The sequence below is a fragment of the Poromitra crassiceps genome (assembly GCF_964638095.1).
Source record: "Poromitra crassiceps genome assembly, chromosome: 1".
NCBI classification, from domain to species: Eukaryota; Metazoa; Chordata; class Actinopteri; order Beryciformes; family Melamphaidae; genus Poromitra; species Poromitra crassiceps.
Genome location: NC_139623.1, coordinates 100,863,667 through 101,007,845, shown reverse-complemented (window position 1 = coordinate 101,007,845; position 144,179 = coordinate 100,863,667). Strand labels below are relative to the sequence as shown.

Here is a 144,179-nt window from a genome sequence, read left to right as displayed (position 1 = left end):
GACCAGAGCTCTGGACTACATCGGAGATGTCATGAAACACATTAAACCCGCCCTGGTCTCCAAGAACCACGAGGGCATACAGCTTGCCTATTGGGCTGTTGGTAGGTACAGGCAGGGCCAAACACTTTACACAACGCTCCGGGAGTACTGAGCTTAAATGACAGGACAGTTCTGTATGAAAATAATCAAACTATTTATATTATAGTACTTATATTAACACTGCTATTCTTAGATGCTTCCAGTAGCTTCCGATCATTTGCTCTAATATGAAAGAATTTTAACCAATATGGTAAAATATGGTATGTTGTTGTATAGTGGTGTTTTTGTGTATTTACTGTGGTCCAGGTTACAGATACTGTAGGAGTAAGGGATCATCTATAGTGGTGTAACTGAGACTGTGGTTGCCTTCATGTTTTTACTGTGTTCCAGGCTGCATAGTGAAGCACTGGAGCCCCCTGCTGGCCACTTCTAAAGCCCAGCAGCTGCTATTGCGCATTGTGGATGGGCTGCTGCTTCCGCACAACCTCACACAGCAGGACAAAGCACTCAGGGACAGCCTGCCTCTTTATCTACAGGTTAGGTCTGACACACAAACACACGTCTTGAATGATTGAGTTTTGAATTTGTATCATCAGAATTCAGTCGTTATGTTCCTAACTGTAGTCCATAAACCTAAATAGACATTGTCAATGTCTTAATCATGGCAAAGACACACACAGATATCCTGGTTTCAAATTTAATCTTGGACCTTTGTCACGTCACCGCCCTGCCTCCCTCTGATATATTCCCTCTCTTTCTCTCCATTGTAAACTGTTAGTAAAGTCAAAATGGCATAAAAAATCTATTTAAAAAGGCCCAATTTAAGATATCCCTTTCTTACTACCGTAAATTCCGGACTATAAGCCGCGGCTTTTTTTCCGTTTTTTGGCCTTTTTTGGCCCCTGCGGCTTATATAACGGTGCGGCTTATCTATGGATTTTTTCCCCAAAAAAAAAAAAAAATCTCTCTTTTTTAGCACTCTTTCTAACTATAAATCCACTTCTGTTTTAATTTCCTCTCTTGCCCTCTTTTAACAACATAACATAACATAACATAACACAACACAGGTAAGCAGAAAGAAAAAGACGAAGCAATCACTGCCATGAATGAGGAAATGACTCACCTGCTGGAGGCTGGAGATACACGGCTTGGGCTAAACTTTTACTCCGTGAAACACTATCGATTAAGTCCGACATCGCTCAGAGGTTTGAGCAGCTTGAAAACAAGTTTGAAAACGTGCAGAAGTCCATCCACTCACTCACTAAAGAAAATAATGCAACCGTGAACAGAGTTTCTAATGCGGAAAAGCGCATCAGCGCACTGGAGGACAAAAACAACACAGTGAGTCCGAAAGTGGATAAAATGCAAAAACATCGAAACGCTGCACACGCAGGTTGATGACTTAATCAGCAGGAGTAAAAGAAATAACATTCGCCTGATCAATGTAAAAGAGGGAGCTGAGATTGGTGACATGGACGCTTTCGTGGCAAAATCCTGTGTTACATCCTGGACCTGAAGGAAGGCGAGAAACCACCAGAGGTGGACAGGGCACACCGGGCGCCTCGGCCACGTCCAGACCCCGGCCTGCCACCGAGGGCCATCTTCATCTGCCTACTCCGCTGGCCCGACCGTCAACTCATCCTCCAGGCTGCGGGGAAGAAGCCCCTCACCTGGGAGGGTACGCGCTTTTTCGTCCGGCAGGACCTCTCCGCGTTGGTGCAACAGAAACGCGCAACATACAACAGCATCATCGAAAAGGTTAAAGTCAATGGATATCGCTTTGGCGTACTGTACCCAGCGAGACTCGTCATAACCATTGATGGACAGCGGCGGAACAAGAGCTCAAAGTGAAACTGCCGAATATCTTTTGAGTTGGACTGGTCAATAGTACTGTGAGTAACTAAAATAAAAAAATAAAAAACGGAATTCTCTCTTCTTTAGCACTCTTTCTAACTATAAATCCACTTCTGTTTTAATTTCCTCTCTTGCCCTCTTTTCACCACACCGCGGACACTGTGTGCACTGTAAAAAAAACAAAAAATACCATTAAAACACCCGCGGCTTATAGTCCGGTGCGGCTTATATAAGAAAAAAATAGTCAACTTTGAAGGTGCGGCTTATACACCGGTGCGCCTTATAGTCCGGAATTTACGGTACTTCTGAGGATTTTCCTCATTTCCTCTTTGTAATCGTATTGGGTATTTGGTTCTTACAAGGAGATAAGCAGCTTAACACACACATGAACACTTTTACTTAATGTGGACAGTCAGGCCATGCAGCAGGCTTGATGCACACGTTTTGTATGTTGTGATACAGAAGTGAAGCCTCATTTAAAAACCCACCCACTCATCTGTTAGTTCTGTGTTGGAGTGTTTCCAATGTTAACTCTTTCTTCTCCTCCAGGGTCTGTCAGTGGCTTCCAGTGTGTCTCAGTCTCAGGGCGCCTACCTGAAGAAGCAGCTCCGCTCTGTCATCAGCAGATATCTGGACCATTTCTTGCCTGCTACGCCTTTCACTGGTGCCATAGCCAACCACCCGGTGCTTCTGAGTGCCTGTGAGGCCAGCCCCAGCCTCCGGGGGGCAGCGCTGAGGAGGACCATCCTGCAGGTCCTCTGGTAGGTCTCTAGTGCAGGGGTGGTTTACCTCTCACTCACTTTCCACCTGGTATTAACTTGTCTCTCGTATCCAGATTGTGTCTACATATGATTAGGCTTGATTACGGTATGTTTATTGTTGACATTAAAATGAATCTCTACCACAGGGGTGGCCAAGCTTTTTTGGTTGTCGCCCGCACACAGAAAAATATAAGGAGTCGCGGGCCAAACAATAAGCGCGGCAGTTTTTGCGGCAATTTTTTTTGACCAGATTTAATTTCTACCTAAATAAATATACTGTATGACACACAGTTTATTGATGTGCTCACCTATTACAATGGGTATTTCTGTACGTTTTCAAATTTTCTTTTCCTGTGCCAACAGGTTAAGACAGAGATAATTTAACATAACATTAGTATTAAACATTCATTCAGTATTAAAAATGTTTAAAAATAAATAGACCAGGTCAGGGTACTCAAGTATAACCCATTTTCAATGGTTTTAAATTGAAAAACCGAAATGGGGGGAATCAGTTTTTTTGTTTTTGTTTTTCATTTTTTTTTGTTTTTCCGTTTTTTCCCCCGTTTTCGTTTTCCGTTTTAAACTTTAAAATGGAAAAACGTTTTTAGCAATTTTTTTTTTTTTTTTTTTTTTGCTTAATTCATGGTGGACCACTTAAAAACGGGCAGCGAGCCGCAGTTGGCCCGCGGGTTGTAGATTGGCCACCCCTGCTCTAGTATAATGTATCATAACCTAAATAAAATATTGTCATAAAGTAAATATGATAGTTTTGCATCTGTAAATAGAGATCTAAGCTTCTGAGAAATCTCTTCCTCTGCTTTCACAGCGAGAGCTTCTTGCAGTTCAAAGGCCACGCCCCTCCACCCCGCCTCGCATCCGTCCTGATGTTCCTATTGGAGCTCCTCAGACGAAACGGCGACCCAGACCCCCTGCTCCTCACTCTGCCCCTCCCCTCCCTGCTGCGCTGTCTGATGCTGGTCAATGAGCCACAAGGTAAGACCATGCTCATGCACACATACCCAGAAACATACAAAACACTATGAAGTTTGTACATTCTACTTTTTCCACATCCTGACCAAATCCTCTAATTCAGGTCTAAGTGTTTATCTCACTGAATGTTTAAGTGTTTTTATGCCTCCACTGGCCCGAGGCATTATGGATTCGGGTTGTCTGTATGTACGTCCGTCTGATGTTCGTTAACGTGATATCTGAGGAACGCCTTGACGGAATTTCATCAAATTTGCCTCAAACATCGACTTCGACTCAAGGATGAACTGATTAGATTTGGTGGTCAAATGTCAAGGTCACTGTGACCTCACGAACGCCATTCCCAAGTTCGTTAACGCGATATCTCAAGAGCGGCTTGTTGGAATTTCTTCCAATTTGGCTCAAACGTCCACTTGGACTCAAGGATGAACTGATTAGATTTTGGTGGTCAAAGTTCAAGGTCACTGTGACCTCACAACCGCTCGTTAACGCGATATCTCAGGAATGCCTTGACGGAATTTCATCCAATTTTCACATTTGGCTCAAACGTCAAAGTCTGGACAGACACGCATGTCGACTGCTGAGTGCTGACTTGTTGGCAGAGGCATATGTCCACGGTGCGGTCGTTCTAGTTTAAGTTTGGATGTAGATCTTATCTTATCTTATCCCTGTCTGTAATGTGGTGATGATTTGGTGTGTTTCCATGTCTGTGGGTGTATTTGACTTGCCTAATGAGTAATGAATTAATGCTATTCCTGTGCATATGTCTACAATACTTGCCAGTTTATTCTGGATTCCCCCCCTTTAGACTGCAAGATTTACTTATATTTCTTTATTTATATATATTTTTTTTTCGGTGGGAGGTGGAGTTTTTAACCTTGTAAGCCAGCTGGATTCTCGTGAGATCTTGAGATCAAGTTAAACAAAACCATCCATCTGGCAGTGTCAGGTTATGGAGATTTTCTTTCTTTTCTGATTTTGTGGGAGCACCACGCTATTCCCACCAGTTCCCTTCCGCCCCGAACAGGCGCCCCGTCCAGTCAGAGGAGGCGCTAGTGCAGTGACCAGGACACATACCCTCAATCCAGTTTTCCACCCGCAGACACAGCCAATCATGCCTGTATGGACCAAGCCTGAGGTAACACGGGGGTGCGACCCTCGTGTTGGTAGGCAGGGAGTCTACCGCTACACTACCCGGACACCAGGTTATGGAGATTTAACAGTCCCAGAAAATATTGCAAGAGCTTGCAATTTTTACTTTTTAAAGTTGTTCTAAATAAAAAATAAACTAGGGCTGTGATTTTTCCAGCTTCACTTCAAGTTCAACACAATAGGCACTATAATCACAGTACTTACATCAAGTTGATGTTTACAATTTTCATCAATCTTCACACTGTGGGGCAAATAATACAGAAAAGAGCACATTTTGACAATCAAGTTTTTGTTTGCAGTAATCATAGAGGCGCTGTCTAATGGTGTCAGTCTTTTCTACAGTGAGGAAGACGAGCACAGATGCCCTGCAGCTTGTGGTGGAGCGATGTGCTGCTGCATCTACAGACGGACCATGTGACCAGATGACCGCTGTCCTACGGTAATTGACAATAACAGTAGGAAAAAATATCTGCACCTGTATTACAGCTGTCTCGTGTTGTTAAAAACATTTTGTTTCTAGGAGTAGTCTAGGTTCTATCATACCGCATCCACATATAGGCCTACCTTTGGAGTGTATTTTACTGTACAATAGATCAATATAATAGATGTGCGCTCTCTGAGTACACTTGTCATTTACAGTAAAAGCCTATCTTATGCTTCATGTCATGTTCTTTTGTATGTTGCCCCATGTGCTCGCAGGTCATTTGTGGAGGAGAATGAGGGCATGTATGACAGACAGGTGTACAGCGTCCTGCAGACAGTGGCCATTTTAGATTCCCCTGTGGTTCAGACTCTCATTCCCAGCCTGTCTCTCAGTCTGAGAAACACTGAACACAAGAGAGGACTGGGCAAGAACGCTGCCTTGAGGTGAGTAGTATGCACAAGCACATGCACACTGCACGCCACGTGGACAGTATTTATTTACCAAAACTGTACACACTAGAAGCACTTGTTGCCCCCTGAAATAGGCGTATTCTGTTGCTGTATGAGACTAATAATGTCACTACTCAATCTCTTTGTGTGACAGGAGTGCATACAGGAAGTTGCTGGACCTCCTTGGGGAGAGTGGCCAGGCAGAGATAATCTGTCTAGAAGCGGACTAAAAACAAAACAATTAATTTGGTATAAGAACAAGACATAAAGAACCTAAGACGGACAGGACCTGGATTCAGCTCACAGAATGTCGTGTCTAACCTTGCATGGCCACTGGGATGCGTGCAAAATCACGAGATCACGATCACACAACAAATCCATTTAGCCGAGCTCCAATCTATTGGTTTGAATCAGAACCACCAGTGGTTCACACCAATCAGCATCCAGAGGCAGCTATGGGCTGGCTTTACTTGTGACGACAGCAAGAAGCAAACCTGTGAGATAGATGTGATCGACAGATGGTTCATCCAATCACCTGCCAAGTAGCTTTTTGAAAGTCCCTGCCCCTTTCAAAGGTTTCCTGAGCACGTTCCCACATGGTTCAGGTTATGCAGTGTCAGCCATACCGACCTTTTCTTTTTTCTTTTCCTTTTTAGAAAATAGCAGAGCAAAATTCTAACTTTGGATGGCCATCAAACATGGACATTGCCATGCTGTCTACATGGTATTACAAATGATAGTTTAGTAGATTTCATTAGCTCTCTAAACTATTGTAGTATGTTGGTAAGTCACAGTATACATACGAACATGTGTACATGTATCAACATTGTTTCAAAATGCCTCATCAGTTGCATTTACTGAGCTTTGAATGTTCCTCAAATCATAGACCATAAGCCCAGTATCACTAGGATGTATCTATTGTACATATTGTAGAGGGAGTACAATTTGGATTTGTACAAATGCATTATTGTTGAAATAAGATGTGAAAATAAATATGAATGGACTTATATTGGTCTCACTACCTTTTTCATTTCAGTTATAGTGAGAGAAATGAGTTATATGGGCATAGAAATAAAGACTATAAAGAGTATTTGTGTTTTTACCATGAGGTGCTGGATCTGTCTCTAATCAGTTGGCACTATGAGTTACAGATTTGATGACCGTCGTGGGCGAGCCCAAAGAGTTCAGTAGGAACAAAAGTGAGTCAAAGAGAGCGTACAGTTTGTTCTATTCATCTCTTGCAATGTGGATTTCTTCCCCCCTTTTTTTTGCACCACCTCATTGTAATCACATCAAGTCTCACTCCTGTCTCCCACAATCACCAAGTCCCATTTTCTGTCATTGTTGGTCATATTCTAGTCTCATCTCATCTGTTCATTGGCGCTTTCTGCTGTATACTGTATTCCTTTTCACCAACAGTATTGGAAGTGGTGGAGAATTCATGCAAAAGAGGATAGTAGAGGTGATGCCTTAAATTAGTGTTCAATTATCTATTGCTTATGAATAATTCTAAGGGAAGACTTGTCACTCCTCATCTTCCCACAGTCGTAGCTTAGTAATATACCCCAAACAATACATAACAGGGTGTGATGTTATTTATATGGGATCTCTTTATTCTGCAAAGATGAAGTGTCTACTGTCTATGTATTCTTCCATACACTGTTTTGCGGTAAAAGAAGGGCAGATCAGGGATCACCTTTTCTCTGGACAAAGTAAAGTGATGATTTTTTCAAAAACCAGCACAATTCAGTGTCATCATATAGCTTTGCCAGAGACGGTCAATATCAGAGCGAGACACCCCAACTTCATGTATCTGTGCCACAGAGGTCTCGCCACTGCCACGCCCACTTAGGAGACTGATCAGCCAATGAATTTTCATACCATTGACAGACAGCCTGTCAACAAGCTGATGACCACGCCCATTTAGGAAACCGTAAGAGTTAAATTTCTTATTATTGGTGAAGCCTGCAGTCGGGTGTCTCTATATTAAAGGTCTCTGGCTTATTCTCTTCTACATATAGTTTGAACAGATATGCTCTGAATGATAACGACCAGACGTTCATTTCAACATAAACAGTCTGAGGTCAACAACAGACACACGGTATATCGCTGCTGTTGCAGAGAAATCAAGTAGCTGCAATTTTAGTGTTTCACATAGTTGAACTGAAGGTTATGGTAACCTGTTAAGCACCCAATTTATAATTTCAAAACTACATGCAAATCAGAAAATAGGCATTGTTTTCTAATTAGGAAAAAAAAACGTTTTTTTTTTTTTTTTTGCAGATAAGTGTTTTTCAGGCCACAACAGTGATTATGGAGGTTTGATGGAATGATGTGGTCCATTGGTACAATGCAATTCAGATTAGATGACATGACAAGTTATATAGTGGTTTTTAGCTAGACAAGCACCTATAGCCCTATAATGGTTTACAAAAAATGTAGCTGTTTTTGAACTCTTATGGAAAATTCAGTCTGGCTTCCACTGAGTTGTTCAGGATGGCGTGCATCTGCTTATCGCTAGTCGGATCAAAGCAATCCATATCCAGTCATCAGATCACAGTCACTTCATAGGTGGCAAGATTGGTGTTTAGTGTCTGTCCACTTGGGGGATCTATGATCCTTCTGGAGCCATCATTCTTAACTTGCTCAGCAACTCTTCACTGGACATCCTGACAGGGTTCTCCAGTCATACTGGATTGTGGTGACATTGGCTTGTTTCTGCTTGCAGAATAGCATGGCTGTTGTACACAAGTACATCAGGAATATAAGGTATTGTTATGTCAGAGAAATCCCTGTACACTATTGTGACAGAGATGCTTAGTTCCAGGCAGGGTCATCAATGAGCTGGGACACGGTACTGAAAAGAGCCTCAATCCAGACATGTGGCTCCAGAGCTGAGGGACTTCAATCCTCTGGTCATGTGTTCATGTTTTCTGACATCTTGTTTAGCAGTGATATTAAACGGCTCCTATCCTGTGGTGAGGTACTTGGAGTGTCTGTAGGTTGGGACAGGTGAAGTACGGAGCAGGGAGGAAACACGTTGCTATCCCGTTGGAGGCGAATGGCAGCGTTGGACCGTAGAAAACCTCCTCCTTCCCTTCTGTGCTCACATCCAGCACCTGGAAAGTGGTAGGTTATATTGTGCTGCCTTCAAGTGCTTTTGGTTGGAAACAAATAACAAAACAGACAGCAGTTTTTTGGGTACCCGTCGGTTTTAGAAATCAAGCAGTGCAGGTACTGCATCAGCATAATTAATTGATTGCTGTATAATTGACTTTTACCTCCATGCTCTGCCCCCCAAACGTCACTTCTTGGGCATCACAGAAAATCACACGGTGGCTCGTTCATACGTATCAAACTTGTAATTATGATATTTCCAATAGCACTTGAAGGCAGCATTAAAACATGGCATCAAAATCTTTTCAATATTTCCATATGCTGGGGGGGTTCTCTTAGTGTTTTTTTTGCATACATTTTTTGTTTTACTGTATCACAGCACCACATCATCCAAAATACCTGAATATCATTCTGTGCAATAATCCTATGAACATCACAGCTGTTCTAATGCTAAGCCTAAACAGCAACATCGCTCACCTGAATACATGCCAGAGGCTCGTTGGTCCAAATGGAGTACCCCCCCACCACATAGATCCTGTCATCATGGACTGCTACTCCGGACTCGTTTTGACCTGGGGAGGACAGAGACGACACAATGCTTCAACTGTGCCGAGCAGAGCGCGGTCTGACAGTATGACTCCACGTCCCCCGAGAGAGAGAGGGAGAGATAAATGAAGAAAGACAGGGGGAGGGAGGGCAGGTTGTTCAAAGAAGCAAGCTTGAGCTCCTGCTCTCCTTCCTGTGACTTTGTCTTCAACTTTTGCAGAAATGATACAAGGGATCCAAGTTAAAATAAGAGGCGGAAAGTCACCAGGGAATAAGGTCAGGAGGGAAGAGTGAAGTGAGCAGAACATGCTGGATATACAGCAGGGAGGGAAGAGTGAAGTGAGCAGAACATGCTGGATACAGCACACAGTCAGGAGGGAGAGAAGAGTGAAGTGAGCAGAACATACTGGATATACAGCACACAGTCAGGAGGGAGGGAAGAGTGAAGTGAGCAGAACATGCTGGATACAGCACACAGTCAGGAGGGAGAGAAGAGTGAAGTGAGCAGAACATGCTGGATACAGCACACAGTCAGGAGGGAGGGAAGAGTGAAGTGAGCAGAACATGCTGGATACAGCACACAGTCAGGAGGGAGAGAAGAGTGAAGTGAGCAGAACATGCTGGATATACAGCACACAGTCAGGAGGGAGGGAAGAGTGAAGTGAGCAGAACATGCTGGATATACAGCACACAGTCAGGAGGGAGAAGAGTGAAGTGAGCAGAACATGCTGGATATACAGCACACAGTCAGGAGGGAGAAGAGTGAAGTGAGCAGAACATGCTGGATATACAGCACACAGTCAGGAGGGAGGGAAGAGTGAAGTGAGCAGAACATGCTGGATATACAGCACACAGTCAGGAGGGAGAAGAGTGAAGTGAGCAGAACATGCTGGATATACAGCACACAGTCAGGAGGGAGAAGAGTGAAGTGAGCAGAACATGCTGGATATACAGCACACAGTCAGGAGGGAGGGAAGAGTGAAGTGAGCAGAACATGCTGGATACAGCACACAGTCAGGAGGGAGGGAAGAGTGAAGTGAGCAGAACATGCTGGATATACAGCACACAGTCAGGAGGGAGAGAAGAGTGAAGTGAGCAGAACATGCTGGATATACAGCAGGGAGGGAAGAGTGAAGTGAGCAGAACATGCTGGATATACAGCACACAGTCAGGAGGGAGAAGAGTGAAGTGAGCAGAACACGCTGGATATACAGCACACAGTCAGGAGGGAGGGAAGAGTGAAGTGAGCAGAACATGCTGGATATACAGCACACAGTCAGGAGGGAGAAGAGTGAAGTGAGCAGAACATGCTGGATATACAGCACACAGTCAGGAGGGAGAAGAGTGAAGTGAGCAGAACACGCTGGATATACAGCACACAGTCAGGAGGGAGGGAAGAGTGAAGTGAGCAGAACATGCTGGATATACAGCACACAGTCAGGAGGGAGAAGAGTGAAGTGAGCAGAACATGCTGGATATACAGCACACAGTCAGGAGGGAGAAGAGTGAAGTGAGCAGAACATGCTGGATATACAGCACACAGTCAGGAGGGAGAAGAGTGAAGTGAGCAGAACATGCTGGATATACAGCACACAGTCAGGAGGGAGAAGAGTGAAGTGAGCAGAACACGCTGGATATACAGCACACAGTCAGGAGGGAGGGAAGAGTGAAGTGAGCAGAACATGCTGGATATACAGCACACAGTCAGGAGGGAGAAGAGTGAAGTGAGCAGAACATGCTGGATATACAGCACACAGTCAGGAGGGAGAAGAGTGAAGTGAGCAGAACATGCTGGATACAGCACACAGTCAGGAGGGAGAAGAGTGAAGTGAGCAGAACATGCTGGATATACAGCACACAGTCAGGAGGGAGAAGAGTGAAGTGAGCAGAACATGCTGGATATACAGCACACAGTCAGGAGGGAGAAGAGTGAAGTGAGCAGAACATGCTGGATACAGCACACAGTCAGGAGGGAGGGAAGAGTGAAGTGAGCAGAACATGCTGGATATACAGCACACAGTCAGGAGGGAGAAGAGTGAAGTGAGCAGAACATGCTGGATACAGCACACAGTCAGGAGGGAGGTAAGAGTGAAGTGAGCAGAACACACTGGATATACAGCACACAGTCAGGAGGGAGGGAAGAGTGAAGTGAGCAGAACATGCTGGATATACAGCACACAGTCAGGAGGGAGGGAAGAGTGAAGTGAGCAGAACACACTGGATATACAGCACACAGTCAGGAGGGAGGGAAGAGTGAAGTGAGCAGAACATGCTGGATATACAGCACACAGTCAGGAGGGAGAAGAGTGAAGTGAGCAGAACATGCTGGATATACAGCACACAGTCAGGAGGGAGAAGAGTGAAGTGAGCAGAACATGCTGGATATACAGCACACAGTCAGGAGGGAGAAGAGTGAAGTGAGCAGAACATGCTGGATATACAGCACACAGTCAGGAGGGAGAAGAGTGAAGTGAGCAGAACATGCTGGATATACAGCACACAGTCAGGAGGGAGGGAAGAGTGAAGTGAGCAGAACATGCTGGATATACAGCACACAGTCAGGAGGGAGGGAAGAGTGAAGTGAGCAGAACATGCTGGATATACAGCACACAGTCAGGAGGGAGGGAAGAGTGAAGTGAGCAGAACACACTGGATATACAGCACACAGTCAGGAGGGAGAAGAGTGAAGTGAGCAGAACATGCTGGATATACAGCACACAGTCAGGAGGGAGAAGAGTGAAGTGAGCAGAACATGCTGGATACAGCACACAGTCACGGTACGTGCACATCTACAATGGCAAATTCGCTTTTCCGCTGTGTCGCAGCGTTTTGTGGGCGTGGAAACCAGCTTCCAGCTTGGAGCTGTAGCCTGTAGAAACGTTCTCAGGTCGAGCTACACAGGAGGGTGGGGGGAGGAAATGTGTAGGAAGAGCTGTCATTGGGTAGCTTCAACGAAAGGTCCCGCCCTAGTCCCGCCCCGCGAGCGTGAAGCCGCTCGGAGACAAGCCGCCTCTAGTCTGTGACAGTGAAACGCTGTGGGCGGTTCCAGCGGCAGGGGGCGCGAGGTAAATGGACCAATCAGACACGGAAATAGAGCAAGACAGCCTATCAAGATGCAGCGTCAAAGCGGCTTTTTCAGCAGGCAAGCCGCCGAGCGCTTCATGATGTGCACGTACCGTCAGGAGGGAGGGAAGAGTGAAGTGAGCAGAACACGCTGGATACAGCACACAGGAACTCTAAACCCACTGAGCCCTTCAAGCTGATGAGGAGAAAAGTGAAGACTACAACATCAACACGGTCCCTTGAGGAAATATGAACTGGAGACCACATCCTATATACATGAGCGTGTTTGAGAGATGCCCACAGATGAGCAGGGTAAAAAGGCATCCACTCACCCAGGTCCAAGTTACTGTGTGTCTCTGTCTCTCCAGTGTTGCACTCCCTCCCTCCCCCCAACAGACAGTACTGTGTGTGTGTGTGTGTGTCTCTGTCTCTCCAGTGTTGCACTCCCTGCCCCCAACAGACAGGAAACTGAAGTTGCAGCATGCCTACTGCTCCAAAGTATGGCTATACTGTATGTGTGTATGAGTGTATCCAGTGTGTGCACTGCATACTCCAGGCATGTCCAAAGTCCAGCTCTGAGGCCAATTGTGGCCCGCAGACAGATTTTAAGTGGCCCTCGGTTTGTCTCTCAAAATATACTATATGTGGTCCTCCACACAGTATTGGTTAATCAAGCAAGTTCAATTTGCATTTTTTCCCTCCACCTAACGATGACAGCACTATCATACAGTTTGTAGAAGCACCAGGTAGGAACAGCACATGCAGAACTAATGTTTTCAGATGGTAAACAAAGTACAATTGTATGTGATTTTTTATTTTATTTTTCACATGATCTAATCTGGCCCCCATTCAAAAAGGTTTGGACACCCCTGGCATACTCCCACCCTCCCACAACCAATGGGGAGGCACTTTGTATGTACTGAGATAAGGAAGAAGCAGAGAGCACTTACTCAGACTCTATTATTATTGTGCTCTATATAAAAAAAAATCTGCTCCCACTAAATTGGTGTGCAATTTAAAACATATAAAGAGTACTTTAGTACAAATTATCCAACCCAAAAGAATTGGTAACTTCCAGAGCCAGAAATGTACAATTATATGATGAGTAGTTTTATAGAAAAAAAATCTGTACATTTTGTGATGAGTAGTTTTATAGAAAAAATGTCTGTACCAGCTCGGTCTCTATGCATGAGGCAGCAGTTAAGGCAAAGAGCAGTGGCTATGTTTAGCTAAAGCTGCAGACAAGGCAACTTTGCATGTTGGCAGCCCCAAATGGCAGAGAGCGGTAGCCGCTAACTGTTTGAATTTTAATGTGACAAGAATGTGGACCAGTTTTTCACTATTGACTGATTCTTCTCAAACATTTTGGTATAACATTGTGAGTCAGTGAGTCTATCGCATGCGTGTGCGTCTGTCACCCTGCCCACCGGTGAGGAGGCTGAAGGAGCAGCGCGTCCACTGGTCCAGGTCCATGTTGTAGGAGTCGATGTGGCGGACCAGGATGCGGTCGTTGTTGTAGTCCAGGTCGTTCCCCCCGAGCACGTACAGCCGCCTCCTCACCGCCGCCATCACGTGGTAAACCCGTCTCTGCAACATGGGGCTGCGGGCCAGCCACTGGTTCTGACAAGGATGGAGGGGGGGGGGGAAAACGCTAACACTTTAGGAAAAGGGTCACTAAATGAAGGGTTAGTTCATGTTAGTTAAACTTTATTAATTAATAAACCATTAACTAATCCTTAATTAACAGTTAACTAATGTGTCTGGTAATCATTTAATAATGGTGTTCATGTTAACTAGGTATTCATTTATGCATTATTTCATAGTTATGGGGTAGTTAATGGTGAGGGTTAGGGTTAGTTAATGGTTAGGGCTAGAGTTAATAAACATTAACTAAGGGTTAGTTAACTAACCGTTAATTTAGTGACCCTTATTGTACAGTGTTACCGAAAAAACAGATGGACGGGAAAGAAAGAATCGAGAAAATAACGCAAGGAGGTCGAGACAGAGGCGAGAGATATTGCGAGATGGAGTGAGAGAGAAACGGAGAGAGTGGGAGAGGAGGATGAATAGGAAGATTAATATTTAAGCATATCCATGCATGGGTAATTGATGTATGCTCAGTGCTAGATAAATAACGTGACACCGGAGCTCTGGTTTCTACTAATGACTTCCCTCCCCATTTCTAATCATATGTTTCAGCCACTCCATTTTACACCGAGGATCCCTGCACATTCCGCTAAGTGTGTCGAAGCTTATTTTGTGTGCGTGTGTGAGAGTGCTTGATTGAGGGAGAGAGTGTGTGTGTGTGTGTGTGTGTGTGTGTGTGTGTGTGTGTCTGTGTGTGTGTGTGTGTCTGTGTGTGTCTGCTGGGAGCTGACGGGTGGCCATCTGTTGAGGGTAGAGTGGGTGGGGGGTTGCTGTTGCTCTGGCAGGTGAATGTAGATTCGTGGTGAATACAAATGAGTCTCTCTCTCTCTCTCTCTCTTTTACTTGCTCTTTCTTTCCCTCTCTTCCACGCCAACATATACACACACACACACAACCCCATATGGACATGCACATTCTTACACACACACACACACACACACACACACACACACACACACACACACACACACACACACACACACACACACACACACACACACACACACACACACACACACACACACACACACACACAATCGCCCCCACCTGCATACCTCCTATACAACATACAGCCGTAGTAGAATCCAAGCTTAATTCACAGAGCGGTCATAGATGCACAAACAGAAGTAGCTGTGGTCCTTTTCATGTTTTGTTGATGCATATATCCTTCATTATACCTTCATAACGGCCTTACTCCACTGTGATAAGCAGTGTGTGAGTATTGCAAGTACACAATCATATTTCATGTATCTCACACACTCAATGCTAAAATGGTGTGACAAAACAATGCAAGTCTGAACAATAATGTTTGCACTGTTTTGTACTTGGGATAATGTGTTATACCCTTTATTAGGAGGGTTTTCATCAAGTACGTATGAATGTGTACTTCCAATACTTTCCCATAATTTATTGCATTGGAATAAAGCCAATGCAAACTGAAGTGTTATCTCAGCCTCTTCTCTCTCTCTCTCTCTCTCTGGTCTGCTCCATAATTACCTGTTCTGGGTCATACACCATCAGCCGATTCTGGTACTGAGCGGTGTTTGTCACTCCACCTGAAACACACAGGAGTGAAACGCTGGGCTTTTAACAGAGAGTAGTAGGTTTTGGTGCACACGTGCATGGAAAAGTGTCTGTCCGAGGTCAATGTCAAATGAAGAGTGTGTGTGTAATATGTATGCATGTGTTTTGTGTGTACGTATGTATGTGCTGCGAGTGTGTGTGCAATGTGCATATATGACAAGGTAATGTGGGAGTGTGTCTAGAGTCATTTTTTGTGTACCTGAGACCCAGAGCAGGTTGTCGGCCACACAGCCGGCATGGCAGGACAACGAGCGGTCGAAGGACTGGACGAACGTCCACTTGTTCCTCTTGGGACAGTAGCGCTCCACGGAGGGCAGCACCTGCCTCAGCTCGTTCCTGCCCCCCACGCCGTACAGGTACTGCCCCAGGGCCCCCAGGACAAAGTGTTCCCTGCAGGCCTTCATGGGGGCGATCTCCGTCCAGCGGTTCCCCCGGGGGTCGTAGCGGCAGGCAGTCCTCACCGCGCACGTCCTCCCAGTGGCGTGCTCCACCTCCCCGCCCGCCACAAACAGGAAGCTCCCCATGACGGCCACGCAGTGGTGGCTGCGCCCGGCGGGCATGGGCGCCAGCTCGCTCCAGTTGGACCCCCCCGCCACGCGCACGTGCTCCTGGGCGGCCGGGTTGAAGTAGCGCAGCTCCCTGACCCGGCTCACCTCGCGCTTGCGCCCGCCGGCGATGTAGAGGGTGAGGGACTGGAAGCGGGGCCTGGTGCGGGCCGACTGGCGCAGGGGCTGGGTGAAGGTGGCTTGGTGGTATTCCAATGCCTCCTCCACCAGGGCGGCGGCGGTGGGGCTGGACTGGACCAGAGGGTGGCTCCGGGCCAGGTGGTGCAGAGTGGGGACATCCATCAGGCCATAGCGGACATGCTGCAGCAGGTCCTCGGTGTACTGGTAGCGACAGTCATGTTCCAGCCACCGAACAACCAGCTAGGAGAGAAGAAGAAGTGGATAGGAGGATAAAGGAGATGGAGATGGAGATGGAGAACCAAATGAGATTGAGAGTGAGTGATGATGAGGGAGATTTGAGAGGAAAGGGAAATAAGGCAGGAAGGCAGGGAGTCAGGATGGACAGAACCCACAGGATGAGAAGAGGAAGGCAGGGAGTCAGGATGGACAGAACCACAGGATGAGAAGAATGAGGACGAGGGCCAACAAGTGAGGGGAGACAGCAGGAGAGAGGTAAAGAAGAGTGGGTGAGAAAAGCACCCACTAATCATCATTATTCTTCCAAACACCTACAGACCAGGATGATAAGATCAAGGCGAGCCACCACTGTATTTACATCCAGGCTTACACATGCACACACACACACACACACACACACACACACACACACACACACACACACACATACATATGCGCACACACACACACACACACACACACACACACACACACACATACATATGCACACACACACATACATATGCACACACACACATACATATGCACACACACACACACACACACACACATTCATCAGGAGCATTCAATACAGACTTGAGTGAAAATATCCACAGGCACACTCCTTTGTTCAACGCAGGCAGACTGAGTTGCAGAGAAGGGATTTAATTGAACTTGTGAGCGGTGGAAGGTCATTGCGCTGCAGACAGTGTGGTGTGAATGTGGGCGAGATGGCTGGAGATCACTGATACCATCATCAGGGAAACAAAGTGCTTTTTAACACAATCTGTGTGCAAACAGGCAAATTATTACAGCAGCACAAAGGCAACTTTTCGAGGCAATGGAGACGGGCAACATATTGTTTTCAGACAAGGACGAGGATGGGCAAATGGGACAAGTCATGTCTCTGTGAATAACAGAAGCATCATTTTCAAAAACATGGCTGGTCATAGTGGTTGGTGAAATTGCCCTTCTACATCAGTCCAAGTCGTTGCCTGTGTATCATAGCCTCAGGATTATAGCCGTGTCCTGACTGAATTCATATTCACCTTGACTATGTGCTCCAATATCACAACATACACATGTATCTATGCACACCCATTGTGTTTATCTTTGCAACTCACCCAAACCCAATTGCTGTCTCTGTATTCCCCCTTTTCAATACACAACAAACCACTATTCTGTCTTCCTCTGCTATCTGTGCCACTCTCCCCTCTCTACCTCGCCCCCTCTATCGCTCACCCCCTACACCCGTTCTCCTCCTCATAGCTCTGAAGTGACAGTGTGTGTGTGTGTGTGCGCGCGCGCGTGTGTGTGTGCACGCGTGTGTGGTGTGTGTGTGTGCGTGTGTGTGCGCTCGTGTGTGGTGCGTGTGTGTGCGCGCGTGCATGTGTGTGTGTGTGTGTGTGCGCGCGTGCGTGCGTGCGTGCATGCATGTGTGTGTGTGTCGGCAGCTGACTGTGAAGGTCACGCTGCATCACACAACTTCCTCAGGGCACAGAATAAATCAACTCCTCCTCCTTTCCCTCCACAGTGAGAGAGAAAGAGGAAGTGTGTGTGAGAGTGTGTGTGTGTGTGTGTGTGTGAGAGTGTGTGTGTGTGTGCGTGAGAGTGAGGGAAAGAGACAGTGAGAGAGAGTGATGGAGGGGAAGGGAGGGGCAGAAAGGCAGAGCAAAGGATGGCAAGAAAGACAAAAGGAGAGAGGGAGGAAACGAAACAAAAAAAAACAGCGAAAATGTGATTTCCAGAGTTTGAGAGACTCTCTGAAAACTCCGAGTGACGATGATTGGCTGCCAAACTATACGCCCCCCCCCCAACCCCCAACACCCCCACGACCCCCTTTTTCGGACGGCAGTCCCCCGCTCGCCGCTCGCTTCCGTCTGATGCCCAAATTAACCTTCTGGGCGAAGTGAAGGAGGCCCAAAGCAGCCTAATCAGAGGCTGATTATGGCGGCGGCGGCCGGCTAAAGGGTCAGGGTAATTGTGCCATCAGAGGCCTGATTGTTTTCAATCAGACGGGCGACCAAGTGACAGCTGGGGGATTGGGGCCCTGATGGAGCCGCGGTGGGCCTAATCAGAGAGAAGGGGAGCGAGAGAGATGCGGGGTGAGTGTGTGTGTGGGGAAGGGGGGGGGGGGGGGGGGGTGGAGGCTGATTGGTGCAAATGAACAGTCAAAACGGCAGTCCCCACCCCGCACTGCCGCTTCACTCCACAATCTCCACACCCCAGCAGTTCATCATGCATGCACAGACAGACACTCTCAGATGCATGGTCTGACACAAGCCAACAGTCTTTCTCTGTTTACACTTTACACTATACCTTCTTGCATTTACTCATCAATATAAATAGACAGTGAATGAGATGCAGATGGCGTTGTTTAACTTGTCGTTTATTGGCCTGCATGTGTGTGAGGAGCAATTTGTTATGTATTTGCGACATGCGCTTCTACTTGTGTGCGTTATATGGTTTGGTGTGTGCACTCCTCCTCATGGCCAGAACGTAATTTGTTCAAATTTAGGAAGATTCTTTCTTTTTCTTTCAAATATTGTCTTGGCAAGGAGCATGCATCTGATCACACTCCCCATCCCACCGCCAATCTACCCCATGGAGACCATACACACCTTCCAGTACCATAATATCTCCTCGTCTCTAACAATCCAGCATGTGTGTGGAAAAAACACCACCACACACCACACACACAGACGTGCGCAAACACACACACACACACACACACACACACACACACACACACACACACACACGCGCGCGCACGCTTCCAATACCTTCCATATCTCGTCTTCGCTGAGGGAGGTGAGGCGGTCGCTCTTCAGCACCTCCCTGAGGAGGCGGTAGGGCAGCTGCAGGGCCTCTTCTTGCCGGCTCTGGCTCAGCTCAGACAGATGCTCCACCAGGAAGCCCACCACAGCCTCCTCTAAGGCGGGGAGGTGGAACAGGTCGGCCACACGGTACAGCTCCAGGTAGTTCGCACTGCTCAGCTCCTGCAACGGAAGGTTACATACTTATCCAGATAGGCGTCCTCCCCCACCATACATGAACCTGTCTGCAAAGGCTCCAGGGTGAGCTGTCAGACCATGTGACCCTTAAATACATAACTGAAACCAGCAGATGAAATGATCTCTTCTCACTTAGCCGATACAACGTTAGATGAAACGCAAACACACATCTTTCTCAGAGACCACAAAGGGAGGGATTTTAAAAGGAGCATTTGCCTTATATAACTTATATAAGTTATATAACTTATATAACTTATATAAGGCAAAGATCTAGGCTGGCATCGCCAGACAAAGTCACATTCCACTGCACTGCATTTTGCACAGCCAATGAAACATGAGCTAGCTGGCAGATTTGTCAGGTTATCTCTAGCAGGCTAGGAAATATCAACAACCAGCAATGATTTTCCTCCCAAACACTTCCTGTTAATTCTGTAAAAACTTTGCGTGGTGAGGACTGACGATGGTTGCTATGTGTCTCCCCCCCCCCCCCCCATTTTCTTTCTTTCTTTTTTTGGGGGGGAAGGGGGCTAAAATGTCACTGTTTGGGCTGCGATTAGTCTCTTAAAACAGACTGTTTCATCTACATCCGGCGAATGCAGCTATACACAGTCTGTACGTTACACCCCCAGAACATGCACAAGGAAGTTGGGAAAAAAACCTTCAGACAGGAAAAAAGTTCGACGGAATCCGACCAATCACGACACGTGTGTCCACGAAAAATGCGGCATATTGGATTCTGATTGGACTAATGAGCGGAAAACCCGCCTTTCTACTTCCCATTCCGGTTGGTGCATGATTCTCCCCCACGAAGTACAGACGGTATGGTGGAAGCATTTGAAAATTGCGGAAGCCAACTCGTCTGTTCTAAGAGACTAGGCTGCGATTAACTTAAATAATATTCCAAAGTGAGTTTTACTTTGATGCCAGTAATCATTTTGTAAGGATATGTCCCATTTTTCAAATTGTAGATTGTAGATATCTTGTTTTGGAATGAATCTCACCCAGATGTGTGTGCAAGAGCTGATCACTTATTATCATGTATTAATTATACAGTACATGTACTATAATACATTACATGCTGCACACATCAAATCAAACTGATTATTTCATTTCAGTTGCATTGTCAAATGATACTGATATTACAGATGCCAATGATGGAGAGACAGAGAGACATAGAAATGAGGGGGTGATAAAGAGAGGAGCACTCAGTGGTGGAATAAGACTGCCATCTACTGGCTGTCCTTCACCTCATACGAACAGATGGATGAAATACTAATCCCAATGTGTTTTGTTTTTGATCACAGCTGTCGATAGTTGATACTTTCGGTATTTTCATTCAATATCTTTAAATTTGACCATTTTCATGACAAAAAGATTAAATTATAAGATGGCTACTGATACAGAATGGCTCGAAGCCCCATATACGTGAGATTACAAATTGTTTGACGTACATAAGGTAATCATGAAGGCAGCTTACGTCTGACACTGTCTATCTGGTGCTATCTGTGACCCTGTACAGAGTGCACTGTGCTGAGAGAGAGAGATGAACTGCAGAGAATGTGGGTCAGAGGCTGGCTCAGAGTGTCCTTAACTGAATGGAGTGTGTGTGTGTGTGTGTGTGTGTGTGTGTGTGTGTGTGTGTGTGTGTGTGTGTGTGTGTGTGTGTGTGTGTGTGTGTGTGTGTGTGTGTGTGTGTGTGTGTGTATAACTTACTATCAGTATTAATAACTGTCTAACTGAAATGAAAATGTATACGAGTACATTAAACTATTTATTGTCTGAATAAAGAGGCTAATGTGATTTAAATTTCCTATAACAGATACTGATATTGGAAGCTGCCCATAGCCGATAGCCGAGAATTCTGGAAAAGTACAGAATAGAGAATTGTATTCTTGTTCGGGTGGAAATGCCTCTGAAAGAGCATTATTTTAGACCAGTGTTTCTCAACTGGTGGGTCGGGACCCAAAAGTGGGTCGCAGGGCCGTTTTGAGTGGGATGTGGGGATGAGGGAAAAAAAGTTCTTCTACTCATTGTCCGTGGCCAACCTTACTACCTTCAGAGGCTGTAGCGGGCTCATTTTAAAGCCAGAGTGAAGATGCTGGTAAACTAGAAGACCAAAGGCATCCATTGGTACCAAGATGCCATGCTAGCTTGTTGCAAAAGGGGGCTAAATGATGCTACAAAGTTAGGCTAAATTCTGAAAATTGGGTCGCGACTTAATGACTAAGGAAAAAATGTGGGTCGTGAGGCTAGACCAGTTGAGAACCACTGTTTTAGACCATGAAACACTGAAGCTATCCATTGAAAACAAGGATGGTGATGATGATGATGATGATGATGATGATGATAACAACAACATTAACAATAAGAATAGTTATTGAGCATACTGTGCATTCCGATCAAAATGTCATATTAGAATCTATTGAGATAAAGGGCTTCCCATAGACTTTCAGTGTAGTATTGATCAATGTATACAGTATAATAATCTAATAAAATAACTAGATTATAAACAAACTACATCATAGCCATCATGTTGGAGATGTATGACACTGGCTGGCTGATATCTGATTTTTAATAATGCAGCTAATACCAGCCGGATGTCATCGGCAAACCAATTTATCGGCGTAAGCTTACCTTCTACTACACACACTAACAAAATATGAACAGGCACTTTTCATACGTTCTGCATACAAACACTAAGATGAACAAACGGAAAACCCAGTTGACATTGTTCTTTGCGCAGCTGACCCGTGTTCGAATCTGACCTGTGGTTCTTTGCAGCATGTCATCCCCTCTCTCTCTCTCTCCCCACCTTTCTTGTCTGCCTACTGTCCTATCTAATAAAGGCAAAATGCCCAACAAAAATCATCTAAAACATGAATAGCAGCAACCAACAGGAGAGGGGATATTGCCACCACCAGATGGCATGTAAGAGCGCAGTTTACCATCGTGATGTAACTGTGTAATGACTGGGATGGTAAAACATGCTGTATCTAGGATGGCTGCAGGGATTTGTGTAGTTCTTGTTGATCCGTCTTTCAGATTAAACAGGGGGAAGGGTGTGATGGTTGAATGAGATTAGATACAGTATAATGTCTTTTTTCCTGTGTGAGTTTGGTGAGAGAGTGTCTGTATCGTTCATTATGTCATGAAACCATTATCAAACAACAGCTAAATGCATTTAATGGCAGAAGGGAACATGTTTCATGCATACAGTAGTATGTAATGCATCAAGGTGATTCTGTTCTGCAGCAACCTCAGCCTAGTTTTGTGTTGCCTCGCTTTTGGATGTTTCCCCCCCGAGGACAGCAGGCTGAATTTGCTGCTGTCCAACAGATCCACCTTGAGGTTAGGGATAAAGTGCATGGAATGGGCAGCAGGGCGGCGATATAGCGCTTAGAGAGATGTCCTTCAACCAGACAACCTGGATTCAAGCCCCTAGTCCCCTGGAGCTTGACCCAGAGGGGCAAGCCAGCAAAAACACAATTTCCCTAAGTGGATCAATAGAGTATTTCATTATTATTTGTGCCTTTATACTGACCTACAGTTGCTCTAAGGATTGCAGTAATTTGATGTCAGTTATCCTTAATTGAATGACAGCAGTTTCTTTTAAAAGTAGCTACTTTTTGCCATGTAGTTTAGTTACCCACAAAAAAGGTAAACTGCATTCAACCAACTGATTCAGTAGTATCACCATTCCCACTATGGTGCTGATATAAAATTCCATGGCCTTCCATAACAAAGTCAGAGCACTTTCATGACCTAGAAATTGTATTCCTCACTGACTTCTTAATGTTGTTTGTCTAAAGCGGTAAACAGTCTGGTTTCCATTACAGTTGGGCTGAAAACCTCTATCTAATGTAACAAAAGAGTGGAACAAGTTGTACAATAAGTATATTCCTATCAAATTCCTAGACTTTCCCTGTGGGATACACCTGTCTGTAGTATGAAAACTGGGGATCCCTATTATTCCTGTGCCTGCATATGCAGAGAGATACGTCTCCATTGTGTGTGTACTGTATGTATGTATGTATGTATCTGTGTGTGTCTGTAAGCGTATGTGTGTTGTGCATGTGTGTGTGCATGTGTATGTGTGTGTGTGCAAACTGTGCATGTGTGTGTGTGTGTGTGTGTGTGTGTGTGTGTGTGTGTGTGTGTGTGTGTGTGTGTGTGTGCGTGTGCGTGCATGTAGGTGTGTGTGTTTGTGCGTGCGTGCCTGCGTGTGTGTGTGTGTGTGTGTGTGTGTGCGCGTGCGTCTGTGTGTACCTGGATGAGGTAGTGGGAGCAGAGGCTCAGGAGCTCCAGCAGCTGGAGGTGGCTGCCTGCAGACAGGACGTCCTGGATCACCGCTGGCTCCAGCACGATCTGGCCAGAGAGACCAAGGTTATTTTCCTTTCTATTTTAGCTTCAATATCACTTCAATTCCGTTGAACTTTAGTTTTCAGAGTGTATATTTTTTAGTTGAGTTGTAGCTTTTCAAAGTAGCCTAGTCTAATTTTCATTTTCGTTTTCAATTCTCCGTTTTGTAGTGAGTGCAAGAGGAATGGTAGGCTTTGTGTGCATGTTTACTTCTGATTAAGTAGGCTAAAATCATGTTGTTTAGATTAATTCAACTGAAATCCCTGAAATGTGGAGAATAAATTGCGACCATGAGTCCTGACAGAATGCTGCTCTTGGGGCATCTGGGGGTACAGGTAGAAGTAAAGGCACCTGCCTACCACAGCGGTAGCAGCGTTACTTCCGGCTTGGTCAGACGTTCCTACAGACACAATTGGCCGTGTCTGCGGGTGGGAAGCCAGTGGGGTATGAGTCCTGGTCGCCACACTCTGGTCAGTCGAGTGTCTGTTCGGGGGAGGGGAACTGGGGAGAATAGCGTGATCCTCCCACGTGCTACGTCCTGCCGGTGAAACCCCTCACTGTCAGGTGATAAGAAGTGGCTGGCGACTGCACGCGTTAGGAAGCATGTGCTAGTCTACAGCTCAGCAGGGGGGAATTGCCCAAGTGAAACTAAACAACACTTATTGTAGTAGCTACTGATGATTTAATTTGGTTTCAAACCAGCAGAATCATGCATCTCTTTAGACTTGCACTATTTGGTTTGTGAAGTGCTGAATAGGCTGTCAGTCCCTCCCATTAGCCTGTGGTTGTTGTTGTGGTTGTCAATATCAACAGGTTTAGAAAGTAATGCGCTCGATGCCTAGCCGCCCGTAGCTCACTTGCTCTTATGACATCACTGATGACCACTGCGTGTCCCGGCCTCGCCTGCTCTATGACATCATAATTAGGGCAATCACCTAATTAAAAAATCCGGCTCCGTCAGGTCACCCGCACAGCCCAGGGGCGGAACCATCGTCTCCGTCTGGTTCCTCCCGATTCTACCTACTTATACTCCCATCAGATTTTGTTGTGTAAAGTGTCTATTTTAATATACCGGTATATGAAGGAATGTCGATTTACAGTGACTACTATATACAATATCTGTAGTATAAGGTGTCTATTTTAAATACGCATATATGAAGGAATGTACATGTACAGTAAATGTGTAAATAAGCCACATAGGGTTGTAAACAAAGGCTTATCACATAATGTGTTACCAGATAGTGCATGGTTATATGCCATTCAACATGAAAAAAAAGTCATATAGCCTCACACTGATGACATCACTGATGACATCATCACTGATGACATCATCACTGAACTATAGCCTCAGCATTAGGGCAATCAGCCTTAGGGCAATTACGGGCAATTAATCTGCCCTAATTAAAAAATCCAGCTCCGTCAGGTCATCCGCACGGGTGCCCTTTACACACCCTGAAGGTTTCAGCCCGATTGCAGGTAAAACGGCATAGCTGTGGTCGAACACAGAAGTTGAAACAAACAAACATTGCCCACATACCCAATCTTATATAGATTTTGTAAAGTAGGCCTATATGTGTACATAATGTCCTGTCTTGTGTGGGAATAATAGCCCACTCAGAATAAGCATCCCTCAGGTTACCACCTCAAACAATGATAGAGCAACCCATTCCCAAAAATGACATTTGGTTTGGTACAAAGAAAGCGTACATAAAGCTTTGATAATCCCTTCAGTAGCATTGCCCTACATAGCCAAAGAACCCTAACTGCATCAGTAGTGAAACTGAGAAACAGTACGACATATTTTATCTCCAATGGCATTGTTGGCACAGAAGTGGACTGTATTATTTAGTAGCACTGCTTATTGGATCAATTTTTGCTTTTATGAAATTTAAATCCTATATGCATGACCTTTTATCTTGAAAACACAAAAAGCAGAGCTGTTTTTTTGTGTTTGTAGGGCAGAGCAGAATATTAGTGTCTAATATGTACCTTTTTAATCTGTATTCTTTCTTTGGTTGGAAAACATCATAGGTTTGACCACTTACAGTAACTGATGTCCAAAAACTCCTCTACTGTACATCTATGTTGATTACATGCTTTGGTGCATGTAAACACACATCTTATCCACTCACTTATTCTACTCTTTTTTTTTTTGCTCTCCAAGTAGAACTGTAGCTGCAGATTCCAATTGATCCCAATTTGATTCCCATGTATCACAGCAGGGTTTCCAGCCAGGCATGGGTCAGCCACCAGCTGTGTCTTCCATATCCTGAATGTAGGCTATTCCAGTGGGAAACAGCAAGCTAGGATTCTTTGCTTCCCATCAAGCTTGTTCAATGTGTGGTCACTGGTCAGGTCACATGACAGCACAGTTATACTTTAATTTAGAAGGAAAACACAAAGATCACCACTGCTCTTATTAGATTAATATAATGCCTAGGTGAAGATTGTATAGAGACACTGCATGAAATAGGCCACGCCCATCACAGGGGAAAGAACTCCATTCACTCCCATACACCAGCGTAATTTTCCTTGAATTAAACATAGCTGAAAGCTCTTGTGTGGTGGGCTGCGCAGACAACAAATGTGAAAAAAATTGCCAATTAAAGTTTTTTTGTACTCCCGACTCCGGAGCAAAACAAAGAAGCCATTGAGAATTGGTGAGAAGAAAAATGTGGATCTAGCTGTCAAGGAAGTAAGTTGCAGTGTTCATCTTCCGTATATATGATCTTTGTGTGCAACACGCGACCATGTACGCGACATAGGAGAAGGCCAGGATTGGGGGGGGGGGGGGGGGGGGGTTTTGGGCGTGGTTTCTGAATGATGACGCGCGCTGCAGTGTCTATAAAAAAAACATGAAAGTGCTGCACTTTGTGGGATCTAGCAGTGGGCACTGTAACTGAATGCCCTTCATATCCTGCCTCTCCTCTCCACCCCACTGCTCCACTAGAGTTAAAGCACTTCCACCTGGCTGTGTCTCTGCTGTGTGGGAGTGCAGTGAGCTCTTGTGTACACCGCCATTTATTGTGCTGTGCACTTTTACCTGGAGTAGAAGGTACAATTTTGAAGAAAGAAGCTTGCATAACAAATGTTCAGTCATGCTTCTAGTCGTCTCATGCACCCAGCACCCGGCCCATGGAGGCTCACGCCACTATAGTGGTGAACAATGTCATCACTGGGGTCAATCCCCTTCAAACTGTAGCAGTAACACTGCAGATCATTGTGTCATTACTTGGTTGAAATTATCGCCTTTAAAATGGCAATATCTGCTGTGACTGGCTTACTTTTTTGACATGCAGTGCAAATTTCAGTGATGTCTCACAGCATACTTAGCAATTTAGCTCCTTTCTTGAGCATTTCCTGCAGCAGTATGCCTCCCAACCATGGATGTATTAAAAGAACTGGATAGGGGACAAGCCACGCCCACCCATGCATTCGGGCGGAGGCTGCTCACTGGCGCATGAAGTCATCATGGGGGGGGTTTCTTCCTGGTTTTACTTCCTGACCATGCAGCCTAAGGCGAAGTGCGCATGTGTTCCATGACGTATTCCATGACGTCTCCCACCCCTCCCACCCATGGATGTATTAAAATAAGAAAATACACCCGTATACGACTCTTAGTGGATTTTGAAGAAAAAATGCCCCATAAAAAATTATTTGATCATTAAAAGAGTCGTTGTATACTTTGAGTGACACCCAGAAAAAATTCCCCTGGGTTTAACAACTGCCGGGGGTCCCCATGCAAGTGGATGGGAATTTTCCTTTCTGGGCTGCATGGCGTCACGTGACTTGCAATACAGCGCTTCGCCACCATGTTCAAATGGCTTCACAGCCCAGCGCTATTCCTGGGGGCTTGCTCCCAACATGCTGGCCTATGACATGTGGCTGGAGGATTTTAGTAGGTCATTATTTACAGTGTGAAGATGAGCATGTTGCCCTCATCTCATCTGCATCTCCTCTGGGCAGACAGGAGCTGAGCAAAGCAGAGTGCTTCACTAGCCTGCTGTTGACCTACTTACACAGCCAGACCGACTACCTTCTTTACTCGTTTCCACTGTGGAAATACAATTAGGAGTAATTATGAAGTTCCTCTTGGTATACTGCTGCACAGCACAGCGAGTCACCGGCTGAGCCACTGGGCTGCTTATTGGACCGAGCAGCACTGGCAGTAAAAGGGTCAGGGAAGGCTATTAGTCGTTAATGACGTGCGAGTGTCATTTCAGTGTGAGTCACGCCTGACTCACAGGACTTGGTCTTCCTGCTGTAGTATCGAAATGCAGTGCTGTGTTCCACTCATACGCTTTCTTATCAATCTTATCAATTTCTTTCTTATGCCGATTTTTTTATCCCCCATTAGTGCTAATTTTAATTTATTTATCCTGGTTGCTACTCCACCCTCTGCCGATCTGGGGAGAGCCGAAACTGGCTCCATGCTTCCTCCGAGACATGGGCAGTTAGCCAGCCGCTTCTTTTCACCTGACAGGGGAAGCTTCACCAGTAGGACATAGCACATAGTGGGAGGTTCACGCTATTCCAACCAGTTCCCCTCCCTCCGAACAGGCGCCCTTAACGACCAGAGGAGGAACCACATTAGCAACCAGGATATTGCATGTTTTTGGTGAAGGGGGTTCCTATATGAGGGAAACCCCCGGGAGGCACGGGGAGAACATGCAAACTCCACACAGAAAGGCCCTTTTGACGACCCCACCCGGGCGGTGGGCACTCGAGGACATGCGGACGGGCAGGTGGGAATCGAACCCAGGACCTTCGAGCTGTGAGGCGACAGCGCTTACCACTGCACCAGCGTACCCCCCAATTTCTTTCTTATCAATCTGCTTCTTATGTATGTCTCCAAAAATTGCTCAGCAGTGAGGCGAGTGGCTAGTCTGGTAAACCATCCAGTCATGTGTGAACTCATATTTGTGTTTGGTTCTGAGAGACCATTCACAGAATGAAACACAATGTGAGTTCACGGATCTGGCTGTTTTAACCAGGCTAGCGAGTGGCAACTGCATATAGTACTACTCCCCTATAACATTATCCAACGTTAGTCCCTCAAGCCAGTCTATCTCTTCCACAGTCTGTAGTTCAACCCATTCAAATTTGGACAGAGGAGGTTTTCATCTTCCAAAGAAAGAAAACACATTTGAGACCGGAAGGACGTTCAATGGTATTCAAAATTGGAGAAACAGCCTGGGAGTTACAAACGAGTGTGAAGTTACGGCATATTTTGTGTTAGGCCACACCCACTTTTACATCTGTGGCGCCCCCTTTTGGTCAAATTGCGAAATAGCATGTCAGAAATGCCATTACAGATGAGGCTGAGAAGTTTGCAACCGATTATGCGAATGGACTTGATTTACCGCTATTACATGCTTACACCATAGACCCCACCCACTTTCACCAATGATGACAACATCCTCCTCCTGCAATTGGAAGTGCTACTGTTGAGTCTAAGGTTAAGGTGGTCATCTGAGAGGTCTTTTTTTGCCTTTTTGTTGTTGAAAGCTTTGCTTTTTTTCTCTTTTTGAAAGCTTTGCTAAGCGCTCATTGCTGCACTGCACTTCCCAGATCACTTGTCAGTCAAAGCAGTCCAGTACTGTGGCATCTTTTCCCTTGGATTTTCTGTTGATATAGTCTGAGTGTCTGTAGGTGGCGCTCTTTTCTTTGTCCGTTCAGCCATGGTGGCCATGCTAACTACCTACTGCTTGTATTTATTCCAAACACAGTTACAGTATATTTTGGGTTAATTTTAGCCAGTGTGTGGCTTCTTTTCATAATCTTCCAAAGAAAATAAAAATGTAAAATGATGCCAGAGGATTTTTGAAAGACCTACCAGACACAGCAAATGTAAACTGGCTCGATAGAGGTTGAATCACTATTAGGTTATATCAATCAGTGAAAGAGAGTATATATATTTCTTAATTTATATGAAAATGTCACCGATTATTAACACACTATAGTGTCTATAACTCAGGCTCACCTGTCCGGTGTAGGCAAAGTCCAGAGCGTGCTTCAGCCCCACACTGGTCACTCCCTGGAGAGTCACTTCGTCCGCCTCACTTTCCACCATACACAGGCTGAACATGGCCTGAGGACATACAGCCAAAACATACTGCTCAGCTGAGGGAACACCACTTATTTGCAAATATGACCACATATTTAGCACATACGTATGGCATATTAGTGTAGGCTACCACAGCCTACCACCAGCTTTATTTAAATAACCATGGGACCAAGTCAAACCATTGACATTGCATTGGGAACCTAAATGTAGACTTTCTGTAGGCTGATGATAATATCTATATATTTATGAAACATGACGTGACTGAGGAATGGGTTTAGTGCAGACCTGGCAATATGATGGTGCTGCCTGGCCCAGGAGGTCATATGAAGCTAGAAAAAAATCAGATGAGGTGACCCAAATTGACTTTTATTTTGAAAAGCTTGTGTGTCGTGAGTGTGCTTCTTCCTGTATAAGTGCACAGCACATTTTCTATACATGTAATTTAATCGAGTGACAAAATTAGAGGTTACAGCATGGGGGGGGGGGGGACACATTGTCCCCTGACAACAGTCTGGGTTTCTCATGTGGTCCCCCGGGGAGAATAGTTGGCCACCCCTGGTTTAGTGTGTGTAGGCTATGTGCTGCACATAAACTGTTTCATAATTAATTCCTAAAAACCTGCTATATGCAATATAGCCTACTAGAAACTTCTTTATTGATTTGCCTGCCTCAGACCCGGAGGTCAGCAGAAATAAATAGCAAAATCAGTACTTCCTGAGCCTCTCTCTCTCTCTCTCTCTCTCTCTCTCTCTCTCTCTCTCTCTCTCTCTCTCTCTCTCTCTCTCTCTCACACACACACACACACACACACACACACACACACACATGTGCACAACCCGCTCCACGTGAACTCAAAGCAGTGGACTAGCCGTCTGTAGGCTGACCCTTCTGTGCATGAGTCCAGTGAGCTGCTCGTTAATCAAAGCTATTGACTGTTGTCACACTATGAGGGGATGATCAGAGCCCACCAGCAGGTTAGTGATCTAGCTAGCCTCCTATCTCCAATGTCTTTAATAGTCACACAGCGCTAGAGACTACACAGCGCAGTCCCAGCCTCCACACTAACTTAAGGTTATGAATATAACCCCTGTTTTTATGAATAATAAGAGTGAAATGTCTCACTAATGGGACCAGCTCTCCTGGGCCCCAGACAGAAGCGCTATTTTCTCTACACCAAATTCCTGCATTTGGAGTCGAAGGAATACAATTTCTCCCTCCGCCGCTAGGGGCAATGCCCCGCCTTTATAAAGGGCGGCAGGGCGCATGCATGAGCATGGCCCTGCGAGAGTGGGGTACCCCCTCAGATTTGAGCTTATAGTTGACAGTTGAGGAAGCATGAAGAGGAAGTCAAAGGCGTAGACACTGTCGACCAGTGTACCAACTCTTATATCGTAGGAATACGAGTGCGTACACAGCCCCACCAATACACAATGGGCAGAGCAGCAGATGATAGATACTTCATTGCCAGAGTATCATACTCTTCTGTTCTCTGCTCTGATACATCTAATTTCCCAAACAGGAATGTCGGTTTTCCTCCTTTCCACAAAACCTGAATCTTGAAGTCCTTCTTCCCCTTCCACACTTCAATGATAGAGCCGATAGCAGCAGGTATGAGCGCCCGCAGGCTGGTCTGCTCATCAAACAAAGAAGAAAAATCACTATCGCCACAGCACTGTTTTGCAGGAGACTCCCATCATGCTTTTCTTCTGCTTCCAGAAGCTGATGTCATTTTTGAAGGCCAAGAAGTCAAAGAGGAGATGGAAGGCAGCTCCAAAGAAGGTGAGAGCCAGGAAGTACAGGTTGGTGTCAACGAAGATTGCGTTAATCCTATCAGCGTCCTTCTCTGTGACACCAAACTGTTGCAGCATCTTGCATGCGGATCCAGAATCGTAGTCTTTCCCAGAGAGATGCAGTCGTAGCAGATGGTCAACAGCTCCTTGGAGGTGCTGTTGATCTCCACTAGATCCTTAAATCGGTTGCTTAGCTCGTCAACAAAAAGCAGAGGTAGACACCATCTTCCTAGCATCCTGGCAGGTATTCTCTATCCAACTGGAAGTAGTCGTTGACAACGTTGAGGGTCAGGCGTGAGCGCCAATGAGAGACTGTGTGATCCGACATGGACGAGGGCCCACCTCCATCTCCTCTTCCCTGCTGCAGGCTTGCCATGATGTTTTTTCTGCTGCTGGGCTTCTTTCTGGCTCTGTGTTTGGTCCTCTGCACCTATCAGAGATATTTCTGGCAGTTCAGGGACCATGTACTGTATGTTGTGAGCTGAGCCACCATGTGGACCTGTTTTGGGTCCTGCCATGGAGTGATGGCAGCCTGATGGATGAATATGAAAACATACAAAGTGCCATTGTTGCAGGTGTTCTTAGAGAGGGAGACATTGACCATCCTCTCAAACGTGCTGCTGACATCAAAGTCCTCTTCTTTGTGGATCAGGGTCTACATTGGGCAGCAGCGCACTGCAGATACCCAACTGTAGTTTGGGTTTCCCTGCAAGGAAAAGGTGTGATGCAGTTTTCTCCGCAGGGTTTGGTGTACACTATCTGATACATCACCCAGCATGTGTAGAGCATGTACACTACAAAGACCCCCACGATCAGGTGGGTGAACGATCTTCTTGGAAACATTTGACATGATCAGTGTCTATAAATCACTGATGACAGTGATCGCACAATTCCTGGACTTTAACCAGGCGGGGCCTCTCCCACGCCCTGGCAGGAGGCGGGGCCTCTCCCACGCCCTCTGGCACATCGCTCGTCTGTATTGTGAGCATGATGTGTGAGACAGGGTCGACTTCAGGCCCATGCTGAGTTTTAACCAAAGCCTGCACGTCTCTCCTCAAAACGTAGCTTTGTTGCTTCACCACTGCGCTAATCAAAGAAATCCACTTGTTGACTGGGCACAGGCAGGCCTGTGACACCTGGGGTGTGATGGTGGCTGAGCTGTGGTCTGTGTGTGTGTGTGTGTGTGTGTGTGTGTGTGTGTGTGTGTGTGTGTGTGTGCGTGCATGAGTGCGTGCGTGCGTGTGCGCACACGTTCGTGTGTGCGTGCGTGCATGTGTGTGTGTGTGTGTCTGCGTGTGTGTGCGAGTAAAACAAACAGAAAGCGAGAGTAGAACACAGAGAAAGTGAAAAGGACAGAGTGTGTGACAGAGAGGAATTGCTTGTATCCTTCCATGCTCCGATTGAGAGGTTGAGAGAGGACACCCTGAGAGAGTTTGCAGAGCCATTCGCCTTGAGACACGGCTGCTGCTGACCTTGCTGGAGGTGCGGAGGGGGAGGCTGCTGGTGATGGATGGGTCTTCTGACTTGGGATAGATAGATAGACCCATACAGAGCTAGGCTCACTGCAGTCCCTACTCCCTTCACACCAAGCTGCTGCAGTGGGAGCATTGTTCACCGTATTTAAATGTGATTATTTCCATGCAGGGAAATTCCCAGAATGTACAAGGACTGTTTCTCCTAGAATTTTAAACAGCATTTAGACCATGGAGCAAAGACTCTCCAGAACACATACAATAATACTGATAGGAGTACTACTAGTACTACTACTACTACTACATTCTCAAATACACTACTGCCGCATGCGCTAGGACGTGTCATCAGTGATGTTATCTGGGGTCGTAAGGTGTTTCGGGTCTGTCAACATCATACACCCTCGCCCAGTAGACCCAGCCGAGGCCAATTAAGACCCCGACTCACGTCCCAGAAGCCGCTACGGATCAGCCTTACTACTCTATCTGCAACGTTGCCCGCGGGAGGGGTAAAAGAGAACCCAATCCGCTGCAATAGAGCTAGTGCTACGCCGCAGTATTGGCCCTTCGGTGCATGGAGGATCTAGGCTCTGTGGGTTTCTCCCGGCCGTGCTCCTCCTTCGTCTCACCAGACCCCCCTTATGCCAAAGGCAATCCAGAGGCTGAAGGGATGCCTCAAGGACGCCTCAAGAGGGCCTGTGCGCTGCACGTCATTTACCTGCGTCGAGCACCTCGCTCTAGCCTGGAGGGCCCCAGGCCGCGCCGATCTTGCGCAGATTTTCATGAGGCTAATCCGTAGCGTTTGTGGATTTCTCCCTCACGAGAGAGCCAAGATGGGGTGCTAATCCCATCCCGTACCGGGTTGCCGTCTCTCCGGCCGTCAACTGTCTCTCCAGCTCGTCACCAAACTATACTTGGTTGTCACCTAGTCTTTCCTAAGTGTCACCGGCCAGAGGCAAGCCAGGATTCTACATTCTCAAATACACTACTGCCGCATGCGCTAGGACGTGTCATCAGTGATGTTATCTGGGGTCGTAAGGTGTTTCGGGTCTGTCAACATCATACACCCTCGCCCAGTAGACCCAGCCGAGGCCAATTAAGACCCCGACTCACGTCCCAGAAGCCGCTACGGATCAGCCTTACTACTCTATCTGCAACGTTGCCCGCGGGAGGGGTAAAAGAGAACCCAATCCGCTGCAATAGAGCTAGTGCTACGCCGCAGTATTGGCCCTTCGGTGCATGGAGGATCTAGGCTCTGTGGGTTTCTCCCGGCCGTGCTCCTCCTTCGTCTCACCAGACCCCCCTTATGCCAAAGGCAATCCAGAGGCTGAAGGGATGCCTCAAGGACGCCTCAAGAGGGCCTGTGCGCTGCACGTCATTTACCTGCGTCGAGCACCTCGCTCTAGCCTGGAGGGCCCCAGGCCGCGCCGATCTTGCGCAGATTTTCATGAGGCTAATCCGTAGCGTTTGTGGATTTCTCCCTCACGAGAGAGCCAAGATGGGGTGCTAATCCCATCCCGTACCGGGTTGCCGTCTCTCCGGCCGTCAACTGTCTCTCCAGCTCGTCACCAAACTATACTTGGTTGTCACCTAGTCTTTCCTAAGTGTCACCGGCCAGAGGCAAGCCAGGATTCTACATTCTCAAATACACTACTGCCGCATGCGCTAGGACGTGTCATCAGTGATGTTATCTGGGGTCGTAAGGTGTTTCGGGTCTGTCAACATCATACACCCTCGCCCAGTAGACCCAGCCGAGGCCAATTAAGACCCCGACTCACGTCCCAGAAGCCGCTACGGATCAGCCTTACTACTCTATCTGCAACGTTGCCCGCGGGAGGGGTAAAAGAGAACCCAATCCGCTGCAATAGAGCTAGTGCTACGCCGCAGTATTGGCCCTTCGGTGCATGGAGGATCTAGGCTCTGTGGGTTTCTCCCGGCCGTGCTCCTCCTTCGTCTCACCAGACCCCCCTTATGCCAAAGGCAATCCAGAGGCTGAAGGGATGCCTCAAGGACGCCTCAAGAGGGCCTGTGCGCTGCACGTCATTTACCTGCGTCGAGCACCTCGCTCTAGCCTGGAGGGCCCCAGGCCGCGCCGATCTTGCGCAGATTTTCATGAGGCTAATCCGTAGCGTTTGTGGATTTCTCCCTCACGAGAGAGCCAAGATGGGGTGCTAATCCCATCCCGTACCGGGTTGCCGTCTCTCCGGCCGTCAACTGTCTCTCCAGCTCGTCACCAAACTATACTTGGTTGTCACCTAGTCTTTCCTAAGTGTCACCGGCCAGAGGCAAGCCAGGATTCTACATTCTCAAATACACTACTGCCGCATGCGCTAGGACGTGTCATCAGTGATGTTATCTGGGGTCGTAAGGTGTTTCGGGTCTGTCAACATCATACACCCTCGCCCAGTAGACCCAGCCGAGGCCAATTAAGACCCCGACTCACGTCCCAGAAGCCGCTACGGATCAGCCTTACTACTCTATCTGCAACGTTGCCCGCGGGAGGGGTAAAAGAGAACCCAATCCGCTGCAATAGAGCTAGTGCTACGCCGCAGTATTGGCCCTTCGGTGCATGGAGGATCTAGGCTCTGTGGGTTTCTCCCGGCCGTGCTCCTCCTTCGTCTCACCAGACCCCCCTTATGCCAAAGGCAATCCAGAGGCTGAAGGGATGCCTCAAGGACGCCTCAAGAGGGCCTGTGCGCTGCACGTCATTTACCTGCGTCGAGCACCTCGCTCTAGCCTGGAGGGCCCCAGGCCGCGCCGATCTTGCGCAGATTTTCATGAGGCTAATCCGTAGCGTTTGTGGATTTCTCCCTCACGAGAGAGCCAAGATGGGGTGCTAATCCCTACTACTACTACTACTGTAATACTAACAATACTACTACTAATAATGATAGTAATAATTACTTATCCATAGATATTTGTATGGAATCCGAAATGTCACATTAGTATCAATTCAGCCCAAGGTCTTCCCATAGACACCTCCTTTAGTATTGATCACTTAAATAAATGTGGAAGCAAACAAACTGCGTCATATGCAAAGCAACATTTTGGTGTGTAACCCTAATCCAGCACTGCCGTTGTCACTGCAGGCTATTCTCTCTCGTAAAGAAAAAAATAAATAGGCATGGAAAAAAGAGTGGAAACCAGATTGCTATGAAGTGACTAAAATAGAAGTTGTGTTACAGTAAACAGCGCTGTGCTATGAGGTGACTAAAATAGAAGTTGTGTTACAGTAAACAAGCTGTAGTTGTGTGGATGGTACTGAATGTTTTTTGGAGCAAATCCCCAGTTTTCCCTCAGGGATAAATACTGATGACTTCAACCCATCAAATCGTAGGTATGGGAAGGACAGAGTGCACAGAATAGTGATCAGCTGCAAGTCATATGGAGCCTATAGTACTACCATACCTATAGTACCTATAGTACCTATAGTACCTATAGTACTACCATCCATCTGGAAAAATAACTGATTTCATCAAGCAATCCCAAAACAATGAGTTCTATGTAGTACTGCTTAGAAGTGTTGTGGGACAATAATGGCTATGACTGCGTGCGTTTGTGTGTGTGTGTGTGTGTGTGTGTGTGTGTGTGTGTGTGTGTGTGTGTGTGTGTGTGTGTGTGTGTGTGTGTGTGTGTGCGTGCGTGTTGGGGGGGGGGGCTTGTGCTCTCATCGAGGGTGGTGTGTGAAGTCGGTGTGATATACAGCATTTGGCCATATTTCCCTGAGCTGTCCAGACGCCTTAGGAATGTGATGGCATTGGAAGAGGCAGGTGACAGAGTCAGACCAGCTTCCAGGTAAACAACTCCCGCTTGGTCAGATATCTCATTACAATCACTCATGTCAGCTAGGCTAGATAATATGTCACTAATATGTTATATTAATATGTCAGATATAATGTCACTGCTATGTATATGTCATAAGTGTGTGTGGGAGAAAGTGATGGGAGGAGAGTAAAAATAAAACAACAGTTGCTATTCACACGGAACCCTCTGAAGCCACTCGACTCGTCTCCTCGGCACATGAACTCAACGAAACACAGCAGCGGAGTCACATGACAAACCCAAGATCATGTTGTTAAGCCCCGCCCCCTACAGTCTATGGCCCCTACAGGATGAACAGGGGAGCAGGGTGGCTTTGACTGATCTAATAACCCGAGTGCTGGAACAACAGTGTCACTTGGCTCAGCTGGGAACCCTCCCTCTCCCCTCCTCCATATAATCTGCCTCTCATTTTTTTCCAAGAGGGATTAATTTCTACTTCCTAATCTGCTCACTGTCCCTAAATCAAATCTCAATGCTGCACTTGTGCCTGTGCAGCCAATCTGAGCAAGTCTCCTCCTGTCTGGCTGTCTACCTACATGAATCCACCTCACATGGCATGCATTTAGAACCACACTGAATGCTCTCAAAGACAGCATGCATGTGGAAACACCAGCGTTCAGCCAGTTTCAAGGGGGATTTTTGGATTGAAGATGACGATAGATGATATTTTGTGCCAATATTCTGCATATTTACACCTGACCATTTTCATGCCAAACAGGATTCAGTGTTTCACGTGTAATTGGACACGACAACATGGACAAGGCTCTGAAACAGCACTGGGACACTGAAACGCTCCATTCAAAGCGATAATAATGAAATTCTCCAGGTGGGTAAGCCGCTCCTTAAGGCTAAGGTCAAGCAGGTTTCAATACAGGTTTTACTGACTGACATCCCTGAAGATGGTTGAGTACAATCATTATCTTCACCTCCATCACATTGGCAGTGGGCAACATTGCCTTGATGATAAATTATTTTTATTCAAAGGCCAATATCAGACTGATCTACCCACAAACCCATATACCAGTCTAACGCTATAGTTAACATCAAACAAAGTCTCTTATGGACTAATCCAAAGCATACAAAATGTTCATTTGCAAAACGTTTTTATACAAACAGGTTGGTCGAGCACGCTCCAGGTCCAGGACTCACCCGGAAGTAATCACTGCACGCTGCCAAGACGGCTTTGTGAGCATGGAACTTCTGTTCACCGGCAACCAGAGTGACATCACACAGCAGGCCGTCCTTCCTCTGCTGGTTGAGGGCGGAGAGGACCGAGTCCTGGTGGGACCTTGACTGGCAGAGCCTCTGTCCTGTCAGCATCTCCCTACCGCTGCAGTGCACACACAGGGAGAGATGTGCTTAGGCTGGAGTAGGACTTCTGGATGGGATAATCACAATAATCATAACAAAAAACTGCTAGTATTCTTATTATCATTACGTACTACTACTACCAGTACTACTACTACTACTGTACTACTATCACTGGTACAGGTATTAGTATTATCACTACTACTACTACTATTATTATTACTCCTACAACTGCTATTACTATTACTAGTGCTACTCTTATTATTAACACTATTTTACAATGGACTTTTCATCTTTAAAAAAATCTCCAATGCTAAAGATTTTTTTAAATAAAAACTAAACACAACAGGGAAGAAAGTGAAATGCAACGCAGAGAAGTGACAGTTTACTAATTAATTAATAGACTGAATAGCCTCTGCCTGCCCTCTCCATTATGTCTCCACTGTTACATGACGTGAATAAGATGGTGAGAACACTTTCTGTCCACAATGTGTCTGTCCTCTGTCCACAGTTTTCCAGTCAATCGGACCCTGTGTATGATAGATTAGACAAACACCAACTGCAGTGTGAGTCTGGCAAATTCTGTGACAGATTGACTGGCTGACTGGCTGACTGACTGACTGACTGACTGACTGACTGACTGACTCACTGACTGACTGACTGACTATATGCTGCTGGCTGGTGTAGCAGGAAATACAATTTTCCAACCCATCCTCTGTCCCTTCCCGCTTGTACCAATCCATCAGCATCACGCCACCCTGTCTGTCCAAATCTGTCTCTGTCCACTTACAGTCCTCAGTGGCTGTCACTCTAAAAATGCTGTTGTCTGCCAGAGGCCTGCTCTGTCACCTTCATGGTGATGGAGTGTAAGACAGAGGAAACATTGTCCACACGTGTGTGTGTGTGTGTGTGTGTGTGTGTGTGTGTGTGTGTGTGTGTGTGTGTGTGTGTGTGTGTGTGTGTGTGTGTGTGTGTGTGTGTGTGTGTGTGTGTGTGTGTGTGTGTGGGGGGGGGGGGGGGGGGGGGAGTAGGGTGAATGACGAGTAAGTGTGTTTGTTTGGTGGTTGGACTCTGCCGTGGAAGAGCCTTGGAAGAAGAGGGACCAAATGACCCAGCTGGATCAGACTGAGGGGAAATGAGAATGAGAATTTAACAATCCAGAGAAAGAGTGTGTGATGGAGGGGGAGAGGGGGAGAGGGAGAGAGAGAGAATGAGAGTGTGTGCCACTAATTACACACCAACAATATGAAATGGATGGGAAAGTGCCTGTTTTTGTAGGTAAAGAGAGTAGAGGCTGCACATTAGTCTCCATTCATACACCATTATTATGATGATATTATGTTTTGATCCTGCATAGATCTTCATCAGGTCAAAATAGATCATAAAAGTGCTCCCATGCCTTTATATAGATTGTTGTTGTTTGATGTGCGTATATCCAAACTGTCTTTTTGCACCATGAGTCTTGAGCCTGTATGTACAGTATGCATGGAGTGACCGGGGCAACCTACCTGAGGCTAGGTTCAGAAGGCATGTCCACAGAGAAGAGATGAAGAGGTGGAGTTGGAGGGCTGGTGCTGTATGGCTCCTGGGGACTGTAGTCTCCTCACTGGGCACATGCATCAGCCTGATAGGACAGAACAGTGTGTCACTTTCAGTAGTCCAGTCCCAGCCTGGGTGCCACAATCATAGGCACCGGAGGTGGGGGGACATAGGGACAATTTGTCCCTCCAAATATGAGAGAGTGTGGAAAAAAAGAGAGGAGAATCTCTGTTTATTGAATAAACTACAGCGCTGCGCTCCTAGGGGAGAGCAGAGCAAGCAAACTAACCATTCTACACAGAAGTAGCGATTGATGTGATGGGTATATATACCACTCTCCTACCATGTGTGTATCACTTAGGGTGTTGAGTCATAGTCTATTTTTTTATTTGTCTTTACTGAATGTTCCAAAAGTGCATGGTTAACTAAGAATAGGCTTATTTCCACCCACCACGTATTTAATTTGGTTACTTTCATGTCAAAAGTTAGGAAGGAACAAGGCATGCTGGGACATATGCAAATGTGTTTGTCCAATGCGGTCCAATGGCATTGCTCTCTGTCAGAACTTGCGTGGATGTCCTGATGTTGGTTTTAGTAGCAAAAGTAAACAGATAAGTTAATAGCAGACATAAGGGTTTAGCAAGCCCAGATTGCGGTGCTCAAAGAGGGAGGGAAAAAGAGGACAGGATGAGCCTACTGCTAAAATGACGACATTGGATTAGGTTTTGGTTGGCTTTTGATAGCTCGTTTAGCTCAAATGCTAATGTACAATGTTGACGTTCAAATGGAGTTCATTAGGAGCAGTGCAAGGCTCTAGCATGGACTTTTAATGGGTGAGTAAGTACTGTAGCTTTAACTGTTGAGTCTGGTCAGTGATTTACATCTAGAGCAGGGTAGCCCAGTGATACTCAACTTGCGGCCTGCGGCCCGCGGGCATTCCCTGTGTGGCCCGCGATGGAATTGAAAAAAAAATAAAAATAAAAATACAGTGCACCTGAACGCAACATGCAAGATACCCGCTGAATAAGTGTCCAAATGTTCATGTCATTCTGGCCAATACTCCACTTCTGTTATAGCATTTCAGTCTGGAATATGGAATATCTTTCAATAATCTATAATTTAGCTGCTAAATTGTCAAATACTGTCGTCTGCTCGCTACCCAGACACTTATGTATGTACTAACTTAACCTAACTAACTATCCGGTGTGCACAACATTGTCAGACTAAACTCCGGCTGACACCCCAAAAACCTACAATCCGCTACAGAAAAATGTATATTGTTTGTTCATTAATCATTTCACGAAAGTGGCCCCCGGGCAAAGCAAGTTGAGTATCCCTGTAGCCTATGTCACGTTGGAAAATGCGCAGCAGTCTCTGTGTGTGTCTGACTAGGGGCAGTTGTTCATTCATTCATTACTGTGAGCTGCTGTGCTTTTCTTGATGGCTATTTCTTGTTCTATCCTTATTGATATGTAAGCTGCTACCTTGTGTTGATTTGTTAGTGGCTGACCAAGCTATTTCACATGGTTGATATTTGGATCAATTAGGCTGTGGTCACCACATCCTAATTTTGGTGGTGTGTGTGTGTGTGTATGCGAGAGAGAGAGAGAGAGAGAGAGAGAGAGAGAGAGAGAGAGAGAGAGAGAGAGAGAGAGAGAGAGAATGCAATCAATAGACAATAACACTGGTGTGTTTAAATTGAGATTATCCTCTAAATATGGCTAAAAAAGATCCAAACATGCAAAAAAAAAGGCTAATTTTTCTTCTGTGCCACCGAGAGTCCCTTCCTCCTAATGCCACCCTACTTAAAATCTCCTTCCAGCGCCACTGGCCACAATCTGCCGTGCCATGTGTGAAGTGATGCAACCAACCGCGCGCCGAGCTTAAGGGTTACTCTTTCCCCTTGTCACACCTTTGGCAAGTGTCGACTTTGATGCTCCAGGTTTGCTTCTTTTTAAGGCCTTTTCAACTCTACACAGGCAGCCACTTCAGAGAAGGCAATATAAACAAGTTCAGCACTTTTCAAAACAAGCTGTGAATCCAAATTACACCAAGTCTACACCAAGCCTTCTGATGTAGCTACAACCTTGCCATAATGTGCTACACACCTGAATCTGATACCTCTCAGTCTGCTGTAAAGTAATACCCAAACAGCACAAGACTGAAACAGAGAGGCCAGGCCTGATCCCGCTCTGAAACCCAAGCTGCTCCGAATACAGATTAAAACCTTACTTCACTACAGTAAGACGCCACGGGTCTTCTCTTGCGCTTGTTTTAAACAGAGTGAGCTTGTGTATTATACTGCTGGGCTAAAGTGTAGGCAGTAGCCTACTGCGTGCACTAGCGTCTACTCTGAGCGCACAGTCCTCTCCTCAGGGAGATCAATCTATTCAGGAGTGACCTTCAGATGCTCAGAGGCAAGCTACTGACTGATGAGGGAGAGAGGGAGCTCCTCCTCATCCTCGATGACTCCTGCCTGGACCGGCCAACTCCAGCCAGCCCAACACAGTTATGGCCACTTGCCATAACTCAAGTGAGGCAAAACGTCATGTTGTAGTTTTAGGCATTATAATGGAGAGCAAAGATCAAGCAAGATTTGGAAACCATATCTAAAAACTCACGTAAGCTTTTAGGACCAATATTCCCTATAAGATAATATGGTGATTTATCACACTAACCAAATAGTCATATCAGTCATTGCTCCATGCACTTTCTCCCCAGAACTGTTGATGTAAGCAGGTTTTAGATGTGTCCATGGCAAATGATATTAGACACTGACATTGCCCATGCTTTTTTTCTCCTGATTTGACTCTCCTCCGCACATAGGCTAAAGTAGGCTATCTTGATGATATATGAGGAAGCTCAGAGCTGGATAACTATATTTAGGTTCTGAGGAATCACAAAAAACAGACAATTTCCCTCTGCACCGCACTGCAATCGCCTGACTGAAAACAACTGTTGTCCTTTACGAACAAGAGGCCATTAGGATTTACGCACGGATAGCGCGCAGGGGTTGTCACTAAAGAAGACACCATTCATGCATTCACAGCCACTTTTTTTTTTTCTCTCTCCCAGCTGTCAAAAGGTCTCCTAGCAACTAGCCAGCGCCTCCGTCCTGAAACGAGGACGCAGCCTGCAAAGAATATAACGTCCGCCGTATCAAACCATAAATCCTGTTGCATGCAACGCAGGGCCACCCGCCCCACCCCCTAAAAGGCAGCAAGTCCAGACCAAATTACATGTAAAGCACCTTATTGCTACTATTGCAGGATTTTATTTACGCCCCTCTTAATGTGCCAGGCTTACGTACCTCATATGAACGTGTTGTGAGCCAGTCCCGTCGCCCTCGGCGGCGCCTCCGTCAGAAATCTCATTTGATGTCCGAGCTATTGATCTCTGCGGCGGATGGAGAGAGTGCAACGCCGAGCAGATGCACTCCGTTATCATGGGCACTACACTACACAGTAGCACCTAAATTGTTACATTGTTAACCCCGCCTCCCACAGCCTCTCCACAGCGGTCACATGAATTTGAACATGTAGGCACATAGGGGACACAGCGCCCCTAGGTGGATAATTGAGGAATGGCAAATTGGGTGGGTGTGGTGGCGGCGGCGGTGGTGGTAGTAGTGATGATGATGCAAGGGGGAGGAGGCGTGTGTGTGTGTGTGTGTGTGTGTGTGTGTGTGTGTGTGTGTGTGTGTGTGTGTGTGTGTGTGTGTGTGTGTGTGTGTGTGTGTGTGTGTGTGTGTGTGTGTGTGTGCGCGCGCGCGCGCGTGTGTGTGTGTGTGTGTGTGTGTGTGTGTGTGTGTGTGTGTGTGTTGCGTGTTGCTGTGTGTGTGTGTGTGTGTGTGTGTGTGTGTGTGTGTGTGTGTGTGTGTGTGTGTGTGTGTGTGTGTGTGTGTGTGTGTGTGTGTGTGTGTGTGCTAACACTGGCACTTTCTCAATGCTGAAAATCATTATTCATATCCCTCTATGAACATAAAGTGTGTCCTTATCATGCTTTCTGTTATCTATCTATCTATCTATCTATCTATCTATCTATCTATCTATCTATCTATCTATCTATCTATCTATCTATCTATCCATCTATCTAGCCTATCTATTATAGTATTACTATCAGTGTTGGGCAAGTTACTTTCAAAATGTAATATACTAGGCTACATATTACTAGTTACTTTCTTTTGAAAGTAATACGTTACTTTACAATATTACTGTCTGTGTAGAGTAACTTGTTACTTATTCTTAGACTACTTTTGCATTAGGCCTACTTTTACCAAAACAACAGCAGCAGCAGAATGACATCACTGCCCCGGAACCATCCCAAAAAATAATTTCAACTGCCTTCAAGTCGCAGTGTAAACAATCCAAAATTCGAAATGTTATTATTTTCCTTTGTTATTGTCATCTATAGTGGCTATTTGCATAAAAACACAGTTTGATTAGGAAATAATTGTATATTTTTTAAATGTGCTTTGATTTTAAAAAAAAACTCAATTTGTGAGTTACTTGACAAAGTAACTGGTATAATATTAGGCTACTGAAATCCTATAAGTAATCAGTTATAGTTACTGCTAAAAGTAATATATTACATGTAATATGTTACTTTTGTAATGAGTTATCCCCAACACTGATTACTATAGGGATTCTGTGGCCTTTTTTATTGTATTTATACAGAGCACGCCCCTACAGAGAACGCCCCCTAAGTAGAGAGCACGCCCATAGGCAAATCCCTCTATCCAAAGGAGAAGGATCCAGCTCCGGCTGGGGCCAGTACAGAGCACACCCCCATAAGTACAGAGCATGCCCCCTAAGTAGCTACAGAGCACGCACATAGGCGAGAAATTGAGAAAAAACAACAGTTTAAATTGAAATGTGTCAGTCGTAACATTCACATTTTTAAAACTTAATCATAACTATTATTATTGTACATTACGTCGTCCTACACAGCCATCCTTAGTGCTTGAATCTAATCTTTTCCCCCCTAAGTGACTCAGGTCAGTCTTTTTCATGACTGTGTGAACAGTACAAGTCACATTGAAAGTGACTTTTTTAAAGACGACCCGGGCTACTTTCAAATGTGGAAAAACATCAGATTTGAATCTGATGTGACTTTTACGTCATTCCAGAGTGACCTTCGTCACTATTCTGCGCTGGTGGGAGGAGGGAGGACCAAGCGGGCAGATTGTGATTACAAACATGGAGGACAGCTGTGAGGGAGCTAATCAGTGGAGGGACAGTGAGTCTGACGTCTGGCCCGTCTGGCAGTGGAGGACAAGATGTGCCACAGCTTCCAGGCCTTCCACTCCTCCTACAGTGACACCGGCCTGCTGGGCATCTACTTTGTGACTGACGGGCTCCATGTCGACGTCACATCGATGACGCCAGCTCCACATCGGCTCCACATCGACCCCAGGAAGAGTAGTCTCACCTTGGTGCAGACTAATGGGGATCCACAATAAACAATAAACACTATGCACTGGTCTCAGAACGCCTGGTCAGTGCTGGGACCGCAGGAGAGATATGCTTACACTTGACATTGATACACCCGTTTGTTTGTTAATCCATACGTGGTGTTCCATATTTTGCTCATCAAATGAAAGTTTGGTAACACTTTACAATAACGTACACAAATACTGTAGTAGCCTAGTTACTAGTAAACTAATCATTAACTAATAGTTAGTTAATGAGTAGCTAAGGAATAATTTGTCATTAGTCAATCACTAGTTAATCATAGTTAATGAGTAGGTAGTCATTAGTTAATGATTAGTATCTAAGTTCCTGAGTAGAGTAGTTAATCAATACTTAATGATTACTAAATGTCAGCTCGTGAATATAGTAGTTAATCATTAGTTACTGATTAGTCGGTCAGTTCCATGAGTAGAGTAGTTAATCGTTCGTTAATGATTAATAAATGTCAGTGCGTGAATATATTAATCATTAGTTAATCATTAGTTAAGGTCACATTGTGAGTATAGTAGTTAATCATTAGTTCATGATTAGTTGTTAGTTCCTTAGTAGATTAATTACTCATTAGTTAATGGTTAGTCAATGGTCAGTTTGTGAGTAGTTAATTGTTAGTTACTCATTACTTAATTATTACCTGTCCATTAGTTACTTTTTTTGTGTACCCTATTGTAAAGTGGTGCATCATACTCAGTAGTTTATGAATACTGAATCATTACTTAATTATTATCTGTCTATTAGTTAGTCTTTTTGTGTACCCTATTGTAAAGTGGTGCATGATACTCTGTAGTTTATGAGTACTGAATCATTACCTGTCCATTTGTTACTCTTTTTGCACCCTAATATAAAGTGAAAGATATCCTTATCAAATAAACACTCCCTCCAGGTGAGATTCAAACCCTGAACCCCAAGTTTGTTAAATTGTAAGTCTGGTTCTCTACCATCTGAGCTAACCAGCCTGTTTTTTGGTAGAGCCATACTAGGAGTCTGTAGAGTCAGAGACTAAGTATTGTAGCGATCCAGGGTTTGACATGTAATGTGGTGATGCGGTGTTTAGATAGGAACTGATGTGTGGGGGTTGTTCCTGGGGGGAACGGTGTGTAAGTGCCACTTCCTGTCTCGTGGCAGGAGTCAGTCTGGATATGTGAGAGAGCTGGCTGGACGTGTGTACAGCTAGCAGCGAAGCTACCGCTAGGAGCTATGAGAATAAGCCAAGAATAAAAGCCTGTACCAACGATAAGTCTCCTGGTTCCTTGGACGAATACCTGATTCGCTACATTGGTGTCAAGAAGTAAAGCGGTATCGCCTCTGCGTTGGCCGAGAGGGGAGAGGATGAGAAGGAACGGCAAAAGAGACTGTGTGTGAGACGGCTTTTGGGCTCGAGCGACCTAGCGGTAGTAGGTTAGCTACCAGGGGTGCTAACTGCTAACTGCTAAGAGCACCACGTGCGATGGTGCGCGACGGAGAATGGCCGTCGCTGAACGGGAGGAAAGAGGAGCTGACGACGGGGATCAGCTCGGTGCTGGCGGGCATGGAAGCCCATTTGTTGAAAGAAGTCAGACGGCTGTTGGAAGCGACTCCTGCCTGGGCAGTGGAGCTGATGCGGATGCTATGAGAAGTCATGCAGACGTGTGGACTTGCTGAGCACAGAGGTAGCGCAGTGTGGAGAACGGCCGGAGGAGCCGCAACAGAGACTGTGTTGGACATGCGGGGGACCTGGTCACCTAGCGAGGTGGTGTCGCAGCGGTCCCGGGGGACAGACCAGGTACGCGGAGCAACGGTACTGGGGACGGCAGGGAGCCTGCTGGGCATGCGGTGCATTTGGACACCTAGCCAGAGAGTGTCGAAGGGCTGTCGGGGACCGGAGGACAGCGGGAGAAGAGAGACGTTCAGGCGCCGGGCAGGTGAGACTCTGTTGGACGTGCCGTTCACCTGAGCACTTAGCCAGAGAGTGCACTGAGACTTTGGGGAATGGAGGAGACACACAGCCGGGGGAGCAGCCTGAGCAACAGGCAGCGGAGCAGCAGAGCAGTGCAGAGCCGGTTATTCAGGGCAGGAGAGTGACGTTTGAGCCGGCCCAGGCTAGCTGCTCTGCATACCAGCCGGTAGAGGGAGACATCATCATCAGCGACGAGACAATCAGGAGAGCGGGGATTGTGCTGAACAGCCAGAGGGAAGTGAGAGACATCATCTGCAGCGCTGTTACAGTCGGGAGAGCGACGCTCGTGTCTCCGGGTGAGCGAGAGGGGTTACCGCCGGAGGAGCCGGCCCAACCTAGCCGCTACACACCCCCCACGGTTGCTGTGCAGAAAGCCGAGGTGGAGATGGATGCCGGTGGTGTTCGCCCTGCTGCCCTGAGCACGCCGCCCCCTGGGGGAGGGGGACGGGAGGACGACCGAGTGCAAGAGGTGGAGGAAGACGAGGAGGACTGTGCAGAAGTGGACCTGACAGATGACGACATGGCCATCTGGGATGTCGACGTGGGTGAGTGGAGACGCAGGCAGGCGGAGGACGCGGATATCGGTCCGGTGTACGCATGGGTAGCGGCCGGACGCCGGCCCCCTGTGGAGGAGATTCACACATGTTCCAGTGCCACGAAGGGACTGTGGAATATGTTTTTGGACCTGCGTCTGTGTAAAAATGGGCGTTTGGAGAGAAAGGAGCGCAAGAAAAGATGGTGGGTGGTACCCGGCTGCCTAAGGGAGTTGGCGCTACGGTGGGCACACAGGGGCCTCGGACCCGGTCATCGGGGGTTGAGGAGACGCTCCGCCGGGTTCGTCTGGGATTCTACTGGGGCAAACACAAGGAGGATGTGCGGAGCTACTGCAGTTCGTGTGATAACTGTAGAGCACAGAGGGGGGGCCGAGGAGAGTCACTCTGGGAAGGACTGACCCCACTGGGGGTTGAGAGGGACTAGAGTGCTTCAGGTGGGACAGAAGCTTTGAAAGGGGGGATGGAAATGGTGGCGGTTTAAAGGAAAGGTAGAAGGAACAAGGCCAGGTCGAAACCTGGCATAGCCCCGGTGCATGGTATCGTCACGCATTTTTTCCAAAGGTGGGTTGTATCATTTTAGATAGTTATTGTCATGCTAATGCCTGTGCAAGTGGTCATTTTTCTGATCAGTTTGTTTTGAAGTACTTATTTGACATATAAAAAGGGATGATTGACAGCTGTGGCAGCCAGTCTCAAGCCGTCATCTACATGCTACAGGCTCTTCACCTTATAGATCTGTTTTAGATAGAGAAGACACTGCTTGGTAAAACAAAGGGAAGACACTGCTTGATCTGTCTACCAGACTGTATTGATGGACCGCAATAAAAAGGACATTGTTTTGAGAAAGCTGCGGGAAGTTGGTTGGGGACTTAAGTAAGTTCAGAAAATAATGTGTTTTATTAGTTACTCCAGCTACGTTATCGTTTATTTTAATACACAATGGTTTTAATGGAAGCAGACTAGCATTAACCGCTTGTCTGTTTTGCCGGTTTTTGTCGGCTTCATATTACTCTAACCTAACAACCGATAACGATAGCTGGAATAACACAATAATAGACACATATTTTCAGAACTTACCAGGTTTTCCAACTACCTGCATATGCCAGGAAATGTGTTTTATAATGTTAACTCCCGGGTCTAACCATAACATGGGGCCTACACAAGTGTACACAACAACCAGCCAATAGCTAATCGCTAACGCGTTAGCATTAGCTTACAGACACTGGAGGTTTTATTTTTGGTATTAAAGCAATAAACGTTTTTATATGGATATCTCAGGGAGGTGCTTTGACTGTGGGGATGTTCGTTCAATCTTCACAAGCTCCTCTCTTAGCTGTTGTAAGGATATACAGAGAAGAGACTAGGCAGGCTGGCGAACATTGTGTAAAACAGAAGGAACACACTGCTTTATGTGTCTACCAGACTGTATATCGATGGACCGCGTTAGCTAGCTAATTAGCCATGTTAGCTGCCTCAGTAGGTAACGTTAGCCTATAGAGAGTATTTATCTGACGTTTATGTTAGCTACTCCTCAAACCTGCGGGTGGAAATGGTTTATGCGATGCGATGTATGTTGAAGCAAGACAACGTTTTAATGTACCTTGAATTTGACAAATTACGACGGGTCGTGCTCACGCAGATCTAAGCCCTGGCCATCCTAGGCTCAACGCGAGACTCATCAGTCATTCGGATGAGTCTTGCGTTGAGGCTATGGCCATCTGTATTTTTACAAACGCCGAAATATTCCCATACAGCCGACGTTTTTAGATGGGGGAAAGTTCAGGGGGGTCCTTGCGTTCTCCTGCTTTATCACACACATGATTGTAAACACACAGGGACAGCTCCTCACAGCTCCTCTCTACTGTGCGTCTGGCATGCAGCAAGGGGGAGGGGCCGCGTAAGCTGCATTCTGCAAAGCGACCTGGGCACGTTGTTTTGGGGAAACAGCTGATACCGTGAGGAAGGTATGACGTCAAATCTTAGTGGGGCAGCGGCGCCCTCTAGTGGCCGGCCGCCATTTAGTCGCCTAAAACGGTGCATAATGTCTTGGCGACATGCGGGAATGTAAGGCCCCTGGTGCATTACCAGCACCGGGGCCAAAAAGGAATAATGTAAATGTGGGGGTTATTGTTGAATTAAGATGTGGGTAAAAAGATGTTGGGGTTTGTGTTGAATTGAAATGTGTGAAAAAGAAGGGAAATAATGAAAACTAGACATTATGGAGTGCCTAATGTAAACTAGACATTATGGAGTGCCTAATGAAAACTAGACATTATGGAGTGCCTAATAAAAACTAGACATTATGGAGTGCCTAATGAAAACTAGACATTATGACGGGGGTGCTGGGAAAAAGGGACTAATTGTGGGGAATAGAATGTCTGTGGGGGTTGACGGGAAAAATGTTAGTGTTGGTGTGTTTTGGTACAGGGGGATATGTGTGGGTTGTGGGTGCCAGCGTGGGAGCTGGCTTATTGTTGGGCGGGGAGTATGTAGCGATCCAGGGTTTGACATGTAATGTGGTGATGCTGTGTTTAGATAGGAACTGATGTGTGGGGATTGTTCCTGGGGGGAACGGTGTGTAAGTGCCACTTCCTGTCTCGTGGCAGGAGTCAGTCTGGATATGTGAGAGAGCTGGCTGGACGTGTGTAGAGCTAGCAGCGAAGCTACCGCTAGGAGCTATGAGAATAAGCCAAGAATAAAAGCCTGTACCAACAATAAGTCTCCTGGTTCCTTGGAGGAATACCTGATTCGCTACAGTATTAATATAACAGTATTATATTCTATCCACAATACACATACTACTTTCTGTTCAAGTACTTTAGTTTTTAAGATATATTCCACCCAAATACTACCTACCTTCTCTCCAAATACTTATAGTTTTAAAGGTATATTCCATCCAAATACTACTTCATGTCCAAGTACTTAGGTATGTTTCAGCCAAATACTACTTATGTCTAAGTAGGCTACTTGTAAGTACTTGGACAGAAAGTAGTATTTGGGTGGAATATAGCCTGGCTAGGTGGAATATACCTTCAAAACTATAATACTTGGTCTCCAGCTCTACATTCGAGAGTATGGCTCTAACAAGCAACAGGCTGGTTAGCTCACATGGTAGAACCAGACTTACAAAGAAACAATCTTGGGGCTGAGGGTTCAAATCTCACCTGGATTAAGTGTCTGGCTATGAATTTGTCTATTTGGCTTAGTCTTTGTCGCCAGTCGTGTGCATCGAGTTTGGGGGTGTTGTGTAGCTTGTTAGCCTCCTGGATAGCCAGCTAACATGACAGACTCAAACCATGGCAGTTGTGGGATTTGCGCACAGACTGTTTATTCATTGACTTGTCGACCATATAAAGCCGTCTCTACGGCACTAATTCTCTACACACATGTAGAAGCTAGACATAGAACGCTAATTCACACACACCAAGTTGTCACAGAGAATAGTCTGACTTGCGTCTTGCATGGAGGCAGACTGGAGAAGAAGTGAGACGTAAAGTAAGTTGTTGTCGTAAAGACAATACAATAACAAGGAGTGCCACACAGTGGACCAACATGTAATTGCAACCAAAGTGACTGTTACATAGTAATACTAGTAGTAGTAGGCTACTAGTACTAGTACTACTAGTACTACTACTACTACTACTACTACTACTACTACTAGTACTACTATAATAATAACAACAACAAATCTTGATCTTTATCTTGTTTTTTTTCTTTCCAAAATTGATCTATTTTCGTATCGTGGAATGTCTATGTGTTTTTATGTCAATTGGATATTTCCGAGAGCACGGGAAGGCAGCATAGTCCAAAGTCGCCAGACAAGAAAAGACAGCGGGGACAGGGAGACTCTGCGCGAGTTTATCGCAGGAAACACGTTACCAAATCTCCCAAAGGATTGCTCCGAAGAGTATCCATGTAGTAACCTGTTATTATGAACTCTTGGGAAGTCGAGGGTAAGTGTTTGTGTCTCATTTTATGATATCGTTTTCAAACTTTGTTGTATCGCAGCCGATCTGGGCCCGTCCCAAACCACCGACCGAGGCAGGGATGTTTAGTGTGCTCTCTCTCCGCAGTTAGCGTCTGATATGTGGGGGGAAGCAGTCGCCCAGCCCCCGTTGTAGTCTGGAAAACTCCCAGATAGCATACATTTAAAGCATATTTACAATGTTTAAATAATAGGCTTTTCGTAAAAACGGGCTGTGCTACCATGAACTCCTAACGGCCACTTTACTGTCCTGTATTCAGCTTGTTACATAGTTATACAGGCCGATTGGTGATGTTTTTTGTCATACAATATTTTAATTGTGAACGTTTATTTCCTCGTTAACCATTGTAAAATACACTGTCTTTTTGCATCTCCCAATATAACCTTGCCCTGTACCCTTGCCTTGTTGATACTAAATCCCCCCCCCCCTTTTTCAATGGAATGGTTGCTGTACCTTCCTAGTAACAACCACATACAGTCTAAACAAAAATTAATTGGCCTGTAATTTATTTTTATCTTAAAAAGTCCCTAACCTCATGTAACTCAGTTCAGTACTGCTTGGCATAATACATACTGTGAAATTAATGTATCTCATAAAGATTCATAGTCGTCGCCATAAAAAAAACTTTTCTGCAAATATAAGGATTACTGAGTTTAAGTTGGTTCACTGTCCACTACATCAGTGTTTCACCTTCAGCTGTGCATGTTAAGATAGTTGCCTGTGCAAGTGTGTGAGAAACTGACACTTTAATGTGAAGTTTAATGTGCAACAAGCTGAGACTAGTGAATCAGGCTGACTCTTCAGTACTCCCCACCCTGCCTGCACTTAACTCTCTGCAAGGGGATTGACTGGATTTTTGATCCTTTCATTCTTTGTGAGTGATAGTGATACATCTTATACAGTGGTTCCCAAAGTGTGGTCTGACCCCCAGCAGAATGAGCAATAGTTTATTTTCACCTCTAGACGTTAGCACAGAATGTATGAAAGACTGTTCTGATGAGACGGCTTCACTCTCCGCACTGTTATCCCCTCAGTACAACACTAACATTCAGTGCAATTCTATACTAAATAGGTAGAGTTCGACAGTTAAAACGTATCATGGTCTATAAAATATTGCATAACCTCCTTTGTCCAAATTACTTTACTAAGTACTTTCAGTTTGTTCGGGACACTCATAGCCTGAACACGAGGGCTAGTGTAGCAAACTTGAAACTGCTCAACTTAAAAAGCAAAAGTTGGGAGAAGTACATTCCTCTATAGAGAGAGAGGGAAGGGGGGGGGTGGAACAAGATCCCCAATGAAATTAAGTCTGCGAATTCTCTGAATGGTTTTAAAAACCTTCTGAAAAAATGATTGCTGAGCAAGGTAGAGTAATGTGTTGAGCCTTTGGATGAAATGGTTTATGAACTTGTGTTGGTTTGTATCGATTGTTCTTTTTATCCTTGACTCTTCTATATTGTTTATATGATGTTATGTGTTGCTGTTTTTATAAGACAAGGGACCATGTTGGAAATAAGTGTTCACACTTTTACATGTCATCCCTTGGATTTTGTTGCCTTCTATATCCATAATGAAAATCAATCAATCAAAAAAGTACAATAATCATCTTAGATTAGGTTCCTTCCTGAGGACAAAATCTTATCAAATGAAGGGGCTGTGGTCTAATGCAAATATTAATGTGGTTCCTTGCCTTATAATGAAAAGCCCAGATATAAAACCAGTGTAGAAGTCTTAATCATAGATAATGTAGGAATAGCATCATGCCTGGAAGCCAACGCAACAACACCTTGTGTAGATAGAAGCGTAAACCCACCCAACTCAGTGAAATTGCTTTATTCTCAGGGCTGTGGGTCTCCTAGCTGAGCCTGAGATCCAGAGGCACATGCTGACCTGGCAGAGGAGGGCAGGATGATGGGGATGTTTTACCTGCCGCCAGCCCCACCGTCTCCACTGAGATGACCCCAGGCGACGTGGAATGTGGATGAAAGCGTGAGCCAGGGGAATCCAGTGTTTAGGCCAAGATATCCTCACGCTGAGCCAAAAAGACAGATACATACAAAAAAAGATACAAAGATACAAAAAAAAAAATCCACGCCCTCACAATCAACCAGCCACCACAATGTGGATGGCTGGACCGCTGTGGGTGTGCCTGGCACTGGTAGGGGTAGGAAGCTGCAGGGCGCACAGCCTGTTTACCTGTGAGCCCATCAAAGTGCACCGATGCCTAGGGATGCCCTACAACATGACCTTCTTCCCCAACATGATGGAGCACTATGATCAGGAGATTGCAGCCAGTAAGATGGAGGTGAGTCCTCGTGTCATCATCTACTATATTATACATTACTTACAACTGCTATAGAGTTAGAACGATTTGGCGATATATTAACCTGATATTGGCCGTGGATGACGACCACTCAGTGTCATCCATCGGCAACATGGTGGAGGTTCCTCTGTCCATAACGGTCTGTAAAATCTAAGGTAAAAATTGATCTTGTTTGTGCATTTTATTTATTAATTAAATTATTTAATCACACTTTTTGTAAATCATTCATTTAAAAGCCTGATGTATCCCAGTTTTTTCCTACATTGAATAGTAGATGAGGGGACATTTGAACCACTTGCATTATCCCAAAAGTCTAGACAACACCCGTTTAGCCTATTAGACAAAAGAAAAACTCTTAAAGTAATTGAAACAATTCCAGCTGAGCTAACGCTGCAGTAAGTAGGAAAGTCGTGGCTCATAAAGGCAGTGAGAGGTGAACTGTTTGAAAACTATTTGAACCAGCACCCAGAAATCACCTAACTTGATGTCTGTGAACTTCACAGTATGCGTGTTTTTACCAGCCTGTCTGGTCTGTAATACCCAAGGGAGAAGACAAAAGATCTAAACATGATGGGTCCTGGACGGAGGGCTCGGTTGCTGCTGTTTAAGAGGGAATTTGTATTTTATTCGTACCTCAGTTTTGGATTTGTCACTTCCCGTTGAGTGCAGCTCTAAACCTTTTTGAATTTTTTTCTGATCTCGGTTTTTTTCCTCCCCAATTGTACTTTGCCAATAGAGAGCCACAGTGAACGTCACTTCCTGCTTTTCTCCCTGTACCAGCGTGTGAAAAATATGAATGGTGGTGAACGGAGCGATACGCTACCTTTTTTATCCTGTTTTTTGAATTGTGCCACGGGAGTAACACACGTCATGTTTGTCAATATAAAAGATAACTCTGCAAGTCGAGAAAGTCGCAGTTTGTGGTAAAACTGTGGCACTATAAGTTCTAAATCTGAAAGGCTCTCCTGCCAGTCCATTGTTGTTGATGGTGTGACGTATAATGTGCGACACGAGATGTAGCTGATTCACAAAACTAAACCTTACGTTTCAGTTTCAGGACAAACTGTGACTTTCTTGACATGCATAGTTATCTTTTAAAATTGACTAAATTTAACGTGTGTACCCCGTGGCACAATTCAAGCGGGATCAAAAAAGCAACGTATCAGTGGTGAACCCTCGTTCACCACTGTTGTATATTTTCTGATGCTGGTGCAGGGAGAAAGCCAGGAAATGACGTTTACTTTGGCTCTCTATTCCCCTTGCTGTCTCGGTCTTTGCTCCACCCCCTCTGCCGATCGGGGGAGAGCTGTAGACTAGCACATGCTTCCTCAGATACATGTGCAGTTGCACATGTATCTTTTCACCTGACAGTGAGGAGTTTCATCGGCAGAACTTGGCGCGTGGTAAGATCACGCTATTCTCCCCCAGTTTCCCAGGTGCCCCGACCGACCAGAGGAGGCACTAGTGCAGCGACCAGGACTCATACCCTTAATCTGGCTTCCCACCCGCAGACACGGCCAATTGTGCCTGTATGGACACCTGACCAAGCCGGGGGCAACACGGGGGCTCGAACCTGTACTCACTGCACTCGCCGTCAACTAGCCATTACTCCTGAAATCCCTAGTTTTATGAGGAGCAATTACTACAAATTGATAAAGGCTTACTTAGACAAGGTGTTGTGCTGCCTGTTAACCTTGAGAGTCTGCTGGATTCACACCAGATTATGTGTGTCAACGGTTACAAACAATTTTAACGTGTACATGGGACCTTCTGTCAGCGTGTAACCGTTTAACTGTTGTTGTTTTTTTACAGCATTTGCACTATATAACTGCTAGAGGGCACTGTCGCCATTCAAATACCTCCCAAACCGATAGATTCATAATTGGTACCAGGTAGATCATGGATTCATGTGGTTTTAACGACTGCGCCGAACAAACGCTAGTTCTTAACAGAGACTGCACCTCTTCTCTGCCTGAGGAAACATACCCTCGATGGTAAGGAAGGAAGCAGTATTAGGATACAGCAGCACTTGGATAGAAGTGGCTAACGTTAGCTCCATCCGTTTAGAACAGTGGTTTTCGCTACAACGTTAGCAAGTAAATTACGTGACATAACAGCTACATTACCATCTTCAGCGAATCCCAGCTGCTGGGCAATCTGAAGCCATATATTGTCCTTCATTTGGTTGTTGAGGTAGGCGGGTCCTCGTGGTGTTTGTCATACAAAATTGGATGTTGAGAAACCAAGTTGATGAGCCGGGGGTTCCCCCATTTTAGCAGCAAGCTACACAAGCTCATGGATGTATGACAGCTGTAAACAAAGGATTTCATTGGTCAAACGTATTTTTCCCGTGTGAATGATTGCGAGTCCAAAACAGTAAAATCATTGGCAAAACTTTATTTAAAAGGAAAACTAAAAAAGACGTGTAATCAGTTATTGATTTTTCTAAACGGATATGATTTAGTATCCGGTTAGCCGTGTACACGGTGACACCCCTACGCGAGATCATCAGATCACGATCACACGACAAATCTATTGGTTTGAATCTGAACCTCCAGTGGTTTGGACCAATCAGCGTCCTATGAAGCAGCTACGGGAGGTGACGCCAGCGAGAGCGAGCCCGTATTAGACATGATAGACGGATGGTTCATCCAATCACCTGCCAGGTATTTTTTTTTAAAGCGCCTGACCTTTGAAACGGTTTCCCGAGCGACTCGTTCCCAGACGGTTATGTGAAAACAAACCATCTGGCATGGTCAGGTTAGCTGCCCGTCCCTTCAGGAGGGAACTTGGTTTCTCTGGTCTTGTCATCTTGTGTCCTGGCATTCCAGCAGGCCCGGGTTCGGGTTACACACTGGTGTGAGAGTGTTGCGAGTGATCTGCTGAAGGAGGCTTTTGTGAATGAACAGTGATCTGCTGAAGGAGGCTTTTGTGTTGCATCTGGCAGAGGTATAGGCTTCTGATTTCATAGCAACCTTGGCCACAGGGAACTTAGTCGACTTTGTTGTGTGGGGGCCTTTGATTTGTGGAGGAAGGGGAGGGGACACACCCAGTCTCTCACAAAGGCGATCCGGCATGCCACAATGAGTATTCTCTTTCCCTCTCTCTCCGTTAATCACTCACTCATTTCCCCTGTACACCTCTGTCGTCTTATCTCCCAGGTGACAGGCCTACACATACTGGCCTACATTCAACACTACAGGCCTACACATACTGGCCTACATTCAACACTACATACTGCACATAGCTCTCTGTTACAAAGCTCTGACGTTGTAATGGAACAGACTTGTGCTTTGGTCTGGGCTCATATCAGTAGCATTTCTCCAGAGGAGGGCAAACCTTTTTCCGTCCTCGTTCCTAGATTCCAACGGTGTTTGCCAGCTTTTGACACAACCTGTGAGGTGTTTGAATACAAAGAGAACGGAAAAAGTAAATGACCTCCATACTGTAACAGACGTTAATTGATGTTAAAAGTTTGAGCAAACGTTTAAAAGATGTTAGTATGTCTAGCCATGTTTTTGAATCTTCTAATCCTTGAAGGTCTAAATTGGATGAAACTCTCTGTGGAGGATTTAGCCTGTTAGAATGAGCCGACTTGACTTCTGCTCCTGATCCTGGGTTGAAGGTTTCTGAAATGAGTGTGTTTTTACAGTAGCTCTGCCATAAAGCAAATATACAAGTCAGATTGTCCAGCAAGAAGAGCTCATTGAGAAGGAGTCCAGGACCTCCACGGGGGAGAAACAAGGACTCTTACTGTCAGAGGCAGAAACCCCTGGCCCCAGAGAGACATGGGCCTACTGCCAGACTGGAGTTTAGGAAAACAAGGAGAGAAAACATTGAATAGTGGACTTGTACCATTTGCACTGTGTTGGAGTGTGTGTGGTGTATGTGTGTGTGTGTTTCATGTACAAATATTAGCAGTAGAGTAACAGCAGTTCTCATCTTACATCCATGCATTTGTAGCCTTTACATGAAGGTCTTATGGTTGGTGCAATTCAAATCAAGAGTCTCGACTCTGACTTCAAAACTCTCATCTCTCTCATTATAACTGTTAATGGGTTGATATAGTTATAATGCATGGCATCGGTTTTCATGCTTTTTTTTATAATACATTTAGTCTATTGGCTTGATAGGATCTCTTTATGTTGATAACGGGGGGAAAGGGATGAAACCAAATTCTGGTGACAGTTGGAATCTATATAAAATGTCTTAGATGCAATAATATAAGGCCATATTGTAGAACATGCTGTACAGTTATTAATATTATCAAGAATCTATGGATAAAGAAATAACAAACTATTATGCATGATTTGGATTGTCTCTATCCAGTGTAAACTATGTATGCCAGTGTAAATCCACAGGAATCCTTCATGGCACACATGCTGTAAACACAGTCATACTGTGGGAGGAGCCTATCCTATCAACACCTCTTTGCCTTCCCCTGTCGTATGTTTCCAAACATCCATGCAGTCATTTCCTGGAGCCCATGCACACCAGCCCCCCCCCCCCCCCCCCCCCCCCCCACACCTCTCCCCTTTCGGCCCCCAGTCCTCCACGAGTCTGTTGAAATGGAAGAATATGGTTCCCAGCTAGTGAATGGGAGCCTTTGTGTGGCGCTGTAGAGCACCTCTCAGTTGGTAGTTTACTGTAGGGATCTGTGCTTGGCTTTAGATTAATACTGTGGGCTATTTATGATGTTGCCCATGGCAGGAGACCCTGGTTGGGCCACCTTCTTGTACTCTGTCAGCAGCATCACAATATAGTCAGCAGATCAGTAAATTGGTAAATAATAATAAATAAGAAAAAGTGTCTAAACTATGAGCTCCAACTGGTGGTCATCATTAGGGAAACAACCACTCACTCATATGAGCAAAAAATATATATTTTCTGAAAAACAGTTGGAAAAAGTCTTAAATGTCCAATAACCTTCCTCATGGTTACAGGATTGCATGCACAAACTATAAATAATAAATATACTATAAATAAATAATAATTAAAAATCAAAATCAATGACGAAAAAGAAAAGCCAGTTTAAAAGCAAAATAATTGCTATTATCACAGGCACAAACATTGTACTACCATATCAAAACATCAAAGGAAATCCTCATTCGTCAATTCTTCATTCACTCCATTTGATTGAGAGCTTTTAAAATGAAAAATCCAAAAGGTCTGTCTTTGTTTTCTAATTAAATCTTTTTAAATCTCCTCTCTTAGCCCCAGACAGACCTTCTTGATTCCTACAGTGTCAAAGAAAAGGCAGACATAGGATGCTCAGCTTCTTCAACTCTCCTCTCTCTCCCCAGCCCTTCATGCCCCTGACAAAGCTGCGCTGCTCTCCAGACGTCCACCACTTCCTGTGCCAGGCCTTTATCCCAGCATGCACCGAGGAGACCAAGGTGATCCGTCCATGTCGAGAGCAGTGCGAAGCCGTGCTCTCTGACTGCACCAACGATATCGCTACATTCGGCATCACCTGGCCGCCTGAGCTGCAGTGTAACAGGTACCACGAGAAGAACCCACAACTACAAACAGTCCACGAGAGCTAGACCAGTGCTTCTTAATCGTGCCATCTTAGCCCAACAGCGTGCAGGTCTTCATACTGTACCAACCAATCACTACAGCAGCTCACTTCTCTGATGACTTCCTACTCTCTCTAGTTGAAGGTGTGCTAATCAGTCAAATCAGCAGTTGTCGTGTGTTTGGTTGTAGTGAAAACCTGCATACTTGTGGGCCTTGATGGCACATGGTTGAGAATCAGTGATAGAGACAAACCTCTTTGTCTTGATTTTCAAGTGTTTGCATTGTCTTTGCTCTTAGATCTATTAGCTGCATTCAGCTTGGATACTATTTACCTGTGAAAGTAAAGACCTTCACTCCAAAATAAGATATTTACCATTTGAATGAAAGTAAAAACTACTCTTACAAAATAAGTGCCCAAATGAATGCACAACATTAAGACAAATTAGGCCAATTTTTAAAGCATAGTTGACAAAATTATAACACTGTAACACGGCTTAATACTCAAAATGTGTAACTCTCCATATTGGCATATAAAGGATATAAATGCGTTCTGTGTTTTGTCATCCTACAGACTGGACACATGTAGCTCTCCTGATGGTTCAGCGCTCCCTCCAACCACCTCCATGAACTCCCCATCAACTAAGAGGGACCTGGGCTTCTGGTGCCCGCTACAGCTGAAGACCAAGCCGGGCCAGGGCTCGTCGTTCCTGGGTGCCCAGGACTGCGCTCCTCCTTGCTCCAACATGTACTTCAAGCCCCACGACATCGAGTTTGCCAAGAGCTTCATTGGCGTGTGCTCCATCGTCTGCCTGGGCGCCACGCTCTTCACCTTCCTCACCTTCCTTATCGACGTCAAGCGCTTCCGCTACCCCGAACGTCCCATCATCTTCTACGCCGTCTGCTACAGCTTCGTCTCGCTCATCTACTTCATCGGGTTCCTGCTGGGGAATAACGCAGCCTGTACCAAGGCATCCCATCCGGCCGGTGTTGAGACAGTGGTGCTGGGCTCTCAGAGTAAAGGCTGCACTCTGCTCTTCATGCTCCTCTACTTCTTCTCCACCGCTGGCATCGTCTGGTGGGTCATCCTCACCATCACCTGGTTCCTGGCCGCTGGACCCAAGTGGAGCTGTGAGGCCATTGAAAAGAAAGCGGTATGGTTCTTAAAATTATAAAGACTAGTGGAGAGTGGAGTGGAGTAGGGCATTCACGACTACTGCATCTTAGTAGTCATCGAGTACTAAAGAGATATATCATATTTCTTTCACCCAATAAAAATGATAAATTCTCGTCAAAAAGGTCTCAAAAAGCGCCAGATACTGACTGTTTGACTGCAGTAAGAACAGGACAGAGAAGATCACAGGGCCAGACAGTTGAATATTTCCTTCCTTCCTTGTGTCCTCTGTCTGCAGGTGTGGTTCCACTCCGCAGCCTGGGGGATCCCCGGGTCCTTGACCGTCATGCTGCTGGCTCTGAACAAGGTGGAAGGGGACAGCATCAGCGGGGTTTGCTTCGTGGGGCTCTATGACCTGGACGCCCTGCGCTACTTTGTGCTGGCTCCGCTGTGCGTGGGCGTCATCGTGGGTCTCTCCCTCCTGCTGGCCGGGATCGTTTCTCTCAACCACGTGCGGCAGGTCATCCAGCACGACGAGCGCAACCAGGAGAAGCTCAAGAAGTTCATGATCCGCATCGGGGTGTTCAGCGGCCTGTACCTGGTGCCGCTGGTCACTCTGTTGGCCTGCTACACCTACGAACAGAGTCAGCGCGCCACCTGGGAGAGTACCTGGATCAACGACCGCTGTCAGGAGTACAGCATCCCCTGCTCTCACAAGGTAGCTTATATGGCTTATACACTCACTGAAGGCGTTTCAGTTGCAGGAGAGTAATGGTACATTTGGTTTCATTTTGAACAATTCCAGCGACGTGAGCAGCCATGCAAAATGCATACTGGTAGAGCGGCACAGCAAGTTTCAAGAGATGGTGTCACATTTGCATACAGTAAATTTGACCAATCTTCAAGAGCATCCAACATGACTCACTGCCTCTTGAAAAACTCCCAAACCTTGTGAAAAAAACGTTTCAAACTAGTCGCCGTAGATCTCAAATTGATCAAGATTCAGCAACTGCATGACCTATCTGAAAAAGCCGCCATGTTTTCCCAGTTTGTAACTGGGGACAGATACCCAGGGCAGCCTAACGAGTGGTGTATTCATCCAATCAGGTGCAGGCTATGCAAAGCATCCTGTACGTATACACAGCTACTGTCTCTCCAGTGTGTGAAAGAAACCCAGGAAGGCATTCCATTGGGTTTGAATATTTGGTAAGAATGTGTGTTTGTTTCAGGGAAGGACAGCTGCACTGCACCTATTCATCTATCAGGACTTTATTTCAGTGGCACACCTGTCAATGAAAACAAACCATCATCGATAATAGTATAGGAAATGACACAGTAAGATAGTTTAAAGTGGGCAATACAATAGATTGCCCTTTTCCCAATATTTGGCATATGAAAATGGCAATGAATGATGTAAATTTGTAGTCACTGCCATTTGCCACCTAATGGGAAAAATCACAGCCTTTTACCATCCATTGAGATGTTGCTTCAGTGTCTACACGTTGTGCCAAGTCCTCAAAATGACCTGTTCTTATCTGGGCGGAGCAGAGGCGTTAAAGTAACACAATCACAATTACAAGCTACACACATGGCCGTAGCCAGGGTTTGAGAAATACCGAGGTCATTTTAGCGTGGCGTGGGGGGTCCAGGGGGGGCTATGCCCCCCGGTTAGAAAATGTTGTCCATTTTAAAGTAAAATGCTTCAATCTGTTGCACTTTGAGAGCAAAATTAAGAGGCTAGATCAGTGATCCTCACTATTTTTTTCGATGAGAGCCGCACTGGTAGGACAAAGTCAATAGGAGAGCCACTTTTACCGCAAAACACCAAAAGCCACCCCAACCAAGCACATCTGCCTACCATTTTTTGTGTTTTATTGTTTTCCACACACACACACACACACACACACACACACACACACACACACACACACACACACACACACACACACACACATATATATATATATACACACACACACACACACACACACACACACACACACACACACACACACACACACACACACACACACACACACACACACACACACACACACATATTCTTCTGAATTCTGTTTGACTGTTAACGCTATCTTTAATAATCAGAAAGTGTCTAACAATGTGATGGATCAATACATAAATAACAAACAATAAGATATAACAGTAAATTTGGAATGGTTGCACTTTTTTAGTCAAATGCTTCAATACAGAGTCAAAGGAAATAGACTACATAAAATCAATATGGCCACAAAGTGCTGAATAAATTCTAGTCTTGAATCTGCTGCAGTTTATTGAGTTGCTTCCTATCTGACGGCAGGCTCTGAGTGAATTAGTTTAGTACAGATTAGTTTACGCTTTTATTTTGAAGGCGGAAAGGGGAAATGCTATGTGTGAACTGACGCTGGTCTGTCAGTCTGCTAGCGAACGTGCTAGCAAAGACAAACACTACATTCAGTCAGTCCCTGCTCGTATAGGTTGAGGCCACGTCTCGTCATAGACGCTGGTTTAGCTGGCTCAGCCTGGCTGGGGGCGTGGTCAGGGTGGGGTAAAAACCCCCGTTCTATCCATTCAGCAAAGTTAGAATTTAGCTGATAGCCCAGCCCAGGCAGACACGATCGGGGATTTAACCACCGCAGTAAACGCACATCTGCGCAGACGTTTTGTGTTCTGCTCTAGAATCCCCAAACATGTAGTTTAGAGCCGCAGCACCGTCTTTTGGTGAGTCAACCCATGAGATATATGGGCGGTTTTACCCCACTCGCGCGCCAGCCGTTTCACATTTTGTGGGCGTTCCCAGGCATGCGGACTGTCTCTATAGGCTGTGCTGTGTGAAGCAGACCTCTCTGGATTAGAAAAGTAGGCTAAGGAGAGAAACAAATCAGCCATCAGCCATACCGTTTTGTATGGTTTTCTGATTAAAAAGTGAAGTGTTACATCTTGGTTCACAACAAAAGCATCTAAGAAGCAGCGCTTCACTCACGGAAGCGTGGAGCGGCCGGTGGTTTCCCCTGTTTACAGGACGCTGAAATGAAACTCCCTCTGCAAGGCTTTGCTTCAGTCACTTTGTTGATGCGGTGTTGCCAGATGAGTTTCCACCCCCGTTTGGTGCATCAGAGGGCCAGCAACCTGGCAACCACGCAGTTTTTTTACACCGCAGTGAGGGACGGTCTGAGCAGGTTTTGACAGTATATTAGGCGGCCGCAAACTAAAGCTTCTCGAGCCGCCAACTAAAGCTTCGAGAGCCGCCAGCGTCTCACGAGCCGCGCAATGAGGAACTAGGGGCTAGATCTATAAAGAACTACAGACATCATTATTAGATTAATATCCTCTTTGCTGTGCTGTTTACAATGATACAAAAAATAAATGTCCCCCCACATAATATATATTCTGCATACAGATCACATATGGCAGAATACTCCTCAATTAAATACAATGGCCCATCTACACAAACATCACTTACAGGGGAGTTCTAGCCCCAATGCAAAATTTGAACGTTGTGGTGAGTTATGTCTCTTCCTTCTATATAGCACACAGAGAGGAAGCAAAATTGTTGCATTTCTGATCAACTATGTCATATATCATGTTATTTATGATGGCTTTAAAACATCAATGACAGCTGAATAGATCTGTAACAAGTTTTCTCAATTCATTTACCATAACCCCTCCTTGCGATGTGATAAACGTTTCCCAGTGAATTATAGTGGATTGCCTCACCGAATGATAGGGCCCAGAAACTGCAAAATGATGGCAGTCCTGCGGCCAATAGACAAGAATGTATAACCTGGTAAACCTGGATGAGAGAGAGAGAGAGAGAAAGAGATTAAAACACTGTGAGTGTCAGTAGTATCATAGTATCACAAGGATTCTATCATGTCATTGTTTCTCAGTTTCAGACGACAGAGTATGACCGTCCTGACCTGTCCCTGTTCCTGGTGAAGTACCTGATGACGCTGGTGGTTGGAATATCGGCTGTGTTCTGGGTCAGCAGCAAAAAGACCTGCTCAGAGTGGGCCTACTTCTTCAACAGGACCCGCAAGACAGAGTAAGCAGGGTATCTGCGGGGTCTTGAAAAGTATTAAAAGTTGATCAATCAATTTAGGAAAATTAAGACCCTTAAAAAAGTCTTAAAAAGTCTTAATTGCCATGTGAGAGGTATTAAATTGTGTAGCTAATGTGCTGATGGTGTTAAATGAGCATATGATATCTTCCCATATCGATTGCAGACCCCTGAATTGAATCGATATCGTATAGTGGCAGACTTTGTGATATCGGAAAACATTGTATAGTTGTCCAAAGAATCTATATAATATTGTATCATCATGAAACTTGTGATTTACACGCCTATCGTTGATGTGACGAAAGTGGCGTTGAGGTCTTGAAAGAGTCTTAAAAAAAGGTCTTAAAAGGTATTGAATTTAACTGCAACATCCCTGCATATACCCTGGGAAGAGCACTTCTTGCAACACTACAGAGCACATGGGATGTTTTTGCTTAGTCATTGATTGAGTGCAAATAGGGTAATTGATCAGTGATCGGCCAATCATGCTCATCGATCACGTCATTGATCTGGTGTGGCCTCACATGCAAGATCAATTTGGTTCATGAATAACATGTTAGGATTTGGCTAAGGTGGGTTTTTGAAGGCTAATACCAAGTTTAGCTCCAGTTTAGCCACCATGTCACCGTCATGCTCTCTGCTCCGCAGCCCCATCAGTGAGAGCCGGCGGGTGCTGCAGGAGTCCTGCGAGTTCTTCCTCAAGCACAACAGCCGTGTGCAGCACAAGAAGAAGCACTACAAGCCAGGCTCCCACAAGCTCAAGGTCATCTCCAAGTCCATGGGTACGAGCACTGGGGTCACGTCGACCAACGCCTCTGCCTCTGCCACCACCACCAACCAAGGAACGTCCGTGCTGGGCAACCACGACCCCCACACCCACGGCTCCCTCTCTGAGACCTCGGCCAGGGAGCATCTCGACCGGGCCGCCTCCAGCCGAAGCTCCAGGCGAGGCGAGAGGGAGAGGGAGAGGGCGAGGGAGAAGGAGAGGGAGAGGGAGAAGGAGAGAGAGAGGGAGAGGGAAGGGGCAGAGAGATGCAGCAAAGCGGGAAGCTCCAGTAAGGTCAGCAGCCGCTCCGAGAGCCTCCGCAAACTCCCAGATGGAAGGTAAGTGAGGGCAGGCAGATATACAGTATAATGCTTTTGTTGGCATTGACAATGTGTGGTAAAAGTTTCATCTTTCCACTTCAAAGTTTTAAAGGGGGAATGAGTAAGATTTTTACAGCCCTATCGTACAAAAATTACCATAATATATCTCTGGGGGCTTGATAGGGTCATTATATCAACAATTACTTGCACTGAGGTGTGTGTGTGCATGTGTGTATTGCAGTGCTTACCTGGTATGTCAAATAAATTGAAATTGGCTGATGAAGCGTAAAACCTCCAACAGGCTACACCTACTGTATAACATGTCAGAACGATTAAATTTGTCCTGGATGTTTTAGGTTGACTCCCAGGAGTGACCTATCAGAACCCAGGCAGGTTCCCAGTGGACAGCAGCATCCAGCTTTAAGCCTATCACACAGCGGTAGCATCCAAGGCCCCTCCCTCCCCCACCTGGTGTGCCAAATACCAGAGGAGAGCAAGGACAACAAGGACAGCAGCTGCTGAGACATCCACTGAGACAAGTCCCACTACACACTGCCTCATGTACCTGTTTCAAATAGCAGGCATCATGCTTGTACCTCGGTATGCGCTTAAAGGTCCCATAGTTTATATTTTCTTTGAGATCCATTAAAAAAACATGTGTGTGGTGTCATGCACCAAAAACACTCTCAATCCATTTTTAAACATTCATTTTCCAGCATCTCTCCGAGCCTTACCAAGAACAGGCAGTTTCTGTTAGTGTCTTTAAGGCTGATTACTATCAATGACCATATGTTCTGATTGGCTCCACTAGCCACAGTTGTTTAACTGTGGCTGAAAACTACAAGTAAATAAAGGCAATGAAGCAGGAGGTAGAGCAGCACATATAATGAAGCAGGAGGTAGAGCATGCAGGAGGTAGAGCATGCACATCAGCCCAGTGGTTCAGGTGCAAGACAAATAAACGATAAACTTGTCAAATAAAGTAACATCTGCACACTGGATATGCTCAAGGTCAGTTTATTAACTTTTCGATCAAAGGATCTTCATCAGAATCATTCTGATGAAGATGTGTGGACATTACCTTATTTTTCAAATAAACAAAGGCAACCTCTCAACATAATTTGATCCAAACTTAGAACATGTTTGAGCCAGAGTCAGATCCTGAATATGAAAGAACAGAAAACAACAAACCACCATGGCTTACCTAAGCCATGGTGCTGTACATATGATAATGAACGTACAAAGTTACGGAAGTGGAAACGGCTCGCTTTCCTAATATGGATTGTGTGGATTTAGTTTGTTAGATACTTTCATGGTGTTTAGATCCAGCTCCAACTCCTTTTTAATCAAAGAGGAGAGGGACCTTTACTTTAGCTGTCGCTGCATCGTCAATCAGCACATCCCATTATGATTGTATTGGTTACAATGTAGTACCGTAAGTGAAAGTTCATTTCCAGCCAAATGGACTTACCTCAAGTATTTCAAGCTTGGTATGTTTGGACTGAAGTGTTCAGGATATACAATATAAATGAATGTTGGAAGCCTTTCAGCAGCACAGCTGTATTCCTACTATACTGTACATGGTCATTTCACCTTCTAGTATACATTAAAAGCTATTAGGCCTACCTGTTTTGTAGATTGGTAGATCAACCATGTAGAAAGCACATGCAATATTTATGTACATAATTTTATATTTTTTAGAAATGCAAGTCTTTCACTGGACTAGTCACTACACTGTTTTGATAAGGAAGGTCATCATATTGCCAAACAATCGACGTAAGGAAAGCCTTCCCGTGGTAAACTTTTTTATAAGTGTCTGTTCTTTTTCTTGTTCGAAAGACAGTTTTGTCTTGAAACCTCATCTAGCAATATTCATAGTGGGCCACTTTTTTGTACTCCTTTGAAAAGGCATGTTCTTGATGTAGCTGATGTTTATAGTATGCTGATTATGTCATTTTCATGTGACAAAGTTCTCTCTTTCAAACATGTTACTTTCACTATGTTCACAGTGTTTATTTGTTGTCCTACTTAGTTGCTGTACATACTTTGCATTTTGCAGAATTTCCACCCATTCCAAGTGTCTTCAATTAGGTGTCCTGTGAACTGGGGTCAAATATAGCTTTATAGTATCCTGAACGAATGTGCCTTCCTTGTGACTCCTCATCTTCAAAGAGCAACACATGTTCTGCATGTGATATGGATATGCATAGATGCACCTGGCTTTGGTGTAGTCACATTCATAAGATTTAGATTTTTCGGTTTGAGGAAACAGGTCAAGGGGTCTTTGCACTATCTGCCATCAGAAGCACAAACCACTATTCAGTAAGTCTAATAACCTAAATATTGGACAGTCTTTAACAAATACGTTTGTTCAGGGGTTATTTATATGGATTATGGATCATGTATTTCCACAAATACCTTCTGTGATTATTTGAAAATCACTGTATCCTGCTGTATGCCTACTGTATGTTTTGTTGTGTAGGGGATGGTTATCCCACCACTTGTTGTCTTTCACTTTTTTATGTTTAATGCCTTTATATTTGGGAGTCACAGGACAATCCAGTTACACTCTACAAAGGGAATGGTTGTCAGTCTATTTCAGAGATCATTTGATACATGTGGCATGTGGACATGGGTTCTAGTGTAGTAGATCATCTATGAAATTGCTCTATAATTTGTGAACCTTTTTTAGAGTTGTTTTATGTAGGCGTAGCCTATGCCTTTTCATATGAATTTTGTATCAACCCAATTTCTTTTTGATAAAATATCCTTGAATAATAAAACTTAAAAACCTGTGTCTTTATGAGTTAATTTTGCATTACAATGACTATCAGAAATCAACTACAACTTTACTACTGTTTTTTGGTGATGGTATACAAATATCACAGCAAAACTAATTCATTATTGAATTCACTACTAATTAGCCCAATTAGACAATGTTAAATACTGACTCTTCTAATCAGTTTCACTCAGTTCTGGTATGAAAATGGCAGAACCTCTGTCTAAGAATATTAAGGTATAGAACCTGATCTACTATGAATCACCTCACTCAATGGAAAGGAATTGCTTCAAAATGTCCCCATTCTCTGGGGTGGAATTGTACAATCTCTACAACCCAGTTTCTCTGGGGTTGTAGAGATTACTTGCAAACCCCCATTTAATGTCCAGCTTGCACAGGTTACCTTAAAAACCCCATTCAATGGACAGCTTGCACAGTTTACCAGAAAAAGAGGCCTGGGTGGACCCCAGGAACCTGTGGAGGTGCTGGGGTCGCTTCGGGGGGTCTCCGGGCCGAAGGGGGGGTCGGAGACCCTAACCTCTCCCACCCCCCATGCCTAAACCTAACATCTCCTAACCCTAAACCTAACCTCTCCCACCCCCCATGCCTAAACCTAACCTCTCCCACCCCCATGCCTAAACCTAACCTCTCCCACCACCTAACCTCTCCCACCCCCATGCCTAAACCTAACCTCTCCCACCCCCATGCCTAAACCTAACCTCTCCCACCCCCCATGCCTAAACCTAACCTCTCCCACCCCCATGCCTAAACCTAACCTCTCCCACACAACATGCCTAAACCTAACATCTCCCACCCCATGCCTAAACCTAACCTCTTCCATCCCCATGCCTAAACCTAACCTCTCCCACCCCCTAACCCTAACCTCTCCCACCCCCTAACCCTAACCTCTCCCACCCCCCATGCCTAAACCTAACCTCTCCCACCCCCATGCCTAAACCTAACCTAGGCTCTCCCACCCCCATGGCTAAACCTAACCTCTCCCACCCCCATGCCTAAACCTAACCTACCTCTCCCACCCCCCATGCCTAAACCTAACCTCCCCCCATGCCTAAAACTAACCTAGGCTCTCCCACCCCCCATGCCTAAACCTAACCTACCTCTCCCACCCCCCATGCCTAAACCTAACCTCCCCCCATGCCTAAACCTAACCTAGGCTCTCCCACCCCCCATGCCTAAACCTAACCTCTCCCACTCCCCATGCCTAAACCTAACCTACCTCTCCCACCCCCCATGCCTAAACCTAAGGACACAGGGGTCCAAGCAGACCCTCCGCATGCCTGCAGAGGTGGGCAGGGTGGTCGAGAGAAGAGCCAATGGAGAATCCTATTCATTAAATGGGGTTTTGCAAGTAATCTCTAAAACCCCGGGGAAACCCCAGAATCCTACCCATTAAATGGGGTTTTGCAAGTAATTTCTGCAGGGAAACTGGGTTGTAGAGATTGTACAACTCCACCCCAGATAATGGGGACATTTTTGAAGCAATTCGCGGTAATACTGAGCTACACTATCAAAATTCCCCTTGCACTACTGCAAGTTGACTGGCTGCTTCCCTCTTGCCCTGCCCTCCTCCGGACTGAAGCTGTCCGGTTGGAGTGAAAGCTCACATGAAGAGCAGCCAGTCGATACTGTAGGATGTCTCCTCTTGTTGCCCATCTGCTGCTTCTCACCTGCTTGGCTTTACCTCTGTATGGAGTGGAAAAGGTGAGAAATAGAGGCTATCGAAAGGATGCTGAGTTTGAGAAGGTAAGGCGGATTCAATCAAATAAAACCATGCAGTCGTTCTCATAATTTTGTCAAACTAGATATGCGGCAATCCTGATGTGTTGACAGAAAAAAGGTGATAATCAGTGGGCTAGTCTGTTTATTGTCATCCTATCGTGCTTTATTGTATTAATTATCTTATGTATTTATCTTCATCACTATATAGCCTATTCATTCATACAAGGCATTGAAGTTATCCTATGTGGTGCATAGCTTCTAAAACGCATGATTACTAGGCCTAGTTCTTTCTCAAAAGTGTTTTAAATCCTGAATTCCTGTTTGCTGAACATAAGTAGGCTAGTAAATTCCTATAGGAAAACATAAGCTAATTTACATCACGTGTAGGCTACAGTGCAGTAGCTTAGGTGGTGGCTAAAAATCCCCCTGAAAAATGACCTGGTCCTACCAGCAGATGAGAGAAAAGTCATTGTATGGTCAGCTGGTACTTATTGAAGGTTTGGCTGCACTCCAGCAGACGAGTGCACAGAAAGAATCCCAAACAGGAAGTGATAGGGTCTAGGCTGCCTTTCTCTCTCTCTGTCTGTCTGATCAGCTTGCCAAAAGATTATGGGGGTTTGAATGGGGGGGGGGGGGTCTGATTGGTGGAGAAGGTGGTGTATACTGTATAGAGTATGATAATGATATTTCTAATGGCTAATAACAGGGGCTCTCAAACCCTTTTCAGGGACTCCCCCATTTGATAGGATTCCGTCACAGAAGTTACCCCATCGGAGAGAGTTTAGCTGGTAAATCTAACTTTAGAGAATTACATAACCGTCTATGTCAGGGGTTCGAGACCGTGGGCCTCCCCCCAGACAAAGCTTGGACAAAGACCCCTCCCCCCATCATCCCCATCATCATGATTATGTTATGAACGATCTCTATAACCAAATCACATACATTTAGGATATCCTATGTGATCTTTTGATAACTAATGTAATAACTAATCTATAATATTTTCACTTCCATTCACGGAGCCTCCCCTGGAATGGTTTGGAGCCCCCATGGGGAGGCCCGCCCCCCACCTTGAAAACCCTTGGTCTACTCTATGCTGTAGGTGGGGAGGCTCAGACAGGAGTGCAAAATCTCTGAACAAAACACTCCTTATGCTAACCTCTTGGGAGTGAAATAAAAACTAAACTATTCTTCATTTCACTTTGCGACCCCCTGAAGCCTCCTTTAAAGACTCCTGCAGGGCCGCAGACCTTCCTTTAAAGACTCCTGCAGGGCCGCAGACCCTCCTTTAAAGTAATATGCAGCAGTTTGGGGACAGTAGAAAAGGGAGGGTATAACGATTAGCATGTTATGTCACCATCTGTATCTAGTGCACTGGAAATGATGCAGAAAAGCCTAACTGCACTAGACACTCTGAGGAAGCAACATCTACTAATATGAACAAGACGGTAATCAGAATATCTTATTTTCCATCCTTTCTTAATCCTTTGAAAACTCATCTGAAGCTCTGAATCTGCCCAAACACTAAACGCTTTGCATTAAATCTGTGCACTGCATGTTCCATGAGCAGTTTGTCTTGGCCCTGGCTTCAGTGTGGACTGCACGGCATGAAATAAGTGATGCCTCAACGCTTTGAGGCAAACGCAGCTTCTATGCTTGCGTCACAGCAGTGGTCTGTTTGTTACTAATGTTCAGTAGGGATAGAGTAATGTTCAGTAGGGCTATAGTCATGTTCAGTAGGACTAGAGTAATGTTCAGTAGGGCTAGAGTAATGTTCAGTAGGGCTAGAGTAATGTTCAGCAGGGCTAGATTAATGTTCAGTAGGGCTAGAGTCATGTTCAGTAGGGCTAGAGTCATGTTCAGTAGGGCTAGAGTCATGTTCAGTAGGGCTAGAGTCATGTTCAGTAGGGCTAGAGTCATGTTCAGTAGGGCTAGAGTAATGTTCAGTAGGGCTAGAGTAATGTTCAGTAGGGCTAAAGTAATGTTCAGTAGGGCTAGAGTAATGTTCAGTATATGGCTAGAGTAATGTTCAGTAGGGCTAGAGTAATGTTCAGTAGGGCTAGAGTCATGTTCAGTAGGGCTAGAGTCATGTTCAGTAGGGCTAGAGTAATGTTCAGTAGGGCTAGAGTCATGTTCAGTAGGGCTAGAGTCATGTTCAGTAGGGCTAGAGTAATGTTCAGTAGGGATAGAGTAATGTTCAGTAGGGCTAGAGTCATGTTCAGTAGGGCTAGAGTAATGTTCAGTAGGGCTAGAGTAATGTTCAGTAGGGCTAGAGTAATGTTCAGTATAGGGCTAGAGTAATGTTCAGTAGGGCTAGAGTAATGTTCAGTATAGGGCTAGAGTAATGTTCAGTAGGGCTAGAGTAATGTTCAGTAGGGCTAGAGTAATGTTCAGTATAGGGCTAGAGTAATGTTCAGTAGGGCTAGAGTAATGTTCAGTAGGGCCAGAGTAATGTTCAGTAGGGCTAGAGTAATGTTCAGTAGAGTGTAATTTGTTCAGGCAGGCCACACCACTGTAGAAACACCAGACTGGAAGTTAATATAAAAGTCAGCTGTGTAGCTAAATGGACAGAGGCGCCATTCATTATTCTACTTTGAAAAGTCTCCAAAGACAAATCAAACCCCAATAAAACGCAGAGACGTTTCCTTAACTTTCCTGCATTTCAAGCCATATTAGCAGAGTCATTCATTCAAAGCGAAGCTAAAGACAAGGTACAGTATTTGCGTCATTTCCACATTATGCCATCCATTTCCCATGGTGCCTGGGCATTTAGTGCATTCAAAATTGCAGGTCTATTACAGCATATTATGCACATCCCATAATAATCCATTGGTCTGGTCACAGGCTCCAGTTCTCCCAGTTTCCTATATAGGGATGATGTCAGACATCATTGCTCCAGCAGAGCAGATCACATCTCCAGGTTGCTCCAGCATGGCCACTTAATGGCTAAAACAGACTGTGGGCTCCTCACTGAGTCATCTGCCATCTGCCTCACCACAGCTGAGACTGAAACACTGCCTCACCACAGCTGAGACTGAAACACTGCAATTCTCTATCCGTTCTTCATGCTAGATTGCTGCATTCTTCAGATTCACTTCGTCTGAAATAGATTTGCATCCCTCACCCCAGAGACTCAAGCCAGGACATGATTTTGAAACTGGCTTCAATGGCCTTTGTTATTTATGTTGCTTGGGGGACTCATTTGCTGTGCCTTTTGGCCCTGCGCCCCTGCTCCTGCATGCTGCTCCTGCACAGCTGCACGCTGAACAAAAAAGCAACAATGTTTGCTTAATGGCAAGGCTGGACATCTACATGTCACTTTATGTCTGTTGTGTTACTTTCTGCTTGACAGGGAATGAGAAAGCACTTAAGTCATCCATCCAACTGATGAAATAAAAACCATCTCAGCATGAAAAACCTACATATTGGGCAATGGGGGCGTCAAAGTTAGAAAAGCGATCTTATGACCGGAAGGTCGTCCAATCCCTGGGACTGGCAGGATGAATTAGGTGGGAGAAAGTGAAAAGCTGCAGAGCTTTCCCCTCCCTCATCACCACCACTGAGGTGCCCTGAAGCAAGGCCCTTAACGGTATCCCAACCGCTCCAGTGGAGCTGCTCAGTTGTCAGCTCAGAGTGTGGTCATAGTGGTTAGCTTCCAGGTGTGAACAGTGTTGGGCAAGTTACTTTCAAAATGTAATACTGTATACTACATATTACTAGTTACTTTCATTTAAAAGTAATAAGTTACTTTACAATATTACTGTCTGTGTAGAGTAACTCATTACTTATTACACTACTTTTGCATTACTTTCACCAAAACAAAAGCAGCAGCAGAATGACATTGCCACCCCGGAACCATCCCGAAAAATAATTTCAACTGCCTTGAAGTCAGTGTTAGCAATCCAAATTTCCTTTGTTATTGTCATTTATAGTGGTTATTTGCATAAAAAAACACAGTTTGATTAGGAAATGATTGTATCTTTATTTAAATAGGTGCTTTGATTTTAAAAAAAAGTAACTAAATTTGTAACTTGAGTTACTTGACAAAGTAACTGGTATAATATTACTGACATCCTATAAGTAATAAGTTATATTACTGAGTTACTGCTATAAGTAATATATTACATGTAATATGTTACTTTTGTAATGAGTTACCCCCAACACTGGGTGTGAATGTGTGTGTGAATTACACAAAAAAATATCACTGCTCTCAGCGAAGCTCTCCTGAATAAATAATGGTAATAATAATAATAATAATAACAATAACAATAACAATAATAATAATAATAATATTGCATTCTGTTGGTGGCCTCTTATGTTAAATCTCTCTTTGAAGGCTACATGATGTACAGCCATTGTGTCTTTCTCTGTATGTGGGATGACTACAGTACTTTGGCAGGCTATCTGTCGTCTGTGTGTTTGAGTCAGCCTGAGTAATAGGCAGCATCTGTTTAAACATAGCAGGGCAGATTGAGCAGGACAGTGAATCACACTGGGCCTGTGGCTAGACGTTGACCACACACCTACTGACTTAGCTTGTCATCAGGCCTTCCTCATTAACACACAGTCTGGCTGTCTGTCTGTCTGTCTGTCACTCACTCACTTTATGGCTAATGCTTTGGCTTGTTCTTGATCACATCTGTTTTAACACTTATCGTATTTACACTCAAGAAGCGGGTTTAGCCCCACAGCAGACTATTTGTTTATATGACTTGTAAATGAGGTATAATCCACCTTTTTGTGCGTGATGGTTGAATGGATGGCAACATTTCGGTCTTTGCAGAGCATGCAGCCCAAACAGGGCTATACTGTACCTCAGGAAAAAACACAAAATCTGTTAGAGGAAATTGGACACTAGACACTGCTGATACTGTTTTGCGCCCTTCCTCTTTTTCTTGCACTCCTCCTTCTCATCATCATCACCCGCCACCTCCACTTCCTCTTCTCCCTGGTTTTCCAGTATGGCAGCTGCATTCAGGGCCCGGCCGGCAACCCTGGGAGAGAGGGCAACCCCGGCACCAACGGCATCCCCGGGACGCCGGGCATCCCCGGGCGGGATGGGGTTAAAGGGGAGAAAGGCGAGTGCATAAGTGAGATCTTCGAGGAGCCATGGAGACCCAACTACAAACAGTGTGCCTGGAATTCCCTGAACTATGGGATTGACCTGGGCAAAGTAGCTGTGAGTGTCTTGATGCTGTGCACAGCCTGGCAGGCTTTTGGGGGAAACGGGTGCATTCTGTGCCTTTGCATTTTAGGCATTAATTGTGCTACATATTTTGCATTCCTTTCTGTATCCAGTAAAGGGGTGGAAATATTATTAGCCACACGCATACCATTACCACAAGTCTAGGCTAGTACAAAATTGTGAGATAAAAAACAACAACCTAGAGGCTTGTGAGGGGATCTCGGCTAAATGAGACTAACCCAAACTAAGCAATACTATAGCAATTTGCATCAATTAAATAGCCTACACATTTGGGCAATTATAAATTGGCCAATGCAGATGAAAGGGCAATTCTCCAGGGAGTGCTCCCTCACTCCCTCCCTGATCCCTCTTCCTCCCCATGTTGCAGGACTGTACGTTCACCAAGCTGCGCTCAGACAGCACCCTCAGAGTGCTGTTCAGTGGCTCCCTCAGACTCAAGTGTAAGAACGCGTGCTGCCAGAGGTGGTACTTCACCTTCAACGGGGCCGAGTGTACGGGACCTCTCCCCATAGAGTCTATCATCTACCTGGACCAAGGCAGCCCGGAGCTCAACTCAACCATCAACATCCACAGAACATCCGCAGGTAAGACTGGAGTCAGCTAGCTGAGACTGCTTTGTGTGTGTGTGTGTGTGGGGGGGGGGGGGGGGGGGGTAAATCTATGTATTCGGTGCTCACTGGATTTGAGTGTATGCACTGACAATGCTGCACGATCCAGGCAAAAGTACAAAGTGGCGACTCCCCAAGGTTTGACAAGTGAGAATCCCACAGCAGTGAAGCTGTAACCCGTCTGGTAAACAGATTTCAGCCTTCAAAGCAAAGTGACACTCTCCCAATTAGGCTTTTTGTTTGTCAGAACCTGGAAAGTTCACCACTGTCACAAAACAAAGCACTTAGTGGCCCTGGCCTCGGCAGGCGGTTTGGGCGTTTCCTCTGAGATTCATTTGCACTGTGCTGTTTCCCATCCAGTGGAGGGGATGTGTGAAGGCGTGAAGGCGGGGCTGGTGGACGTGGCCGTCTGGGTGGGGACCTGCGCCGACTATCCAAGAGGCGACGCATCGACGGGATGGAACTCCGTATCCAGGGTTATCATCGAGGAACTGCCCAAATAAAGCAGATCCTAACTGAAAGGGACGGATCGGTCCTGAAAGTACAGTAGTATGTTATTTGGCCAAATGATCAGGTGTGGTTTGCTGAAGCATAACAGCGTCACTGATGTTAACTTGAATGTTTTTTTTAATACTATACTAGATGACAGGCTTATAAACAAGAGTACTGTATCATTCTGTCTACCAGAAATAACGTTTGTACTGTAGTCTTTCTACTTGGGGGTACTGTTGGTATAATAAAACAACAAATATTGTAGCAAAACTTTTGGCAAGGAGTATGCAGTGAATGTGACCTGATAATATGCATTATTACTGTTAATAAAGGCATCTTTTTTTATGAATGTAACTAATCAAATCAGTATGTGTCTCCTTAGTCATCACTGCATTATGTAACATGTTTTGAAATAAATACTTAGAATTGATCCACTTTTAGTCACAAAATGATACAATTTATTGTTCAAGTGCGTAAAACTGGAGAAAATGCAGATAAAACTGGTAAGCACAATTCAGAGTTCATAAGAAATGCTGATAAAACAATTACAAAATTGGATGATACCAACAACAAAAAATAAACAAACCAACATATATATATATTTTTGGATAGACGTTCAATGCCGAACTCTTATGATTCCATTTCTTCTGAAACAAAGGGGCTAAGATGCCATTTCCATGAATTTCCTTTCATACGTTATCGTTACTGTTTGTTATAAAACAATAAATTAAATAGAAACAAACTATCACACATACATGCAGCTGGAAACCTGAGAACAGAAGATGTGTCTTTTGCTGCACTAAGCATCTCGCTCGCCCTGCAGCTCGCCGAGCTGGCCCTGCAGCTTGCATACGCAGCTCGGCCGCTGGCACAAAAATTGAAACCGAGAACATTGCTCACTTGCTCCCTTTTATAATAGATAGAATGGGAGCATTGTGTGTTAAGACCTATATTCCTTTCTTCTGTCACAGAATGGATATAATGTAAACAAAACTATGATGAAATCTTTAAATTGTTATCTATCTCCTATCATATAAATTATATAATCATATCCTCATATCGACATGACATGCTACACATCATAGTACATAAAAAAAAATACTACCATCATGGCAGCCTCCAATGTGCGTTACAACAGCCTTGTTCCCCAAAGTCAAAGGTGTTTTACGATGCATCCGAGTCGGAGACAGACATCTGTCTTCAGTCAACACAGTGATATTTCACTGAGAATCCAGAATTCATGTTCAGAGCAAAATCCACTCCGTACGATTGGACTTTGCCGCTGGTTAGTCTTGCAAAAACTATGTTGACATGGTTGCTTTACTTGGCAACAAGTCTTCAGTGCAAATTAATGGCTCTCACACTTCGGCTTTCTGTTTGTAATCTGGTGACTAAAATAACAGGGTTTTACGTAGATGCATGTAACCTGGGTAAGACAGTACTCCAAATACTACTTACCCTGGTTAAGATGTCTGGCTTATGCACAGCTTCATGGTTTTGATGTCAACAAATACGGTGGTGACAAACATTTACTATGATTACATTGTGTGGATCATCATTTCATCCATTTTTTCAGGCGGACTCTTCTAGCCGCAGACAGGAATAGTCTGTTAATTTGTTTATTGATGGAAACAGGGAGACTCAATCACTGGGCATGGAAGGTTCATGTAAACAGCTTTACCTGAACAAGACTTGAACCAGAGTATGGCCAAAAGCCGGGCTGACTCTGTGCATGTATACGTAACCGATGGCGATGTTCTTCTCTGCATCTCCGTCATGGCAGCCACATGCCAGCGTGGGGCTCAGCAGACTACCTGCTGCTGCCCAGCAGACTACCTGCTGCTGCCCATGCTGCTTTGTCGTGGAGCCTCAGTTGCTTTGGCCCAGCAGGAAGCGAGACACGTTCTCATAAACTACAAAGGTGATGCAGCAGGCGGGAGTGACGCGGATCACATTGGGGACGATGCCTTTGTAGAAACCCGCAGCGCCTTCGTTCCTGAGGGAGAGATTGGAAAAGAGAGATAACCCATGTGGTAACAATTAAGAATGCCGCATAAAAGTTACGGCTCCCTCTGGCCCCCGGTAGACCACAGTGCAGGGGGAAACTTCAAACAGATGACAGATTAAGGGAATAGCAGGACACTACAGTAACAGCAGTTAACTAAGGTGTTTCAACTTTTCCATTTTTAAACAGTGTCAGAAATGAGTAGCCTTTGTTTTTGCATTGATCCTGCTGGTTAATGTATATCCAAATGAAAGTGAAAAAGTCTGACATCATAGATTTTCATTTCAGGCTAAAAGAAAATAAAAAAAAATAGGCCATTTGAAAGGGTGTGCAGACTTGTACTATCCAGTGAGAGTTTAACAGCATCTAAAAACATTTCCCTTGGCTTGGAGTAATTTTGCTGAATATAGCAATTTTTTAAGATTAGTGTTCAAACCGGACAATACATTTTTTACGCTTAGTTCACACAGAGAACCTATGCCTTGCCTTGCCTCAACCCACTCCTACGCCTGCAGACCTTGAGCTGGGCGTGAACCTATTACACGCTTTTGCGATCACACCGCACGCCTTTGCACGCTGAACCTGGAGCCGAGTCACAAGCGCCTCTCCTCTCTCCCGACTGTATTTTTTCACGTGTGGTCCCGAATTATCATGGGTAGGTCAAATAGGCTATATTTAATGTTCTATTGATGCTGGATATGTATAACCAGGTCTGACTATAGTCGGACATTTTAGAGAGGTAATCTTGCAAGAATATGTGCTGGCACAACAACATTGTCCATCTTGCTTCTTCGGTCGCTATTCTCTCTCCTGAAAATGTGTTTGCCAACGGGGAGAAAGCCCCACGTGATAGCCACACGTCAATCTCTCTCTCGCTCTCTCTCTCTCTGCTCAACACTGTTGTAGTAACTCCATTTTATTTTGAAATTCAGTTGACTTTGCCATTTTCCATGGATATTGTCGCGTTTTTCTTTCATGGCTTGACAGAAGAAGCCTGCCTGCACGCGCCTTGTCGGCTTGAAAATAGAACTCACGCCTAAACGATAAAATCGGCAAGGCACAGGCAAGGCGTGGGTACACGCAGGGTTCACGCTCAGGCGGCCGGTGTACACAGCCTCGTTGACTAAAACGGACGCCTATTTAAAAGCGTGGGTAAAGGCAAGGCATAGGCAAGGCTTGGGTCGCCGGTGTGAACCCAGCCTTAGGCACCCAAATACAGAAAATTTGCCTAAGAGGACAATGTGAGTGGATCCGTGTTCTACCTCCATGTCCGTCTGACGACATCGATGACCCCGCTGTACTTATTGTGCTGGTCCTGCAGGCGAGCTCGCACCACCTGATATGGGTATGTTGTAGCCACAGCAAAGACTTTGGATAAAGCCGCCATTGTGATATATTCCAATGGATGCTGTTCACACAGACAGATAGACGGAGAGAGAGAGAGAGAGAGAGAGAGAGAGAGAGAAGTGAGCAGAGCAGAATAGGGACGTCGACGAGTCACTTTAATTCCTAGTTCAATTCAATTATATCAATTGTGGGTTCATTCTTGTTCATCTGAAGATTTACGAGCTGCAGTGCAGTTTCAACTTTCAACATGTTTTCCACACCGATTGTGGCTTACGGGGTTATTGACTCACCAGCTTCTCATCTGAAGGCATTTTCTTGTATTTGTTGTAGTCTCTCTTCAGTTCCTCATAGGCCATGAACTGCAGCGCTCCATGAGATGTCCCAAACAGACCGGGAATATAGCCCTTTGACAAGCATGATGCTCCGTTAGTCATATGTGCTGGCCATGCTCCTTCAACTTTAAGCTAATATCCACAGTAAGCATTATGCATCCATAGCAAAGCCCTACACTGTAGCTGCAGTCCGCTCTTATTCAAAGACCCTTGGCCAGGTTGTCATTGAATAATTTCTTAACAATTCGCTGCCTGGCTAAATTAAATTCACATAACGTTAATGAATTAGCTACAATTTATATATATAACTACCAATTTTTATATTTTAATCTCTTTTTTTCTCTTTGCATTGTCTTTTTACATGTGATGTTAATGCACTTTCACTATTTCTTTTATGTCTTTATTTTTCTTTTATTTATGCACTTTGAATTGTCGATGTGTATGAACTGTGCTATATACTGTAAATAAACTTGCCTTGCAGAAGACTTTCAATGCTGCACTTTTCATCATATACATGTGTACCTTATGTGTGCTTTATTACGACATGGAGAAGTAGTGCCCTCTAGTGGTAATCCATGGAATATTATGGAACTTGGTTTCAATGGTTTCAACCCAGCAGGCAGGAAGGCAGTCTGTCTGGTCTGATGTAATGCTGTTATTCTAAGGCCTCTTCAAAATAACTTCAGTATTATCTGACAGAGGCTAAAAAGCGCCTCATATTGTTGTGTGACATGGAACTACAAAGATACAGTGCAGTCTTACCCTGTATAGTCCACGCACTCCCTCATGGCGGTAGATCTTCACCAGAGCATCCAGCATCCCTTTGTACTGTTTCCTGGTTGGGTCGGCACTGTACTGCAGCACCAGCCGGGTCTTGGTCACCCAGATTGGGTTGGTCAGGGTGAGTGTTAGTATACCTAGACAAGTAAGTACAATCATGAAGATGAAGCTGACAATAGGCCCTATTGTCAACCTCATCTTCATGATTGTACTTGTCTAGGTATACTAACACTCTATTGAATAGAGTGTTAGTATACCTAGACAAGTACAATCATGAAGATGAGGCTGACAATTTGAGTACCGCAGGCAGGGATGACGTATTTTTATAGGCTTTATCCAGAAATCGCTGCCATTTGGTTCTTCAGTGGAAAGGTCTATGGGGTTTTAGAATGGGGATTTCACTTAAATGTGTAAAATAAGGTCTGTGGTTAACAAAGGTTTATGGGAATGCGAATTTGGGTTCAGCATGATACTCTTCACAAACGTGAATAACTTTTATGTCTTTTGAAGCGTTTTATAAAAATCACGTTCCAAAAGTCATAAAGGTTATTCACGTTTGTGAAGATTATCATGCAGAAGAACCCAGATTCGCATTTCCATAAACTTTTGTTAACCACAGACCTTATTTTATGCATTTAAGTGAAACCCCCATGTTAAATCCCATAGAATTTTCCACTGAAGAACCCGGAAGTATACTTCCGGACTCATTCCTGCGGCTCTCTATAGGGTGTTAGTATACCTAGACAAGTACAATGATGAAGATGAGGCTGACAATAGGGCTGAAGAACACAGGCTCTCTTATGTATCACACTGTAGCAGCATTATGGGACCACAGCAAGTGATGCAGCCAAACAGTCATATTAGACCAAATCTCAACTCTGCTGGGATTAAATCAGGTTAGGAAGTTCAAAACACTAAGGATGAACCACATGTGAATCAGTTTTGCTTTTCTAAGCTGGTATTGTGTAGCACTGATGACCTCAGATACCACACTCACACCTAACTCATTAAAACGTATCACACAGAACATAGCACAGAGAGGTCACACTCTCTCGTGACTTCACCAGTTTTATCAATTAAGCTTTTGAGCGGCTTACATTCAACCCCTAACTTGGTTAGGCCGGCAGGAAACTGATCCATGTGACTCTACGTGACCAAAAAAGAGAGGCGCTAGGCGCTAATTCATGTTTGCCTTCTGTGAGTCACAGCCAGCTCACAGCAGTATTATCTGGCTGTTATTGTGAAGTGAACCCAGTATTGATTATGAGTGTGTCAGTATTGATCATGAGTGTGTCAGTATAGGGCAGCAGTGGTAGGATAGTATTGATCATGAGTGTGTCAGTAAAGGGAAGGAGTGGTGGGATAGTATTGATCATGAGTAATAGGGCAGCAGTGGTGCGATAGTATTGATCATGAGTGTGTCAGTATAGGGCAGCAGTGGTAGGATAGTATTGATCATGAGTATGTCAGTATAGGGCAGCAGTGGTAGGATAGTATTGATCATGAGTATGTCAGTATAGGGCAGCAGTGGTAGGATAGTATTGATAATGAGTGTGTCAGTAAAGGGAAGGAGTGGTGGGATAGTATTGATCATGAGTGTGTCAGTATAGGGCAGCAGTGGTGGGATAGTATTGATCATGAGTATGTCAGTATAGGGCAGCAGTGGTGGTGGGATAGTATTGATCATGAGTGTGTCAGTATAGGGCAGCAGTGGTGGGATAGTATTGATCATGAGTGTGTCAGTATAGGGCAGCAGTGGTAGGATAGTATTGATCATGAGTGTGTCAGTATAGGGCAGCAGTGGTGGGATAGTATTGATCATGAGTGTGTCAGTATAGGGCAGCAGTGGTGGGATAGTATTGATCATGAGTGTGTCAGTATAGGGCAGCAGTGGTGGGATAGTATTGATCATGAGTGTGTCAGTATAGGGCAGCAGTGGTGGGATAGTATTGATCATGAGTATGTCAGTATAGGGCAGCAGTGGTAGGATAGTATTGATCATGAGTATGTCAGTATAGGGCAGCAGTGGTGGGATAGTATTGATCATGAGTATATCAGTATAGGGCAGCAGTGGTGAGATAGTATTGATCATGAGTGTGTCAGTATAGGGCAGCAGTGGTAGGATAGTATTGATCATGAGTGTGTCAGTATAGGGCAGCAGTGGTGGGATAGTATTGATCATGAGTGTGTCAGTATAGGGCAGCAGTGGTGGGATAGTATTGATCATGAGTGTGTCAGTATAGGGCAGCAGTGGTGGGATAGTATTGATCATGAGTGTGTCAGTATAGGGCAGCAGTGGTGGGATAGTATTGATCATGAGTGTGTCAGTATAGGGCAGCAGTGGTAGGATAGTATTGATCATGAGTATGTCAGTATAGGGCAGCAGTGGTGGGATAGTATTGATCATGAGTGTGTCAGTATAGGGCAGCAGTGGTGGGATAGTATTGATCATGAGTGTGTCAGTATAGGGCAGCAGTGGTAGGATAGTATTGATCATGAGTATGTCAGTATAGGGCAGCAGTGGTGGGATAGTATTGATCATGAGTGTGTCAGTATAGGGCAGCAGTGGTGGGATAGTATTGATCATGAGTGTGTCAGTATAGGGCAGCAGTGGTGGGATAGTATTGATCATGAGTATGTCAGTATAGGGCAGCAGTGGTGAGATAGTATTGATCATGAGTATGTCAGTATAGGGCAGCAGTGGTGAGATAGTATTGATCATGAGTATGTCAGTATAGGGAAGGAGTGGTGGGATAGTATTGATCATGAGTGTGTCAGTATAGGGCAGCAGTGGTGGGATAGTATTGATCATGAGTGTGTCAGTATAGGGCAGCAGTGGTGGGATAGTATTGATCATGAGTGTGTCAGTATAGGGCAGCAGTGGTGGGATAGTATTGATCATGAGTGTGTCAGTATAGGGCAGCAGTGGTGGGATAGTATTGATCATGAGTGTGTCAGTATAGGGCAGCAGTGGTGGGATAGTATTGATCATGAGTGTGTCAGTATAGGGCAGCAGTGGTAGGATAGTATTGATCATGAGTATGTCAGTATAGGGCAGCAGTGGTGGGATAGTATTGATCATGAGTGTGTCAGTATAGGGCAGCAGTGGTGGGATAGTATTGATCATGAGTGTGTCAGTATAGGGCAGCAGTGGTAGGATAGTATTGATCATGAGTATGTCAGTATAGGGCAGCAGTGGTGGGATAGTATTGATCATGAGTGTGTCAGTATAGGGCAGCAGTGGTGGGATAGTATTGATCATGAGTGTGTCAGTATAGGGCAGCAGTGGTGGGATAGTATTGATCATGAGTATGTCAGTATAGGGCAGCAGTGGTGAGATAGTATTGATCATGAGTATGTCAGTATAGGGCAGCAGTGGTGAGATAGTATTGATCATGAGTATGTCAGTATAGGGAAGGAGTGGTGGGATAGTATTGATCATGAGTGTGTCAGTATAGGGCAGCAGTGGTGGGATAGTATTGATCATGAGTGTGTCAGTATAGGGCAGCAGTGGTGGGATAGTATTGATCATGAGTGTGTCAGTATAGGGCAGCAGTGGTGGGATAGAGGCAGTGCTAACCTGCTTCGGCTGCGGACACCAGGTGCTCCGTGGCGCTCAGTTCAGTTTGACGACCTTCCTTTGTGTATGCTTTGATCGCATTGTAGCTGTGGAAGAGATAGCGTGGGAAATAAGACACGTTTCAATGCTGTCAGACACGAGCAGAGCACATACTGTAAGCACATGTGCACAAGCTGCCATGCACAGTCAGAAAACACGCCCATACATGCATACAGCAAAGTGAGTGAGAACATAATGTAAGTGACGATAATCATGTTATAACAGTGTCATAATTGTTCATAATTAAGTCAGGAAAAGGACAAAGTATTGTGGAAAAGGATGGAGGAGTTCAAAGTGCTATGTCTCTGCCACATAGCTCAGGAGAAATATGGTCCTTGAGGACTTCATTAGTTTACGTACAATAAGAAGTAGAGACCCCATGACGCTCCAGCACCCCACACGTTGGGTGTCACTCCTTGGTAGAGTCCTCTGAGCCCCTCCTGCTGCCAGATGCTCTTCATACAGTGCATAATGCCATTGTATTTAGGTCTCAACTCCAGCCCGTCACTTACTACATGAAAGCAGATTGAGAATCAGTATGAATGTACAAGTAAGTTTGGTATGTTTCTAGTGCCATGGTCTACCGTTACAGGTGTTTCCATTCAAGAGAATGCACCATATCGGGCTAGATTTAACAGGATGTGTTACAGCAACTAGCAGGACTATAGCGCAATGAAATAGATTACAGAACACAATAATCAGTTATTCTAGCTAGTACAATGTCATACTGCACAGTGCTGCATGCCCACCTGCAAACCTGATTTTGACCAGATCCAGAGGGTGAAGCACCAGTGTTGACGCCACTCCTCCACTGAGTCCTGCAACCAGGTTCTCTATCTTCACATGGCTGAAAAGCTGCTGGATGTGTCCGACTATAGAGACACCCTGGCTGGAGGATCCGGCTGCTCCTGTAGTGGAGCTCATGTTTAACGCGAGCTAACCTTGTGTTTACAGCTTGTTTACTCCAGTGGCTAGCAAAGGTGGTAACAAGTCTTCTTCTTCTTTAGTTTTGAAGCTGTTGACGGTAACACTTCAATGACATTGCTGTCAATACATGTAATACATGCTAACGCGGTTAGCTTCTTGTAGCTGCTTCATTTTCAACTCCTTATAAACCACGTTTTACATTGCTGTCAAGCTCATGCTGTCAAGCTCGACCTTGTTGGCCAGTGTGAAGTAAGCAGACTTTTCTGAGCATGAGAATGTCTTACTTCCGGACAGGATTTTTCAAAATAAAAGCTGTCATTCAAAATCATTCAAAATCGATAAAATACACAAATTGAAGTGATGTCACACAAATTGAATAAATACCCATGGCAAACTGCACTCTAAATCAAATATATGTCAAATTCATTGATATTTGAAAAAACACATTTCCAGGTCTCCGGGCAAACACAGAACAGTAAAACCAGCCAATTTCAAAACATTGTGGAAAAAAAGGCCACAGAGTTAGAACACAGAGTCACAGAGTCAGTACTCTCGCTGGCCAGCCTCAATGAGATCACATATGAGCAGTGTTGGGCAAGTTACTTTCAAAATGTAACATATTACTAGTTACTTTCATTTTAAAGTAATAAGTTGCTTTAAAATATTACTCTCTGTGTAGAGTAACTCGTTACTTCCTACACTACTTTTGCATTAATTTTACCAAAACAACAGCAGCAGTAGCAGAATGACATCACCGCCCCGGAACCATCCCAAAAAATAATTTCAACCGCCTTGAAGTCAGTGTAAACAATCCAAAATTCTAAATGTTATCCTTTTCCTTTGTTATTGTCATCTATAGTGGTTATTTGCATAAAAACACACCATTTGATTAGGAAATTATTGTATTTTTTTTAAATATGTGCTTTGATTTAATAAAATGTAACTAAATTTGTAACTTGAGTTACTTGACAAAGTAAGTATTACTGAAATCCTATAAGTAATAAGTTATATTACTGAGTTACTGCTAAAAGTAATATATTACATGTAATATGTTACTTTTGTAATGAGTTACCCCCAACAGATCACATAAAAAAAACAGACAAGACAAAAAGAACAGATAAAAGGAGACAATAAATTATAGGAAAAAAATATTTGCATAGTCCATCCTTTAACCATCTTCTCGACCTATTACCACCAGATTAGATTACCACCCGGACATGTTGTGTTTAGTTTTTGTCATGTCACGGCTTCACCGCGGGGGAAACAGCGCTCTCTGTATGGCAGTTCCACAATTTGGCCGCTAAGTGGCGGCAAACACTAAGTGCAATGTGTGAGGCAGGCACGTCTGTCCCCAGAAATGTATATATAAGGTATATTTATAAGCGCGTAATATATATATATATATATATATATATATATATATATATATATATATATATATATATATATATATATATATAGAGAGAGAGAGAGAGATAGATAGATAGATAGATAGATAGATAGATAGATAGATAGATAGATAGATAGATAGATAGATAGATAGATAGATAGATATAGATATATTGCTGCCAAACTAAATTAAAACAACAATTAAACACACACACAAAACACACACAAAAAACATAAAAGTTTCATTTTTATTTTGGAGGTCAGGCCAAATCACCTCGTTTCCTGTCGTACCCTTGCTAATTCTGGTAACTTCACGCTCCACCTCGGAAAAGGCTGGAGGACTGGACATCCCACAATGCAACATAACCAGTCAGTCAGATGAGGTCACGTGATCATGTACCATCCATGGTACCAACTAACAACACATGGCCAAACAAGCCCAACGCTAGCTAGTTTTTCTTATGTAAAATATTCAAAAAACTAACCCTTTCAAGAGTACGTCCGCTGCTGTTCAGCCACGAAATGAAAGTCAAAGTTCTCTCCAGGAATCCGGATGATTATGTCCGGGAGACTAAATTGGATATCCAGCGTGGTGAGTGGTAAACTTTAGGCTAAGCTAACCAGAGAAACCTTCAGCTGCACGTTTACTTTACAATGGATAACGTTATGTCTGTTACTTACAGAAAAGGCAAGGCATTTTTGGAACTTGTATTGCCGCCGACAGCAGCTGTTTATTTTTATTTTTATTACACAGTCCGAACCTTGCAAATGAATAGGCGATGACGAAAATGCAGCAAATAAGAGTACGACCATACTGCAATACAAAGGAAATACCTACGGTAGCTTTATATATAAATAAATATATATACCGTATTATATATACATACATACGAGGGCTCAGCCGAGCAGCATTTTGGTAAACAAACCGTGTCACTGGGTGGCAACGGGAGCCCAAGTGGCGCAAGGCTTGAATGTCTGACTAGCCAGTTAACTGTTTACATTTTAAAAACTGCGACAGTTCACACAACATTAACGCGACAGGCATATATTATACATCAAACTCTTGAGCTACTTTTGCTCTCACTCAGAATGTCAAAATATAAGCGATGTCATGTATAGTTTTTGAGATATTAACGTTTGTTTGGCACAACTCATACTAGTAACTACCGGGGGGTTCCGCATTTCTGGGTGTCAAGTCACGCTGATTCGTCCTATATATAGCTAGGGCTCCATCTGTTTGTCTGTCTGTCCCACGGATGACATCATCAGTGGTGTCATAAATTGTGACATCAGAGGCATTGTGACATCACACACACACATAAGAGACAGACACACATGCACACACAGTCCCAGTGTCACAGACACACACACACAAAGTCCCAGTGATGATGTCATCGGTGATGTCATAAGAGGTTGTGATGTCATCAGTGATGTTATAAAGGCAGTTGTGACATCAGTGATGTCATAAGAGCATAATCAAGTCCCAGGGGCAGACACTGAAAGAAGTGGGAGTCTGGCTTCAGACCCCCATCTTCAGCCATGGACAGCTGTATGTTAACAGCTCCAGGGCAGGTGATCCAGCATCCCTGACGTATGCCATCAAGGAGCAGCCAGGGCTCGGCGGCCGAGCTGCGTATGTGAGCCACAGGGCGGGCGAGCCTAGGAATCGAGCACACGAGATGCCTAGTAACAGTAAAGCAACACATTAACGTTAACTAGGAATGAAACACAGGAGGCAAAATAAGCGTTAACGTTAGAGCAAACTGAGACAAGTGATCAATTAATGACTAATATGCATGCAAAGTATGATATATGTGTTTATGTGTTGTAAAAAATGTATGGGGCACAAAGCATGATATACTGTAATATTTATTGATTGATTTATGATAGTATTTAATTAATGAACTAATATTTCGAACTTGTATTGCTGACAGCTGCTTAAGAGTTATTTTTGTAACATACGTATTTAAATACAGATGTTTTCAAAGTGGGAGGTGGGCCTCCACAGGGGGGCTCCAAGCTGTTTCAGGGGAGGCTCAGTGAATGGAAGTGCATTTTTTTGGATTAGTTATTAAAGGGATAGTTCGGTTTGTTTGAAGTGGGGTCCTATCAGCTAGTTCGATACACTAACTTAATTAGGTACAGTGTTCAGGAGGCTGCGCGCAATGTGGAACGAGACCGCGCACTCAGCGCAGCAGCTAAACCAGCCTTTTCTCTGTAAGTATGGGGGTCAACAACTAAAACGTAATTTAGCCACCTAAAACAACGCCCACCTAAACAAATCGATATCCGTGTACATGCACGCTCTATTTTGACAATTTTCAGAGCTTTACTTTTCCGCAAAACAGCAGTTTCATTCGGCACTGCTTTTTCTCCCAACCGTACAACTACCGTATTCCTCCGCTAAAAGCCAGCACACTGTACATTGATCAGATGGTACATTGAGATTCAGTCACTCCTATAATGCAGTTATAGGAGAATGTTATGGTAATAAATATACTTTCATAAGACATCTTTCTGGCTCCTGGCTTCAAGTTAATTAAATAATATGTATATTACATTAGCGGATGAAGAGTGGTTGAAATTCCATTCTCTAACACCAGGAATTGAGCGAGGGGGAGCTCCTTTTTCCAGGCTTTGTCTTGGGGGAGGCCCACCGTCTCAGACTTTGAAAACACCTGATTTAATACATTGATTATTACCTCATATCCCATTAGTGTGTGTTTTTAGTCCCCAGAAACTATGACCCGACCCTCCACCCCTTTGAGGTGCCCAGAGAATACACACGGGCCCTGAATGCTACTAAGCTGGAGAGGGTGTTTGCCAAGCCTTTCCTGGCCTCCCTGGATGGCCACAGAGATGGAGTGAACTGCATGGCCAAGCACACCAAGAGCCTCTCCACCCTTCTCTCTGGCTCCTGTGATGGGGAGGTAGATATATGTATACAATGTCATCGGTATTTGCAAATTTTTCTTGATACTAGAGTGATTTGATAAATTGATTGATAAATGTTTAATTTGCTCCTCAGGTGAAAGTGTGGAATCTAACCAAGCGTGAATGTGTCCGCACACTCCAAGCACATGAAGGTTTTGTTCGGGGAATGGTCGTCCGCTTCTGTGGCACTTCCTTCTTTACGGTAACTTCTAAGAAGAGTCATGATTATTAGGAGTTTTTCAACATACTTATAATACAGCTTATGCTTTACACAGTGGTGTGTTTTGTGTGCAGGTTGGTGACGACAAAACAATCAAACAGTGGAAAATGGAAGCACCGGGCTATGGAGAGGAAGAGGAACCGCTCAACACTGTCCTGGGCAAGGTATAGAGTTGGATGGCTTCTGCTGCATTACTACTGTGAAGTTATTACTGTGAAGTGTCAATGAGCGAGATGCTGAATCCCTGCCAGCTCCACAGAGGCTGCCCTGTAGCTCGCCCTGGCCTCTGACCTGTGACCTCCCTGGCCTGGGGGGGGGGGGGGGGGGGGGGGGGGGGGCAAGGGATCCTACAGGCATCAGCAAATTAACACATTATTCCCATGATTGTTTCTTCTCCTCTGCAGTCAGTCTTCACGGGGCTCGACCACCACCAGAAGGATGGTGTGTTTGCGACGTGCGGCCAGCAGGTGGATATCTGGGACGAGCAGAGGAGCAGCCCGATCCGCTCTTTCACCTGGGGTGTAGATAGCTTCAACTCCGTCCGCTTCAACCCTGTGGAGGTGAGCCAATATACAGTATCTCCACAACAGCCTGCACAGCCTCCTAACATAGACCTTTATCTACAACAATATACAGTATCTCCACAACAGCCTGCACAGTCTCCTAATATAGACCTTTATCTACAACAATATACAGTATATCCACAACAGCCTGCACAGCCTCCTAACATAGACCTTTATCTACAACAATATACAGTATATCCACAACAGCCTGCACAGCCTCCTAACATAGACCTTTATCTACAACAATATACAGTATATCCACAACAGCCTGCACAGCCTCCTAACATAGACCTTTATCTACAACAATATACAGTATATCCACAACAGCCTGCACAGTCTCCTAACATAGACCTTTATCTACAACAATATACAGTATATCCACAACAGCCTGCACAGTCTCCTAACATAGACCTTTATCTACAACAATATACAGTATATCCACAACAGCCTGCACAGTCTCCTAACATAGACCTTTATCTACAACAATATACAGTATATCCACAACAGCCTGCACAGCCTCCTAACATAGACCTTTATCTACAACAATATACAGTATATCCACAACAGCCTGCACAGTCTCCTAACATAGACCTTTATCTACAACAATATACAGTATATCCACAACAGCCTGCACAGTCTCCTAACATAGACCTTTATCTACAACAATATACAGTATATCCACAACAGCCTGCACAGCCTCCTAACATAGACCTTTATCTACAACAATATACAGTATATCCACAACAGCCTGCACAGCCTCCTAACATAGACCTTTATCTACAACAATATACAGTATATCCACAACAGCCTGCACAGCCTCCTAACATAGACCTTTATCTACAACAAGGCGGGACAAAATAATGGACACCCTAACCCTATAGGAGTAGCAAGTACTTATTAAGGAGTATTCTTTGCCTTCAGAACAGCTTGAGTTCTGCACTGTGTGTGAACTCATCAGGCTATATTTCATGTTGTGTCCCTTACACCAGGATGTGCACTTTTGTGTACCAAGACATTGGAATCCTAAATTGATCTTTGAATGTGAACCTCATGAACGCATATCTGAATTGTTGAATGGGTTGAGCCAGACTTACTTGTTTTGCGTGTGTTGTCAAGATTTTCAAGACTTTCTGTTGGGATTCTTTGGAGCTCTGTTGTTGCACCATTGTTTTGAAAACTTGCACTTAAAAGTGGTGATTTACTTTACAATTTAAGTTTAAGTCCTTTCGGTTACCTTTGTCTTGTATATTTTATGTGTATTTTTGTAAGGGACAGAGTATAATAGAAACACTCAGAAAACCTTGCTTTTACATTTTGAGGAAAGGGAAAGCGGCATTTGGCATTTGCCTCAAAACGCATATAAATGAAAATTCTGTGGATGTGTTTAAAGTTGAAGACAGTAACAGCTTTTGTCTTTCTTCAGACTGAACTTCTTGCAAGCTGCGCTTCTGACAGAAGCATAGTGCTGTATGACATGAGAGAATCAGCACCACTTAAAAAGGTAATAATAATAATGATAAATTAAACTTATAATGATGTAGCGCTTTTCAAGAAGTCAAAGATGCTGGAGGTAGGCCTCCACCCTGTGATGCTGGAGGTAGGCCTCCACCCTGTGATGCTGGAGGTAGGCCTCCACCCTGTGATGCTGGAGGTAGGCCTCCACCCTGTGATGCTGGAGGTAGGCCTCCACCCTGTGTACAAGCTTTTCACCTTCTCTTTTCTTCACGAGGGGATGTCATGTAAACATAATCAAGTTTTCTTCTTCTTTTTCAGGTTATCATGAGTTTGAGGAGCAACACATTATGCTGGAACCCTATGGAAGCATATTACTTCACATGTTCAAATGAGGACTACAAGTGAGTTGAGGAATGCTTTGAGTGATAACACACGTATCTTTTCCATTGACTCTCAAGAGCTATATTCCTAATAGGACTAATTTAGCTTGTCTTTTTGTCCGTCACCAGTCTGTACACATACGACATGAGGCGCCTGGATCAGCCCATCTTAGTGCACATGGACCACGTCTCCGCAGTGTTGGACATTGATTATTGTCCGACTGGGAGGGAGTTTGTCTCGGCCAGTTTTGACAAGACCATTCGCATCTTCCCCAAGAACAGCGGCCACAGCAGGTCAGTATGACTACCGACACATCAGTTATATAGGATGCTTTAGGATGAGTGGGAGATCATTCCTATCCAGTATGATATAACTGCATATTTCGGCTGCTTTTTATAACGGCCAAAGAAGCCATTCTGAAGCATTAGCTGTTGTCATGGTATTGAGTGTGTCTGGTGTGTGCGTTCGTGCGTGCCTGTCTTTCTGATCACCAGGGAGGTCTACCACACCAAGCGCATGCAGCACGTCATCTGTGTGAAGTGGTCGGCAGACAACAAGTACATCATGAGCGGCTCTGATGAAATGAACATTCGAATGTGGAAAGCCAACGCAGCAGAGAAACTGGGAGTGGTGAGTCCTGCCGTTCTCCCCCTCAACACAGGGGGCGATGTCACACCAGGGTTAGATCCAGTGGCGTAGCCGCTTAACAGACCACCATGGCACTATTTAAAAGGACCGGCATATATTTAATTGTTGATGTAAGCACAGGCGTTGACTACTTGGCCGTACATTCCTTTTCTCAGCCTTATGTGATCCATATGACAGGTATTCATTTATTGATTAGTAATTCATGATCACACCACATGTTCATCAATGCATTAAGCAAGCTGTGGGACTCCCTCTAGTGGCTTACCTGTGCTTGACCTTGTTTTATGAGTTAGCTGCATTCTTCAGCACAGCCGTGGCCCTGTGCCCACCTCAGCAGGGTCAGAATTGGCGAAAGTGCCAGGAGCAGCGGCGATGCTGCTGCCAAGTGCTCTGATGGATGCTGACTTAGGGCAGAATCACTCTCAATAAGTACAGTGTACCCGTTGACTTAGGGCAGAATCACTCTCAATAAGTACAGTGTACCAGTTGACTTAGGGCAGAATCACTCTCAATAAGTACAGTGTACCTGTTGACTTAGGGCAGAATCACTCTCAATAAGTACAGTGTACCAGTTGACTTAGGGCAGAATCACTCTCAATAAGTACAGTGTACCAGTTGACTTAGGGCAGAATCACTCTCAATAAGTACAGTGTACCAGTTGACTTAGGGCAGAATCACTCTCAATAAGTACAGTGTACCAGTTGACTTGGGGCAGAATCACTCTCTATAAGTACAGTGTACCAGTTGACTTAGGGCAGAATCACTCTCAATAAGTACAGTGTACCAGTTGACTTAGGGCAGAATCACTCTCAATAAGTACAGTGTACCAGTTGACTTGGGGCAGAATCACTCTCTATAAGTACAGTGTACCAGTTGACTTAGGGCAGAATCACTCTCAATAAGTACAGTGTACCAGTTGACTTAGGGCAGAATCACTCTCAATAAGTACAGTGTACCAGTTGACTTAGGGCAGAATCACTCTCAATAAGTACAGTGTACCAGTTGACTTAGGGCAGAATCACTCTCAATAAGTACAGTGTACCAGTTGACTTAGGGCAGAATCACTCTCAATAAGTACAGTGTACCAGTTGACTTGGGGCAGAATCACTCTCTATAAGTACAGTGTACCAGTTGACTTAGGGCAGAATCACTCTCAATAAGTACAGTGTACCAGTTGACTTAGGGCAGAATCACTCTCAATAAGTACAGTGTACCAGTTGACTTGGGGCAGAATCACTCTCAATAAGTACAGTGTACCCGTTGACTTAGGGCAGAATCACTCTCAATAAGTACAGTGTACCAGTTGACTTAGGGCAGAATCACTCTCAATAAGTACAGTGTACCAGTTGACTTAGGGCAGAATCACTCTCAATAAGTACAGTGTACCAGTTGACTTAGGGCAGAATCACTCTCAATAAGTACAGTGTACCAGTTGACTTAGGGCAGAATCACTCTCAATAAGTACAGTGTACCAGTTGACTTGGGGCAGAATCACTCTCTATAAGTACAGTGTACCAGTTGACTTAGGGCAGAATCACTCTCAATAAGTACAGTGTACCAGTTGACTTAGGGCAGAATCACTCTCAATAAGTACAGTGTACCAGTTGACTTGGGGCAGAATCACTCTCAATAAGTACAGTGTACCAGTTGACTTAGGGCAGAATCACTCTCAATAAGTACAGTGTACCCGTTGGCACAGCAGCCCTCGTGGCAGATGGAAGTCCAAAAAAACTCCAAAGCTTGTGCAGTTGTTCTACAAATCACTTGTGAAAGACTCAGCTGTGAGATTTGCCTGAAACGTGAAACCTTATTTCAGGCAAATCTCCACTGGCGTTAATATCTTTGTGAGCATCGCATGTAGATGATTTTCAGATAATGCGAGCAGGCTATGTCAGTGGAAATGTAGGCCTTAATGTCATGTTTTGCCCAACTGACTAATAACGCATCTTTAAAATGCTGGGAACTGACCCAATACCCCAAAATGCCGGTTATTTATGAATAATAAAGATCAGTTGCATCTTGTGTGCCATCTCCAATAGCCATCTGTCATTCTTAATCTGATTCACTCTTGCTTATTCCCTTAATGCAGGTTCAGAGTGGAAAATTGGCCAACTTTTGGCACTTGTTTTACTGTCACTGTGTAAGAGGAGATTTATTCGCAAGCTTTGCACTTAAATAGATCAGACAAGCCCTGCTCCTATCAGCAGTTTAAATCGGCCAATCACTTAAAACGGGGCACTCTGAACATAATGAAGCATTAACAATCAAGTTGTACTGAAGGGGTCTTTAATTACGAAGAAATGCTGAATCAAGGCTATGTCTCCGTTTGAAGGCATCACACCGAACTGGTCATGACTCCGACCTCTATCAGCTGCTGCACATCACTGTTTTCTCACCACTTTCCATGGAGTGACTTTTTTAAGGGTGGAGAATCAAGCGTCTAATGATTTTTATCTTTGAAGTCTACACAACTCTCTCCAGATCACATGTATCAGAGGCAGCATGTGCTAGTCTACAACTCTCTCCAGATCACATGTATCAGAGGGAGCATGTGCTAGTCTACACAACTCTCTCCAGATCACATGTATCAGAGGAAGCATGTGCTAGTCTACACAACTCTCTCCAGATCACATGTATCAGAGGCAGCATGTGCTAGTCTACACAACTCTCTCCAGATCACATGTATCAGAGGCAGCATGTGCTAGTCTACAACTCTCTCCAGATCACATGTATCAGAGGGAGCATGTGCTAGTCTACACAACTCTCTCCAGATCACATGTATCAGAGGAAGCATGTGCTAGTCTACAACTCTCTCCAGATCACATGTATCAGAGGGAGCATGTGCTAGTCTACACACAGGGATTAAAGTTCTCCGTCGCTACGACGGATTTCCGTCTATTGGAGCCAGATATGAAATGTGAAAAATACCAAAATTAAAGCCCCTTTGTATATTTTCAATGTGTATTGTATTGAGTTTGAATGAAAGCTTTTATTTTGAAAAATTCCGACCGGACGTCCAAATGATTCTCCTGGGTTGTGTTCAAGCCACAATAAGCCTGAAAATGTATTGCTACGGTTTCCAGGTTGAACGTCATGTTTCCTTGCCTGTTTCAATGCACCACTATGTTCGCTGATAAATGTTTTGCTACGTTGTGCTATGTTTTCGGCCCGCTGAACGCGACCCTGCAAAGCCACTCCATGTAACGCTAAACAAAACACTGTTGCCGATCTGCCTCTCAGACAGCGTTAGTTCCTAATGTTAAATTATCCATGACAGCATTGGACTGAAGAAGTTTGTTATTGTGAGAATTGGAGTTAATTTATTACTGCAAAGGTGGAGGAACTTTGAAAACATGCGCGATGCGGAGTTGTCTTTTATTGGACACGGACAGGTAAAACTTGCTAACACACACACGCTCAAACGTTTGCTGCAGTAACGTTAACGTTATTATTTTCGGTGTATTTTTCACCCCGACAGCGCGGGGGGTTGACGCTTTTTCCACGACCACATGTCACTAGAGAGAAAAAGTCTAGTGGAGTTTCACTAGCGTCAACGCTAACGTTATTGAATGAGCTATAAGCACCTACCCCATCTGTAACATAACATTAACAAACAACTGTTGCTAGTGCAGTAACTAGTTGGTTACTAACTTTCTGGTTAGCATTAGATGTGTCAGCTACTGCTAGTCTCTGAGTTAGTTGATAACAAGATGTTGATTTCATCTGTTACCTGACTCCATGATAGTTATGTAATTCTGAGGGATGTTTTAGATGTAACCGTGTGCAGTCGGATGTTTCCTCTTCACTTGATGCTGAACTGTAACACTAGCGTTATGTGGTTAGCCTAGGCATGCTAGGTGTTGTCTGACAGTATTAATTGGTGTGTTTTCATAACCCTTAACCTACTTGTTTGACTCGATAAAAACATCTATATATTAATTGTGATTTATTATAGCCAGTAATTTTCACATGTCTCTGTTGGCATACCTACGTGGAACCTTATAACATCAGCCCAGAACACAATTCATGCATCATTAGGCCTACTGGATGTTTGGGAACTTGAGAGTGTGATGTACACACTGTCTGCCCTTTTTTACATGAAAACCCATGTGAAGCGACGGCACGGTGGGGAAAAAGCGGACACTCTAGAAAGCCCGAAATAGCTAAAATAGGCCTAGAAAAAATTTCAGTCAAAAGATTTTATTTTGCTTTAACCCCTGACACAACTCTCTCCAGATCACATGTATCATAGGAAGCATGTGCTAGTCTACAACTCTCTCCAGATCACATGTATCAGAGGGAGCATGTGCTAGTCTACACAACTCTCTCCAGATCACATGTATCAGAGGAAGCATGTGTTAGTCTACACAACTCTCTCCAGATCACATGTATTAGAGGGAGCATGTGCTAGTCTACACAACTCTCTCCAGATCACATGTATCAGAGGAAGCATGTGCTAGTCTACACAACTCTCTCCAGATCACATGTATCAGAGGAAGCATGTGCTAGTCTACACAACTCTCTCCAGATCACATGTATCAGAGGGAGCATGTGCTAGTCTACACAACTCTCTCCAGATCACATGTATCAGAGGGAGCATGTGCTAGTCTACACAACTCTCCAGATCACATGTATCAGAGGAAGCATGTGCTAGTCTACACAACTCTCTCCAGATCACATGTATCAGAGGGAGCATGTGCTAGTCTACAACTCTCTCCAGATCACATGTATCAGAGGAAGCATGTGCTAGTCTACACAACTCTCTCCAGATCACATGTATCAGAGGGAGCATGTGCTAGTCTACACAACTCTCTCCAGATCACATGTATCAGAGGAAGCATGTGCTAGTCTACACAACTCTCTCCAGATCACATGTATCAGAGGAAGCATGTGCTAGTCTGCACAACTCCCTCCAGATCACATGTATCAGAGGGAGCATGTGCTAGTCTACAACTCTCTCCAGATCACATGTATCAGAGGAAGCATGTGCTAGTCTACACAACTCTCTCCAGATCACATGTATCAGAGGAAGCATGTGCTAGTCTACACAACTCTCTCCAGATCACATGTATCAGAGGAAGCATGTGCTAGTCTACACAACTCTCTCCAGATCACATGTATCAGAGGGAGCATGTGCTAGTCTACACAACTCTCTCCAGATCACATGTATCAGAGGAAGCATGTGCTAGTTTACACAACTCTCTCCAGATCACATGTATCAGAGGAAGCATGTGCTAGTCTACACAACTCTCTCCAGATCACATGTATCAGAGGAAGCATGTGCTAGTCTACACAACTCTCTCCAGATCACATGTATCAGAGGAAGCATGTGCTAGTCTACAACTCTCTCCAGATCACATGTATCAGAGGAAAATTCTTATTATTCTTATGTTATTTTTTCTACGTTTCTGCTAAATAAAATAAGTAGACTAAATAAGACTTGAACAAAGGCAGAACCATGTGATTGGAAAGCCTGACATGGCACCCTGTTCCTTTTCTGTCTCATCACCATGTGGTGGAGAGTTTGCTGGACTTTGAACGGGCTGACCAGCAGTGTCCAGAGGAAGTAGTTTGGTCCAACAGGATCAGCAGCAAAGCGCTCTTCTCAAACAAATTGAATCTGAGAAAAATCATTGCTTTTAATTAGAATAAAAGCCCTGGAGGAGGGCACAGTTAAAGAGCCTCGGCCAAGAAGAGTCAGGGGGAGCTGATGGTTTTTATGAGAGAGATGGAGAGGGAGGGAGGTTGTTGAGCTGTTGTCTTGGCTTTTTAACACACATTGATTCAGATTTGAATGTGCTGCTTGTCGAGCTGAAGTTACTGCTTACTGTACTGGCCAACATTTTATGATGTGACCCAGCATACGCTAACTGTCACTAATATAATGGTGAAATGACTTGCAGGGTTTTTTATCTTGCATCAGTTGCTGCTCACAACACTGTGCTGAATTTCCTAAGGGATATAATCTACTGATCTTTAGGGTTATATAAGTTGTATTTAAACTTACAGGTTTTTCTCTGTTGAAACTGCCCCTCATGGCCATACAGTAGATTATTAATTTATTCAAATGAGGCATCTGCGTACATGAAAAGTACTGATTTCTGTTGTTAGCATCCATCTGCTCTACTGCTACCTACTTTCCATCCATCCCCTCTTTGGATTAGTGCTTCTATCAGATAATGGAGCATCTTGCCCACTTTCTCCTGTAGTCCAAAAATGAAGGGAAACAAAACAACTTTGAAGCTAATAATTGTGAAGACTGGTCGTGGTCGTCACTAGGGATGCACATTTTCCACAAATTCCGGAATCGATCATTGGTAACGTTAACAATCAATCAATCGAGTAATTGTAATTAAGAATATTAAATTTTCCAAACCATACCAAATGCGTTTTTTCCTCAATAAAACCTTTATTTATACAGCAGCAACTTATTGTATATTTCTCACAGCATTGCATAGCATAGCCTACGCTATGAAACACAAAAATGTAGAGGCATAACCTTTAGAGATGTCAACATTTTCCCAGAATCCGCGCCGCGGCCGCTGCCTAGGTCCGGCAGCGGCTCACTTACCCCAGATTGTTTATTTTTTCTGCTCGCACAGCCGTCGTAGCTCTTAAACACTGATGCAGAGTTGCTCAGCTCCAGTCCAGGTGAGACTAGGATCCAGGCAATTTATCCGAATGAACATTGTTCAAGTGATTGTTGTTGTACGTGCCTCGCAACTAGGGATGCACCGATCGATCGGCACGTGACCGGAAATGGCCGATTTTCACGTGATCGGCCTCGATCGGTGATCTGTTCCGGTCACTCTAAATAGCCGATTCTGTGAGCCGATTTTCACATGACGTGCGCGCACCCCAAAGCACCGAGACAGGCACCCAGTCACCACATCACACACGCCAGCATACCTTCCTCGTTGTGGATTTTTTTCACCGTCAGTGAAGTAGACAAAGCTCGCAGTTTGTCACACATGCAAGTCGAAAATAAGCCGTGGAGACAGAGATGCGGCCGAGTCCCGCTCGGCTGGAGTCCAGTCAGAGCGGCTCGCTTCACCTCACTGGCCCCTCTCTCTCTGCTCTCTCTCCCCGGGAAGCGGTGCTCCAGCAACCCGCCACCGCGCACAGCCGGCTTGGCGAGGTGAACGCGAGCATTGTGTCCAGTATGATAACCATTCCCCGACCTGCTTTTCCATTCCACATCAACGCTGCTGCCTCAGCCTGTCAAGTCATGTTGTAACGTGACGTGGATACAGGAGAGACTATTTGTTTCGTATTGCAAATAGAACGACATGAGAACGACGGACATAATAATAAAAATGCATCGGACTCACAAGTGTGCAACGTTTTCTGTGCGTGACGATATTTTTTCGGATGGCAGATAAAAATACGCATACCAAACGACTGTGTGTAAACTCCGCCTGATATTCAGACTGAAGATCGTTACTGTAACTCATAAACTCATTTCCCCTCTACTCAAGAGGACTGTTCTGGAGCCAGTCTATAAACTCCTTGTCCATGGATCATTTTGATGTTCTGTTGCACCTGTTTTCTTTTGGAAAAGTAAATGCATGATAGCTGTGGGATATAGGCTATTGGATTTAATTTAATTTTTGTATTCATTGTATTTGCACAAAAAAGCTCTGTCCAGTAGCCTAACCTGGAACACTTTTATTTTGAGATGTGTTTGAGTGAGAAGGTCCTACTTCATGCAAATTATAAGAATTGTTTATTTGTTTATTTGGATCCCCATTAGATGTAAGAATTGTTCTATGAATCTTAATTTTTAAACAAAGTTACAAAAACGTTTGTGTAAGCTGTCAATTGTTGTTTTTAGAAAAAAAAATCGGAATCGGCAAAAATCTGTATCGGCAAGTCAGACTATTCAAAAATCGGAAATCGGAATCGGCCAAGAAAATGGCAATCGGTGCATCCCTACTCGCAACTCTTCCTCTTCCTCGCTGATGGTGGGTTGCTCCAGGTTTGAGGAAGAGGAGCCAGCCAATTTATCCGAATGAACACTGTTCCAAGTAGAGCATCTTATGACTTGTCTGAAAAGGGCTATAGTGATGTAGCCGAGTGTCCGGGTCCGCCTATTACTTGCACTTTGTTAATAAAACAATAAACGAGAGAGTCAGGCTGTAACGTTATAACACGCTTCCACATTTATTCTCAGACAGCTAGCGCCTAGCTTTAGCACACTTGTCAACACCGGGCTCTCGTCAACAACATAAGTTCCCACACTTCCTGTTCTACGGCAACTCTGAGGGGACATCCACAGAGTCTTCGCATACACACTGAACAGTCTGTTACAGTGATGTCATTGCGCCCTCTGGAGGATCATTGAAATATGATTTGAAAACACCGTTCTACTGACAGAATGCACGTTGCTTTTTGTTTTGTTTTGATCGAGTAACTTTTAGTAATCAAGCTTCGATTAATTGTGTGCATCCCTAGTCGTCACTGGAAAATGCGTGGTGTTTTGAGGAATCACTGCTGTATATTTATTATTTACCATCTTTGCTTCACTTTGTCATCTTATTCTCTTTCCAAATCCACTCCCCTCGCCACCATATAGATGGCCCCCCGAGAGAGGCAGGCAGTCAACTACAATCAGAAGCTGAAGGAGAAGTTCCAGCACCACCCTCAGATCCGACGCATCGCTCGACACCGCCACCTGCCCAAGGTCATCTTCAGCCAGACCAAGGAGCTGCGAATCATGAAAGAGGCTCGTCGCAGGAAGTATGTACTGGTTTATTTTGATCTCCCGCCTCACTAACTCAGCATGGCGACTCCCTGTTTAAATATACTTGGGAGTGTTTAGGCCATTGTCACTCTGGTGAAATGGGTCTTGTTACCACCAAAATCTTGAGCAGATCAGTGAGTGTGAGAAGCCAACAACAGACACAGGCTGACATAGCTATCACAAGAACTCATTACTATGATTTTTTGTGGACTGGCTAAAGTGCCAGATAGTCCTCTCAACTTTCATGAACTCAATTTCAATCGATGGCAGAGTAGCAAGAAAAGATCCTGGATGATGACTTTAAGACAGGGGTCTTCAACCTTTTCCAGCCCCAAGGACCGCTTGGTTGATAGAGAAGCAGAGCAGGGACCCCCTACAATTGAAAAATAAATAAAATAGTGTTGCATTTTAAGCGTGGCCTATAATAACATTTATAATCCAGCGCACACCAGGAGATCAGGATTGACACTTCCTTTTATTAATAGATTACATTAAAAAAGCAAGAAGGAGTGAACGTGTTTCGCATATAGAGTACCGCACTACCGCAGGGATCACGTGTTTTTGTAGGCTTACCCAGAAGTCCCTGCACTTCCTGGTTCTTACGTGTAAAAGTCAATGGGATTTTTGTATTGGAATTTTGGGTAAATGCATGAAATAAGGTCTGTGGTTAACAAAAGTTTGAAGTGGCAACAGACCTAAAACTGAAATTCCCATACAAAAATCCCATTGACTTTTACATGTAAGAGCCGGAAGTGCTAACATCCAAGTCATTCCTGCGATACTCTATTGCTTCATCAGATTCGCTTTGTAATTTTTTTTTGTCAAAAGAGCTTATTATTGTCTAGTAATGCTTGGAGTTTACTCAATATTATTATTTCTTGTCAAAGATACTTCCCCCCCCCACAAACGACCCCCTGCAGTACCTCTGCAGACCCCCTGGGGGCCGTGGACCCCCCCCCCCCCCGTTGAAAACCACTGCTTAATACATAGAACCAGTCGTCTTATCTTAAAGTCGAACTGAACCCGTTTGTCACATGCATATGAGTCCGTTTCAGACTGAAAACATAGTTTGTCTAAGATGACAGGTTGAGAGGCGGGTCATAGTATCATGTCGATGATTTTATTTGACAATTCTGGGGACTGGATTGGGCTTTGGCCAATCCTGGCGTGTTCCGCCTCCAAATCGAGTGGGATTTAGTGTGTTGTGGCGCTCCCCTTGGGAAGAGCCTGGTGACGCGAGGTTAGTGGCTGAGTGAAGCTCAGCGAGCCGCAGGCAGCCAGCTGCCTTCGTGTTGCCGAGCGGAGAGTGCAACCTGTCGGCCTGGAATCTCCGAAGTGCGACCCCTGACAACCAAGCTCTCGGATGCGCGCGCCATTATCGCTGCTGTAAATACGATATCCCTGGAATGCGCGTTTTAACAAGCCAGTTACATTTCTTTGCATTCTTAGAGATTATAGTTTTTGTTTTTTGTTCATGTTTCTAACAATTGGCTAGTTAGTAGTTAGTTTATGGGATAGGAATTCTGCCAGATGACAGGCACTAGGCGACATTTTCTCTTTCTTTTGGAAGAGAAAATTATCCTGAAATGAAGATTTGATTGACAGCTGCATGTCGTGATATGATTGGTTGAAATGGGGTAGAAATTTGATAGTACTAGGTGACGTCAGCAAACTGTACATTACTGTTATCAATGAAATCTTGAAAAATTAACTTTTGATGTGAAAAAGTGTGAAAAACTAAAGAAATTAGATTGTTGTGATTTTCTTTGCATACATTATTAAATAGGTGCACTGCAGCATACCCATGTATTTGAACTAAAAGAAAATAAGTCATTTTTGGGTTCAGCTCGACTTTAAGAGCGTTTTTAAACCTTTGAAACTGCAATGACTCACTTGAAGATGAAGATTGAGGAAGTTAGTCACACAAAAGTGAACTAGATTAACCCTACTGCCACTATTTTAGCATTTGGCCAACATGCTAAAATAGTAACGAGGCCGACTCAAATCCCTGTTTTCAACATACCGAGCTTTGCTCAGTAGTGGCAGGAAGTCCCCACTGTGTCCATGTAGCGGGTTTGGTGACTTGGACTGCTGCCAGGATGGGTTTGACCTACGCAGTCACACCAGCCTAATGGAAAATATTACCGATGGGACTGTCCCTTATGACGGTCTAAATAGGCCTTACATACTCATTTACAGCTTGCATGGTGGATTGATTGTCCCGGTTTGCACTGCTGCCCAGTGAGTCATAGCTCAGTCTGTGGCTTTTCTTTGTTGTTTTTTTAGACACTGACACTATTATGAAACGCAGACGTGTGCTTGGACTGTGAATGATTGACCGTCTATGGTTTATGTATTATATTCAGGACCTGTTAGTGTGACGTAGGTGTTAGGTCAACAGTCTTGCTCATTTCTCATACTCTCTCTCTTCCTCCTCCTCTGTTTACTCTGCTGATGTCCTCCTCCCTCTCTCCTCCCTCTCTCCTCCCTCCCTGAATATTCTCCCCAGCAGATCTCCTCGGCGTGGTTATTCATGGCTCTTCCTCTGTGTGTTTTTTCCAGGGAGATGAACGTTCGCAAGCACAGCAAACCCGGAACTGTCCCAGTGGTGTCGGAGAAGGAGAAACACGTTGTGACCGTGGTCAAATAGAAGAGGACAGAAGGAGCCAGTGGCTGTCATCAAAGAGATGAGGTGGAGCCCAAGATCACATCCACATGGGGACATATTAACGCAGCTCTCACTCAAAATAATAAGAATAAAAAGATTGTCTTTGGTGAAAAAAAGTTTTTTGAGGGCGGGGGGGGCAACATATATATATATTTTTATTTTGAGGATGAGCTGCATCTTGACTCTGAAGTGACATGTCATACAGGGCAAAAGGACCACTCCATCGTTCTGTCTAAATACACGCGCGTGCGCACACACGCACATGCACACGCACACACACACACACACACACACAGTAAATGCATAGAGACATCCAACTGGGAAAGCTTTTTCTTTCGCCTCCAAGGCCAGGTCATGTGAATAACACTGTACCTTGATGTAGTGATACAAAACATCCAAAGTAGGCTCTCCAATAGAGTACCACAGGGATGACGTATTTTTGTAGGCTTAACCAGAAATCGCCGCCATTTTGGTTCGTCAGGGAAAACGTCTATGGGGCTTTAGAATGGGGATTTCACTTAGATGCATAAAATAAGGTCTGTGGTTAACAAAAGTTTGTGGGAACGCAAATTTGGGTTCAGCAGGATAATCTTCACGTACGTTAATCACTTTTATGCCTTTTGAAGCGTTAAAAAAAAACGCATTTACGTTCCAAAAGTAACTTTTGTTAACCACAGACCTTATTTTATGCATTTAAGTGAAATCCCCATTAACTTTTCCTCTTACCAACTCAGAAGTATACTTCCGGACTCATTCCTGCATACACAGGATCTGATGCTACAGAACTAAAAACGTCAATCAGAGAAAGAAAGACATCAAGACTTTCTATCAGACTCGAAATCCATATGAAAAACACAACAAAAACACGCCGACAGTCAAAACAAATATACAGCATAGCCTTCATAAAAGAGACATTCACTACAGCAGGGATTAGCCAACAGCATGACAATGACATTCTGTGAGACATTCAGACGATAGATAAATTCATAGATCAGCTTCCTCAAGTGCCTGGAGTGTGTTAACACCTGCCGTCACAAACCTCTCACTCGCAGAGCTCCATCTAGGCCTCATGAACAATCTCCTCATGGCATTGTTATATGCCAGCCACGTGAAGTCTGCATTATTCGCCCTCCTGTAATCTCAGTAAAATAAACCTTTTTTACAAAACATTAAAGTTACCCCAAATAATCGGTAAACATACAGGAAGAAAAAAAAAAAAATGCCTTCATGCCAGTGGGCTAGATCGGGCTTTGACAGAGGACTCCACGGAAGTGATCCTGAAAGTTGTAGTTCCTCGAATGGCCACTTGAGGCTGGCTCCAAAAGGGAGTACCGGTAGTTCTCCGTTCACCCCGTGTTAAAATGCCTGAGTTTACAACAGAATTAAGCATGTTTACAGCTTGTTTCAAAACACAGTTTTAGCCTTTATATAACTAGAGATTCAAATAGAATATAGAAAATATGTTTTGGGGGGTGATTGACTGGCTGCCTGTCCAGTGATCACGCAGCTTGCCGATCACAGACCAATAGCAAGCGGCTCTGGGGAACCCCTCCTCTCGTGCTGTCTCACTCTCACAGGAGCTGCGCAAGGATGCAAAGATGGCGACGGCCACACTAGGCTTCAAAATGGAAGTCCAAATACCAACGGGTGACATCGTGCTGACTCTGTCCATATTTTTAGACGCTCGATTTATCCAAACCTAATAAAATATGGCAGTGTAAAAAAAACAGTGGTTGCTTTGAGCTCTGAGACTGGTTGGTCAAATCCAATCTTAGCACAGACCGAAGTGCTGTTGAAGGGAATAAATGGCATGGTCCATGGCTATGCTATTTGCATGAGCGTCCATTTCTGGCTTGTATGTTGGAGGAAAAAGAGGGAGTGAGTGAGAGCATGTTTGTCATTAAGATTATCAAGTGGCCACCTGCTGTCACAGAAGCTACGGCCACCACAACAACTAAACAAAAGTATATTATTTTTATCTGGTGATGCCAAATATTTCTGACACATTACAAGACATAGTACAGTAAGAGTGTGAGCTTACGACTTGGACCAATTAATTGTCATGGTTTTATTCATTCAATACTGGTATCATTTCCTTGTAGGATGTTCCAAATGTGTTCCAGTCCTAAATGTTAAAATTGCCATCGCTGATTTGATAACCGTTGGGAGGTGTTTTCTCTTTGCGGAATTCAATTTCCCATTTTCTTGCATTTTATGTCACACTTGCCAGTCTGCCGGAAATGGATTCCTATAAGGTTTTTGTGAAACATTCATTCTGAAAGTCCCATACACATCCTGGATTAAACTGTAAAACTGAACTGAATTTAAACGGACTGTAATGGTATATTATCGCATTGGAATGCATCTTCTTCATGACCTTTTTGACCGAGAATACTATACCTGTAACTATAATATGGGATTTGATAGTTTGTGTATTTATAAATAAACTTCTAAACTAATTGATTCTTTTTATTCATGTCATTTGGAAGATGTCACGCTAAATCATTCAGCATTCTGACTTGCATCAAGTTTCCTCTGTTTGACTTGTTGCAGGGAAATCACTGTACTGCTGCTAATTTACTTGCGGCCTTAATGAGGCAGAGGCGCTATCTTAATCTCTGCAGGCTTTAGCCTTGCATGGACATGCTGTCTTTCATAATCCTATCAATCCTGGAGAATGATAGGGCTTTGACTTGGGGAAAGGGTTGGGATCAAGAGGAGGGATTTTAGCCGGGGTCGGAGCTGAGAAATAAGAGGTAGGGGAGAAGTAATCTAATGAGTATGGGGTTTGGTAAGGGGCAATGATAGATGAGAGACTTACAATGATACCGTATAAAGAAAAGTGGTTTGATCCAGGTAAAATCCTGAAAAAAAAATCTCTGTTTTAAGTTATAGGCGTAGGCCTACTATCCAAACCATAGGCCTTAAAACGGGTTCCCAACCTTTTTGACGTTAAAAAAATCTAGGAATCCGAGACATTCAAATTCCGGTACACCATCGATAATATCATCAGTGATGTCACATATATGCTTCTTTTCCCGTGCAGAATTCTGACGTTAATATGAGAATTCAGACTTTAATCTCAAAATTCAGACTTTTTTTCTCAAAATTCTCACAGTAACTTCGAATTCTGACTTTAATCTCAGAATTCTGACTTTATTATCAGAATCCTGATTTAAAGTTATAAAATCAAAGATTTTCATCAAAATAAAAATAAGAGTCACTCACAATGTTGATTGAGGCTATGGTCCTTTGATGGAAGCTTTTGCAGTATATAGTGACATGTGACAGTAATGTCATATAATGCAACACTGTTTGGATCTCACCTGCAATTACCACACATCACCATAGGTGTCACCCAAGAGAACAAAATGGAAATCTCAGAGATTATCACTTTAAACTAAATAATTCAAATAAATCACAAGTGACCCTAATCATCTTCGGTAGTATTGAATTGTGTGTGGTGTAAAAAAAAATTAAGAAATAAATTAATTTAAATTTCAGGCGACCCTATTTGAATTCCAGGCGACCCCACTTAGGGTCACGACCCTTACCTAAGGTTGGGAACCAATGCCTTAAAAGCTATTGATTAAAGGTAAATTTATAGCTAGCATCTGAAGTCTTAAATTCACTTCTAGAGGTATGTATAAAAGTTGTTTGTTTTCTTCTGGTGATCAAGTGGACCTTATAATTAGAAAAGTGTCCATGTGTGAGTGAGCAGAATTTTGTCCGGCTGCGGCTGTTCCCTTTTACGTGTGATCAGGCTGAAACTTTCATGGATTATAAAGAGCACCTGACGGAGCCTGACCCTAATGATGTGATCTCAGTGATGATGTTATCAGTGATGTCATCCTTCCTGGCTGAGGCGAATAAGTTCAGTGATGATGTCATGTTCCAGACCAGGGGGGGCCTAACTCACAGGGGGGTCCCCACGTGTCCGCTAGTAGTAATAAGAATGGGAAAGTGTGCGTGTCAGTGAGCAGAATTCTGGCCGGCCACAGCTATGCTGTTTTACGTGCCATCGAGCTGAAACTTTCAGGGGGTGTAAAGAGCACCTGTGTGGGTGACCTGACAGAGCCAGATTTTTTAATTAGGTGATTGCCCTAATTACCTAATGATGTGATGTCATCAGTGATGATGTCATCCGTGATGATGTCATCAGTGATGTCATAGAGCAGGCACGGCCGTGTAGCGGCTGAGCTGCGTATGCGATGCGCAGTGGGCGAGCTGCAGGGTGGGTGAGCCCGCGCAGCGGGCAAGCCTAGGATTGCTAGTATATTTTAATATGCCCACAGTTGTTTTCTTGTTCACTTTGACTTCAATGATTGAAGTCAAAGTGAACTTGAATGGCCAAATTAAAATCTTAAACGGTCTTGAATCGATGAACGGTCTTGCGGATGCATGCTCAAAAGAAGCCCCAATAAAGCCTGAATCTGTGGTAGCCTAGGCTACAGTAGCTACAACAACCCAGCTGACAGACCTTCCCCACACGGCTTGAATTAAATGTTTGGGCTTAGTTTTCATTTACTTATCAACACTGAATTTCTCACATCTATACTGGCAACATCTGTAGCCAAGCAGGCTATAAAAGCTGGGTTGACGGGATCATGGAGTCATGTTCCTACTCATATTCTGCTTAATACCTCGCCACTTCACATTCCCCCTCTCATCGAGCCCCTGATCTGGGCATGAAATATGCATGATGCTTCCCTGGTGCTGTGCTGCTCCAGCTGCGGAGTCTCCAGTCCGTGTTTTGCGGCTGCTATCTGCCTGCTGCTGTCAATGAACATCCAGTGCGTCCTCTCAGCCGCTCGGCTCTACGCGTTTCTGACGCTCCGCCTCCTCTTCTTATCTGTATTTTTTTTTCTCATTGCATCCATTTTTGTGCATTTAAGAAATCTCCAAGAATTACCAACCTGGAGGAAAGCGAGAAGCAGCGTGAGAGAGGGGGGTTTAGGACTCGAAAGGAAAACAAACAAGGACGGACCAGGCATCTTTATTCCAGCATGCGAGTAAACCCTTTCTAGAGGATGGCAACGATGGGTTAGACAGGATTTAACATGATTGCAAAATAAAAGGCAAGAGATTTTCTATCTTTTTTATCCCTAGCCTCTGTATTTATCTACTCCTCATCCCTGCATGGGGTCTCATGTTGGAATACTAGTAACCTGAAGGTTGTAGTAGCTTGTGCTCTGTGCTACAGTTTTTGTTATAAGGACATCTATTTATAATGCTCAGTTTTCTTCTGGAATAGCCCGTGTTATCTGCATATTGGACGATTTATCATGCAATTTCTTGACTTTAGCGAATTCCCTGTTTGCATGGATAACAAGGCGCTATAGGCTGCAGCTTATTTGATATCCCTGTCATGAGCATTAATGCTGACCGCTAATAGATGAGGAAAGCCCACAATTAACATTTTGAGCTTATTTCTGCAGCACAGTGTATTGTATAATGACAGTCCGAACCGAGCTGGCATGCAGCCTGTGGCAATCGAGCCCCCCAGCACTATTTCTAAGCCCCACAACCCCGACGCATAATTTTGAATTTGACAGCATGACATGTTCAAATATCAGCTCAAATGCTGCTGGTTGATAGTCATTTTATAGTCTTTTATTTCTTTTTTTAGCAACTGTGTGTAAAGATGTCTGCTCCACACGGGCCCCGGGGCGGCCCTGGCCCTGCCGCTGCCTCAGCGGCCGGCGCCATGCCGGAGATGCCGGACCTCAGCCACCTCACCGAGGATGAGAGGAAGATCATCCTCGGTGTCATGGACCGACAGAAGAAGGAGGAAGCGAAGGAACAGTCGATGTTAAAGTAAGCAAGAAGCTCACCGCGTTTTGACGGGAGTTGAGAGTGCTGTCAGCGGTGCTTGCAATAACCCTGGGTGTTGTGACTTATTACAGTCTGAATTTCTATAACCGTCTCCTTGTGAGATATTGGTGGGTCATGTTGCCTCTTGACATCCAAGCCAGGCCCTTTCCCTAATTACTTGATAGTAGCTACATGCTGAGATTAATCTTTTCCTCGTCTGAATAGATCCCAGGCTTCTCCTTTGGACACGACTTTATTTTAATTCACCGCGGGGAGCAGGCTATCATTTAATAATGCATTGCGGCATCTAGTGCATACATTTAAACCTCTTGTGCTTTCCCCCCACTTTGTTGTATAGCTGTATAATGGGGCAGGGTAAAGCAGCGACGGGCGCCATTTTCACGTAAAAAGCACGCCAAAATGCTTAACCTTTCCCCATGAACGTCACCGAGATTACACAATGTGACAGCGGAAGGATCATTTAAGGTATCCTGCGCGGTGATAGTGTGTGATTTCACCGTTAGGGCTCGGTAGATCCACTCGCTTTTCCCTGCTCTTGTGTACAGATGTCGCTCGGAGCGTTTCAGCACCACGGCGCTGTCCACTGTAGGCAGCATTATTTTTTAAGGTGGACCGGAGTGTTTCGGCCACCATCGCTTTAGCGGTTAGCCTACTGTGTGAGCCATAACTCTGCTTAAAGTTTACAGTTGCAATTACAGTTCCCCCTGCCCCAGTTATAAAAAGAATACTGAATTGATAGTGTTGTTAAAAAAAAGTGTTTCAGAGGTGGTGGCCTTAAATGTTCCCATTCGTTCCCTTCCTGTTGATTTTCTTGTAGTTTTCCCTCTTCAATGAACATGATGCTTGCATGCTCACAAACCAGGAGCTTATATAGTTGATCTCTCATACTCATCACTACACCATACCTATTTATCTAGCTATTTTGATGATAGTTATATAGTGCAGCATACAAACTATATCTAATTTAAGGGAGATGACTGATGATGAGGAAATCCAGGTTTATGCAACATATCTTTTAGCCACAGCTGGCAGGTCTATTGACTGTCGCTTGCCAGCATGGTCATTGCCTCTCTGCCTGTGAGCGATGTGTGCCAGCCTCACTGGGAGCTTTTTAGAGGCATTATCTGTTGTTTTCCACCATCAGGTAAATATTAGCACTAAGGCAGCATTCCTAATGGGGAGGAAGTTGTGCGCTGCATGGTAAACATGACTCATGTACTCCAAGTGTGAATCATCAAGCCCCGCTCCACCCCCCTACCCTCCACAACCCCTCCTCGCTTTACTTTCTTTTGCCCCCATAGCAAGTGAAGTGTTCTGTTTCTCCTTCTCTGAAGTAAAGGGAGGGTCAGTTTTAGTCACTCTTAGCCTGACAGTGATGTCAAAGCCTTGGCAGTCATGACTGAGCATGGGCAGAGCTGTTCTTTGCAAGGGACATGGTGACTGACTGACTGACTGACTGACTGACTGACTGACTGACTGACTGACTGACTTATCCCAATTGTAGGCCACCCAAGCTGAAAGCGTACAAGACGTTGGTGGGTGAAAAAGTCCTTTGTGTGGATTGTGTATAAATCCTGAGTTGCATGAGAATCATGTTTCCAGTATGGCTTGGCTGCTGCATGCCTTGGTTACCTGGGGTCTTGTCTCACCAGCAAGGCTATACTGCAGAAGCATGGCAGCTGACAAAAGACACAGATTCAGTACCAATGGCTGAGAAAAGTTTGCAGGAAACCTTTTTGGCCTAATTCTTTGCATATGTCATTACACATTTTCAGATGAAAGCAGAGATTTCAGAAAGCAAGTCCACATTGGTTAGTTTTAATGTATCCTGGCAATATTTAAAAGATGACTCATCACGAGCCATGGACTAAACAGTAAATCCCCAGTTTCTTTACCTATGAATCACACAATCATAATGTATCCTAAAGCATAATGTATCCTAAAGCAGCGTTAGGTTCATATGCTCTGCCCTGGCATAGGTACAACATAATATATCCTAAAGCATAATGTATCCTAAAGCAGCGTTAGGTTAATATGCTCTGCCCTGGCATAGGTACAACCGCAGTGGATTATTTTGTCAATGAATGATTCGCAGCATCTCCAGCGGTGTCAGAAACACCCACACTGCAACATCCATCTGTAACCATGCATCTCCACTGTCGCAGTCACAGTCCATTCCCACAGCGGCTTGGATGGCTTTTCGGGAAAGTGGCATTTTGAACATGCGCGTGTGTGTAATCTAACAGAGGGAATCCTGAGAGGATGCAGGGACAGAGAGGAGAGAGAATCCTCCAGCTGCAGGACTTGCCAACTTGCTGTCATCTCACTGGAGGTGCTACAGAGTGCAGACGGAAATCCAGCGCTGCTGACTCGCATGTAATTAGCTACTCTTCCCCTGGCTCATTCTTACCAGGCGTGTGTGTGTGTGTGTGTGTGTGTGTGTGTGCATGTATGAAATGTGTTGCCGCGGTGAGTAGTCTATTTACCCCCACTATTTCTTAACATCCATAAGGCCGTGGCGACGCTCCTTATGGAAAGCCCTGCAGTGTCCATAGAAGAAGAATTCTCCTATCCTAGAAAGATAATCAAGGCAGTTGCCATCAAAATGTGCAGTCTTTTTTGTACATAGAACCCATACGTTTCTACATGTACACACACACACACACAGGCATCACTCCAATTAAACATGGCTCAGGTGCGTCTGTACCATCAAACGGAATGTGCCGGAGCTGTCGGTCTCTGAGCAGTAACAGTAATGATGTTTGTGGGACCGCCCCACATTCACCCACCCCCACCCATACACACTGTGTCCTATAGGCAGGCGTCAGCTGCCTGGGATGGGGTGACCCACAGAGTGCCCGGGGCTCCACTTCTCCTTTCTCCATGCACCTTCAGTCCTCCAGGGTTACTACCTGGTTCTGCTTGGTGGCCAGGTGGTGGATTTGGGGGAGGGGTATGCCTCCCAATTATGTCTTTCTCTTTCACACCTCCCCTGGGGCTGGAGCGATACTGACAAAATAAAATATCACAGTATTTTAGACCAAATACCTCGATATCGATAATGTGACGATTTTTGAGGGGGGATGCGTATTTATGAGTTGCGTTCTTGATTTACACACAAGAAATTTGTGAAAATTAGTAATGATCATTAGCAATCAGTAATATGTAATCAGTAAGAGTAATACGCTAATAAGTAAAAAAAATTGTGAGTAACATTCAAGTTATTTCACAATATTACGATAATAAAAATATTATAATATCTAGTCTCATATCATGATATTGATGATGATATATGATATATGATCTCCACCTCTCTCTTCTTTCACATGCTCTCTTTCTTTCTTTCCCTCCCTCCATATTGAGTTAATGTTACCTGTATTATGAAGGCACAACCTGAGAAGCATACACACACACACACGCGCACACACACACACACACACACACACACACACACACACACACACACACACACACACACACACACACACACACACACACACACACACACACACACATTATTTCATCTCGGAGGTAGTTGGAATTGAAAAGATGGCTAACTAAAACCTATGACTGATGTAATACTTGCTATGACTTATATATATTAAGTCGTAACATTATTTTAAGTCAGTTAAGATTTATTTCAGCCTAAAAAGATGGGGTAAACCCTACTTTACAAATGAATAAGAGGTGGCTCCAGTTTCAGGTGGGTTTACCCTGCACTATTTGCATCCCTGGCTGCCCCTCACCAAATATCCCCGTTCCTCCTCTCTTCTTGCCCCTCTGACGGTGTTCAATTTATGGATGGGGTGACTGAGTCATTCAGGTTCAGGTTCAACTTTATTGTTCCCGGGGGTGAATTTGTCTTTGGCACGACAGTACACAGTTGCTTCACATAAAACATTACAGAACATCACACAACATAGAAGCATTGGCCCAGGAACCTCCTTCGACAGCCCTAATGATGCTGGCTGCCTCGTAGGAGGGACACCCACTGAGCTATAGCTATTTCGGGTCTCTGAGTTGTCCGCTGCTCTGACATCTAGCTGGGCGACCCCATCTTTATATAGACTGCCCGAGACACAAATAGATAAACAGGATGCCCTGACTTCCTCTGTCATCTCCTGGTGGTCGGGAATGTGTTGTGTATCAGTGGTAATGACACTTTTTCATGTCACAAACCCCCAAATGGACAAACATAGGGCACGGACCCGCAAATGGACAAACATAGGGCACGGACCCCCAAATGGACAAACATAGGGCACACGGACCCCCATTTGATACCGTTATGCCCCAGGGACCTTCATACTGTATGCCATACAGTATGAAGGTCCCTGGGGCATAATGTGGGGAAATGTTCATTGATACGATATACATACAGTACATACGATGTAGTGTTGAACTTTAGCATTGATTGCATTCTTCGTGGCGAGATAATAGTGATATAGATAGATAACAGGGGACCCTATAATTAGAATATCCATTCATATGCATTCTATAATTGGGATAATTTCTACTAGTGAATGGAATTACAGTGACATTTGTTTTGCTAGAAACCCCCTGGAAGCCCCTGAAGGACCCCTGGGCCTCTCCAGACCACACTTTGAGAACCGCTCTCTATGACTCAGGCTGATGTTGAGGGTTAGATACCTGTGTCTGGCTTTCTGCTTCCTGCTTGGATATAGAAGAACCATGCAGATGTAGCAGCATATAGTTGGGGGGGAAAAGCATTGACCTAGAAGTCTAGGACACTTTTGTGTCACTGTTTTAGTTCAGCCATTGATTACATCCCATTTCCTTCTTCCGCCCAGTGCCCCCCCCCCCCCCCCCCTCCACCATCCCATCCTGGTCATTTATCTGATAGGGCTAGAGAGCTCAGCATACCAGCTGGGGTCAGAGCCACAGAGAAGCCTTCTGTCCCTGGAGGCTATAGGATCCCCTCTGAGAGAAAGGGTAGGAGTGATCGAGTGAGTGTGTTTGTGTGTGAGAGAGAGAGAGAGAGAGATTGTATATACCCATACACACTAATATGCATACATGCAGGCGCACATACAGTACACACATAAACAGGGAAACCCATATGGAACACCCATACGCACACACATGTAGGCACGCACAGCCGCACACACACACACACACACACACACACACACACACATACGCACGCGCACACACACACACACACACAGCATTTGACATTCCTCTTCTAACTTCCATACACAGAAGAGAGAGAGAGAGACCTATGGTTGTGAAATGATGCGAGGCAATGCTCAGAAGCTTCCCACTGGACAATATACACACTCTCTCTCTCTCTCTCTCTCTCTCTCTCTCTCTCTCTCTCTCTCTCTCTCTCTCTCTGTCTCACAGACACTCATTTCCTAGCTCGTTCCCTCTTGCTCGCTCGCCTTACCATGCAAAGAGCACGAGGATTCCAAAGACTCCCATCCCCCATCACTTTCCCCAAGGGAGAGAGAGAGGGAGAGATAAAGAGAGAGAGACAGGGGATGCTGTCTTGACTCTGTAAAGCAGAATGCAAGCCAAATGAATACATCATCATGCTAATTAAAGTAACAAAATATACTATACACAATACACAGTATATTTCTATAGATCACTCATAACCTATGTTCTTATGGGTGTATAGTTTTATCACTCTTGTGTCTAATGTAACAGGCCAAAATTCTCTCTTTGCTTTATTTCGTCCACATTGTGGACAAAGTTGTAAGCTCTTATGACATCACTGATGACATCATCAGTCTTATGACATCACTGATGACATCATCAGAGAACAATTTTATATCAAGAAGATTTTATTTCAGCCATCAACCTATAGTATCTGTCAGATTTGCCTCTACCTCTTTGAATGAATGAATGAATGAATGAATTAATGAATGAAACCTTTATTGCCCCTCAGGGAATTTGTTATGCACAGGGAGAGCCCAAAAAGAACTCAGGCACACATACAGCACAACATATAAAAATAAAAATATAAGCATCAAATACATACATCATAAAAAAGCATAACATTGCATGATCAATAAGGCACAAGGTGCAAGGTGCAAATTCAAAGTGCTAAGAAATCAAGCTATGGGCTAAAGCTTGTTAAGCAGCTGAATGCTGCGTGGGACGAAGGATGTAATGCCTCGTTTAGTTTTCATCCTGGGCATACAGTACCTTGGCCCTGAAGGCAAGAGTGCATACTCACACCATAGGGGGTGCAGTGCATACTCAGACCATAGGGGGTGCAGTGGAAAGAGTGCATACTCACACCATAGGGGGTGCAGTGCATACTCAGACCATAGGGGGTGCAGTGGAAAGAGTGCATACTCACACCATAGGGGGTGCAGTGCATACTCAGACCATAGGGGGTGCAGTGGAAAGAGTGCATACTCAGACCATAGGGGGTGCAGTGGATCACTCAGACCATAGGGGGTGCAGTGGATCACTCAGACCATAGGGGGTGCAGTGGATCACTCAGACCATAGGGGGTGCAGTGCATACTCAGACCATAGGGGGTGCAGTGGATCACTCAGACCATAGGGGGTGCAGTGCATACTCAGACCATAGGGGGTGCAGTGGATCACTCAGACCATAGGGGGTGCAGTGCATACTCAGACCATAGGGGGTGCAGTGGATCACTCAGACCATAGGGGGTGCAGTGCATACTCAGACCATAGGGGGTGCAGTGGATCACTCAGACCATAGGGGGTGCAGTGCATACTCAGACCATAGGGGGTGCAGTGGATCACTCAGACCATAGGGGGTGCAGTGCATACTCAGACCATAGGGGGTGCAGTGGATCACTCACACCATAGGGGGTGCAGTGGATCACTCAGACCATAGAGGGTGCAGTGGATCACTCAGACCATAGGGGGTGCAGTGGATCACTCAGACCATAGGGGGTGCAGTGGATCACTCAGACCATAGGGGGTGCAGTGGATCACTCAGACCATAGGGGGTGCAGTGGATCACTCACACCATAGGGGGTGCAGTGGATCACTCAGACCATAGGGGGTGCAGTGGATCACCTATGATCTTTTCCGCCAATTTCCGCCTCTTTCCTTGCATGTGTACTTTCTCTCTCTACCTTTGTCTTTCAATCTGGTTTATCCTACTGTCCAAAATGGCTACAAGGGCCTTAATTATGTCTAACTATGCTATAGATCTAAGTCAGCTATATCACAATATGAAAGGTCATTGTTGATGTTTTCTAAGTCAGCATTGTTCCGACCGTGTTTCATTTTCATTGAGACCAACTTTAAAGCAAAATTGTTCTGTTCTGCTAAGTCTCATAGGGTTCAGCAAGGAAGGCAGGAGGAGAAAGGAAAGTAGAGGGCCAGAGGATAGGGTAGGACAGGTTAGGATAGAAGAGGGGACAGGAGAGGAGAGGAGAGCATCAGAGAGAAAATGAGGGGAGAGACATTGACGTCTGAGATGCTATCAGGTCTCCTGGCCTTCGTTGCTGATATGACAGCCTCAGTCCCCATTGACAAAGAAATCAGCCTGCCATCTCCCATAGGCTGCTGTTCTCCTGTGTGGCACAGCGCAGCATGAGGGTCTATTGTCTCTCAGGCTTTGTTCTAAATTACATCTGCATTCGTCAGCATAGGTTTTCTTCTCTTCTGGGCTCTTATCCCCCAAGCAAAGTTTGAAGGGATTTTCCTGCCCCTGGCTGTGATTCAAAATGCCCTTGGTGATAGATGACTGCAGAAAAATGTTTTAGAATGAGAATTGGGCTGTGTTAACTAGTATGAGGGATGTTGCTTATTTACAGTTTTAAAATATAGTGTAGAGTGAGTAGAGTATAGGACTGCCTCCTCTCATTGCATACTTTACCTAATTAGTCCAGCTATAATTGGGGGGGGGGGGTGATTGTTCATATTAATCCCCCCATATTATTTCATTGATACATTTCAAACCAACTCACTTAAAGTTAATTTGAACCCAAATAGCCTAGCTGCCAAAATAATGGAAGCATTCAATAATATGAGGGTTCAGCATTTTGGTAAACAAACCGTCACTCGGTGGCAACGGCAATGGAACCCTATGGAGCGTGAGCTTTGGGAGGATCGAGTGTCTGACTCTAGCCGGCTGACTCTGTTTACATTTTAAAAACTGCGACAGTTCACACAACTTTAACACGACATGCATATATTAGGCTATACATCTCTATATACAACTCTTGAGCGAATTCTGCTCTCACTCAGAATGTAAAAATATAAGCAATGTGATGTATAGTTTTTGAGATATACGAGGGATCAGCTGAGCAGCATTTTGGTAAACAAACCGCGTCACTGGGTGACAACAGCAATGGAACCCTATCGAGCCTGAGTTTGAGCGTCTGACTCTAGCCGGCTGACCGTGTTTACAATTTAAAAACTGCGACAGTTCACACAACTTTAACATGACATGCATATATTATACATCAAACTCTTGAGCTAATTCTGCTCTCACTCAGAATGTCAAAATATAAGCGATGTGATGTATTTGTGAATTTGTGAATTTGTGAATTCGATCTGCTCTGTGCTGCTTGACGCAACTCAACAAGAGAAGTGAAAATACACAGGCCGATTTGTTTAGTGGAGCAGAGCGGAGAGCCGCTTCGGGGACGCCTCTGATGGATACAGGTGTTCACGAACACTAGACAGGCTGCGACCAGCTCCGGTGTCGCAATGCAACGTTTCCTGGTGGAATCCAGGCAGAGACTTTAGGCAGAAAAGAGAAAAAACTTGAATGGAAGATGCGCATCAGAGATTTAGAACTGAGTAGACGTAAAGCCGTCTGAAAAATAAGTACTGCAGGTAGACGGTGTCTACCTGCGTCTACCCTCCACTACACCACTGGCTACATCTCTATACCAAAGAGATGCTTTAGTTTACACTGCTATGTAGTGATTGTCATAAGGGCTTGATTTGAAAAGTGATTCTGATTTGTGAAGCCTAATAATATGCACGCATACTTATAATAGGAACCTATAGCAAGGCAGTGAGTGTTGTTGGTAGCTTAGAGTGGTTAGAGAACTGGGCTTGTGATGAAGAGGTTGCTAGCTGAAAACCCCAGACCAGCTGGAGAATGTGGCTGGCGAGTAAATGCGTAACGATCTCCACTTCCCTCAACAACTACTGTAAAAGTGCCATGATTGAGACCATGAACCCGCAACAGCTCCTCCAGTGGAGCTGCTCAGCGGCCGCAATGTATCAGGTGTGAATGTGTGTAACTGTGAATGTGAATGCCACTGGAAAAGAGCATGGTGTGGCCTCTGCCAGTATAAATAAAGGTAAAAAATGTGTGAATACCACATTAACAGGCAGTGACTGATCCCGGGCCAAGTCAGAACCAAACCAAAGAGTATAGAATCCAAGAGACGAAGGTCTTGTTCTTTTTTGACAACAGCACTGTCACCGAGAGACACACCATGCATGACCAGGAAGAACACAGGCCATTTCAGTAGGTACTTTTGTACAGTACTTTGTAGGCGGTATGTTTTACTGACGTCATTGCGGTATAGTCTTCTTCAGGCCAAAATGGTGGATTTGCTGTGCGCTGATGTTGCAATTATGGAACAAGCTATTAGCCTTCAGTTCTTAGCAATGTACATTCTTTGACCAAACCACAGCTCACTAGCTCCCTGCTTGGGCATCTTACTACCATAATAAGGCGGGCCTAGCCTGATATTAAGACTGCATCGTCAATTCATCAACTCATTTCCTCTTCGTCTGAGGTTGCACTCACTTCAGAGCATTTCTATGAGGCGGCGGCCTTCGGTCTTCCCTAAACAATCACTAGAGACCAAGGTGTCCACGGCAACCTAACCTCGCGTCACCAGGCTCTTCCCGAGGCAACCGGCCGGCACGGCTGGGCAGCCACAGCAGTCTTGCTAGTCACAAGCACAAGCTAATGTAGCTAGCTAATGTTAGCCAGCTTCTCCACTCCTCTCTTAAGCAGCCAAAGTCGGCTGACTTTGTACTTTTCGTTGTAACGAACGTCTTATCAAACACTGCAGTGACTAATAAGAAATCTGTTAAAACTAAAAGTACAAAGTCGACCGCTTAACGTGAAGAAGCTGGCTAGCATTAGCTAGCTACATTAGCTTTGGCCACAGCTGTGTCTGTTTGTTGTGCATCACTGACAACAGCGTTAGCCAATCAGCGCCCGTGATTGTATTTTCAACCGGAGAAAAGGCATTTGCACATGGCGATTCCAGACCAAGAAGATCCAAATCCACAACTGTTGAGTGGGCGTGGCTTTGAAGGTCTGGATGGAGCCAGGCTGAGGCGGCCTGGTTCCGTGGGGCACAATTGCTCATTGTGACATCAACAGTGACATCATCAGTGATGTCATAGACATTGTGACATCATCATTGATGTCATTGTACTGTACATTGTGACATTATCAGTGATGTCATTGTGACATCATCAGTGATGTTATAAATCCTTCATTGCTGAGCTTGCTGGCAAGAATGTGCCCAACCTTCATGTGATGAAAGCGATGCAGTCCTTGAAGTCGTGTGGGAGTCATGTGAAGGAGCAATTTGCCTGGCATCATTTTTACTGGTACCTCACCAATGAAGGTATCCAGTACCTGAGAGACTTCCTCCACATGCCACCTGAGATCGTACCCACCACTCTCCTTCGCCAGACCTGTCCTGAGACCACAAGGCCCACCATGCCCAAGGGAATGGAGGGAGAGAGGACCGCCCGCTTTAACTGCGGGGGGCCGACAGACACATACAGGCAATCTGCTGTACCCCCTGCTGCTGACAAGAAAGCAGAGGCCGGTGCTGGAGTAGCCACGGAATTCCAGTTCAGGTGTTGCTTCGGACATGGCTTTAGGCAGAAGCCACAGTAAATTTCAGTATCACTTTCTGTACAATAAAAAGTATACTACGGTATATATATATATATATATATATATATATATAGCCACTTCGGGGCTTGAACCCCTAATGATATAAATAATAAAAACAATAGTAGTCATGCGACCAGATAGGCAATTTTTTGTGGACCAACTGACAGAGCGATCTATAGAGCTGGTAGCAGCTAAAAATATGAATTTAATTCATAGTATTGCCATGATGTCACAAGCATTTTCCTACTAAATGGCGCTACAATACACACAGCTCATTGGCTGTTTGTGTCACTTGATTGTAATCACCTGTTAACTCATTCTCTGCCAGGGTCATTTCGGTCTGTGTGCTCCCAGTGCCAGGATTTTGAGCATATTTCCTGATCTTCCAGGACCCACAGAATATTCTGTGCTAGGAATAAAATTACACAACATATCTCACAATAAAGCAGAGACTCTCTTCTTACCCCTTGTAAAAAACTGAAACTCTACCATGTTTCCTTGTTTAGTTACAAGCAGTGGAAGTTAGCTTGTTTTCACTAAAAATGCCCTCCTTGGAACAGAAATAGGAGAAAAAGAGGTTTTTAGTGAAGGACACCGTTTCAAGCAGAACTCTCTTTTGAGCCTTTTATTTTTTGCCTCAGTAACACATCAGACACATTATACAGTATTTGTTTTCCCAAATAAATAAATAAAAAATAAAAAATAAGAGAATGTATTTGAGGGAGCTGTGTCGGTCCATCCCGCCCAGTGAGCGGCTACAGAGAGAGAGAGAGAGTCTGGCCCCTGGGGTTTCTTGACAGATGAGGCTTGGCCGCAGTATTTATCAAAGTATGATAAATATGTGCACAAAATCAAATAAATAATTTACTTTTACAGTTGCCATGTGGATTTTTAGCTTAGCTTGATAAAAGCATAAACAAATGGAACGAACCCTTATGTGGTCACACTCACACACTCTCTCTCTCTCACACACACACACACACACACACACACACACACACACACACACACACACACACACACACACAGGAATAACGAGTGCTGTAACGTTACCTGCTGTCACGTTACCTCTCATAACTAACGTTAGCACAGAAGATCACACAATAGCTACGTTAGTGCTGTAAACTTTGAAATGTTTATGTGACACATGTTTCGCCTTGGTTGCTGGGGACGGGTGTGTGACGCGGTTTGACGCGTTTGACGTATCCATGTGATTCCCCCTCCCTTGAGTGTGACAGAGCTCTCCCTTGAGAGGGAGAGCTGGCAAGAGGAAACGTGAAGCGAGTCATGCCGGCGGCATAAGTTATAAACAATGCGTGACAATTATACTCGAATGTTGTGTGTGTGATCATTTCATCTCAAACGCGATACAAAAAATAGGCTACTTTTTACCATCGTCATCGCTCTCTCCAAGTGGCACCCATTTCTCCTCCTCCGATTCATCTGTGTCAGACGGATCAGAACGCTGTGAAGGGGAGCCTTCGTCGCCCTAGCGCTCCGTCATGGAGCAACAACAAAAACGCCGGCGTCTTCCTCGCCATCGTCGCCATCCGAGAACTCTGGGTCGGACTCTGTTTCGACCACAGGCTCCACCCATAAATACTAAACTAGCGGGTTCCTTTTATCAGTTTGACCTGAAACAATGTCACAGGCTGGGAAAGTGTCTGATGTAATGTAAACAGCCAAAACATGAAAGTACGTCCGAGTACGTCTTTGGCACAGAACGCCATTGTTAAAAGTACGTCCGGGTACGTCTTTGGCAGAGAATGAAATAATTGATTACAATCACCTGCTATTTTCCTACCAAGATGGCCGTGTGGTGAATAGAATACTATCAATAGGGTGTGTGACATCATCAGTGATGTCATAGACATTGTAACATCATCAGTGATATTATTGTGATCTCATTGTGACATCATCAGTGATTTCATAAATCCTTCCCTGCTGAGGTTATAAGTTGGACGACTCTTGCTCACAGCACAGCCAATCAAGCCCGAAACTGTGACAACATGGACCAACTCGAGTCACTTCCATCCAGACCACAAGAGGACATAAGACCTTGACCAGGTGACCGTTTGGTCCTACCGCACATGTGGAAGACCGCAGAAGGGACATGCTAAGCGCATGAGTTGGCATGAGTTTGGTCACACACACACACACACACCCAAAAAAAGTGTGCCCATGGCACATCGTCTTTAGAGTCTCCACCCTAGAAATAAGCCTCAGAGTTTCCTGTGGGAGAGTCGGCTGGACGAGAGCAACACAACACAATGAGGGAAGGTATAGAGATACAGATATTAGGTTACAAAGGGGGGTGAAACAGAATTTTTGAGACAAGGAAACAAATAGAGAAAGCAAAATGTAGTAGTCTTCAGCCAACGTGAGCGAAGGCTGGAGAAACAGTATGAGGCAAAGGGAAAGGGGGGGGGGGGGGCACTTCATCACTTTTATTGCCCATCCCCCGTCCCCATCACCCCTGAGTAGAGTCAATGTGGAGGAAGATATATGAGATCTGAGCCTCCGAGGGAAGCCTAGCGCTTCTGAGGAGCATATGTGCTTCTGAGGAGCATAATGTGCTTCTGAGGAGCATGTGTGCTTCTGAGGAGCATATGTGCTTCTGAGGAGCATATGTGCTTGCTATAGAATAGCTGGCAGCATTGATGTAGCTTCTGAGGAGCATGTGTGCTTGCTATAGAATAGCTGGCAGCATTGATGTAGCTTCTGAGGAGCATGTGTGCTTGCTATAGAATAGCTGGCAGCATTGATGTAGCTTCTGAGGAGCATGTGTGCTTGCTATAGAATAGCTGGCAGCATTGATGTAGCTTCTGAGGAGCATGTCTGCTTGCTATAGAATAGCTGGCAGCATTGATGTAGCTTCTGAGGAGCATGTGTGCTTGCTATAGAATAGCTGGCAGCATTGATGTAGCTTCTGAGGAGCATGTGTGCTTGCTATAGAATAGCTGGCAGCATTGATGTAGCAATATAGTCCGAGCAGTAGGCAAATTCAGTACAAGATGAAGACACACTCGACTGGAGGAAACCAAACAGCAAACATATTTTGTAACTGCGACCTTTTTTTGGCCCACTTTGAAATCAACATATTGTGATGACATTTAGATGAAAGTGTTCAAGTAGAATTGCTTCCTGCAGTACTTGGCCTACACACTAACTGAAACTGTCCAACTCTATTGTAAAAGGAAGGTTGTGGAGGGGATGGGACAGTACGTTCTGTCACTGTAGAATAGATAGCTGAGCCCGAGAGGTCTGCTGCCTTTTTTCCTCCCCTGTGAAATTCCCCCAGGGTTCCTTTTATGATTGTTGAACCCTGAAAGGTCAGGAGACATCTCTCCACACTGTACATTTTTGACAATTTTGTGTGTGCTCGTGTTTGTTTGTGTGTGTGTGTGTGTGTGTGTGTGTGTGTGTGTGTGTGTGTGTGTGTGTGTTTGTGTCTGTTCATACAAGTGTGCATACAGTAGATCAATGGCACTTACACGTGTGTGCATCTCACAGTCTGTGCATGTATGCATGTCTGTGGAACTGATAGCAGGGCAGAGAGAGAGAGCAGGACAGAGAAATGAGAGAGAGAGAGAGAGAGAGAGAGAGAGAGAGAGAAAGAAAGCAGGGGAGAGAGAGATGGCACGACAGAGAAAGTGAGAGAGAGCAGGACAGAGAGAGGTTTTCTTGAGAGGCTGCTGAAAGGACACTTACTAAAGGTGGAACGTGGCACCAGTTTATCTCAAGCTGATTGCACTCAAAGAGCGAGAACCCTCATGCTGTTAGTTGTACTATTAAATAGTGAGTTTTCTCTAGTGGCAGGCAAGCAGCCAGGCATGTAGACAGGCAGTAAGGCAAGCAGCCAGCCAGGCATGTAGACAGGCAGTAAGGCAAGCAGCCAGGCATGTAGACAGGCAGTAAGGCAAGCAGCCAGCCAGGCATGTAGACAGGCAGTAAGGCAAGCAGCCAGACATGTAGACAGACAGTAAGGCAAGCAGCCAGGCATGTAGACAGGCAGTAAGGCAAGCAGCCAGACATGTAGACAGACAGTAAGGCAAGCAGCCAGGCATGTAGACAGGCAGTAAGGCAAGCAGCCAGGCATGTAGACAGGCAGTAAGGCAAGCAGCCAGGCATGTAGACAGGCAGTAAGGCAAGCAGCCAGGCATGTAGACAGGCAGTAAGGCAAGCAGCCAGGCATGTAGACAGGCAGTAAGGCAAGCAGCCAGGCATGTAGACAGGCAGTAAGGCAAGCAGCCAGGCATGTAGACAGACAGTAAGGCAAGCAGCCAGGCATGTAGACAGGCAGTAAGGCAAGCAGCCAGGCATGTAGACAGGCAGTAAGGCAAGCAGCCAGGCATGTAGACAGACAGTAAGGCAAGCAGCCAGGCATGTAGACAGGCAGTAAGGCAAGCAGCCAGACATGTAGACAGGCAGTAAGGCAAGCAGCCAGGCATGTAGACAGGCAGTAAGGCAAGCAGCCAGGCATGTAGACAGACAGTAAGGCAAGCAGCCAGGCATGTAGACAGACAGTAAGGCAAGCAGCCAGGCATGTTGGACCGGACCAACTTACCTCACTTCTCTCATATGGACAGTTTGGACCGGACCAACTTACCTCACTGCTCTCATATGGACAGTTTGGACTGGACCAACTTACCTCACTGCTCTCATATGGACAGTTTGGACCGGACCAACTTACCTCACTGCTCTCATATGGACAGTTTGGACTGGACCAACTTACCTCACTGCTCTCATATGGACAGTTTGGACTGGACCAACTTACCTCACTGCTCTCATATGGACAGTTTGGACTGGACCAACTCACCTCACTGCTCTCATCACAGCCAGCCTTCTTCTGGGATAATATTGTCTGATTGCAGCATCTTCATTATTATTTATTATAATTTTATTCTTGACATATGAGCACAACCAGCTCAGTAACGGCTCGGGGTTTCCCCCACGGACATGATCTCACGGGAAATTATCCTGCCCCATCATATGTCACTTAAGGACTTATGTCACTTTAAAGGACTTTCTATTTTGGACTTTATCATTTTAAAGTCAAACGCCTTGTTTGTAATCAATTACTTACTGTGGCTATTAAAGTGAATGCTTCCCCATAGTAGCCTCCTATAGGCAGAAGTTGCCTAGTGTGTGTGTGTGTGTGTGTGTGTGTGTGTGTGTGTGTGTCTGTCTGTATGTGTGCGTGCGTGCATGCGCGCGTGTGTACACAGTATGTGTGTGTGTGTGTGTGTGTGTGTGTGTGTCTGTATGCGTGTGTGTGTGTGTGTGTGTGTGTGTGTGTGTGTGTGTGTGTGTGTGTGTGCATGCGTGCGTGCGTGCATGCCTGTGTGTACACAGTATGTCTAGGTGTGTGTGTGTGTGTGTGTGTGTGTGTGTGTGTGTGTGTGTGTGTGTGTGTGTGTGTGCTAGATGAACATATGGGTTAATAGAAAGCATTGGATGGTTTGTGTTTTTGGTGGCCTGCTTGCCACACAAAGGCATAAGAGAAGGACGAGGCAGACAGCAGGCAGCGTGCAGCGTGCAGCGTGCAGCGTGCACGTGTTTGAGTCACCAGCTTGCACCTGCTCCAACCAGCTGAGGCTTGAATGAGCAGACACACACACACACACACACACACACACACAGAAAGAGAGATTAGAGCACTGTGTAAACTACTGCTAGTAAATATACCAACACACACACACACACACACACACACACACACACACACACACGCACGTACACGTACACACACACACACACACACACACACACACACACACACACACACACATAGACGTTCTGGTAAATGAGTACTACCAAAGAGTAGAATTTATGCAGTATAATGACTGGTGCAGTGGCTGTGTTGGAAAACTTTTTTGTTTATGCAATCTTTGCTCATATCATAGCCTTGGTAGGGACTTGTTTATAGTGCCATTTCTATTTAAATGTTATGTTAATGTTTTTATTTGTTAGAAAAGTGAAATTATTTCCTCATCCGATTTGCTCATCAGTTGTATTCCAACTCCTATGCATCATATCTCATCCTATACTATTGTGTTCATTATTGTTCTTAGAGATCCCACAGGGATCAGAGGGGCAGCCGTCTAGTAGAATCACAGTGCTTTGTAATATGCTTGCTGCTTGGTAGATTACAGACTGACATCAATACAGAGGATAAAGAGCAGCCGTTATCATGACGTCACTAATGCAGCCATGGACCTTATATAAGCATGCAAGGCTACTGTATGAACACTACACTCAGACGCTACCATGTAAGCTACAGTACAACACACTGTGTGCATCGTAGACTAAGTGAAGTCCGCTTCACGGCCTACGGCAGAGTGGCATTGTAGGAGTGATCTATTGAGATAAATTATTATTCAGTATTGTGCGTGTGTGTGTGTGTGTGTGTGTGTGTGTGTGTGTGTGTGTGTGTGTATATGTGTGTGTGTGTGTGTGTGTGTGTGTGTGTGTGTGTGTGTATATGTGTGTGTGTGTGTGTGTGTGTGTGTGTGTGTGTGTGTGTGTGTGTGTGTGTGTGTGTGTGTGTGTGTGTGTGTGTGTGTGTGTGTTGATGTATGGATGTGTGCATGTTTACATGTACATACAGTACATGTAAACATGGTTGCTTGGTTTATGTAGCTCTAGGGGTGTCTATGCGCATGTACATGATCCATCACTAGTGTGAAAGTAACAGTGAACAGGCCTGCCTGTCTTTCATCTCCATCATCTGACACTGAGAGAGAGACAGAGAGAGAGAGAGAGGGAGAGAGAGAGAGACACACACACAGAGAGAGACAAAGCAACAGAGACAGAGAGCTGAGGTTATGCTCCCAGGGAGGATCGAGCTCCTCCACTGAAGTCCGATGGAGGATCTCCCACTAATCCTTTAATATCACTCGTCCCACTGAGATACAGCCACCATCACCATGGTGATGCTAAGATGGCCTGGATGTGTATCAGCAGAGCAGACCACACCATAGACACGTCCTGCTCTATGGAACATAGATACTGTCTTTTTAAGTTGCATCCCAGGAGTCCTCTGGCTAGAAATGTGGGGCATATGAAGTGGTCAGGCATCGGGGCCCTGGGGCTTTGCTGGCTTGCCTGTTTGCTGTAGACAAGGGGTAGAAGTTGGTGGCCTTATTCCATGAGTGGGCGGCTGCTCGGATGGCTGGTTGGCTTTATATCTGTGCGGAGAGGCAGCTAATGCAAAGGAATCCTTTGATTTGGGATTTTACAGCAGCCAAAGTCAAACAGATCTTTCTGCCCTGGACAGATGTTTAGAGGCACAGAGTTCAAGTTAATTTCACTTGTACAGTACAGTATTGTGCTCACATCTGTTTATTTGACCCAAAGTGTCATTGCTATATAGCTCCTATGGCCTGTTTGTGTCTTATTTGAATGCGTGTAGCCTATGCAGAATATGACAACTTCACTTACTTTATTTTATTTTATATATGTTTTTAATATATTATAATAATATTAATATTGATCAAGCATTGATTGATTGATTGATTGATTGATTGATTGATTGATTGATTGATTGATTGATTGATTGATTGGCCATATTGTTAAGAGGTAATGGATACCCTAGATTCTCAAGCTGTTTACCAGGGTTTGGTCTTGGAGTGTAACATCATAGGGCATTCAACAGCAATATTTTAGCAAAGTGATGGGTGTGACCCGCTAGCGATGAGCTGATATCAGATTGCCCCTGTTCTTGTCCGCCTGTGTGTACACTATGTGTGTGCAATTTAGTTAAGCGAGCTAATAGTGACGTGCTGTAGCGATGAATTGGTACAGGAAGCAGTGGAGCAGCCCAAGCCAACAATAGGCTGGGTATCCATTACCTCTCTATTGTTAGCCTTGGCCAGGCTATTATTATTATAGCCCTGAGTGAGACAGAGATGGCTGACTGCAGTTTCAGTACTGCCCACCTACAGCTCCCAGGCAGGAACAACAACAACTAGAATGTCTACATTTCCTACCGAAAATGTAATTGTGCTTGCGTCCTCGCCATGCACCGCCTGGCTTGCAAGGTCCCTGCCCATGCAATTAGGGGGACTAATGCTGCCTTCCAGACACCTGGGACGTGGGTGTTTCCCATTGGAAAAGTCCCAGTCCCCACCTTCAACACAACCCTTTGAAACTGGTGGAGCCTGGGCCGGTGGAGGTCAGGAGTTTGGACTTAACGTCCCCAGATCGAGATGATGGCTTGTGAGCTGGAGGTGGATGGATGGAGTCTATGAGTGTGACAGGAGCATCTATGAAAGGAGAGCAGAGCAGTTTTCACCTGTCCACATGCAGCAGCATGACCGAAGCGTCAGATTAGCTCGCGAATAGCGGCCAAACCGCTTGACAAAACCCTTTGCCAAGTCAGAGCATGTCCTCAATGAGCCGCTCATTTTGAGGTATGGCATGTCTATGTCGTGTGAAAGATGTGGGAGTTATTACGCGTCGAACTTTGTGGCAGATATATTCCGGGCCTTGCCCCCCTTAATTTTCCACCCCGAGTCCTACGCCGCCATCCGTGAGTGTTGCCCCCCTTAATTTTCCACCCCGATTCCAACGCCGCCATTCGTGAGTCTCTACGAGTTACGGTTGCGGAGATACGTTGCTGTAGCGCCCCCCATAGGCAAACAATAGCGCCCCCTACACGCCAAATGACACTATCTCTTCTGAAATCAACTCAGAAGTGTCAAGTGTCATACAAGAAGGAAGGCTGGCCATAATGAGAATGAATCCGCACTTCCTGCCGCCCTTCAAAATAAAACAATTTTGAAGGGACAGGCACTGAATGCTGCTATAGCGCCCCCTAAAGGCTAAATGACAAAATACTTCTGATATAGGCTCAGAGTACATCCCTCCACACCTGTACCAAGTTTGGTTAGCATCGGACGATCTTTGTGAAATAGGCCCCACCCACTGAAATTAGGAAGTGGATTATATCGCAACGGTGCGTTTTTTTTTTCAAAACTTCCAAATCAGTGTTGTGCAGGACAGTCCCCACATGATGTGTGCGTTGGTTTGGTGAAGATTGGACAAAATTCCAAGGAGAAATGGCAAAAAAACGGTTTTGGACAAAATGCAAAATGGCGGAAAATCTAGTCAGACGCAAATGGGCGTGGCCTAGTTGAGTAGATGCGGGAGGACCCAAGGAATCCAGGGAAAAAAGAATTTTGATGATAGACCCTACGGTTCAAAAGTTATGGACCAAAAGGTAAGGAGGGCTGTTATAGCGCCACCATATGGTCAATTGGTGCAATTTTTTCGGGGATAGTAAAAGACCCCTCAGTGCACCTCCCTACCAAGTTTCGTAGCTCTAGCTGTTATGGTTTCTGAATGACAGCTAATTTACTGCAAGATTTTGCAAGATTTTTCCAAACCCCATGCAAGTCAATGGGGAAAAAAATGGCGCTTAATGGCGAATTGCGGCCAAACCGCTTTCACAAACCCTTAACAAAGTCATAGCAACCATGTCCTCAATGAGCCGCTCATTTTGAGGTCTGGCATGTCTATGTGGCGCAAAAACTGTGGGCGGTGTTACGCGGCTAACTTTTTGGCAGATATAAGAATAATAACTAGATGGTCTACATTTCCTAACGAAAATGTAATTGTGCTTGCTGTCCTCGCCATGCACCGCCTGGCTTCCAAAGTCCCTGCCCATGGACCTAGGGGGACTAAGTAGTTATGGGGGTGCCTATGTGAGTAAAAGGACTTTGGAGTAGAAGTACTTGGTAGGTGGGGAAGTCAGACTGGTTGTAGCCTACTAGAGAGACACAAAAGGCTAGCCCAATCTCTGCAATCTAAAACTACATTACCTGCAAACTACAGCATCAATAATTACCATGTATTGTAAATGTCTCCAACTGTCTCAAGGAAAATAGGACATGATAACCTCCAGAGAAGTAGTATTCCTTGTAGTGTCATTCATGTTTATGGTTGCGACAACAACTGTTTACAAAACTAGCAGGCTTACCAGAGCTGCAAACACACAAGTGAAAAGCTATCAATGGCTGCATCTAATCAGCCAGTAACTAATGTAGGCTATGTTCCATTATGTTAGTGTAAGAAGTCAAATGTACTGATAATAGTCCCTGGTCACCAAAGTAATGTTACCCTTTTAGTTTTGTTACAGAGTTGCTGATCGGTTGTCATGTGTCCAGTCAGCCAGAGAAGCTGCTTGGGTAGCATGCTAACTAACGCCTAACGCAGTGGTTCTCAACTGGTGTAGCCTCAGGACCCACTATTTTCCTTGTCATGAAGTCGCGACCCAAATTTCAGATTTTTTTTTAAACCACTCAAATTTATTGCACAAAAAATTGCGCATTTATTTAATACACAATGCCTTCATGCACTGTCAAATGAACAAAAAAGTGCAACAGAAGTGCAACAGAAGTGCAACTACGGCTAAAAACCAATTGAAATAAGGCAGACTTGAATTACAGGCCTATATGTTTTTAAATTTAAACAAGTCAAACTGGTCATGGTCAGAAAGTCTTATTTGAACTGTATGAAATATGAAATAAAAGGCAGACTTTTCTTGAATCACAGGCAGGCTATATGCTTTTTAGTTAAACTGGTCATAACTTTTAATTAAACTGGGGCCATGCAAATCCAGTTTCAATCATCTGAATTGAACTAAAATTAAATATGAAATGAAAAGGCAGACTTCTCTTGAATTACAGGCAGAGCATATGCTTCAGCTTGTTAAACAAGTGAAACTGGTCAGGCTAATCCAGTTTCAATAATCTGAATAAAAAAAAAAAAAAAAAAAAAAAAAAAAGTACTGTACTGTAAAAGTCCGCGACCCAATCAAAACGGCCCCGCGACGCTACCCACCAGTTGAGAAACGCTGGCCTAACGCTAGCATTAGCTCAATTAGCTTGTTGCAACTAGCCCCAAACATTGATGAACAGTGTGTCCTAACGCCAGGGGGACAAGGTGTTTGTTTTGGCTGGCTGAGGTTAGCCTATAAGGCACAGTTGTTGTGGCTAACAGCCTCCGTTCACACTAGGCTATTCACACTAGGCTATCTCTTCCATTATGTTTTCAAACCCAGCTGGCTGTATAAAATGAACAACCACAAAGTGGTGACACTTACCCATGGGTTCAGTTCATTTTGTTCATTCATTGTTTTCTGGACATGTTACCATGCTACATTAACACAGCAGGTAACAGAACAGACAGGCCTCCCATGGTTGGCGACAAGTGTATATCATTGTCTCTACCCAAGATGCAACACTGCTCTACCCAACATGCAACGCTGCTGCTCAGAGCTGCTCTTTAGCTCTATTAATCTGGTCAAATCTCACCGGATTCCTGTTTCCAGTACACTTTTAGCATTTGGTTTTTAACAGAGAAGAGTTGGAGCTGCTGAAAACATACAGTATGCAAATGAGAGGGAGACCATGAGTGATATACCCACTGAGATACAAGCATAGGTGTGTCTGTTGTCTGTATAATAGCGTGCGTGCGACAAGTGTCAAGTGTCATACAAGAAGGAAGGCTGGCCATAATATGAATGAATCTGCACTTCCTGCCGCCCTTCAAAATAAAACCATTTAGAAGGGACAGGCACTGAATGCTGCTATAGCGCCCCCTAAAGGCGAAATGACAAAATACTTCTGATATAGGCTCAGAGTACATCCCTCCACACCTGTACCAAGTTTGGTTAGCATCGGACGATTTTTGTGAAATAGGCCCCACCAACAGAAGATTGGAAGTGGATTATATCGCAACGGTGCGTTTTTTTTTTAAACTTCCAAATCAGTGTTGTGCAGGACAGTCCCCACAAGATGTGTGCGTTGGTTTGGTGAAGATTGGACAAAGTTTCAAGGAGAAATGGCAAAAAAACGGTTTTGGACAAAATGCAAAATGGCGGAAAATCTAGTCAGACGGAAATGGGCGTGGCCTAGTTGAGTAGATGCGGGAGGACCAAAGGAATCCAGGGAAAAAATAATTTTGATGATAAACCCTACGGTTCAAAAGTTATCGAGCAAAAGGTAAGGAGGGCTGTTATAGCGCCACCATCTGGTCAATTAGTGCAATTTTTTCGGGGATAGTAAAAGACCCCTCACTGCACCTCCCTACCAAGTTTCGTAGCTCTAGCTGTTATGGTTTCTGAATGACAGCTAATTTACTGCAAGATTTTGTATGATTTTTCCAAACCCCATCCAAGTCAATGGGGAAAAAAATGGCGCCTAATGGCGAATTGCGGCCAAACCGCTTTCACAAACCCTTAGCAAAGTCATAGCATACATGTCCTCAATGAGGCGGTCATTTTGAGGTCTGGCATGTCTATGTGGCGCAAAAATTGAGGGAGTTATTACGCGGCTAACTTTTTGGCAGATATAAGAATAATAATAAGTATGTGGGATTTCAAGATTGTGCCTTGCTTGTCAGCAAGCACAATAATAAGTATGTGGGATTTCAAGATTGTGCCTTGCTTGTCAGCAAGCACAATAATAATGGGGGACTTTGTAATTTGTGCCTTGCTTTCAGCCAAAGTGTCAAGTGTCATACAAGAAGGAAGGCTGGCCATAATGAGAATGAATCTGCACTTCCTGCCGCCCTTCAAAATAAAACAATTTCGAAGGGACAGGCACTGAATGCTGCTATAGCGCCCCCTAAAGGCTAAATGACAAAATACTTCTGATATAGGCTCAGAGTACATCCCTCCACACCTGTACCAAGTTTGGTTAGCATCGGACGATCTTTGTGAAATAGGCCCCACCCACAGAAAGTTGGAAGTGGATTATATCGCAACGGTGCGTTTTTTTTTAAAACTTCCAAATCAGTGTTGTGCAGGACAGTCCCCACATGATGTGTGCGTTGGTTTGGTGAAGATTGGACAAACTTTCAAGGAGAAATCGCAAAAAAACTGTTTTGGACAAAATGCAAAATGGCGGAAAATCTAGTCAGACGGAAATGGGCGTGGCCTAGTTGAGTAGATGCGGGAGGACCCAAGGAATCCAGGGAAAAAAGAATTTTGATGATAAACCCTACGGTTCAAAAGTTATGGACCAAAAGGTAAGGAGGGCTGTTATAGCACCACCATCTGGTCAATTGGTGCATTTTTTTCGGGGATAGTAAAAGACCCCTCAGTGCACCTCCTTACCAAGTTTCGTAGCTCTAGCTGTTATGGTTTCTGATTTACACCTAATTTACTGCAAGATTTTGCAAGATTTTTCCAAACCCCATGCAAGTCAATGGGGAAAAAAATGGTGCTTAATGGCGAATTGCGGCCAAACCGCTTTCACAAACCCTTAGCAAAGTCATAGCATACATGTCCTCAATGAGGCGGTCATTTTGAGGTCTGGCATGTCTATGTGGCGCAAAAATTGAGGGAGTTATTACGCGGCTAACTTTTTGGCAGATATAAGAATAATAATAAGTATGTGGGATTTCAAGATTGTGCCTTGCTTGTCAGCAAGCACAATAATAATGGGGGACTTTGTAATTTGTGCCTTGCTTTCAGCCAAAGTGTCAAGTGTCATACAAGAAGGAAGGCTGGCCATAATGAGAATGAATCTGCACTTCCTGCCGCCCTTCAAAATAAAACAATTTCGAAGGGACAGGCACTGAATGCTGCTATAGCGCCCCCTAAAGGCTAAATGACAAAATACTTCTGATATAGGCTCAGAGTACATCCCTCCACACCTGTACCAAGTTTGGTTAGCATCGGACGATCTTTGTGAAATAGGCCCCACCCACAGAAAGTTGGAAGTGGATTATATCGCAACGGTGCGTTTTTTTTTAAAACTTCCAAATCAGTGTTGTGCAGGACAGTCCCCACATGATGTGTGCGTTGGTTTGGTGAAGATTGGACAAACTTTCAAGGAGAAATCGCAAAAAAACTGTTTTGGACAAAATGCAAAATGGCGGAAAATCTAGTCAGACGGAAATGGGCGTGGCCTAGTTGAGTAGATGCGGGAGGACCCAAGGAATCCAGGGAAAAAAGAATTTTGATGATAAACCCTACGGTTCAAAAGTTATGGACCAAAAGGTAAGGAGGGCTGTTATAGCACCACCATCTGGTCAATTGGTGCATTTTTTTCGGGGATAGTAAAAGACCCCTCAGTGCACCTCCTTACCAAGTTTCGTAGCTCTAGCTGTTATGGTTTCTGATTTACACCTAATTTACTGCAAGATTTTGCAAGATTTTTCCAAACCCCATGCAAGTCAATGGGGAAAAAAATGGTGCTTAATGGCGAATTGCGGCCAAACCGCTTTCACAAACCCTTAGCAAAGTCATAGCATACATGTCCTCAATGAGGCGGTCATTTTGAGGTCTGGCATGTCTATGTGGCGCAAAAATTGAGGGAGTTATTACGCGGCTAACTTTTTGGCAGATATAAGAATAATAATAAGTATGTGGGATTTCAAGATTGTGCCTTGCTTGTCAGCAAGCACAATAATAATGGGGGACTTTGTAATTTGTGCCTTGCTTTCAGCCAAAGTGTCAAGTGTCATACAAGAAGGAAGGCTGGCCATAATATGAATGAATCTGCACTTCCTGCCGCCCTTCAAAATAAAACCATTTAGAAGGGACAGGCACTGAATGCTGCTATAGCGCCCCCTAAAGGCGAAATGACAAAATACTTCTGATATAGGCTCAGAGTACATCCCTCCACACCTGTACCAAGTTTGGTTAGCATCGGACGATTTTTGTGAAATAGGCCCCACCAACAGAAGATTGGAAGTGGATTATATCGCAACGGTGCGTTTTTTTTTTAAACTTCCAAATCAGTGTTGTGCAGGACAGTCCCCACAAGATGTGTGCGTTGGTTTGGTGAAGATTGGACAAAGTTTCAAGGAGAAATGGCAAAAAAACGGTTTTGGACAAAATGCAAAATGGCGGAAAATCTAGTCAGACGGAAATGGGCGTGGCCTAGTTGAGTAGATGCGGGAGGACCAAAGGAATCCAGGGAAAAAATAATTTTGATGATAAACCCTACGGTTCAAAAGTTATCGAGCAAAAGGTAAGGAGGGCTGTTATAGCGCCACCATCTGGTCAATTAGTGCAATTTTTTCGGGGATAGTAAAAGACCCCTCACTGCACCTCCCTACCAAGTTTCGTAGCTCTAGCTGTTATGGTTTCTGAATGACAGCTAATTTACTGCAAGATTTTGTATGATTTTTCCAAACCCCATCCAAGTCAATGGGGAAAAAAATGGCGCCTAATGGCGAATTGCGGCCAAACCGCTTTCACAAACCCTTAGCAAAGTCATAGCATACATGTCCTCAATGAGGCGGTCATTTTGAGGTCTGGCATGTCTATGTGGCGCAAAAATTGAGGGAGTTATTACGCGGCTAACTTTTTGGCAGATATAAGAATAATAATAAGTATGTGGGATTTCAAGATTGTGCCTTGCTTGTCAGCAAGCACAATAATAAGTATGTGGGATTTCAAGATTGTGCCTTGCTTGTCAGCAAGCACAATAATAATGGGGGACTTTGTAATTTGTGCCTTGCTTTCAGCCAAAGTGTCAAGTGTCATACAAGAAGGAAGGCTGGCCATAATGAGAATGAATCTGCACTTCCTGCCGCCCTTCAAAATAAAACAATTTCGAAGGGACAGGCACTGAATGCTGCTATAGCGCCCCCTAAAGGCTAAATGACAAAATACTTCTGATATAGGCTCAGAGTACATCCCTCCACACCTGTACCAAGTTTGGTTAGCATCGGACGATCTTTGTGAAATAGGCCCCACCCACAGAAAGTTGGAAGTGGATTATATCGCAACGGTGCGTTTTTTTTTAAAACTTCCAAATCAGTGTTGTGCAGGACAGTCCCCACATGATGTGTGCGTTGGTTTGGTGAAGATTGGACAAACTTTCAAGGAGAAATCGCAAAAAAACTGTTTTGGACAAAATGCAAAATGGCGGAAAATCTAGTCAGACGGAAATGGGCGTGGCCTAGTTGAGTAGATGCGGGAGGACCCAAGGAATCCAGGGAAAAAAGAATTTTGATGATAAACCCTACGGTTCAAAAGTTATGGACCAAAAGGTAAGGAGGGCTGTTATAGCACCACCATCTGGTCAATTGGTGCATTTTTTTCGGGGATAGTAAAAGACCCCTCAGTGCACCTCCTTACCAAGTTTCGTAGCTCTAGCTGTTATGGTTTCTGATTTACACCTAATTTACTGCAAGATTTTGCAAGATTTTTCCAAACCCCATGCAAGTCAATGGGGAAAAAAATGGTGCTTAATGGCGAATTGCGGCCAAACCGCTTTCACAAACCCTTAGCAAAGTCATAGCATACATGTCCTCAATGAGGCGGTCATTTTGAGGTCTGGCATGTCTATGTGGCGCAAAAATTGAGGGAGTTATTACGCGGCTAACTTTTTGGCAGATATAAGAATAATAATAAGTATGTGGGATTTCAAGATTGTGCCTTGCTTGTCAGCAAGCACAATAATAATGGGGGACTTTGTAATTTGTGCCTTGCTTTCAGCCAAAGTGTCAAGTGTCATACAAGAAGGAAGGCTGGCCATAATGAGAATGAATCTGCACTTCCTGCCGCCCTTCAAAATAAAACAATTTCGAAGGGACAGGCACTGAATGCTGCTATAGCGCCCCCTAAAGGCTAAATGACAAAATACTTCTGATATAGGCTCAGAGTACATCCCTCCACACCTGTACCAAGTTTGGTTAGCATCGGACGATCTTTGTGAAATAGGCCCCACCCACAGAAAGTTGGAAGTGGATTATATCGCAACGGTGCGTTTTTTTTTAAAACTTCCAAATCAGTGTTGTGCAGGACAGTCCCCACATGATGTGTGCGTTGGTTTGGTGAAGATTGGACAAACTTTCAAGGAGAAATCGCAAAAAAACTGTTTTGGACAAAATGCAAAATGGCGGAAAATCTAGTCAGACGGAAATGGGCGTGGCCTAGTTGAGTAGATGCGGGAGGACCCAAGGAATCCAGGGAAAAAAGAATTTTGATGATAAACCCTACGGTTCAAAAGTTATGGACCAAAAGGTAAGGAGGGCTGTTATAGCACCACCATCTGGTCAATTGGTGCATTTTTTTCGGGGATAGTAAAAGACCCCTCAGTGCACCTCCTTACCAAGTTTCGTAGCTCTAGCTGTTATGGTTTCTGATTTACACCTAATTTACTGCAAGATTTTGCAAGATTTTTCCAAACCCCATGCAAGTCAATGGGGAAAAAAATGGTGCTTAATGGCGAATTGCGGCCAAACCGCTTTCACAAACCCTTAGCAAAGTCATAGCATACATGTCCTCAATGAGGCGGTCATTTTGAGGTCTGGCATGTCTATGTGGCGCAAAAATTGAGGGAGTTATTACGCGGCTAACTTTTTGGCAGATATAAGAATAATAATAAGTATGTGGGATTTCAAGATTGTGCCTTGCTTGTCAGCAAGCACAATAATAATGGGGGACTTTGTAATTTGTGCCTTGCTTTCAGCCAAAGTGTCAAGTGTCATACAAGAAGGAAGGCTGGCCATAATATGAATGAATCTGCACTTCCTGCCGCCCTTCAAAATAAAACCATTTAGAAGGGACAGGCACTGAATGCTGCTATAGCGCCCCCTAAAGGCGAAATGACAAAATACTTCTGATATAGGCTCAGAGTACATCCCTCCACACCTGTACCAAGTTTGGTTAGCATCGGACGATTTTTGTGAAATAGGCCCCACCAACAGAAGATTGGAAGTGGATTATATCGCAACGGTGCGTTTTTTTTTTAAACTTCCAAATCAGTGTTGTGCAGGACAGTCCCCACAAGATGTGTGCGTTGGTTTGGTGAAGATTGGACAAAGTTTCAAGGAGAAATGGCAAAAAAACGGTTTTGGACAAAATGCAAAATGGCGGAAAATCTAGTCAGACGGAAATGGGCGTGGCCTAGTTGAGTAGATGCGGGAGGACCAAAGGAATCCAGGGAAAAAATAATTTTGATGATAAACCCTACGGTTCAAAAGTTATCGAGCAAAAGGTAAGGAGGGCTGTTATAGCGCCACCATCTGGTCAATTAGTGCAATTTTTTCGGGGATAGTAAAAGACCCCTCACTGCACCTCCCTACCAAGTTTCGTAGCTCTAGCTGTTATGGTTTCTGAATGACAGCTAATTTACTGCAAGATTTTGTATGATTTTTCCAAACCCCATCCAAGTCAATGGGGAAAAAAATGGCGCCTAATGGCGAATTGCGGCCAAACCGCTTTCACAAACCCTTAGCAAAGTCATAGCATACATGTCCTCAATGAGGCGGTCATTTTGAGGTCTGGCATGTCTATGTGGCGCAAAAATTGAGGGAGTTATTACGCGGCTAACTTTTTGGCAGATATAAGAATAATAATAAGTATGTGGGATTTCAAGATTGTGCCTTGCTTGTCAGCAAGCACAATAATAAGTATGTGGGATTTCAAGATTGTGCCTTGCTTGTCAGCAAGCACAATAATAATGGGGGACTTTGTAATTTGTGCCTTGCTTTCAGCCAAAGTGTCAAGTGTCATACAAGAAGGAAGGCTGGCCATAATGAGAATGAATCTGCACTTCCTGCCGCCCTTCAAAATAAAACAATTTCGAAGGGACAGGCACTGAATGCTGCTATAGCGCCCCCTAAAGGCTAAATGACAAAATACTTCTGATATAGGCTCAGAGTACATCCCTCCACACCTGTACCAAGTTTGGTTAGCATCGGACGATCTTTGTGAAATAGGCCCCACCCACAGAAAGTTGGAAGTGGATTATATCGCAACGGTGCGTTTTTTTTTAAAACTTCCAAATCAGTGTTGTGCAGGACAGTCCCCACATGATGTGTGCGTTGGTTTGGTGAAGATTGGACAAACTTTCAAGGAGAAATCGCAAAAAAACTGTTTTGGACAAAATGCAAAATGGCGGAAAATCTAGTCAGACGGAAATGGGCGTGGCCTAGTTGAGTAGATGCGGGAGGACCCAAGGAATCCAGGGAAAAAAGAATTTTGATGATAAACCCTACGGTTCAAAAGTTATGGACCAAAAGGTAAGGAGGGCTGTTATAGCACCACCATCTGGTCAATTGGTGCATTTTTTTCGGGGATAGTAAAAGACCCCTCAGTGCACCTCCTTACCAAGTTTCGTAGCTCTAGCTGTTATGGTTTCTGATTTACACCTAATTTACTGCAAGATTTTGCAAGATTTTTCCAAACCCCATGCAAGTCAATGGGGAAAAAAATGGTGCTTAATGGCGAATTGCGGCCAAACCGCTTTCACAAACCCTTAGCAAAGTCATAGCATACATGTCCTCAATGAGGCGGTCATTTTGAGGTCTGGCATGTCTATGTGGCGCAAAAATTGAGGGAGTTATTACGCGGCTAACTTTTTGGCAGATATAAGAATAATAATAAGTATGTGGGATTTCAAGATTGTGCCTTGCTTGTCAGCAAGCACAATAATAATGGGGGACTTTGTAATTTGTGCCTTGCTTTCAGCCAAAGTGTCAAGTGTCATACAAGAAGGAAGGCTGGCCATAATGAGAATGAATCTGCACTTCCTGCCGCCCTTCAAAATAAAACAATTTCGAAGGGACAGGCACTGAATGCTGCTATAGCGCCCCCTAAAGGCTAAATGACAAAATACTTCTGATATAGGCTCAGAGTACATCCCTCCACACCTGTACCAAGTTTGGTTAGCATCGGACGATCTTTGTGAAATAGGCCCCACCCACAGAAAGTTGGAAGTGGATTATATCGCAACGGTGCGTTTTTTTTTAAAACTTCCAAATCAGTGTTGTGCAGGACAGTCCCCACATGATGTGTGCGTTGGTTTGGTGAAGATTGGACAAACTTTCAAGGAGAAATCGCAAAAAAACTGTTTTGGACAAAATGCAAAATGGCGGAAAATCTAGTCAGACGGAAATGGGCGTGGCCTAGTTGAGTAGATGCGGGAGGACCCAAGGAATCCAGGGAAAAAAGAATTTTGATGATAAACCCTACGGTTCAAAAGTTATGGACCAAAAGGTAAGGAGGGCTGTTATAGCACCACCATCTGGTCAATTGGTGCATTTTTTTCGGGGATAGTAAAAGACCCCTCAGTGCACCTCCTTACCAAGTTTCGTAGCTCTAGCTGTTATGGTTTCTGATTTACACCTAATTTACTGCAAGATTTTGCAAGATTTTTCCAAACCCCATGCAAGTCAATGGGGAAAAAAATGGTGCTTAATGGCGAATTGCGGCCAAACCGCTTTCACAAACCCTTAGCAAAGTCATAGCATACATGTCCTCAATGAGGCGGTCATTTTGAGGTCTGGCATGTCTATGTGGCGCAAAAATTGAGGGAGTTATTACGCGGCTAACTTTTTGGCAGATATAAGAATAATAATAAGTATGTGGGATTTCAAGATTGTGCCTTGCTTGTCAGCAAGCACAATAATAATGGGGGACTTTGTAATTTGTGCCTTGCTTTCAGCCAAAGTGTCAAGTGTCATACAAGAAGGAAGGCTGGCCATAATATGAATGAATCTGCACTTCCTGCCGCCCTTCAAAATAAAACCATTTAGAAGGGACAGGCACTGAATGCTGCTATAGCGCCCCCTAAAGGCGAAATGACAAAATACTTCTGATATAGGCTCAGAGTACATCCCTCCACACCTGTACCAAGTTTGGTTAGCATCGGACGATTTTTGTGAAATAGGCCCCACCAACAGAAGATTGGAAGTGGATTATATCGCAACGGTGCGTTTTTTTTTTAAACTTCCAAATCAGTGTTGTGCAGGACAGTCCCCACAAGATGTGTGCGTTGGTTTGGTGAAGATTGGACAAAGTTTCAAGGAGAAATGGCAAAAAAACGGTTTTGGACAAAATGCAAAATGGCGGAAAATCTAGTCAGACGGAAATGGGCGTGGCCTAGTTGAGTAGATGCGGGAGGACCAAAGGAATCCAGGGAAAAAATAATTTTGATGATAAACCCTACGGTTCAAAAGTTATCGAGCAAAAGGTAAGGAGGGCTGTTATAGCGCCACCATCTGGTCAATTAGTGCAATTTTTTCGGGGATAGTAAAAGACCCCTCACTGCACCTCCCTACCAAGTTTCGTAGCTCTAGCTGTTATGGTTTCTGAATGACAGCTAATTTACTGCAAGATTTTGTATGATTTTTCCAAACCCCATCCAAGTCAATGGGGAAAAAAATGGCGCCTAATGGCGAATTGCGGCCAAACCGCTTTCACAAACCCTTAGCAAAGTCATAGCATACATGTCCTCAATGAGGCGGTCATTTTGAGGTCTGGCATGTCTATGTGGCGCAAAAATTGAGGGAGTTATTACGCGGCTAACTTTTTGGCAGATATAAGAATAATAATAAGTATGTGGGATTTCAAGATTGTGCCTTGCTTGTCAGCAAGCACAATAATAAGTATGTGGGATTTCAAGATTGTGCCTTGCTTGTCAGCAAGCACAATAATAATGGGGGACTTTGTAATTTGTGCCTTGCTTTCAGCCAAAGTGTCAAGTGTCATACAAGAAGGAAGGCTGGCCATAATGAGAATGAATCTGCACTTCCTGCCGCCCTTCAAAATAAAACAATTTCGAAGGGACAGGCACTGAATGCTGCTATAGCGCCCCCTAAAGGCTAAATGACAAAATACTTCTGATATAGGCTCAGAGTACATCCCTCCACACCTGTACCAAGTTTGGTTAGCATCGGACGATCTTTGTGAAATAGGCCCCACCCACAGAAAGTTGGAAGTGGATTATATCGCAACGGTGCGTTTTTTTTTAAAACTTCCAAATCAGTGTTGTGCAGGACAGTCCCCACATGATGTGTGCGTTGGTTTGGTGAAGATTGGACAAACTTTCAAGGAGAAATCGCAAAAAAACTGTTTTGGACAAAATGCAAAATGGCGGAAAATCTAGTCAGACGGAAATGGGCGTGGCCTAGTTGAGTAGATGCGGGAGGACCCAAGGAATCCAGGGAAAAAAGAATTTTGATGATAAACCCTACGGTTCAAAAGTTATGGACCAAAAGGTAAGGAGGGCTGTTATAGCACCACCATCTGGTCAATTGGTGCATTTTTTTCGGGGATAGTAAAAGACCCCTCAGTGCACCTCCTTACCAAGTTTCGTAGCTCTAGCTGTTATGGTTTCTGATTTACACCTAATTTACTGCAAGATTTTGCAAGATTTTTCCAAACCCCATGCAAGTCAATGGGGAAAAAAATGGTGCTTAATGGCGAATTGCGGCCAAACCGCTTTCACAAACCCTTAGCAAAGTCATAGCATACATGTCCTCAATGAGGCGGTCATTTTGAGGTCTGGCATGTCTATGTGGCGCAAAAATTGAGGGAGTTATTACGCGGCTAACTTTTTGGCAGATATAAGAATAATAATAAGTATGTGGGATTTCAAGATTGTGCCTTGCTTGTCAGCAAGCACAATAATAATGGGGGACTTTGTAATTTGTGCCTTGCTTTCAGCCAAAGTGTCAAGTGTCATACAAGAAGGAAGGCTGGCCATAATGAGAATGAATCTGCACTTCCTGCCGCCCTTCAAAATAAAACAATTTCGAAGGGACAGGCACTGAATGCTGCTATAGCGCCCCCTAAAGGCTAAATGACAAAATACTTCTGATATAGGCTCAGAGTACATCCCTCCACACCTGTACCAAGTTTGGTTAGCATCGGACGATCTTTGTGAAATAGGCCCCACCCACAGAAAGTTGGAAGTGGATTATATCGCAACGGTGCGTTTTTTTTTAAAACTTCCAAATCAGTGTTGTGCAGGACAGTC

At 44.6% G+C, this 144,179-nt stretch overlaps 6 protein-coding genes and 2 pseudogenes across 11 annotated transcripts in view; 5 read left to right on the top strand and 3 right to left on the bottom strand.

The window, feature by feature from the left end:
• Positions 1 to 6,256, top strand: part of mms22l (MMS22-like, DNA repair protein) — a 33,123-nt gene extending 26,867 nt beyond the window's left edge. Inside the window, exons 20-26 of the mRNA XM_083635337.1 lie at positions 1 to 101; positions 430 to 575; positions 2,443 to 2,654; positions 3,481 to 3,647; positions 5,136 to 5,232; positions 5,493 to 5,660; positions 5,821 to 6,256. The exon at positions 1 to 101 is cut by the window's left edge and continues 53 nt beyond it. Of these exons, the coding sequence (XP_083491463.1) occupies positions 1 to 101; positions 430 to 575; positions 2,443 to 2,654; positions 3,481 to 3,647; positions 5,136 to 5,232; positions 5,493 to 5,660; positions 5,821 to 5,896 (967 nt within the window). The 3' untranslated portion in view covers positions 5,897 to 6,256. The remainder of the gene's footprint in view (positions 102 to 429; positions 576 to 2,442; positions 2,655 to 3,480; positions 3,648 to 5,135; positions 5,233 to 5,492; positions 5,661 to 5,820) is intronic.
• Positions 6,257 to 8,623: 2,367 nt separating this feature from the next.
• On the bottom strand, positions 8,624 to 39,885 carry klhl32 (kelch-like family member 32; the record flags this gene model as incomplete). Its single annotated transcript, XM_083642261.1, has 10 exons — positions 8,624 to 8,785; positions 9,261 to 9,355; positions 13,820 to 14,012; positions 15,537 to 15,595; positions 15,823 to 16,549; positions 19,309 to 19,524; positions 23,806 to 23,904; positions 29,882 to 29,989; positions 38,196 to 38,376; positions 39,863 to 39,885. 10 exons carry the CDS (start codon positions 39,883 to 39,885, stop codon positions 8,624 to 8,626), a joined length of 1,863 nt encoding a protein of 620 aa, XP_083498387.1.
• On the bottom strand, positions 31,087 to 32,598 carry LOC310785054 (lipid scramblase CLPTM1L pseudogene; annotated as a pseudogene). The gene has a single exon. The product of its transcript is annotated as a lipid scramblase CLPTM1L pseudogene (transcript).
• An 11,786-nt stretch (positions 39,886 to 51,671) lies between the features above and the next one.
• fzd6 (frizzled class receptor 6) lies at positions 51,672 to 68,719 on the top strand. The gene is made up of 8 exons (XM_083635541.1): positions 51,672 to 51,804; positions 53,680 to 54,142; positions 59,464 to 59,660; positions 60,252 to 60,831; positions 61,090 to 61,509; positions 64,679 to 64,833; positions 65,497 to 65,952; positions 66,291 to 68,719. The coding sequence occupies exons 2-8, from the start codon at positions 53,957 to 53,959 to the stop codon at positions 66,454 to 66,456; spliced, it is 2,160 nt and encodes a 719-aa protein (XP_083491667.1). The 5' UTR covers positions 51,672 to 51,804; positions 53,680 to 53,956; the 3' UTR covers positions 66,457 to 68,719.
• Positions 68,720 to 70,325: 1,606 nt separating this feature from the next.
• On the top strand, positions 70,326 to 77,142 carry LOC310778148 (collagen triple helix repeat-containing protein 1-like). 3 transcript variants are annotated; one of them, XM_083638498.1, is made up of 5 exons: positions 70,339 to 70,476; positions 71,820 to 71,897; positions 75,410 to 75,628; positions 76,023 to 76,239; positions 76,624 to 77,142. In XM_083638498.1, the coding sequence occupies exons 1-5, from the start codon at positions 70,366 to 70,368 to the stop codon at positions 76,764 to 76,766; spliced, it is 768 nt and encodes a 255-aa protein (XP_083494624.1). In that variant the 5' UTR covers positions 70,339 to 70,365; the 3' UTR covers positions 76,767 to 77,142. The 3 variants fall into 3 exon arrangements, with proteins under 3 accessions (XP_083494626.1, XP_083494624.1, XP_083494625.1); XM_083638500.1 differs by lacking the exon at positions 71,820 to 71,897 and having other exon boundaries at positions 70,326 to 70,434; XM_083638499.1 differs by lacking the exon at positions 71,820 to 71,897.
• An 87-nt stretch (positions 77,143 to 77,229) lies between these two features.
• Positions 77,230 to 85,937, bottom strand: LOC310774707 (solute carrier family 25 member 32-like). Of its 2 annotated transcripts, XM_083634830.1 has the most exons (7): positions 85,588 to 85,937; positions 85,199 to 85,349; positions 84,800 to 84,885; positions 81,202 to 81,356; positions 80,398 to 80,511; positions 80,023 to 80,168; positions 77,230 to 78,751 (listed from the first exon to the last, which is right to left on the bottom strand). In XM_083634830.1, the coding sequence occupies exons 1-7, from the start codon at positions 85,760 to 85,762 to the stop codon at positions 78,625 to 78,627; spliced, it is 954 nt and encodes a 317-aa protein (XP_083490956.1). In that variant the 5' UTR covers positions 85,763 to 85,937; the 3' UTR covers positions 77,230 to 78,624. The 2 variants fall into 2 exon arrangements, with proteins under 2 accessions (XP_083490956.1, XP_083490957.1); XM_083634831.1 differs by lacking the exon at positions 80,398 to 80,511.
• Positions 85,938 to 87,578: 1,641 nt separating this feature from the next.
• Positions 87,579 to 107,215, top strand: dcaf13 (ddb1 and cul4 associated factor 13). Its single transcript, XM_083638102.1, has 11 exons — positions 87,579 to 87,746; positions 89,885 to 90,084; positions 90,183 to 90,290; positions 90,383 to 90,472; positions 90,713 to 90,868; positions 92,295 to 92,372; positions 92,645 to 92,727; positions 92,836 to 93,000; positions 93,202 to 93,337; positions 101,931 to 102,094; positions 104,661 to 107,215. Exons 1-11 carry the CDS (start codon positions 87,677 to 87,679, stop codon positions 104,746 to 104,748), a joined length of 1,338 nt encoding a protein of 445 aa, XP_083494228.1. The 5' UTR covers positions 87,579 to 87,676; the 3' UTR covers positions 104,749 to 107,215.
• A 13,871-nt stretch (positions 107,216 to 121,086) lies between these two features.
• On the top strand, positions 121,087 to 121,446 carry LOC310772360 (small ribosomal subunit protein eS10 pseudogene; annotated as a pseudogene). Its single transcript has one exon. The product of its transcript is annotated as a small ribosomal subunit protein eS10 pseudogene (transcript).
• The last annotated feature ends 22,733 nt before the right edge of the window (positions 121,447 to 144,179 follow it).

Coding starts and splice junctions, on each gene's coding strand:
- fzd6 (XM_083635541.1), top strand. CDS start 53,957: ATGTGGATGGCTGGACCGCTGTGGGTGTGCCTGGCACTGGTAGGGGTA. Junction 54,143..59,463: donor TTGCAGCCAGTAAGATGGAG/GTGAGTCCTCGT, acceptor CTCTCTCCCCAG/CCCTTCATGCCCCTGACAAA. Junction 61,510..64,678: donor GCATCCCCTGCTCTCACAAG/GTAGCTTATATG, acceptor ATTGTTTCTCAG/TTTCAGACGACAGAGTATGA.
- LOC310778148 (XM_083638498.1), top strand. CDS start 70,366: ATGTCTCCTCTTGTTGCCCATCTGCTGCTTCTCACCTGCTTGGCTTTA. Junction 70,477..71,819: donor AGGATGCTGAGTTTGAGAAG/GTAAGGCGGATT, acceptor ATCTGTATCTAG/TGCACTGGAAATGATGCAGA. Junction 75,629..76,022: donor TTGACCTGGGCAAAGTAGCT/GTGAGTGTCTTG, acceptor CCCATGTTGCAG/GACTGTACGTTCACCAAGCT.
- LOC310774707 (XM_083634830.1), bottom strand. CDS start 85,762: ATGAGCTCCACTACAGGAGCAGCCGGATCCTCCAGCCAGGGTGTCTCT. Junction 85,350..85,587: donor GGTCAAAATCAGGTTTGCAG/GTGGGCATGCAG, acceptor GCTTTCATGTAG/TAAGTGACGGGCTGGAGTTG. Junction 78,752..80,022: donor GTCGTCAGACGGACATGGAG/GTAGAACACGGA, acceptor TCTCTCCCTCAG/GAACGAAGGCGCTGCGGGTT.
- dcaf13 (XM_083638102.1), top strand. CDS start 87,677: ATGAAAGTCAAAGTTCTCTCCAGGAATCCGGATGATTATGTCCGGGAG. Junction 92,728..92,835: donor TGTTCAAATGAGGACTACAA/GTGAGTTGAGGA, acceptor GTCCGTCACCAG/TCTGTACACATACGACATGA. Junction 93,001..93,201: donor AAGAACAGCGGCCACAGCAG/GTCAGTATGACT, acceptor TCTGATCACCAG/GGAGGTCTACCACACCAAGC.